Source organism: Vulpes lagopus, chromosome 10, assembly GCF_018345385.1.
Source record: "Vulpes lagopus strain Blue_001 chromosome 10, ASM1834538v1, whole genome shotgun sequence".
NCBI classification, from domain to species: Eukaryota; Metazoa; Chordata; class Mammalia; order Carnivora; family Canidae; genus Vulpes; species Vulpes lagopus.
In genome coordinates, this window is record NC_054833.1 from 25,436,456 (window position 1) to 25,579,616 (window position 143,161).

General features: G+C 48.1%; 3 protein-coding genes and 1 pseudogene across 5 annotated transcripts; all 4 read right to left on the bottom strand.

Annotated features, from left to right (window-relative positions):
* Positions 1-435: 435 nt before the first annotated feature.
* On the bottom strand, positions 436-16,826 carry IRF4 (interferon regulatory factor 4). 3 transcript variants are annotated; one of them, XM_041769825.1, is made up of 10 exons: positions 16,650-16,826; positions 16,148-16,192; positions 14,718-14,956; positions 13,524-13,710; positions 12,333-12,421; positions 11,484-11,625; positions 8,980-9,087; positions 6,295-6,648; positions 2,854-2,966; positions 436-895 (listed from the first exon to the last, which is right to left on the bottom strand). In XM_041769825.1, exons 3-10 carry the CDS (start codon positions 14,931-14,933, stop codon positions 752-754), a joined length of 1,353 nt encoding a protein of 450 aa, XP_041625759.1. In that variant the 5' UTR covers positions 14,934-14,956; positions 16,148-16,192; positions 16,650-16,826; the 3' UTR covers positions 436-751. The 3 variants fall into 3 exon arrangements, with proteins under 3 accessions (XP_041625759.1, XP_041625758.1, XP_041625760.1); XM_041769824.1 differs by having other exon boundaries at positions 11,484-11,628; XM_041769826.1 differs by lacking the exon at positions 8,980-9,087 and having other exon boundaries at positions 11,484-11,628.
* Positions 15,350-22,632, bottom strand: LOC121500852 (basic proline-rich protein-like). Its single transcript, XM_041772967.1, has 4 exons — positions 22,620-22,632; positions 21,720-22,561; positions 16,650-16,880; positions 15,350-16,192 (listed from the first exon to the last, which is right to left on the bottom strand). Exons 1-4 carry the CDS (start codon positions 22,630-22,632, stop codon positions 15,350-15,352), a joined length of 1,929 nt encoding a protein of 642 aa, XP_041628901.1.
* Positions 22,633-48,673: 26,041 nt separating this feature from the next.
* On the bottom strand, positions 48,674-104,064 carry DUSP22 (dual specificity phosphatase 22). The gene is made up of 7 exons (XM_041772239.1): positions 103,707-104,064; positions 92,104-92,137; positions 83,279-83,361; positions 62,661-62,710; positions 53,408-53,482; positions 50,149-50,320; positions 48,674-49,681 (listed from the first exon to the last, which is right to left on the bottom strand). Exons 1-7 carry the CDS (start codon positions 103,725-103,727, stop codon positions 49,502-49,504), a joined length of 615 nt encoding a protein of 204 aa, XP_041628173.1. The 5' UTR covers positions 103,728-104,064; the 3' UTR covers positions 48,674-49,501.
* Positions 104,065-112,748: 8,684 nt separating this feature from the next.
* Positions 112,749-113,391, bottom strand: LOC121500742 (annotated as a pseudogene).
* Positions 113,392-143,161: the final 29,770 nt, after the last annotated feature.

A 143,161-nucleotide genomic window follows, 5' to 3' on the forward strand; every position in this document is an offset into this window, starting at 1 on the left:
CCATTACCAGACTGTAGGCCTTACTAAAATACACTAATCACGGGTAGCCCTAATGCTTTTTTGGTTCCAGAAAATACCAATTGGTTCTCAGGGGCGCCCGAGGAGAGAGAGCAAATGGGGGGTGGGGGTGAGACAAGGCAGGGAAGCCGTGGGGCCAGGCCCGGCCCGGCCCGGGCACAGCGGGTTAATGAGCCAGCCCGAGGCTGGAGGCACCGTGGTCCAATCCCAGCCAAAGATTCTCTAAGAGCAAGCTTGGTCTACGAGAGCGGCATCTTCTATGGGCATTAGCATGTTCCTTCTGTGGGCAGAGTCCCCTCAAATTTAGACATTAGTTCCCTGAGTAATAGTACGACACTCGTGTGCTTCTATCCCTCCAGCTAGTGGCCAACACTGAAACACAAGTTTTCTCAGTTTTCAAGCAACAGATAATCCACATCAAATTAAAGATAGCATTTAAGTCAATGTAAACACATCCTTTGGTCAACGTTCACAGTGATCCTCAAAGGCGGCAGTCCCCGGGAGACCCCGGAAACCGCGTGTCCTTAGGAATGAGCTCGCATAGACGGAGCCGGGGTGGGGTTTTTCGTTTTTTGTTTTTGTTTTTGTTCTTTTTTAAGCTCGTTCTTGCCGAGATTCTCCTCAAGGGCTGAGGTCCCAGTCGCCAGGTTTCTCAAAAGGAAAGGAGGGAGTTGGGTCGGCTGTTCCGGGGAGTCAGACACCTGCAGCGGAACGCCGCCGCCCTGGGCCTTCCTCACTCTTGGATGGAGGAGTGGCGGAGAGGCCGGTGGTAATCCTCGGGGCTGCTGACGTGCTCGGGGAGGTCGTAGCCCCGCAGGAAGTGTCCACTGTTTTGCTGAGCAAAATAGTACAGCTGTCTGGCGAGAAGAGGTTCGACCTTTAACAAGAGATTTTAAGAGACGTTATTGAAACGTGCTCCCGAGCGCCCTGCGACTGGCTCATCGTGAACGAGCCCGTGTCTCAAGGACGGTGGAGGCCGGGGTAGGCGCCCACGGGCCAAAACACGGTGGGACGTTCCCGCGGGCGCTCACACATCCCAGGCGACCAGCCCTAGAGCTCCGAGCTTCGGCGGGTTACCATCAGGGACGGTGCTTTTCAGTGACAGCCGCTTAAAATGTACGTTTGGCTAAGCCTAAGCGAATCAGGGACGTGACCAACCTAAAAGGCCGTGGGACGTGACTAGTGAGGTTGGAGCTAACTCAGGATGACTAAGGCCAATACACTTCTCCGCGACCACAGCCTGACGGGACGCAGGTGCAAATCCTGAGCAATTTACAATTCCTGGACCACCTAGATAATCCACAGATTTCTAAGGGAAAGGAAGAAGAAAGGGGCAAAATCTATGCAAGCAACAACACTGCTATTATGGGGAAAGAGAGGCCAATTGAACCCAAATTCATCTAGTTTGGCTATTTGTGTGGTTCATAGTCACCAAAAAAAAAAAAAAAAAAAATCAGCTCTCAGCATGTCCTCAATTTATAACATCTAAGGAAACAGAATACTTTGTTAATCAATTCCGCTATTAAATTGAGCCTTTATGTTATTTGATATATAGAAACTTGAGCATAATTCATATGAGATGCCTGAAATAAATTAAATCCATAATAAAAAGGAGTAGAACTTGTGGTGCACACCAATCCATCTTTCTTTTCCACCCCAGACACCTAGATTCCAGGGACCATTGCTTGAGGAACCCATCACTGCCTGATTCAGAGGATGCCTGGTGCACCCAGAACACCCTTAAAATCTGGCTGGTGCAGGAGTTTTTCACCAACTTTTGACATGTTATTTGTCAATACCAAGTTTACTTAGTTATTTAACAGTCCTGGGTGTTAACAAGATATTAATTATTGTATCAATTACTGGAGAGAATTCATGAAAAAGCCCTAAAATCTACAAGACTATATATATTTTTTGTTGTTGTTGTTGTTGTTGGTTGGTTGGTGGATTGGTTTTTGATTTTTCAAATCAAGAGGAGGAGGATTACGGGTTTACAATTAGTGTTTTATTTCAGTTTTTCAACAACAACAACAAAAAACATTATCAGAACTACAATATGACCTGAATATTTATATTATTGAGTATGATTTCTTTTACCTTTTTGTCTGGGCCCATTAATGACTCTCAAAGGTAGGCAGCAATGTGAAGTTCTCAAATTCAAAACTCTTAGGTATTCAAAGCTCTGTTTTCTGTGGCAAATTTATTCCAAATGCTATCTCTATAAATCCTTTTTTCTTTTCTATTTTATGAAAAAGGTGTTTACTTGCTGCAGTCGAACCTACTTCAAACTCTGCTAGAGAACACTGGTGGTCTGAGCTACTTAAATTCCTTGACAGAGTTAGCTTCCTCCAAATAACACATGGCCCTCGGTTTCCACTAGTTAAATAATGTCTAAAAATCCAGAAATAAAAGGGGATTTGGGAAACATTTGGGGGAACAGCAAAATACTTAAGTCAATGGACAGCTTCCCATTTGGAAAGAGCTTCTCCGTTGAGTGGAAGTCAGCTAGACGGCATTTTACAGGCAATATTAAATATGGAGAATATTAAGGGGACACTTTTACGACCAGTCCTTTTAAATCCTTATAAAATGGGAATAGGACAGTGTCATGATGGGACAAAGAAGCCCACGGTGCAGGTTTGATGAGTAGACATCTAGGGCTGGGAAGAACTTGTGGGTCCCTGGACTCCCAGCACCATTCGCTGAGCCATGCTTCCTCCCTTAGGATGTTCCCATCACTTGACATATATTTGTATTTGAGAATTTTCTAAATGGGACCCTACCCCTGATGGAAAATAGGGAAACTACATCATTTGAATGGGACTAAATACTCACGTGAGCAGTGATGAGCTTCCTTTGCCTCTGAGGATCTGGAAACTCTTCCCCGAAGCACAGAGTTACCTGGAATCTTGGCAGGGGACGGCCATGGTGAGCAAAAGCTTGCAGCTCTAGAGAACCCCACAAGAAAAAGACAGAAACAAACGACCCTGATCAGAAACGATCCTTGAACGTGCCGGGTTAAAATGGGAGGCAGAAGCTCACTGCTGATTTGGAAAACTGAAGGAGTGAGTATTCTTTATTTCTCTCAGTGGGATTTCTAACCTCAGACCCCAACAGAGAATTGCATGTCCACGTCCGTATGTGTGCTTTTCCCGAGACAGCTCTAGGTTTCACCTGATTCTTTATGGGAAACGTGCCCTGCAGATGAAGACTCTTGACTTGTAGCCCTGGAGCCAGGGCAGTGCGAAGGGTAGGAGAAAGGAGTGAAAGCTGAAGGAAAAGGAAAAGCAATGTAGCTACATTGAGGCAAAAGAATAATTTATATAAAGGAGAAATTTCATTTAAAAAAAATCAAAATTGGGACGCCTGGGTGGGTCAAGGATTGAGTATCTGCCTTCAGCCCAGGGTGTGACCCCATCGGGCTCCCTGCAGGGATCCTGCTTCTCCCTCTGCCTGTGTCTCAGTGCCTCTCATGAATAAATAAATAAAATCCTTAAAAAAATATTTAAAAATAAATAAATAAATAAATAAAAATGTTCTGATTATTTAAAAATGTCATCTCAAAACAGCTGAGCGCTTATAATCCGGTATCTGGGCCAGTCGGGACTTCTCCATGACTCAGGCGCCCCTGCAAATGCTTTCCTGTTATCTTGGGGACTGAGCACCAGCTCTGGGCAGCTGCCTCCTGCTTGGCGCGGAGCCTAAACTGTGGGACTTTGGGCTGACTTGTTGCCTGTCTCCTGCGACAGACGTTGCTTTGGAAGGAGAAAGGGGGCAGCCCGGGTGGCTCAGCGGTTTAAGCGACACCTTCAGCCCAGGGCGTGATCCTGGAGACTTGGGATCGAGTCCCAAGTCGGGCTCCCTGCATGGAGCCTGCTTCTCCCTCTGCCTCTCTCTCTCTCTCTCTCTCTCTCTCTCTCTCTGTCTCTCTCATGAATAAATAAAAATCTTTAAAAAAAAAAAAAAAAAAGGAAGGAGAAAGGTAGTGATGAAGCACCCGGCCCCACCCTCGTGGGTGTGTGGACCCTCCAGGCACCCCTCCCCGGGAAGGGCGCGGAGCAGGGAAGCCGCACGTGCAGTCCCTGGCACTGACCCGGCCCCTCGCCCACGTCCAGGAGGACCCTAAGACTCCAGCTGCTCCTAAGCCTTCCCTCCCAGCAGTTAAATGTCGCGCCTGCAGAGGAAGGACCCGCAGTGCCGCTACACCTCCTGCAAGCCGAATGCACAGCATCTTGATCAGATACGCGCCTTGTGCACCTCCAGGCTCTGCCTTCAGGGGCCGTCCCTAGGAGTCTGCGAATCCTGAATGGGCAGATATCAAAGATCTTCACTGTGCTCGTCAACTGAAGTGAAGTTTCTAACTAACTCACTGCACTGCTTGACTTCCTGCTTTTTTTTTCTTCCAGAATTCAAATCAAGCCTAACTGACTCAGTCAGATGTGTCGCAGGCATTCACACTGCTGAGGCCCGAGCCTCCACCTACACGCGCCAGCCAGACTGGCGAGTCGGCACAGTTCTCCGAAAAAGACACGTCTCAAATGCTTGATAATACGAGAACATTCTGTGGGAATCCTTGATTATGCAGAAGCTGGTCTGCACAGCTGCAGTGTTTGAGTTCACAGGTTCCTCCCTGAGCCTCAGGGACCACTTCAAGATAAGGGGGTGTAGTGAGCAAAAAGCTCAGCCCCTGGTTACGAGGAACCAAAAACAGCCCTTGCTCACAGATAAACGTTGAACCCTGGGCAGGTGAACTGAGCCCGGGGTGCTCGGGGCCGGGCCTCAAGCCCTGTGCCTCTTGTCCGGGTCCAGCTCTCAGCGCCTGGGACTTGAGGGGCACGTACAGCCTCGTGACGTGGGAGGATCTGACCTTCCTAAAACACACGTGGCGAGAAACTCACAGACACCAGTGTCCTTCCTCGGGGACGCCCTGACTAAAGCCCTAGGCGGCTTCCTCCGAGTCCAAAGAGCCCAAGACCCACGGTCTCTGAGGAGACCCAGTGCCCGCGGACCCCTCGGCCTCCGCCGCAGGCAGGGGAGGTGCAGACAGGACGGCCCCCAGCAGCCCCCGAGCCACCCCGGGCGGCCCCCCGTGATCACCACGCCGGGCCCAGCATGTGCAGAAGTCACGGTGCGGACCTGGAGGCAGTTCTGCCGACGCCGGAGAAAGGGACGTGCAGGCCCGCAGGCCCTTCTCAGCCTGGTGCTGCCACGGGTCTGGCACTCACAGACCCACGTCTCCCTCTTCCTCTTGTCACACCTCCTAGCCAAGGGCCAGTCATATAGGGACATACCCATTTGCGGGGGGGGGGGGGCACCAAAGAGAATTTGGATGAGCCTACACCCATCTGGGGAACCTAAACCCAAAAGGCTGAGCGACTGTCAGTCGTACCAAAGCACGCAGGTGCTTCACGTTTCTGTTTTAAATGAATTGAATCAGAAGCGTATTCACGGAAAGGAGAGGGACCTGAAGACCCAAAGACATGGGCATTTCTGAAAGGTACTTATCAAAGAGTAGCTTAAGGACAGGGCACAGAAAGAGTGGACAGCCGAGAGAACAGCTTTCTCCCCCAAAAAGAGGCTTCATCAATATAGATGACGGCCAAATGGATCCTCTGGATGAAGCTTCAGCACGAATGTGGCCAGTGGTTTCACAAAAGCCAGCCCAGGACTAATTTACTTGTCATGAAATCAAAACTTACTAGTTTTAGAAAATCTCACTTGAGACGTGTATACCATAGAGATACCTCAAAGCCTTCTCATGATTTCCCCTTTGCAAAGCCGGTTCCGCACACTCCCTCCTCGTCCCCCCTGCTGGAGGGTGTCTGCACGGGGCACCGCATCCCACAGCCAAGAACCCTAACGGTACACCTCTGACCCTTATCATTTTCCAAGGGACCTTAACAAATAGTAGCTTGCTGGGATCCCGCTACCAGTAAAGCGTGAACCTTCTGCGTCGGTGACTATCGGTTGAATCCCAGAATTTCTAGCTGTCCGCCTGGGCCACAATCCCCTGGAGCAAGCTCCCTTCTCTTCATGCGCCTCTGCCGATGGAGAGGAGCGGGTGGTAGAGGCAAAGGTGAGAGGTGAACACACAGGAACCCTATCTCGGGTCACGCAGGGTGGGCTCAGGGGCTCCTAGACGGAGGACCTCCGCTTGGGGTGGGAGTGACCATCTGTTTGGACCACAGTGGTGGGCACCGCGTCACCCCCTCCGTTCTGTGTCTCAGGCTCACAGGCATGGGATGCTCCATTCTAACAGAGAATTTGGCGCGTTACCTGCTAAAAACTGCTGTGTGTCGAAGAGCTTGCAGGTCTGGTCCCTCTCCAGTTTGTTGGGCCTGTCACTGCACAGGGCCAGGGGCCCATCCCAGTAGATCCTGCTCTGGCACAGTCTTTTGGCATAAAGCCCGTCGGGGGCCATCCAGAGGACCACACCCCTCTCCAAGTGGCTCAGAAGTTTCTCGATGTTTTTCCTCTGGCCATTGTCCTCTGGGTAGGGGAACAGGACCTGGTCCAGGTTACTGGCATCGTAGGTGTGCCCGTGGGAGATCCGACAGCCTTCTGGGCTCGATGTGGTCAGCTCTTTCACCAGGATCTCCCGGTAGTACAAGCAGATGTGCAGTCGGCAGTCTGCAAACACAGAGATTTCAAGGTCAGTGCCAATGGACCCAGGAGCACTGGACACCCATCAGGATCCCAAACTAAGCGACCAGAACACGTGCGCTTGGGGGGACCCTGGTATCAGTCCCAGGATATTCCACAAAAGCTAGAAAGTTCCAGCTTAAGGAAGTTCAGGAAATGCTGTACGCCCTCATCTCCCTCCTGGAGCCACAGACAGTAACAGATATTAAAGAAATCTTACAAGAAACCTATTGAATTTACGTGGCCAAAGATTTCTTCTCGTGGAAGGGGATCACGCCTTACATCGTTTTTCTGCATGATGTATTTGACTTGTGTCAGACACTTTCTGTGTCATTGTTTTAGTGTTGATGCTGGCGGTGATGACAAGAATCGTGTCTAAAATACTAAGGCACGTAGCACTGAACAAAATTCATCTTCGAGCATGGCGATCAGCTTTGATTTTTTGGAGGAGGCAAAGCCTAAGTTTAATTCCTACTAGCAGAGAGATATAATGGTGTTTCAATAAATAAAAATATTTACATCTGAAACGGCCCTAAACTACCTTTATGACGTCGCTTACATTAAGATATATATATACACACGCAAGTGCCCATTGAGGTCTTAGGGAAGGTAAGCTGTAAGACTCTAACAGCAGTGACCTCTGGGTGGTAGGAACGCAAGGTTTTTGTTTTCCAGTTTTGCCTTTCCGATGGTCATGTTAGTTTTTGTGCTGTGTATGTATGTATGACTTGTATAAAAAAATTAATTCATGAGGAAAGAAAAGAATCCATGGAGAAAAAGATGTTCTAAGGCTAAAATAACTGCACCGTCTATTATATCCATCAGTAAACCCACCTTATGGTGGGAAATTTTCCTTCAGAATATGACCCACAGACTGAAAGGACCAAGGTCGGTCTGCAAAGGGCCCCTTCACCGAAGCGCGGAAGGGCTCACGGGCCGGAGCGAGCCATCCGTGACTGTGGGGGACCCAGGAATGGGAATCACGGCTCGGCCAATGTGCTCGAGGTTGATCATTCATCTGTATTGTGCATATTCCCAAGAAAGTGACCCACAAAAGCCTCTTATTCCCCAAAGGTCGGTTTTGAGACTGAACCCTCATCACCATCTCTGTCCTCCACTCCAATTCCTGTGGCTGTAAACGCACTAGCTGGGAGCCGGGCTCTCACGGAGAGCGTTAGGCACCCGAGGCGACCCGCAGGGCAGGCCTCATTGCATCTAACGTCCTCAGGAATCACGAGGTCACAGCGACATAATAGCTGTTTACCCCCCACCCTCCAGGCACCCACACAGGTCTTAGGTGCTTAAGAGAAGGCTTAGAACGTTTCTAAAAACAAGCACAAGTCTTGCTGCTCAGAAACACCCCCCTTCCGTCCCGTAGGACCATGTGAGAAAAGAGGCAGCAGCCTCGTTCAGAGCTGTAGAGCCGAGAAGAGGTAAGTGGTGAACCTGGAAGCAGGAAAGGTGCCCAGAATCCCTGCCACCTTGATAATTTATTTTATTCCATCGCTGTTTTTTTTTTTTAAAGCCCGAGGGGAAGGGGATAATTCATTCTGAAGCTTAGGCTACTCATGTTTAACATAATTACGCATCTCATTTTAAAACAACCCAAAATACTATCCAAAAATAAATAAATAAATATACAGGCAACACATATGTTTCATGAACCTTGAGGTGCCTTCCTTAAAACAGGTAGGATCTCTGAGCTTGTAGGAATCCTTTTAGAAGTGAAACTCTGAAAGCAGATCTAATCCAAATTTTTCGCAAGACATACCGAATTTCAGAGGAAGAGCGCCACGTCCATTGCTTTCAGGCGCACAAATGTGGCAGAGAGGGGAGCAGGACTCCCGTCCCCAGGAGGCCAGACAGGAAGACCTACCTGTGACTAAGCCTGGAAGGATGATCAGCTTTTCAAAATGAGAAACCCTTGTGTATTTTTCCTAAGAGATTCTACTACATTGAGAGAATATTGGCTGAAGCGGGGCCAATATTGGTGTATCGAGCTGGGGCGTTTGCGTGTTCCTGGAAATTCAGATAGTTGTCGGTGGAAACCTTAAAACAACTGGACTCAAGCCAGCATTCAGAATCAAAAGCTGGCTTCTCGGTGCTGAGTGTTCTGCCGATGCTTCTGGCTCACACCCGCGGGAGTCAGATGTGTCCACACCGGCTCTAGCCCGGGTGGAAGAAGCCAGCACCGCGGCCTGTGCCCAGGGACACCACCCCCACCCCACACCCACCCCAGCAAGTGTACCCAAAGGTGGAAGGTGAGGGCGGGGCGCGGGCAGCCTGCTGTGCGGCTCCAGGAGGGAACGCTGCACTCACCTGAGAGCGCCAAGGCTTCGGCAGACCTTATGCTTGGCTCTATGGGGATTCCTGGGGCCTGGGACTCAGGCGGGGCACAAGCATAAAAGGTTCCTGTCACCTGGCAACCTGCATTCGTAAATAAGAGTCAGATAATGTCTAAACAGAGTCTGTCCAACCAAGACGCAAGGGAGGTCTCCTCTCCCTGGGTTGTGGCCGCTGAGCCCCTGGGGACGCACCAGCCCTGGGAGGGAAGCGCCAGGGGCCCTGCGGGGAAGACTGGGGGCATCCTCCAGGGGCAAAGAGAGGCCGAAGCCCAAATCAGGGAAAACACAAGACTGAAGGAAGAAGGAGGGTTTTCAGAGCCGGAAGGAAACCTGGAACCATCCCTCTGTAAGTTTTTCTCTCTTGTCTTAAACTCAGCGAGCACCTCCGTCACCTCACATAACCACCCTGTGCGTGTGCTGCGTCGGGGGGATACTCAAGCTCTGCTCTCCTACGGCTTTTAATACGATGCAGTATTGCGGACTGTCGTCACCATGGGTGTTCGGGTCCCCAGGGCTCGCTGGTCCACTACCCGCCAGTCCGTACCTGTGAGCGGCGTCCCTCCGTAACTACCCTGACCAACGGGATGACCCAGGTCAAGGAGATCTACCCTGTCCTGTCCACACAGCGGGGTCATAGGAGAGCTGAGAGCTCAGGTCTGCCTGAGTTCCGCTGCCAAAGGGCCCAATCAAAAACTTACAAGTTGTTCACACCACATTTATCTAACTCTCTATTCCCGGGCTCAGGAGCAAAACCGAACCATGAGCCCTGGCTGCCCAGTAGCTGCAGGTCACGTTACGCAATAACGGAGAAAGAATATGTAATAGGACACGGTTTTGGTGGCACCTCATCTGCTGTCAACTATGCCTCCACGCCGAGTGTGCCAATCCCGTATTTCCGTAGAGTTCGAGGCATTGCCCTGTTACTGAGGTTCTTATTCAACAGAGCCCGATGCACTAGACACAGGAGTGAACCTCAGCAAGTGGTTCCAGGGGGGCCAACTCCTCCACAGCGGGATGGAAAGCAACCTTTGTTGCAAATCGCTCTTGAAACGCTAGTGCAATCAAATTCTGGGCTTTTCTGGAAACTTGCCACTGAACGTGAATCTCAAATCCCATAACGCCAAAACCGACTTGAACACGATCAGTAAAAAGGGAGCTGACCACATTGCGAAGAACCCAGTACTCCTAGAACACACAGAAGGATCCGATCCTGACCCGCTCGGGATTCCTACCCAACCACCTAACCCTGAGTCCTGGAAGCCTGTGCTCCGCTCGGTACACCATGAGGTTCTCTCTGTGGGGTTAACCGGTGCTTCCACGGAGACATCTCACCTCGACGTCTGGGGAGCTCCTACGGGCAGAGGACCCCAAGCGCCCGGGGTAGGCGAAGCTCTGGACCCAACACCTCTGCGGCTTTTCTCTTCTTAGTATTTACTCATTGCATTCGTACTATCACTTCTAGTCCCCAAATCACTCTGATGGGCACCGCATCGGGGTCGGGGTAGGTGAACTCCCGGCCCTGTGGGGCTCGAGCTCCTGAGCTCAGGATGGAGAGCCACATGCTCCACGAGCTGAGCGGCCGGTGGCCGGGGGGCACAGTCGGCTCCTGGGGTCCCGTAGGGGAGGGCCCGGCACAGCTGGAGCACGCCCACTTAGGGGCGGCCAGAAAGCGGCAGAGCAGCAAGGCCATCGGTCCCGTCAGCATTCGGGACAGTCCCGGGGGAAGGCTGACCAAATCTATCACTTTTCACCCAAGATTATTTAGGGAAGATGAAAGATGCTAACCTATCAGACAGAGAACTCAGGAGACAGAGCCAACCAGCCTGACGTCTGAGACCCCCTGGCTTCAACAAAAGGCTGGGTTCGGGGACCCGAGGTCGAACTCCAGCCCCTCGGTTTTCACTGGGTAACTTTGGGCATTCCTTATGTGGTGCGATTTTGCCCCAAAAACAGCGGGGCAGTTTGTAGCTGCCTGGGTTAGGTCTCTGCAATGTTTATTTTCTTGTTTTTATGTATTCATTCATTTATTTTGACATTAGTGCCCCCTTTCATTTTTTCTGCTTTTTTTTTTTAATTTTTTAAAAAAGATTTCTATTCATTTCCTTGAGAGAGAGAAGCAAGAGTGCGCAAGCGGGGGGTGAGGGCAGAGAGAGGGAGAAGCGGGCCCCCCACTGAGCAGGGAGCCTGTTGGGCCTGGTCCCAGCCCAGCGTGAAGGGAACCAGGGCAGACCCTAACCGAGTAAGCAGCAGCCGCCCGGAACCATGCCTGTGATGTTTAAATAAGGTCTCGCATCAGGCGGTGGGCAGCCAGGTGCTGGCACAGGTAGGTCGCTGTCAGCAAGCCTTGGAGCACCTCCAAGGTGGAGAGCACCCTCTCTCCCTCACTGCCCGGGAGAAGGGCAGGAGCCGGGGCAGCGCCGGGGATGGGTCGGGGGAGGCCGGGGCCCCGGGCCAGGTGTGCTCTGCTGCACCCCTTACCATTTTCACAAGCCGGGCCCTGCCAGTGGTGGCCGCGGGATCCAAACGTCACCGGACACTGATACGGGATCTCTGCGTGGGGCTGATCAGGGATGTATTCCCTCCAGCCTCGCTCGTGGGGAGGCATCATGTAGTTATGAACCTGCTAAAGGAATATGAGGGCGCGGCTGAGACGAAAAGCCACCAGCCGGGCAGGGACCAGCGGCTGCCCTGCGAGAGGGGGGCCGATTCCTTTTAATCAGCTCCCGGCAGAACCTCTGAAGTCGCTCACAGCCGCATCGTTTTATCACCTCGAGAGACTCTGGGGTGAAAAGCTCATCACACTAGGTGGAAAGTAGCCATAAAGACTCAAGAGGCACAATGAAGACAGTGTTGTAAGGAACGATTTGTCTAAAGCTTCGTCATATGGCTGAACCTGGCACCAAAAGTCCTGCAGGGAAATCTGCTTTCTCCTACCCACCAGAGTGAAGCAAACAGAGCCGTAATTCACATCAGAAAAGTCTGAGGAGATCAGCTGCCCTGTGGTTTCACATGATAAAGTGCTACTTCCAAAAATTTTCATCTCCCCGAAAAGATGTTTCCCAGATTTCAGAATCGGGCGAAATCTGCGCTAACGGGCAGACGCGTTCGCCTCTCCTCTCCTGAAAACCAGCACCGAGAGCAACACCAGGTGGGAAGTGAGACATTCGTCCCATGATTGGGGACAGGGTTCGGCTGGTTGACTAATAACAAAAACAAAGTGCTGCTGTTTTTGTTTGTTCACTTTTCCTGCTGCGTGGGGCCCGCTGGCTCACTTGGCCTCGCCCAGACCCAGCCTCCCCTTCCAGGAGCCCGTACTCTCCGCTGTACCTGCGCTGGCAGCGAGGTGTAGGGAGCCGTCATGGTGTAGGGGTGGCTCATGGTCATCTGCGGGTCCTCCAGGGTGAGCTGCTTTGCTCCTACGCGTTTGGGCCAAAGGCAAATGGCAGAGTGTGAAAAAAGGAACTGTCATAAGTAAAAGTGAAATCTTAGAAAAATGCATGAGAGTTTAATTCCTAGAAGGCATAACGGTGTTGACAAATAAGACAGTTTTTCAGCCATTCCCAGGGGCGATTAGCCCTTAAAGTGATTTCTGCGAGGTCTGACTTATGTAGGACAGGTAGGGAGGGAGCTGGAACGCCGCGTGTGAGTGCACCTCGTCACACGCAGGGGCCCACCAGCAGGATGTGCCACAGGTGGAGTCATCTCTCTGGTTTGTGTGAAATGCAGATTCTTGAGCTCTACTCTGACACGCTGGTCAGGAACTTGGAAAGAGAAGACCCGAATTTCAATAAGCATCCCAATTGGCCACAGTATACTCTAAAAATCGGCATTTTTATTACTATGATTAGTAATACTACCTGCATGCTTCCTTTCTACAGAATGGTCACGTGAAATACTGATAAGTAAAGATAAAACTTTGAATGGGTTTTCTTTTCTTTTTTTTTTTTGGAAAAAATGGGCCCATATCTGACACCAGTAGAAATAACTAAGAAACATGCGCACACATGGATGTGCGTACGCCTGCGGGCAGAGAGCTGGAACCTGAGAAGTTATCCCACACTAGCACAGGAGCTTCAGTTCATGGCCCTGAGGATTTGGGCAAAGAGCCTGTTGGGCTTGAACATGAGGCAGGAGGCAGGCAGGCTATAAAAAGAAAGAAAGAAAAAAAATGGAAAGAAAGAAAGAAAGAAAGAAAGAAAGAAAGAAAGAAAAGAAGAAAGAAAGAAAGAAAGAAAGAAAGAAAGAAAGAAAGAAAGAAAGAAAGAAAGAAAGAAAGAAAGAAAAGAAGAAAGAAAGAAAGAAAGAAAGAAAGAAAGAAAGAAAGAAAAGAAGAAAGAAAGAAAGAAAAGAAGAAAGAAGAAAGAAAAGAAAGAAAGAAAGAAAGAAAGAAAGAAAGAAAGAAAAAAGAAAGAAAGAAAAGGGAAAGGAAAGATAAGAAAAACCGACCTTCAGAATGAGATTGAGGCCTCAAGGGTGTCAGGCTGCCCATGTTCCGTACCCCAGTCTAGGAAGTCCCACCTTTTTTGGCGCCCTCAGGCACAATCCTGTACACTTTGTAGGGGTCCGAGATGTCCAGCTGGCTCCTCTCCACCAGCTCCTCAAAGTCATTGCTCTTGTTCAAAGCGCATCGTAAGCGAGTCTTCCAGGTCGGAGGGTCGGGCTTGTCTATGCCTTCTCGGAACTTTCCTTTAAATAGTGCCCAAGCCTTGTGGAAACGAAGGGAGGAGGCAAAGTTAAAATACAAGGTTTTTTTCTTTTTAATAATAAATTTATTTTTTGTTGATGTTCAATTTGCCAACATACAGAACAGAAAAAAAAGAACCTGAGAATTGTATTTCTAAAGGGAAGAATGAGGCTTCTGCGATTTACACGGGACAGAAGCCCAGCAGGTGTCCTCCTGGTGGAGCAGTTTCAGCTTTGGGCTCTATCAGGGCTTCCCGGAGGTCTGGGTGCTTAGGGGGAGGTCTGGGTGCTTGGGGGGAGGTCTGGGTGCTTCAGGAGGGTGGGGAGGGGCAAAGAGCACCTGGGCCCTGGTCACTGCATCTGCAATTCTCTGTCCCGGAGCTGGGGGAGCTGCGGGGGGCAGTGGGGGGGGCCTGCAGGGGAGGCTGCAGGGGGGCTGCGGGGTGGGCTGCAGGGGAGGCTGCAGGGGAGGCTGGAGGGAGGCTGCAGGTGGGCTGCAGGAGAGGCTGCAGGGGGGCTGCGGGGTGGCCTGCAGGGGAGGCTGCAGGGGAGGCTGCAAGGGGGGCTGGGGGTGGGCTGCAGGAGAGGCTGCGGGGGGCTGCGGGGGCTGGGGAGGCAGGGAGGGACAGCGGGGGGCCTGCAGGGGGGGCTGCGGAGGAGCAGGGGTGGCTGGGGCTGTGGAGGCTCAGACCCTCCAGGGACTCCCCGCGGAGTCCCCAGGCCGCCGCGCTCCGCCTGCAGGTGTCAGGGCGGTCCCGGTCCCGGAGCGCAGGTCGCTGGGCGCCCCGGGGTCATCCCACCCCCACACTCAGACCCAGACCAGGCCCGGAGGGAGACCTGGAAGGAGGGAGTCAGAGGGACGCGGAGATAGGGACGCGCGGGGAGGGGAGGCCAGACAGGGGGTGGGGCAGTCTCCGGGGACCACGCGGCCGGGGCGGGAGGGCGGGGCGGGAGGACGGGCCCAGCACCCCCCGCCCCAGGTGCCGGGTCGGCGGCCGGGATGCTCCCCGCGCCCCGCGCCCGCCCCACCTTGAAGAGCGCCGCGTCCTCCTCGCGGTTGTAGTCCTGCTTGCCCGCGTGCTTCCAGGGGATGCGGAAGATGCTCTTGTCCTCGTTCTCCCACACGAGCCCCGGGTACTTGCCGCTGTCGATCTGGTCGATGAGCCACTGGCGGAGCTTCCCGTTGCCGCAGCTCACGGCGCTCATGCCGAAGTCCCCGCCGCGGCCGCCGCCCTCCAGGTTCATGCCCCGCCGCGCTCCGCCGCCGCCTGCCCGCGCCGCGACACCGGCGTCAGCGCCGCACCCGCACCCGCACCCGCACCCGCACCCGGCACCCGGCACCCGGCACCCAGCACCCGGCACCCGGCACCCGGCCCCCGGCCCCGCGCAGACGCCCGGCACGTGGGGCGCCCGCCGTCCGTGCGCTCCCGGGGCCCGACCTCCCCATCCCGGTCCCCCCGGGGCCCCCCAGCCCCCCCCACGGCCCCGCACCTGCACCGCCCCCGGGGCCCAGCCGCGCACCGCACCCGACCGAGGCCGAGCGCCCCGGGGACACGGGCCAAGGAGCCGCGAGGTCCCAGGGCCCCCCCACCCCCGCAGCCGCGGAGGCCCCGGTGACCGAGGACCCCTCGGGACCCCCCCTGGGCCGCGGACTGGGACCCTTAGTCCTGCGCGGAGCCCCCCGCAGCCCCTCGGCCGCATCCCGCCCCCCGCGTGGCCTCGGGGGCCCGGGCTGAGCTGGGACGCCCTCCGCGGAGCCCGCAGCAGGGTCCCCGGGATGGAGGGCCGGGGAAGGGGGCCCGGGGATGGGGACCCGGGGGGCCGGGGATGAGGGCCCGGGGATGGGGGCTCGGGGATGGGGGCTGGAGGTTGGGGGCCCGGGGATGGGGGCCCGGGAATGGGGGCCCGAGCTGAGCTGGGGCGCCCTCCGCGGAGCCCGGAGCAGGGTCCCCGGGATGGGGGCCGGGGAAGGGGGCTCGGGGATGGGGGCTCGGGGATGGGGGCTCGGGGATGGGGGCTCGGGGATGGGGGCTCGGGGATGGGGGCCGGGGATGGGGGCCGGGGATGGGGGCCGGGGATGGGGGCTCGGGGATGGGGGCTGGAGGTTCGGGGCCCGGGGATGGGGGCCCGGGGATGGGGGCCCGGGGATGGGCGCCAGAGGTTGGGGGCCCGGGGATGGGGGCCCGGGGATGGGGGCCGGAGGTTGGGGCCGGGGATGGGGGCCCGGGCCGAGCCGGGGCGCCGTCCGCAGCAGGGTCCCCGGGATGATGGGTCGGGGGATGCGTCCCCGGGATGGGGGGCCGCGGGGTCGGGGCACGGGGTGAAGGGGGCCGGGACTCTGCGAGGCGCCGTCCGCAGCAGGGCCCCGGGATGGGGCCGGGGCCGGGGCCGGGTTCGGGCCTCCCCAGGACGCGCTCCCCCCAGCCCCCGCCCGCGCCCCCGCCCCGCCGCGACCTTACCTCGCCCCCGACTCGGCGCTGAGGCCGCGCTGGTCCCAAGTTCAACTGGTGAAGCCGAGTAAGTGTCGAGGTGGGAAAGAGGAACTTATAAAGCTTAAAAGCCCGCTGGGGCGGAGCCGGGGGCGGAGCTGGGCGGGCAGCGCGGCGGGACCTGGGTCGGGGGAGGGGGCGCTGCTGGCGGGGACGGGGCGCGGCGGGGGAGGCCGGGCCGGGCCGCGGGAGCGCGTGGCGGCGGGGGGGGGCACGGGGGGCGCTGGGAGACTGGGGGTGCTGGGGGACAGGGGTGCTGGGGGACGGGGGGTGCTGGGGGACGGGGATGCTGGGGCACGGGGGGTGCTGGGGGGACGGAGGTCTCTGGGCGCACGGGGGGCTCTGGAGACACGGGGGTCTCGGGACACGGGGGGGCTCTGGGCGCACGGGGGGCTCTGGAGGGGACCCCGTGTGCCGCGGGGCCCCGTCCGCTGTGCCCGGGCAGGCCCAGCACCGCGCGGGGCGAGCGCACCTGCAGCAGGCGGGCGGCGGGCCCCCGCGGGAGGCTTCCTGCCCAGGGCGGGGCGCGGAAGGGGACCTCGCTGAGCTCTCCTGGCGGCTCCTGGCGGCGGCGCGGCGAGGGCGGGAAGTGGGGCCCGGTGCAGGGGACCTCACCTGCACAGCTTGCACCCGAGCCCGAGCAGCCGCGGCGGACGCGGCCCCCCTCCCCCGGGATGCAGCTGGCGCCTCGAGCCCCCAGGAGCTGAGAAATCGGGAGGGAACTCGGGGCTCCCCTGGAGCTGGGCAGCGCCTCGGAGGCCGTCTGCGAGCTGGAAACGCTCCCAGACCTCTGTGTCCATTAAAGCAGGGTCCCCAGGTGATGCGCGGGGGCCCCCCCCGACCCAGTTAAGGCAGCAGGAGGGCGGGGGGGGGGTCTGCAAGCGCCCAGCCCTGCGCTTCAGTTCACCTTGCAATGACCGCGCCTAACCTCAGTCCGGCAGGAAGAGACTTGCTGGTGGGGCTTGGATGCCGGGAGAGGACCAGCATTTGAAAGGACCTGCGAGTTCACTTAATTTCCCCAGATGTCCTTAATATTCAAGCGAACTGCGTGTGCATCTGCCCGCTGCGCTTGCCGCAGAGCATCTGGGATGCTTCCAGCATGTTGGTGCACTTAGCAATTTCAGGTAAACCGTCAGATCACCGGTTTCTATATGATTTCAGACCACCACCAGCCTAGGTCAATTTGCGACTTTTGAAAAGCTTTTGATTTCACTTACCTCTCAGTTTTTCTCTTTTGAACTCACGTGTAGGCTCGATGTCTCCTATCCAAAGGAAAACCTGAGTTTGGGCGACAGCAAAACAGGCGGTGATGTGCGGCTTAGGTCCGCCTTCCCTGACCCTAAGGGACTTTCTCAGAAGTTAACAGGATGCTATATTTTTATTCACCCAAGCAAGTTTTCCATTATCAGAGTCTGTGTTATAAACAACAAAGCTTTGTTCAGAGAAAACTCCAGTCACAACCCATTTTTCTTCCTCTCTTCTCCTTTCACAGATTCATTCATTTAGCAGACTTTTCTGAGCACCAGCTCCACGTCACAAACTACTGTAGGCACTTGGGTCACCTAAGGGGACACAGCAGACACCACCGCCTTCACGTTGCGCCAGGTCCTGATCAGTAGCTTCCTTTCCCCAGAGGGTTCTCAACACATAGAAAGAGATTGCTAAGAACAAAAATGGCAAGGGAGCTTCTTGCACTTTCCTCCACGTGTCTTCTGCACTAGGTTCAGTTAGTTTCAGCATCTTTTTCACTCATCTAGAAGAAAACAACAGTCATTGTATGAAACTTTCGGAGACTTCACATCAGCCTTGCTTTATTTATTTTTTTGTATATATTTTTTTCATTGGAGTTCAATTTGCCAACATGTAGTATAACACCCAGTGCTCATCCCGTCAGGTGCCCCCCTCAGTGCCCGTCACCCAGGCACCCCGTCCCCCCGCCCACCTTCCCCTCCACAACCCTTAGTTTCCCAGGGTCGGCGTCTCTCCTGTTCTTCACCCTCTGATTTTCTCAGCCTTGTTTTACAATGTGATTGCTCAGTGTGGGACCCAATCTCCGGACAGGGCCATAGGCAGATGCTCAACCACTGAGCCAAAAAAAAAAAAAAAAAAAAAAGAACGTGATTGCTAATCTTCAACGCCATCTTCTGGCTTATTCGTTTGTCATATTAATTTGCTAGAAGTGATTTTTTTTTTTGTTTTAATGATGAGATGAATACAAAGAATGACATATCTTCAACATATAAAAAATAAATGATATATTTTAAACACTGAAGCTCTTGACATCCTCATTAACCCCGGGGGAAGGGGACGAGTAAATAGGTAGGAGTTGCCAATTACTCACCAAACACTTACATCTTAGTCATAGTTGAAGCAAAAATGACAACAATTTTTAAGTTCAGCCTTCCCCCCACACACAGACACACTCACGTAAACTAAAGGGTTCTTGGGTAACAGAAGAACTAGACATTTATCTCCAAATGTCACAACCTTTTAAACAGCGAAGACACATAGGAAATCAGCCAATTGAGTGTCCATCCGAAACAGAAGCTGATCATTGTATTCTGTGAGGAGGCCACGTGAGGAGGCGAGTGGTCCAGAAGCTGTGAATGGGGCACAGTCCGCAGGGAGCAGTGCAATTTCCCATTTACAGTATCATGAAAAGACTGTAAGACAGGCTAAATTTACTTACACTCAGTATGTTGAGAAATCAGTCTTTTAAAATTATACATTCGTATGCAAGAAAAATATTTTTAAATTTTGTTTATTTGAGAGAGAGAGAGAGAGAGAGAGAGAGCATACGTACGTGAGAGAGAGGGGCAGGGGGAGGGAGAAGCAGGCCCCCCAGTGAGCAGGGAGCCCGACGCAGAGCTCCATCCCAGGACCCCGGGATCTCGGCCTGAGCCGAAGGCAGATACTTAACCAACTGAGCCACCCAGGAGCCCCGATAAAAATATTTCTTAAAACTCATACTAGACACAAAAATATATCATAGGAATCTGGTTTTTGACGAAGCCATTTTCTCACTAATTTATTTTTTTAAAGGGTGCGGCACTATAATTAGTTAAAAAGCAATACAGCTATATCCTTGAAAAAGTTGAAAGGGCGATTATTTATAATTACTGGTAAACATCAGGAAAATACTGAAAATGTCTTATTGTGATGATGTAGAATCATATAGGATAAATATCTCCTCTTGGGCAGTTTGTGAATGTTAAATATTACTATTAACTACGCATTTTGTAATGCGGTATTATCATGCTCTTACTATTATAAATAGTGATACTATGTATTATATTAGTGCTACTAGATGACTCCGTACATCTACATGGTGTCACTATGCATTGCAGCACGTAGTCCTAATGATATTATGTGGCGGCATCGCAGGTCTCGGGTAGCAACGTACAATATACTTGGTAACATTGTAACAGGCGCTGCGCGCTGCACTCTTCCCCGCGCTACAGTAACAGACCCCGTACCGAAGTACAGTACTATAGCGTGATCACAGGACAGCACTACTGACAATTAAGTGCTCGAGTAGGAGGGTCAGCTAGGTCTGGTTCAAATCCGAGAGGTCTTGGGTGGACTTTTTTTTTTTTTTTAAGATTTTCTTTATATATTCACGAGAGACATGGAGAGAGAGAGAGCGAGAGGCAGAGACCCAGGCAGAGGGAGAAGCAGGCTCCATGCGGGGAGCCCGACTCGGGACTCGATCCCGGGACCCCGGGGTCACGCCCTGAGCCCAAGGCCGGTGCTCCACCGCTGAGCCCCCCGGGCGCCCCTGGGTGACCCATTTAGCCAAAGTCTAAACCTCACACATACAGAGAAGGTGCCGGCTCTCTTGCTGCGCTAACGTGTGCCAGGCCGAGGAGGAGCGGCTCAGCCCAGAGCTTGGCTTAACCAAGTGTTCAACAAACTGGGTCCCTTATCATCATGTTGCGCTTCCACGTGAAGGGTTTCCTAGACTTTATCTCCATCTCGCAGCCGAATCTGCACAGTGAGGGCGGCGATACGCACCCCATTGTGCAGATGAGGAGGGAGGCCCACCGAGATCCCAGGGGTTGGCCCAAGGCCACGTTCTGACCGAACCGACCGAGTCCTTTCCCTTGGGTACAGGTATTTAGCGGCCTGTCGCATTAATATTTCAGGATCAGCCTCTAAGCACCCGCCTGTCAGCCCGCTGGGGGCATTTTCCCTTCAGTTGGGTGCTCACTGGTTAGGGCAATGTGGGGGAGACGCAGCCTTCCCAACCCTGCGCCCCTCGTCTGTGAACTGGAGGTCGGCAGCAGGCAGCCGCTGAACCTTGTTCCAACCCCAAAGTAACTGCTGCCTTATTTCTGCTCAAACTTAAAACCATTAACGACAGCCCAGTGGCCTTTCTGGTTATGGCGAATTCCGAATAAGAAAAGTTGTGTCTCGTTTCGTTGCGTTCTTACGTCGTGGCCCTAACCACTGATCTCCATCCGTCCTCACAAAGCTGTATTCACTTGGAGGAAACTGGAGGAAACAGGTGCTGCTTCTCAACCTCTACCCGCGAGTGTTCAGTCCTTCGGGGGAAAAAGATTCTAAACTTACAAGCAACCCATACAGGAGAGGAGTCGGGATGGAATACTCTGGAAATGAAATGGTACGTTAAATGCTTTCACCGAACTTCCAGTGGAAAATGATTGTATCGGTCTTTCTTCGTAAAGAGAGAAATTCGAATGCCAGTGTGGTGCAGAAACGTGATTATTTTCTCATGCAGAGTCGCGGACCCTTTCCTAATTTAATGTGCAAAGTGCCCGGAGTCTGCTCGGGAAGGAACTTCGCAGAGTTCCCCCATCAGGTGCGCTTCCAGAACGCGGGCCGTTCAGCACTAGCGCGTGAGCCCCTGGGGCAGAGCCCACATGCGTGGCTCTTCCTCAGGCCCAGTGCGCCCCCCGCTTTCATGCTTACGGGAAATTGGTCCTTTTAATCCATTTTAATCCATTGATAGAAGGTCACAAGGTCACAGACGCTAAGGCAGCGTTGTCTCCTTTGGCGAAGTGATGTGGCTCTTGGCGAGGGATGCTGGACGCTGCCGACTGTGTTCACCACGCCAACGGGAGCACAACTGCAGTGTCACCTGAGAGCCGGAGCGACGGGTGGCAACCAGGCAGGCTGGGCCGACTCCACCCGTTTGCAGCAGGTCCTGAGGACCCTCGGCCGTCCGCTGTCCTTCCGGCTGAGTATCCTGAGACGACGCACCGTTATTTTCAAGTGTGGTTCTGCTGCGGAGGGTCGGGGCGTGTGGGGTGGTGGGGCCTGTGCATCGCCAGCAGGTCCCGGAGACCCCAGAGCCTAGGCCCGCGGGGCTCTTCGTGCTTACGCGGTCGTTCGCCGGCTGGTTGTCCTACCTGAGAAGCCAGGCTGACCAAGCAGCATCTGGCGGGGACCTGCCTGGTCACAGAGACAAGGGGAACCATCCAGGGGAACCAAGCTGTTCCTCAAGCTTGACGTCACCGAGCCTCGTGCTCCCCTGTTGTGGGGCAAGAAGCTCCCGGAAGGAGGGGAGCCCAGGAGTCACAGGGGTAAGTAGAGGCAAGTAGCCGGGAGTCTTGGGCCAGGGGGGCGACGAGGAGGCGGCGACGGCCCGATGGAGAGGCCGTGGGGCGCGCGGGAAGTGTCCTGTGGATGCTGCGGCGAGCGGTGGGCTGATCGGGGACGAGGCGGGGGCCCTTGAGGTGGCACCCCGACGTCCAGGCCAGTGGGTGGGTGCTGCACTTCCCTTGGGGTCGGCGCCCCTCCGACCGCCCGGCACCGGGACACAGAATCCTCTGCGGCTCGTGTTTGAGTCACAGCTTTGTGCCGCGGGCCTTGGACGGCGGCCTTGTGGGGGGACGCTTGGGGACCGCCCGGGGCACCAGCACAGACCCGGCCACGGAGGCGGGCTGCGGGCCTGCCGGTGCCGCGGACTGGCTGCCTGCAGTGTGGACACCACAGAGTCGGAGGAGGAAGCGGCTCGGGAGGGAGGAAAGCCAGATGCAGGGCCCATGGCAAGGCCGCAGCGCGCAGGGGGGTGCGGAGGTCGAGGCCTGGCCCGGTGAGGCCGGCGGTGCCAGGGGCGGGCGGCGGGCCCGTGGCAGGTGGTGGAGGCCGGCAGGGGGTCGGCACCCACACAGGCAGGGAGGAGGCGGGAGAGGGGGCGCCCCCCGCGGTTGAGGGACGACCCGCAGGAGGTCCTTAGGCCACGTGACGGTGGCTCCACGCGGCGTTCAAGGCCTCTGCCCAGGGCAGCTGACTGGAGCACCAGGGACGAAGTCCATTTAAGCCCGGATCTCGGGAAGCTCCCAGCTCCCTCTTTTCCAGACTCCCCCACCGCGATTCCTTTGGAGGCTCCCAGGCAGGAGCAGAGGCCACGGCTTGGTGCTGGGGGAGAGGCGTGAGAGGGGGGCAGTGAGACCCGCACGGCGGGCACCTGTCGCACCTGTCGCACCCATCGCACCTGTCGCACCTGTCGCAGGGCAGGCCCTGCAGTGGCTCCTGGGCGCCCGGCCACAGGCGGACGGGCTGGGGCCTCGTGGGAACGCGCTGCCCTTTGCCCGCCCCGTTGTGACCAGGGGCAGTGACGCGGGCACCATGGCTCCCCGCACAGAACGGCTGGGACCCGGGCTTCAAGGGTGCAGTGTCAGGGCGGCCCGGCCCCCTCCCACCCTCACCTGGCCCTGGGCCTCATGCCACGCACCTGCTGTCTACCTGGTGCCCACCTGCTGCCTCCGTGCCATGCACTTGCCGCTCACCTGGCGCCCACCTGCTGCCTCCATCCCCACGCTGGTCCTGCGGATGCAAAGCCATGCAGACTTGGGGTTGGGTGCCCTGGTACGCGGCGTCTGCACCCTGCGTTTGTCTGCCCCGCTTGCCCCCCATGTGCCCCACCTGCAGGGAGGGGAGGCAGAGACATGACTCCAGGCACCTCCCTCCCACCCTGGTCACCGCCCCAAGACCCTGCCTCCGCCCAGACACCTGCGGAGCAACCGAGGGAGGGACACGGGTTCGGTTCCCTCTGAGCAGCCCTTGCAGCCGCACGGGTCCCGGGGCACTCAGCGGGCCGGTCGGTGCACCCCGTGTGGGCCTCCGGGGAGGCAGGTGGGGCTGCGGGCCTGCAGGACGCTCCCTTGGGCCATGGAGGGTGCAGCACGAGGTCCGCAGGCAGCGGGGGTGTGCAGAGCAGGGTGGGCCTGGCCCAGCCTCCTGGGGGCCTCCTCCCAGCCTCCGGGGGGTGGGGGGGACTCCTCCCACTGCCCGGGGCCTCCCCTGACGGCCTCTCCTCCCTCCCGTTCCCGGCCCCATTGGGAAGACACCAGGTGGAGTGCCGGTGGGTCCCAGCCAGGCCCCGGAACCGGGGGTCACGGAGAAGGAGGCGTGGGAGTGGAGAGTCATGGTTCACCGAGGGGTGGGCAAGAGAGGGAGACACCAGACAGGCTGAGACCCGGACAGCAGCCGGTGATGGAGTGACACTCACGAGGGAGGGTGTCACGTGTGTCCTGGGGATTTGGGCTTGAGGCGCCAGAAAACTACCCGGGCAGGTGGTCCTGTAAAGAGCCCTTGGGTTTCGCCCTTGGAAGCGGGTTCGGGGGGCCAGGCGGGTTCGCCCCGGCAGGCGGGGGGCAGCGGGGGACTCGCTGACCACTAAACACGGTGGGCGTCTCCATTGGCAGCAGGCCTCTACTTGCCCTCCAGACTGGTGGGCTTGGGGCAGTGGGAGGTCAGGAGGAGCTCAGGTTCCCCGAGCACGGACTCGGGTCACTTCCCTCCCGGAGGTTTATCCAGTGGGCCATGGAGTGGCCCTGGCAGTACCAACCAGGCCACGTCCTTCAGGGCCGCTGCGGCGTCCTGGGCCCTGGCAGGTTCCCCAGGCCCACGCCGTTCCCGGGCAGCACCGCCCGTCGGGCCCGTCTGTAGGGTCCAGGCGGCCGCCCAGGAGGAGTCTCAGCAGGTGCCGCTCTGGCCCAGGGCCCTGGCCACGTGCGAGGGAGCCACCCCGACATCGGGTCTGCAGCTTACCACGTGGGGCCCCCTGATTGCCCCACCGGCTTCCGCTGTCACCTGCACAGGTGAAGCTCACACCTCGGCCCTGGCTGCAGAGGCGAGCACGCTGAGGTCCGTGGGCTCCTACAGGTGCCTGCTGTCAGCAGAAGGAGCCGACTGGTGAGGGCCCCAGCCATGTGCCTCAGTGTGAAACGAGTCCATATGATTAACTGAGAACAATCAGCCTCGTTCACAAGCCCTCTGTCTGGAAAACTCTTTGGGGCTACCTGTGCTTGCTCCCTGCCTTTCACGAGGCCTGTACCCAGAGGCCACCGAGCGGGGGACCCTCTGATCCAACACGTGGACGCTTGCCTGACGCCCACACGTCGCTCTCCGTGGCCTACTTCTATTACCTGTTGATGCTGTTGATGGCTTATCTCGACTTAGCCCAGCGTGAGCCCCGCGGAGGTCGGGACTTTGACGCCCTTGCGCCTGGCACCACCAGCTCATACAGCACTTTCCACCCATATTAGATACTCCGTAAATGTTTTCTGGCTGAATGAGTAAATGATCATTAAAAAGAGAAATTTCAAAAATAAATAAATAAATAAATAAATAAATAAATAAATAAATAGAGAAAATTCGTACCCATTTAAATGAGACCGTATGACACTACATCTATATGAGTGAAAAAAACGCATCCCTCTAGAAAGCAATTGAAAACCCTTCAAAAATGTTCATCTCAGCATTTGTTACTGTAAAACCTGGAATCAATTTAAATGTCTAATCGTTGGGGAACAATTAAATACGCGTTCGCACATTCACACAGTGGGGCGATTTATTTATGAAAATTTGTGTTAATTTGGGGGAAATGCTCATGAGTTCAAGTTAAGGGAAAAAGAGCAGAATGCAAAATTGTATGCGTGATACAATCTTAACTGAGAAAAAAAGCACAAGAGTTAGGGAAAATCCCAGCGTGTGTGGTGAGGTCACATATTATTTATATACGTTGTTTTTATCTCCACTTTTTTTCTGACATTTGTACTTTCAGGGGCATAGAAAGATCTTATAATCCAAACCGTAAAAAAAAATCTCTTAGGACAGAAAATTAACACATATTGATATTGCCTTACGTGTGGATTTATGCCCATGCTTGACCTTGACTTTCACTGAATCCCTCAATCTATGCCAGCCTTCCATTTTTCCCCTTCTTACTAGAACATTCATTCCTTAAACGCATCTTTGATGTAAATCACTCCTATTTTCACATATGTGTCTTTTTTTTTTCTGGATGGCTTGCAATCTGGTTTGGGTTGAAGCTCTTGGCAGGGAAATATAGAACTCCATTGTCAAAACCCGAAGATGATATTCTGGGTTAGGTATTTTGGGGAAATACAGAGATATATTAAAGCGTGGTTCCTCCCCTCAATAAATTTTCAGTTGAGTAGTTCTCATTCTCTGGTCTTTACCTTGGAGGAACTGTTTTTATTAAACCACCAGTGATATTCTTTGGCAAAAATCCAATGGCCTCATCCCTTTCCTGAGCCTCTGGGCCTCTGAGCTCCGCGGCCCGTGCCGATCAGCTCCTCCTCTGTGACATCCCACCCAGTCTGGTCTTCGGCAGCATTTTGTACCCTTGATCGTGGCTTTCACAATCCTTCGGGCTTTAACTTGAACTCCTTTCCTGCTTCTCAGAATCTCTAGGCCTCACAAGGCTCTTGAATCAACCCTGGTTATCTGACCAAACACTTCAAAGATGTTTATCTTCATGACACCAATTACTCTCATAACCTTGGGCCCAGTGGCCTCGGCTGCCCTCTTCCACCAAAAATAATAAAATAAACCTCAAAGTTTGCCTCCAACCTCTCTCATACCCCCGTCCCCTAATGATTCAAGCGCTCTGTCTTTAGCAGGAAAAGGCAGGTCCCCGCGCATCCGGGAATATTCTCTTCACAGCCGTAATTTAACCATTCAACCCCAGCTCTCAACTTCCTCTTCCTGGACTTATCCTTTCTGCCCTCCTCACCTTTAATGGTGATTAAAACATCTTCTTTGCACAAGATCGTATCTCAGAATATGAGTAATATCTATTTTTATTTTTTTATTTATTTTATTTTATTTTTATTCATTCATTCATTCATTCATTCATTTTTATTTATTTTAAAATCCACTTTATGGAGGCGTGATTGACATGTAAGAAGCTATACCTACCTAGTGTACATAACGTGAGTTCAGGGGTTCGCATACGTCTGTGAAATCACCCTCACGACCCAGGCTATCAATGCATGCCTCAGTTTCCAAAGTTCTCTCTCATCCCTCGTTAATATTATTAGCATTGCTATTTTGTAGGAAGAACACTCAGCATAAGGTCGCCCATCCTCTTAGCCAAGCTTCGGTACGCGGGACAGTATTATCAGCCATAGGCCCCGTGCTGGGCAGTGGATCTCCAGAATGTCCTCGCCCCGCACAGGTGAAACGTTGCCCCCTTTGGCCATCGCCTCCCTCTATCCCCCTCCTCCCAGCTCCTGGCAATCGCCACTCAACTTGCTGCTTTTATCAGTTTTACTATTTTAGATTTTACATATAATTGAGGTCATACAGCACGTGTCTTCCTGCATCTGGCTTATCTCAAGTAGCCTAATGTCCTCCAGAACCATCCATGTCACAAGAGGCAGAACTTTCTTATTCTAAAGGCAGAATAGTACTCCATTGTGTGGAGTATACACATCACGTTTTCTTCATCCATTCAATATAGACATGTTTTTAATCTTGGATTTGTGTATCTCCCTTGTAGTATCCTACTTCCCCCTAATAAGTTCTGAGGAGAAGAGTTGTGTTTTCTATGGCTTTATTATTTTCCACAAGACTTAAAATAGTGGTCTGTACAAAGTGAGTTACCTGACAGGAAAAAATGAGCATTTGGGCAATTTTTCAAATAAAGGTCATTTTTTTTCAACCTGCTATTGCGACAAATAAGATATTTGGGTTTGCATTATCTTTACTGTCCATCAACACTGGCCAAATTCAGGTGCTTTTTCTCTGATACTTCATTTTAACCCTATGGAAACATCAGGGATACATTTTCACCTGATTCTCAAGATTTCCAGGTGATACCCAACTCCTGCCAGAGTTTAAGAGCATCTCCTTATACAACTCTTCCTTTTTTTGTTTTTCAGAGAGCAGATCACCAAAAATATGTTTGTTTTTTTTTTACATTTCCCTAGTCTTTCCTTGTTTTTCATGCCCTTGACACTTTTGATGGTACGTGTCAGTTTGTAGGACGTCTCTGATGTTTTCTCATATAATGAGGTGGTGCGTTTTTGGCGGGGATCCCGCGGAATTGATGCTGCACTGTCCTTGGTGCATCATATCAGGGGCGTGTGAGCTGATAGACTTCCTTGGTGATGTTTTCTTAAAGACCATGTGAAGGTGGCTGCATAGAACCTCCACTGCAAAGTTACTATTTGTCTCTTTCTAACTGATCAATCTCCTTGGAGAAATAAGTTGAGACTGAAGAGATCCTATTTCTTCTCAGGCTGGGCCCAGTGATTTTTGTATCTATCAGAGAATCTTGCTTGCCATGATTATTACAATCAGATTTGTCTATTGGTGATTTTGTATTTCCCTCATTCCTTCCATATTTGTTAACTTGAATACTTATGTAAGGAAGAGTTGCTCCTTCTCTGCCATTTATCTGTCCATCGACCTATCTACATCACTATAGACTCAGGAATATTTATTTTTTTTCTGTGGGTTAGAATACATTACTTCTAATTTGTGGATTGGAATCCATTGTTTATTTATGAGATTATCCATTAATCTCAAATTATTCCAATCTGGCCAATGGCAGCTCATTCAAATTGTCTCTTGTGCCTTCCCTTTCTTTTTCAAATTTTTTCCTATTTTCTGGCCCCACAAGTCTCAAGTTTATTTTGTATTTTCCCTGCTCAAACCCTGGAATCAACCACTTAATCTTCTTTTAAATTTAATTCCAGTATATTTAACATAGAGTGTCATATTAGTTTCAGGCGTACAATATAGTGATTCAACAATTCCAAACATCACCTGGTGCTCACCACTACAAGAGCTCTCCTTAATCCCCATCACCTACTAACTTTCCCTCACCTCCCCTGGAATCATCAGTTTGTTGTCTATAGTTGAGTCTGTTTGTTGCTCTGTCTCTCTCACTCCCTTTATTCCCCCTTTGTTGGTTTGTTTTGTTTCTTAAATTTGCATATGAGTGAGGCCATATGATATTTGTCTTTCTCTGACTGACTTATTTCATTTAGCAGAATATTCTAGCTTCATTCATGCTGTTGTGAATGCAAGATTCCATTCCTTTTTATTGCTGAATAATATTCCATCATATATTGGAATCAACCACTTCCCCACAAAATACATCCCTACATTTTAAAATTTCTGCTTTCCAATCATAGTTGCATTCCATTGGTTAACTTTTCATGGAGACTTTGGCCCCAGGAGAGCAGGGAACTTGCTTGTCTGGTCATGGCTATTTTCTTACCACCCGAAACAGCCCCTGACACAGGTTAGGAGCCCACTCTCATCTCCTTTGGGGACTTCTCTTTACTCACCAGAGAGTTCTGATCACTGGCTGTCAAAGAAATTGGTGACTTTGAGCAATTCTAGTTTTTGCGAGTCTGGAGAAGCTGAAACTAGGAATCAAATCTCTGTGCTCATTTTTCTAAAAATCATTTTTAATGCAACAGAATCTAAGTCACTCCACATACTCTAATGCTACTTCAAGCAGTCAGGAAACAGAGATATGTTGTAGAACATCTCAGTAACTAATCATAAAGTTTGGTATATAATGTGCGGTACTGACACAAATCTCAAGGAATTCATTGGCAAACACATGCCAAATTTATAACCAGGCAATGAGCTGTTCATTCAGGTGGTCAAGGATGTACAAGAGCATTTGGAATAAGAGCGACTCCAGAAAACAAGGTATGAACCATTAGAGCTGCTGCTGAGTATTGTTGTTAAACTCATCTAAAATAGAGTACTTTAAAATCTATCAGTTATCTTTGCCATTGGCAAAACATTCTAACTAAATGAACTTTTCAAAAATAAAGTCTGAATGGCATAAAATAGGCCAGAACATTCTCTCCATGTGCCATTATTGCATTGTTAAACCAAGGAGATTCACTGCTTGGATTCACAACCATCGATGAATTGTGGCATATTATAATGTAAATAATAGTTCCTTAAACCTTACAAAGAGGAGCCAAAGGTTTCAGCATCTTACACAATTGGTGTCAGTCCTGGCTCCCAACTCACGCTTAAGATAACGACTAGGAATTTAATTGAGTTTTCAGTCTCACCTTCAGGAGGTAGAACTGAAAAAGAAAAAAGAAAAAAGAAAAAAAAAGCAGAGTTTGAAGACACACCCTTGAGTTCAAATCCCAGCTCTCCCCCTTACGAACTATACTTCCTCAGGCAATCATTTAACTTTTCAGTCATTTGTGAAATAGTGATAATAACACAATTCCTTCATTTAAATCTTATTCATTAAGCACCTACTATGTGTCATGTTGTATGTTAGGTGCAGTCATGAGTAGCAGGCAGGACAGGTGAATTCCTCCTCTTATGGGATTTGCATTTTTTATATTAATATAGACCTGTGGACATTTATTTTTTTATCATATTATCATTATTATTTTTTTTCTTTTCCCAAATCTTCCTGTTCTTGCCATTGGGAACTCCATCAGGTTGACTTCTGTGCCCTTGTGTTATGTCCCCAGCCTTTTTAAAAGCAATTCCTTCTTTTCTGACTCTAGAGGAGGAGACAAAGTGTTACATGAACAATTACAGTAATAGTACCACCATGCCTGAGGTGCTTTCACCTAACAGGACTGACTATAAGCTAAGCCTATGGGGTGGGGAATGGGCTAGGAGAATGTACCACGCACAGGGGAGTGGACAGAATGTGCAGAGGAACTGAAAGAAGGATGCAGGCTGAGTGTTGGTGGGGCATGTGGCTAGAGGACAGCTATGTGGGCTAGATGCTTCAACGGGTGTTGTAAGCTAAGGAGCTCAAACTGAAGCTGCTCAGAGTTTGAAACAGGGAGATTTTTTAAGATTAAATTAGATTACATCTACTATAATGTTTTGCACATAGAAAGTATTCAATATGGGGTGACGATGGCTATCATTCTGCCCCCATATCTACTGACACTGTGGCTACCACAGTTGCTGTTGCTGCTGCTATTACTACTACCACTGCTACCACCACTGCTACTTCTGCTACTGCTTGTACTGCTACTACTACTACCGCTGTCATGGTCACTGCCATTACTGCTACTGTGACTATTACTACTTTTATGCCTTAATCCCTATTTGGGATGCTATCACCAAAGCTGTATTTTTTTTTAAGATTTATTTTCTTTATTTTAGAGAGAGAGATAGAGCACACGAGTGTGGAGAGGGACAGAGGAAGAGGGAGAGAATAATCAAGCAGGCTGTCTTTTGAGTGTGGAGCCCCATGCAGGGCTCGATCCCACGACCCTGAGATCATGACCTCAGCCAAAACCAAGATTCAGATGCTTAACCAACTGAGTCCCTCAGGAGCCCCCCAGAGTTTTATTTTTAGTGAACTCTGTATATCTAAAGGCCTCTAAATTGAATACCAGCCACTCCATAACCTACTCTGTTAATGTATAAGGAACTTGTTGAGATGCAATGGATACAATATGTGGGTCAGAGAAGTTGGTCTGAAGTCCTTCCCGACTAGAGGGAGCTCCAGTCTGGAGAAAACTGGTCCAGACATGAAGTCAGGACTCTACCTGAATGTTTATTACCAGCTACCATGTCTGTCTTTGGTCCATGAAAAATTGATTTCAATCCAAATACTTTTGCTCATATAGTAAGCATGTGTTGAGCATCTATCACATGCCAAGTACTATTCTGGGGGCTGGCTCCCTCAGAGCTTACACTGTTAGTGAGCAGAGTATGAAAGTGGTCTCAAAAGAATAGATTAGAATATCTGTTTCTATTTGTTTTAATGGTGAACTCATCCCTAGCCTGGAGAGTGACAATGGCCCCACTTGGGCCATCCAGGTGGCCCTGATGCTCCGTGATCCACACAGGGGCTTCCTAACAGGAGACAGGCGTCCTGAGGCAGAGGCTGGCAGTGGCAACCTCCATGGGGACTATCACAGTGTACTATAGGGGACTCCTTAAGTGGACTCACAGGCAAAGTCTTCTGATGTTAAGTAGGCAACCCCAGAAAGAACTATTCACAAAGAACCTATGAATGAAAGAGAGTAGTAAAAAAGAGCAAACAAATAGAAAAATAAAAAAGGCAGAGCCTGTTTTTTTCCCCTGAGTACAAACTCCTTGTCAGCTGCCTTTTCAGATTAAAAAACGTTTGGTGCTAATATGACAAGCTCTGACAAGAACTCAAATTTGAGAGTCTCAGCGTGGCTTTTTAAAATATAGTTGCAAATAAAATAAAATAAAATAATAAAATAATAATAAAATAAAATAAAATAAATAAAATAAAATATAGTTGCTGTAGACTGAATGATTGAGTCCTCACAGGATGCATATGTTGAACCCCAGTGCCCGAGGTGATGGTATTAGGAGGTGGGCCCTTTAGGAGGCGATCAGGTCATAAAGGTGGAGGCTTCATGAATGGGATTAGCATCTCATAAAAGGAGACCTCAGAGACCGTGTCTTATAAAAGAGAGCCCGGCCCCTTGTATCATGTGAAGACATAATGACCCAGGAAGACGGTTCTCACCAAACATCAAATCTGTCTTAAAGAAACGTAAGACATAAATGTTCGTTGTTTAAGCCAGCTAGCCGGTGGTAGTTTGTTGCAGAAGCCAAATAAAGGAATGCGCTGTCTCTCCCCCACAAACCCATCACTAATACTGAACCTCATACTAGGTACATGGTTTACTCTAAGATCTCAGCCAGGGAGCTCAACCCTGGCGCAGGGAATGGGAAGTGTAAGCGGAAATTCTCCCCCCTCGACAGAGAGGCACCGTGCAGAAGTTTGAAGTGCACAGGCTAGAACCACCTCAAGCCTATACTCACTGAGTGTATGATTCATTCGATGACGCTTATGCCAGGCAACGTGCTGGACGTTGGGGGTGCGGAGATGCATGGACGCCTTCCCCAGCCTCAGGGGACGCTTACGTTTGCACACCCAGGCACTCACGCTGCATAATACAGTGGACAAGTGCTATGCGGGAAGGTCCCTGCAGGATGAAGCTCTGTGGTGCATCCTTTGTTGCACCAAAGGATGTGATGGAGAAGCAGAGAGGGTTCAGGGGATGAGACGCTAAATCCTAGAGGAGAGGGACTCAGCGGCTCCCTCTGAGCAGGCCACATGGGGGTGTCAGGGCGCTCGGGGGCAAGGATGCACTAGTGTGCCCAGCAGAGTGTCCCAGGAGGGACGCTGCAACCTGGGGGCTGCTGACAAGGGCACGTGTTTGTGGCCCCCAGACTCTGCCAAACTGTCCCACACGCACCCCATTGCCCATGGACCACACGGCTCCTCCCAGGGAGCTGAAGGACCGTAACAATTGCCAGATGAACGTCCCAGAAATTACCTACAGACCTTTTTTTCCAAGTGAATCTCACTGTCCCGGGAAGGAGAGGGCCACACACCTGCGTGAACATTCTGGCTTCACGGGGAGCCACATGCCGTTTATCACCCCAGTCCTACCCCGGGTCCTCCCCAGAGCCTGCCACAACCGTGACACGGGCCCCTAATTCTCTTACCTATTTCGAGCCTTTCTATGTCCGTCTGTGAAGAACAGATAATATAAATATTATAGGTTTGTAACATGTTCTTTAATGGAAAAAAGTAAATATGACAAAATATTAAATCACCAGTTCTTATAGTGGGAACCCGGCTATTTGCCATATTGTATTGTGTATATTTTACATTTCTTTTTTTAAAAAAAGCCAGTAAAGTGTGGGGACCCCAAGTGGCTGATAGCACTGCTCCTCGGCTCCATCCCATTCAAGCTTCAGAATCCAGACTTTCTTATCAACTCCTCTGGGGCATTGACACAGGGGCTCACTTACCAGGGTAGGGTGACTGCTGCCCACAGAACCCGTGTCCCTGGGGCCGTGGGGACCCGTGCCCTCAGGACCTGTGCTCTCTGGGTTCCCGTTGACCTCATGCCCGCTCCATGAACTGTGCCTCGTACCCCATAGCACCGGGGCTCCTATGCCGCATGTTGCAGGGTCAGAAGACAAGCCTAAGGGGCAGACCACACTCAGTAGGAGTCTTAGCTGCACAACTTCTAATTCTGTGACCCTGATCCAATGTCCCAACAGACTGAGAATGGACATATCAGTACTGACATCACCCTGAGTGGCCGGAGGCTTATCAAATCCTTGGCAGGTTGGTGGGACCGTCTTCCTCTAGTGATCATCCTCTGGGATGGAGCAAAAATGAAACAGGCCTAGTTTCCCTTCAGGACCAAGGAAAGTACCTCTTTTTCCTAATGCTAGTGTTACGGGGCTTAAGAAAACTTTTGTCAGAATGTGGTGTGTTTTTCCAGTGGAGTAGATATTATATAAACACAAAAGAGCGTGTTCTCTCACTTTGAGGTGCAGAAAGAGAGTCTGCCAAGCATTGGATGACTCGACCATATTTCACCATCTAGAATTGACGTCACTTTTCCCTCCTGGTCACACTTTAGGTCATGGTATGGCTCCAAAGTTGGGAAAAACATTTCCTGAGTACCATTGAAAAAATGATAGTAATTGCAATCCTCTTGTTTAAAAAATAAAATGTTTCCAAAGAGGACCTAGGAATGGAAAGGAGATCACAGAAGGTGGGCTCGGAGGGGACGAGGTCCGGGGAGTGGGAAGCGTGGTCACAACGGGGCCAAGCTTCATCCAGAGGGACGCCTTGGGAGCAAAGCTCTAGAAGTAACAGTTTCCAACTGACCTGAGAGTTTCTGGCTCCCAGAGACTTTTCAGTTTTCTGTTGGAGGCAAACATTTCCCAGGGGCACAGAGTAGCACCCTGATGGAAGAACAGGCACATTTTTAAGGGGAATAGGGGGAACAACAAACAACTGCTCCCCTCTGAGGTTCTGAGAGCTTCAACCATTAGTCAGTTCTGGAGAGAGATGAACACAAATAATTCTCAGAACACTTCCCTTCTCTCATTACTGAAAATCAAAATACTTATCTCTGGAATCTTTTTTTTTTAATTTTATCTGTTTATTCATGAGAGACACAGAGAGAGGCAGAGACACAGGCTCCTCCCCTGTGGGGAGCCCGATGCAAGACTCAATCCCACGACCCCGGGATCACGGCCTGAGCCGAAGGCAGACGCTCAACCACTGAGCCACCCGGGTGCCCCAGATTTTTTTTTTAAAGGGAGTTTAGGGGAAGAGGCCTTCACTTCCATTTCTTTCTTGTAATTACGTATCCTTGAGCTGGAGAAAGAGAGAGAGGAGATTAAGTGGAAAGCCACAATGCAGGGGTTCTGCACTATTGTATGAGGTACAATTTGACCTGGTATTTCTCAAGAGTATTTGAATATAAAAAAAAACTTTAAAAATTAAAAAATTAAAAAAATTTAAAAAAAGAGTATTTGAATATGCAGATCCATTGATCCCAGGTAGCATTTCTGGAAGATAATCTCAAGGAGAAAACCAGTTAGACTTGTAAAACTATTGCACGAGGGGAGTTTCATACATTCCAGCCCCCTATAGTCCCTAACTTCATTTTATGGAGATTGACGTTTTTGGTTTTTTTTTTAAGATTTATTTTATTTATTTGAGAGATTGAGCGGGGAGGGGGAGCAGAGGGAGAGAAAGAATCTCAAGCAGACTCTGCGCTCAGTGCAGAGTCCAACACGAGGCTTGATTTCATGTCCCTGAGATCAGACCTGAGCCCAAACCAAGAGCTGGACTCAATCTGCTGCACCGCCCAGGTGCCCTGGAAATTTCGTTCACCTCTCACTAGTAATCACATTTGTTTTGCTTGCTGCGTGGTATACAGTAGGTGTTGTTGAGTGAAATGAATAAGTGAAAAAATTGGCTGCGATCTCAATGTCCAAAAAAGCACCAACCTCTTCCCACAATTTAGCACGGAGTAGGAACACATGGGCGTAAGCAGAGGGGTCGCACGTAAGATCTTGGAATCCTTTTCAGAATGAAGGACAGCAGCTCAGAGGAGCGGCTGAGCATCCAGAAGGCAAGAGGCTGTCTAAGCTCCTCCGCGGGACAGAAAGCATGGTCACGGGACAGCAGGAACTCCTAAGGTTATAGGTGTCCCCTGTACTAGTTTTGGTGTCAGTCTTTTGTATTAGCCCAAATCCAGTCTTTAGCGGGCTTAGTTGGGCTTAAAGAACTGAGGCTGAAGAAGGCCCTAGAATTTCAAGTACTAAGAAATCAAGAGGTCTTGACTTGCTAAAGGTTAGCTTCATACAGATGGCGTTGGCTTGATTCCTTCCTCAAAGGCATCATTGCCCCATTGTGGGGCTGTGAGATCTACTTGTCTTGTTCTAACCTCACAATAGGGCTTAAAAAAAAATAAGCCGAATGATGATCGTAATGAATCAGTGTGGTGTTTGTGATGATGATGCAGAACTAGACATGTTAACGAGAATTGTCAACCTGTACCGCCGGGTAATAAGGTCTGCGGAAGACAGTTTATATATGATATCATTTATCTAAGACTCTACCAACTGTTCATCTACCTGCGCATGTACATATGTGTGTACCTGTCTGTCTACCTAGAGAAAGAACAAGAGAAATTCTTATCTCTAGGTGAAGAAATGGAGATAATTCTTACTTTTTAAATTTTTTCATGGGCATATATACTATTTCAGGAATTAGCATAGGTCATTTTTATCTTCAGAGAAAAACTCCAGTTTTATTTTCAGGAACATACACCCCTGTGCGCACACACAGCAACTAGGGTTTATCATATTCTTGGACCTCCAATTCGGGTGGGCCATCGGATCACCCAGTTGAATCATCTGTGAACGGTCTTGGAATGGCTCCGCTTCCATGCAGAGTTATATCTTTTTTCCTTTCATAGATTTTGTTTTAGGGCAATTTTAAATCCACAACAAAATTAAGAGGAAGGTGCAGACAGTTGCCATACGCCTCTGCTCTACCCACCAACACGCCCCGTCACAATGGTACGTACGTCATAGTTAGTTCACACGTGGTGGCCAAAGTCTGTGGCTCACAGCGGAGTTCACGCTTGGTGTCGCACATTCTATGCACTTGCACAAGTGTATAGTGACACGTATCCTCCTTTATACTATCACAGAGTGTCCCACTTCTCTGCCCGTTCATCTCTCCCCACCCCTGCAACCGCTGATCTTCTTATTGTTCGACTTACCTCTCTTTAACCTCAAAATTTTCTTTTGTATTGTTTCTCTCTTTGGAATTTGGATTTAGAAAAAGCCTGGTTTCAAGCTGGGCTCTGCTCCCAGCTGTGCGGCTCTGAGCAAATGACTAAGCCTGTCAGAGCATAAGTGTCCTTTACTATAACGCAGACACAGAAATGTCCCTGGCGGTGAGGAATAAATGTGTCCCAAGGGCTGACAGTAGTGTATGTGAGTATGTGAGTCTGTGCACACACAGGTGAGTATGTAGCTGTATATGTGCATATGTGTTTGCGTGTGTATGTGCGCGTTGTGTGTGCAGCTGTGCGTGTGTACACCTGTGTGTGTTGTGTACACGTGTGTGTGTACACATTTGTGTCTGCGTGGGTTTTGCCCTCGCTTTACTTCCACCGTGTACTTCTGATGTGATTCAGCATTAGTGTGAGCCGGAGGTGCTCATGGGACACGGGTGTTGGGTGTGAGCCCGGGAGCCCCCGCTCCGGCCTTCGCCCTGTCAGCATGCCCACCGTGGCCCGGCCTTCTCTGCCCCTCGCCGGGCAGGGCCGCACCACCACCCGCTGGCGCAGGAGAGGGTCGAGTGGCCCCACCGGGGCAGCCCAGACGCCGCCGTTCCCTTGTCCAGTCCCCGAATGTGCCCTCTGCTCAGTACGCTTACTGACTGGCAGCGCGTCGGTCTCCTCTTGTGTCACTAGGCTCCGAACAGAGACTCTGCTTCCAATTCATCATCACACAAAACTCAAAAGGCCTCAGAGATAGAATTCCACCTGTTGGCATCTCAACTACCCCAGAGGGAAAAAATCAAGCTGCCAGTGAGTCCCTGGTTTCAGATAAAACAAAATATTTTAATTCAGGCTAATTTCTCCTTATTCCCAAGAGGGGTTTTATGCACCAAATGCTGGGTGATAAGAATCCTTTAGTTTTGTTTTTTTAGATCTGTTTTCTTTTGATCTCTGCCCCCATGAAAATTTTATGTAGCAGTGTTAAGAATAACACAGTAGATTCAAAATTCTGGAGTCGAACTGGCAAAATATGAATACAGTGCGTGACATTGGAGGTCACGCCACAAAAGTGATGGTGCAATTTGTTAAGTAGGCGATGAACTTTATTAAATACTTTTGTTATGAACCTTCCAACCATTCCTGCAGCTTCCTGGGAACTTATGCTGTATAAGTCATCGCCATTTGCTTCTTTTCTGTTGCTAAATTTTCGCAACCAGATTGTATTGAGATCTCAACCAGGAAACAAGAATTGTGTACTCTTTTCTTGTCCTTCAGTGCAACCTACTGAATAATATTTTAGGAGATTCTAGAGTTTGCCCAAATGGTAAAAAAAAAAAAAAAATCCGTTTCACAAGTGAGTCCATATATTAAACATACATAAAAATCAGATGAACAGAACCCCAATGCAGAGACACACGGCACACATCAAAGGGAGGATTTCCACTATGCAACATTTGGTTTTAACCATATCCCCCGATGGTACGTGAAAATTCAGTGAACTTTAACTCCAGAATTCTCAGTTTTAGCGCCAGACATTGTGGTAATTCTGTATCGTGGGGCTGCCCTGTGCACTGCAGGCTGTCCCGCAGCATCCTGACCTCTCTCTACCAGAGGCCATATCAGCTCCCGTTTCAGCTGTGACAATCAAAAATGCCTCCAGATATCCCCGTCAGCCCTGTGTAGACCCTCTGGTCCCATCACCAGCGATCAGCCCGTAACTCCAATAAAAAAAACCAAACCAGGCTATTCAATAAAAAGGAAAGAGACACCATGACATGCGGTATATACCATGGAGGAATCTCAAAAACTGTAGGGGAGGTGAAGGAAGCCAGACAGAAAGGGCTACAGACTGTATGATCCCACTTACGTGAAATACGCTGCAAAGAAAAATCTACAGAACGAAGGTTAGTAGCTGTCAGCGTTGGGGTGAGAATGAGGTGACTGCACGGGGCCATGAGGGATCTTACCCGGATAATGAAAATGCTCTGAATCTGGATTATGCTGATGGCCTCACAACTTGGTAGGTGTACTAAAAATCACTGAATCACACGCTTTAGATGGGTGAGTGTACGTAACCTCGACCTCAATGAAGCCGTGGGGGTGGGGTAAGCATGAAAAAAAGAGGAGGATAAAATACATTGCAGAAGAAGAGAAAACGTGAGGAAAACCCAACCCCATAGATTTCCTTTGACTATGGGAAGGAGTCTCCTAAAAACAGAGAGATCAGATTCCCCACATTCAATCAACCCAAATGACCGTTAGAGCAAGCCACAATATTTTCGCTGCCCAGACAGCTGCAACGTCTGTTAGCACCTGATGCAACTCAACAGGCTGTTTAATTAGTTCTGGTGTGTTTCTTTCTATGGAAAATAATGTGCACGCATGGTCACCCATGTTCAACATGGCAAGGAAGAGGACAGGGTGATTATTAGGGGTTTGTCTTATAAGACGTTCTATGTTTTCTGTGAGCATATAAAATAGTTCTCATTCATGATGAAACATGCCTCGTGAGACATGATATGTGAAGGGGAAAAGGGTCTGAAACCACCCAGAATCTCCCTGTTGCCCACTCAAACCTTTGCCACAGTGAAAAAAAAAACACACAACAACAACAACAAAACCAAAAAGCAAAAACCACCTCTTCTTTGGTGGACATTAAATGACAGCTGTTGCTGTTATTCAAAGATATTCTGGGGACTCTCTTATTGTAAAAGGGACAGCACATATCTCCCTGGAGGATGCCCAGCAGCTGATTAAATTAAATTATTTACTGTACAAAATACGCACTCTCTGCTCAGAGGCCTAGTCTTTTTCAGGGGGTTCATGACCTGTCTGGAGTGTTAGCAAAGGGGGCGGGGGAGACGTCCCTGGTCAAGTTCTAAATACTAACTGGGCCAAATATACAACCCGAAGTGAGGCAGCACTTGAAATTTCTAGAATCTTCAGCTCTGATGGAGATAAGAAGAGAGAGAAGTGGGTTAGAAATGTGGCCTTTTAGGTAAGTTATCCCAGGACTTCAATCCGGCAAGGTTTTGGATAAAGGAAGGTATTGACAGTAAATTCGTTCTCTCCACCCACTCCCCCACCCCATTCAGCTAGAAACTGTGGGAACATGAAAGGGAAGAGATGATTTCAGTAACTTTAATTTCCCCCAAAGGCCACACACACACACACACACACACACACACAAAAGACACTTTCTTCTTTTAACAACTCGATATGTCACAGAACATTGCAACTCTGAGAAATTCGGCCCCTGTTTTCAGGACTAGTAAACTGAGGCCCAGAGAAATCACACTCAGCTTGAGCAAGAAGGCAGCCAGGAAGGCAATACGCCCCATAATGATACCTGCCAACATTTCAAGAACAATATTTAAAATGATGAATAATTCTGATTAGGCCCAATTTGCAAACCGGAAGCTGAGAGCAGAAAGGATGCGGATCTACTCGATTAAATCCCACCAATTTCCTGGAAAATGTCATGTAGAACATTCTCTTTGATTTTTGCTGGCAACAGGCACCGAAGGATCATCAAGACAACATGTTTGTCCCATGCACGGTCTGTGAAACGTACACACCACTTCGCTGAGTGGGATTCAGGCAACAAACACATTTTAAAAATAAGCACCTCATAAAATATGGAAATGAGGAAAGGGTGACGTTGCTAAAGAAGGTCTAAAGGTTTTTTTCACCTTAAATGTCACACAACTTTTTTTTTCCCTTTGTCACTTAGTAAATACAAGCATCAGAAATAATTTTGAAAAGTTTTCTTTCCACGTATTGACAGTTGTCATGTTCCATGATCAGGTCAAAAAGTGTATTGTTTGGACAAAATAAAATCCTGGTTACCTAAGTGGTGTAAGTTAGGCTTTTTTCTGAAAATGTAAGTTGCCTTTGACTTCCAAAGACCATCACAGTATTCTGTTGTTTTAACCTTAGGGTCTTGAGCTTACAGAAACCCAAGCGTGGGTACTGCCTCACGATCTTGACGGCATTTAAGAAAGTCGGAGACACAGTCACCGTTATACTTAATCATGTGCTTTTCAAATATTTGCTCGTCATCTCTCTAAAATGGCTGTCATAGGGCGGCCCCGGTGGCCCAGCGGCTTAGCGCCACCTTCGGCCCAGGGCGTGATCCTGGGGACCTGGGATCGAGTCCCCATCGGGCCCGCTGCATGGGGCCTGCTTCTCCCTCTGCCTGTGTCTCTGCCTCTCTCTCTCTCTCATGAATAAATAAAATCTTTAAAAAATAGTAATAAAATAAAATAAAATAAAATGGCTGTCATCACTCCTTTTCAGTTACTCCATTGCTTTTCCTCACTCACTTTTCTTTGGAAGAAGTTGCTTCATTTCAACGGACCTCTGAGGCTTTTTTAGAAAAGTTTTAAGGCAAAACAATTCTCACCTCTGGGCGAGAGATGAATTCCATGGTTTTGTCTTGTTTTTAAGGTTTATTTACTTGAGAGAGAGAATGCACGAGAGGGGGCGGGTCAGAGGGAGAAGGCGAGAGTGTGACCCCGCCCCCCCCCCCCCGAGTGTGGATCCCAAAGTGGGGCTGGGTCCCAGGACCCAGAGATCATGACCTGAGCTGCACCCAAGAGTCGGATGCTTAACCCCCTGAGCTACCCAGCCGCCCGTCTCTGAGATCTTGCAGGTGCAGGTGTACTGACTCACAGCTGATGATTTGGTGTTAGACGGAGCGGCTGTCACTGGTCCAGAACCTTCTTTCTTATGCAGCTACAATGTGACCTGTCCAATGGGAGGCGGCGAGCATCTTTCACTGCCCCTCACCGACCCCCAGGAGCACACGGTACTCCCTCCGTGCGAGCACCTGCTCCTGCACACGGACAAATTCCTCCCTCTCTGCAGGTCCCGGGCCACCCCTTCCGCCCGTACAGCTCCCGCCTCACCCCTTGCTCTGTCCCACATTCTCGCCTCTCTGAGTTCCTACAGCCGGGCCCCTCCTGGCTCTTCCAGCGGTGTTTCTCCCAGACTGACCCCAGGTCTGTCTCCTGCCCCCCCCAGTCTAGCGGCCACCGCAGGTTTATCCAGAGTGGATCCCGCAAAACCAAATCGGATCCACAAGCCTCAAACACAAGATCAGACTAAAAAGTCCTCGAGGAGAGGGATTTTTCCTGCACAAACGTTTCCTGTGGGGACAACACTCCCTCATAGTCTAGTTAACTGTGGCCTCTTTTATGATTCATTCCTGCTTCATTAATTCATAAATCAATCCATTGAGAACCAACTATGTCATATGATAAAGTTGCCTCAATCTCTGTTTCTAAATTATTTTGGCAGGTTATCTTTGTGTTTTGCTCGCTCGAGGAGCCTGTTGCCCATTGGTTCCAACACGGTGTAGTGCAAAGAGCACCGGACTAAGAGTCAGAACTGAGTTCCTTCTAGACCTGGATCTGCGAGTCAGCCCACGGATGCTGGTAATCCCACAGGTTTGTTGGGGGAAAAAAAAATGAATCAATATATGTGATGGAAAATATACAACCTTATAAAAATTGACCAAATCAATGTAGTTTTCAGGATTTTATTGCAGACTTCTTTTATTAGGCCGGGGGGGTGGCAAATTTTCATGATCTCAGAAAACCCGGACAAAAAAAAAAAAAAAACACACAAAAAAAAAAAAAAAAAGAAAGAGAGAAAGAAAACCTGGACAGTCTACACTTTCCGCATGAAACCTGGAGAAAAGATGTAAATTAAAATAGATGTGTAAAAAAATAATAATAAATAAAAATAAATAAAATAGATGTGTGTGTATAAATCTATGTATATTATATCTAATTAAATATGTGCACAGTGTATGAAAAATCCACTTATCTCTGGATATACTGTGCGTACGGCCGTCTACCAAAGGTGCTTCGGATCTGAATCGCGAGTCTGGGTGGGGACCTGGGCCCTCCGGGTGTTGGCTCAGGGCCCTCGCTCACGTCCTTCAGTGTTAGCTCACGTCTTTTCTAGAGAGACGGGATTCCAGTAACAGACTCTAAAAGTTGCTTTAAGCAGCCGTTTCCACGGGTGCCGTGAACTTTGTTCAGAGCTGGTTTCACAGCAAACAATCAGCATCGAACTCTTCTGAGAAATGAGTGCAAATTGTGAGAAAGGCAGTGAATGAGGAAATCCAGGAAACAGAACAAGGCTATCAGATAGCAACTGCATGGATTTGAGTGAAAGGTGACAAGGTCAATGATATTCTAAGAAATATATATAAAAAAAAAATCTAAAAATCAGAGCCACAGGAAGAAGCCAGACACGCGTGGATGGGCTCCGGCTGGGGCTGCGGATGCAAGCAGGGAAGGAGACCCTGTGGCAGGCCTTTCCTTTGCCCCCGAGGGCAGCCTTCGGCCCTCTCGGAGGGACGCGTGGGTTCAGCCGGGCAGGAGTCTGGCCCGCGGCTGCGACGCCGAAGCGCTAACTGGATGGAGCCAAGAGGGCCCGGGAACTTGCCGCACCCGGGCAGGCCAGCACGTGGAGCAGGCACGGCGGCGACGGGCAGGGGACAGGGGCAGGGGCAGGGGCAGGGGCAGAGGCCGGGAGGGCGGCCCCAGGCTACAGGGCGTCCTGCATGGGATGTGGCCCTGCAAGCGCCGGGCTGCTGAGCTGCTTCCAGCTCCCGGGGAGGACGGCAGGTGCACCTGCCCCAGGCGCTGAGGCCCGCGGGCCGGGCGCATCCTTCCCCACAAGACGGTGGGCCTGGCGACCGTAGGCGCGGCCAGGACGCGTGTGCAGACTGCGGGTCCCGCACCTCACAGATGCTTAGATTAGGTTCCACGGGCCCCATGCCTGTGGGGGGACCCTGGGGCTCGGTCGGCTGGGGGCTTCCTTCCCCTCGGGTCCCGATCCCGGGGCCCTGGGACGGAGCCCGCGGGGGCTGCTCTCCTCATTCCCCACGCTCCCGTCAGCTCGCGGGCACGCTCCCTCGAATAAATAAATAAGATCTTTCTAAAGCGAGATATCCTGTGATTTTTGCAACCGAAGGAGTAGCCTTAGTAAAGGGTACGTACACCCGGTTACTTCACACGTGACCCCGTGAAATAATAATATCGGGGGAGATGGTGATTGAAAGACACACTAATGACAAAGAAAAGGGACAAGCTCAGCGTGCACTGGTCTCTCGTGCAACAGAACTTCCTCCAATGACCTTCGTGGGAGCAGCAGGCAGCGTTCTCACCCGGCCCCCAAAAAACCTATGTGATCTTTAGTTATTTTTGAAGAAAGGACCAGAAAAAATAAAGGAGACGTGTGAAGGGACACCTGCTGGCTCCGCGGGTGAGCGTCTGTCTTTGGCCCAGGCCGTGACCTCCCAGAAAGCACGTGACCGTGGCCACTTCATTAGCTTAGCCTCCGGGAGGAGAGGCGACCTCGAGCACACCCGAGTCGGGCTGCTTGCACCCGAGCCTCGCTCGGCCGCTTGCTGGCCCTGAGCCCGGGCAATGCCCAAGGTACCCAGAACTGGGCTCCTTCACCCGAAAAGTGGTGGCCACGGTCAGATGCATCGCGCAGGGCTGCCGTCGGTAGTGATGTCGTGAAGAGGCCTCCAGGCCAGCGGCCCTCCCGCACTCAGGGTGCCGCTGCTCTCCAGGTGGAAGGTGTTCGGGACTCGAGAGGCCTTTCTAGACACAGAACGCCCCCCAGGAAGGCGGTGGGCCACTCTGGCCGCCTCGGGCCACGACGCAAGGTGCCCTCCGGCACCGCCCGGCCCTTCTCGGGGGCCTCTTTCACTCCAGTGTCACAAGAAGTTCCCCACATGAGTGGGTTGCCTCCCCCGGGACTTCCCCAAGGTATTCCGGAGAACCGGGGCGACACCGGGCCGGTCAGGCCCACCTGGCAGGTGACCATGTCGGCCGCCCAGTCACCAGTCCAGGACCTTGGCCTCTCATCTCCCCCAACCTGCTCCACCGGGCTGGGAAACGGGGCGGGGAGTCTCAAGGTGTGACCGTGGGGGGGACCGCGGCCCACCTCCGGGATGCACCCGGGTCGGGCAGGGAGCTTCGCGAAGGCCCCGGCAAACAGCCGAGAAATGGGTCCCCTATTCTCGCACCTTCTTGCCTTTCTCTCCATCGCCACATCAGCAAGACTCAGCATAAACCGAGGAGAATCCAAACATCTGACCCCTGGCACATGACCAGCCTCTCTAGGGACTCCCGTTCCGGGGAAGCTCGGTGCCACTTGCGTCTCTTGCCTTGAAGGGCACACCCTTTGCAAAGCAGAAGGTGACATTTCTCTAGTGCACCCGTGGAGGCCTTTTGATTTCTAGTTTCCAAAGTGGGTCCGTACCAGCGCCTTTGGGGAAACCCATAGCCAGCCAACAAAAGGCAAACCTGCTCACCAGAAAGGATGGTTCCTGTTTGTGCTGGTTTGGCCACTTCTGGGGAAGGGCACCAGAGGCGGAGGGCGAAGCACCTGGCGACAGGGTGAGAGGGGCCAGCACCACGTCGATGGCCACGTTCCACGCACATAACCGTTCACCACGTGTGTGCATACGGGGGGGACTGTGTGGTTATGTGGAAAGGCCGCCCTGGCCTGGCCTACTTGGCTCAAGCTGGGCAGACGGGCAAGGGGTGCCATTAGCACCATTTCCAACAACTGCATTATTCCTAGAGATTGTTAGCCGCCGCCCCCCCTCCACATTGCGCCCCTAAATCACAATTTTCTTTTTCATCCCCCTGGATCCTCATCTTCTTTTTTTTTTAATAAATTTATTTTTATTGGTGTTCAATTTGCCAACATATAGAACAACACCCAGTGCTCATCCTGTCCAGTGCCCCCCTCCGTGCCCGTCACCCAGGCACCACCAACCCCCGTTTGCTTCGAGGTGACGTGGATGGAACTGGAGGGGATTATGCTGGATCCTGACTTTCTTAAACAGCGTGTGCTCAGGCACATTCCCATCCAAAACCGACCTCACCTCTAACTCGTCCGTCTGCACCACGCGCACAGTGTCGAATTGCCTAGTAATTTCAGTCACCTGCTAAAATAGCTCTTCGGACACCAGACTCTAATAACTGAACCAGAAACTCCAGGAAAATGAACTGCAAATTACTGGCTCCTCGTCAACAGTTTGCATACACGTCCAGAGCCAAAGTAAACCTGAACTTGCAGATGTTCAGAGACGTACCGGCCATTCCCCCCCCCAACCCGCCCCCCCGCCGCCCCCGATTGGAGAGAGACCCAGGCGCAGCACTTGCGACCTTCAGTCAGATGCTTATTAGGTGGTTAAGCCTTTTGCTGCAAAATAGATGCTAATTTTGATTACTAATTTTAGGACCGGCTGCAACTAATTATGTCCCGTTGCTGCAGGGACAGGTCTCAGCATCTATATAGCAGGGGTAGGAGGACGAAAGCCACGTGCCAAGGCCTCCATGCATGATGAAATGTGGCCAGTGCGTTGCATGAATCCGAGCCCACGTCGGTGCCGACGAGCCCAAGGCCTAAGGAGACCCTATAAAATCCTAGGACGGGCAAGACCAACATGCTTGAGGCTCCACTCCAGAGGCAGCTGCTGCTGCTGCTTCTTCTTCTTAGTTTCTCCCTTTCTCTGGGCAATAAAAAGGAAAGGGAAGAAGAACTTCCCTCTGAAGTGTTGGTGATTTCTTGCTAAGTGCATATATAAATACAAGCATGTTGAAAGCACGTTCTTAATAAAATTATTAATAACTTAGGGTCAGGATGGGAGGAGTCACCCGGGGTGGCATCACAGGGTTTTGATTTTCAGCGTGTTCCCTATTTTCGCCAGACGCTGGCACGCCGAGCAGCCGCAGCTGCTGGTTGTGCAACGTGGGCTCCGACGTCCCCCCGGGCGCCCCGAGGTGCCTGCCATCGACGGTACAGAGCTCACCGTGCCCTTGGTGTCGCACACACGGCCCCGCTGAAAGCCAGCGGTTTCTCTAAAATAAAACCGAACAAACGGTAAGGCACAGGTGTACGTGCACACACGTGTACACGACTCGCCGGAATTTATAAGTCGCCTCTACGCGTGGGTAACGTGAAGCAGCCCCAGAGGTTGGACGTGGGGTTCCCTGCTCAGACACAAAGTGGAAAGGATAAGCACCCAACAAATAAGGGGGAAAAAAACACGAGTGGGAACCCATCCTCACAGAAAAACATGCTACTGAAGATACCTGAGGATGCCCAATGTTAATGAATGTGCCCTAAAAAAACGGGATTTAGGTGCAAGGTCCCCTTGGGGCGGAGAGAGTATATGATGAACAGGCTGGTCCATTGGACCCTGGAGAGGTGACTTCAGGGGGCAAAGCAGGTGCCCGGTTTGTACACGACGTAGGTGGGTTATGGGAACAGCCGTCTGACTATGGGGCGAGCCCGGTCGGGGTCACCCCGGCCCGGCCAAGGCTCTCCGCGCCACGTGCATGTTGCCGGGCAGGGCCCAACGGGGAATCTGGCCTCCCCCCAAATCCTGACGAGGAGAGAGAGTTGGCCTAGCCAATAAAATCAGTTCTCACGAAGCTACTTCAGTTCTTCACGAAGGCTGGACGCCCGAATTTCCCATTGTCTAGCCTGGTTCCTGGGCGCCCCGATGCACCTGAGGACGTGCTTTGCGAAGCTGGGATGATGGCCCTGGAAGGGCCCCCCGCCGGCCCACGGGAAGGGAGGGCGCAGATGCGAAGAGGAAGCAGGACTCCGGAGCGGCGAGGCCTCGAGACCTACAGTCCCCCACGTCCCGTGTAGTGCGAAGAGCCCTTGCTTGGCCCCCGACTGCCTTCCAGCCCAAATATATTCGCCCCCTGGGCCGCTCTGGGTCTCCACCACCACAACCTGTTCCGGCATCGTGGGCGGTCGCCTGAGCGCTCAGCTGCCCCCAACTGGCCTCCAGTGCGGATCCTCCGTCCTCCGCGTACCCACCCACCAACCACGCATGGTACCCGCTTGCCCTGCAAGCTCGCCCGCCTCCGGCCCTACCCATTCCTCCGCATAATGGGACCCACGCTCCTTACGGGGCTCCCGGCCCAAGAATCAGCCCCGGGGGGCGACCGACGGAGGTGCTGGCTCCGCAGCCCTAGGCCTGGCTGCAGCTGCTGGGGCTCCCTCCTCAGAGCTGCATGAACCCCCAAGTGCAAAGCCCGGGGGGCGGAGCGGCCATCCTATTGCTGCACCCCATGATTCGGAATCAGAAGATCCAAATTCGGGCAAAGCGGAGAGAACATTTTCCGTTTGGGTGGATTTCTTGGTGTCTCTGCAGGGTTACGCCCTCTGCCAGGCCCTCGTCACAGGACTGTCGCGGGTGCCGCACCTGCTCCTGCAGCAAGAGGACGAGGACGGGGCGGTGTCGGCCCAGCGCCAGCACCCCCGCCGCCCCTTGCTGCTCCTCGTGTCCTTTGCGGCACGGAGGGAGGCCGTCCCGGGGCACCGTGCCCAGGCCTCGCCACCGCTCCTGGGCTCTGCGTGCACCACGGCTCCGGCGTGGCCCCACACGGAGTGGAGACACACGGCCGCCGCGAGCCGGGGCTGCAATCGGCCCTCGAACCCGCCTGCATTTCTCCAAATTAAAAGCCTCAGCCGCACCCGAATGCCCTGCAGCCGACGAGGGCAGCAGGTGCCCACGGATGCCGTACCGGTGCCCGCCCGGGTGCAGGCACAGCGAAGCCCCCCCTCCGGGTTCCCACTGTTCACGTCGATGACCACCCTGTCCCCCTTGGTGACGCCGAGCCACTGTCCCTAGCGCCCCCGGCACCAAGGCGCAGCTGCTGCAGCTGCAGGCGGACACCGGGGCGGCCGGGGAGCCCGCAATTCCGGCAGTGGCTGCGCGGGAAGCATCACACTCCAGGCCCTTCATGGACGTGTCCGAGCGCTCAGCCGACGGCCCAGGGACTCCTCCTGTAAACGTGTCCACATCTTTTTGGTTCAAGAAAATACTGTACTTTGCAGACCAGGTATTCCGGCTGCGGGTACAGAGGCCGTGGCCGTGCCTCCTTTCCCGGCGTGCGTGGGGCCTGCAGGGTGTGCAGGGACCCGCCTGCGGTGGTCGCACGTCCCCACGAGCCCGGGAAGGCCGCCCCTCCCAGGGGCTCCTCTGGGGCTGGGACCCTGAGGATTGTGTGCGAGCTCGGCGACGCCGGGCCCTCAGCCTCTGCTTCGAAGGCATCAGGACGGGACACTTTCAGCGACGCGTGGATCACGGGAGCAAGACAGCTTTTCAGACATTTAATGAGGTAGCTGAGGTCAAACGCCCGGTCCACAGCGTACACAGAGGTGCTTACTAGATGCACAGGCATTTTAAAACGTGTTTCCAATGCAGACCTGACCCAGTGCCTAAGGAGTGCGCGTCCTCCCGCACCCTGGGGTGCGTGCAAGTGCCACCTGAGGCCCCCGACGCTGCAAGGCCCGAGAGCAACCCTGGGTACAGGCCGGACACTGGGGCACCCCGGGGGCCTGCTCGAGGCAGCGGAGCCCAGACACCCACCCGCGGTTGGGGCGATGCTCGGAGCTCCGCGCCGCGTCGGGCACCCGGACCAGCTGCGCCACCGACGCTCTGCGGCCCGTCCCCTCCCGGCCACAGGCTGCCCTGGCTGCACAGCCCTGGACTCACGGGGTCCCGGCTGGTGGGAAAGGAGGGGAGCCCGAGCCCAGCAGCGCAGACATGATGACTGCTCCAGCAACGGGCACACTCGGGGCTCCCACGGGCAGAGGTGCATGGGGGTGCACGAGGGTGGGGCCCAGGCAGGGCAGGAGCAGGCCGGGGCCTGGGGGTGTGGGGCTGGGCTCTGGGTCATGATCATGGGGCTGCGTGGGCCTGGGGGTGTGGGACTGGGCCCTGGGTGACAGTCGTGGGGCTGCTGTGGGCCTGGGGGCGTGGGGCTGGGCTCTGGGCTTCAGTTGCGGGGCTGCCATGGGCCTGGGGGTGCGGGGCTGGGCCCTAGGAGTCGGTCACAGGGCTGCCATGGGCCTGGGGGTGCAGGGCTGGGCTCTGGGTGATGGTCGTGGGGCTGCCATGGGCCTGGGGGTGCAGGGCTGGGCCCTAGGAGTCGGTCGCGGGGCTGCCGTGGGCCTGGGTACGCGGGCTCTGCAGGCCCCACCGCCGCGCGCCAGCCCGGGGCTCCAGCCGCCCCTGCTCCTTGTATTTCCGCAGAATGCTTCTGGCTTCCTCGACATCCCGCAAGGGGCTCTCTCCGTATTCTTCCTTCAGCCACTGCCGGAACTGGAGGGTGGGAAGAAAAACGGACTGTCACACGCATGCGGGCACACGCACCCGTACACCACTTTGTAGATTTTTACCAGGTAGGTAGTAAACAGTCAGACTTTGCCACACGCATCAACAAAAATCTCGCCTGAGGACACGAGAGCAAGCCAGAGCCAGGAGCGGTGCCCGACCCGAAGGGACACGGACAGAAGTGAACGTGGGGCCCGAAGAAGGTCAAGTAATGTCGTGCAGCTGCAGCTGGCGCACAAGAGCCGCTGATGACCGCGATGACCGGTGATGACTTGATGCAAGTGGGGCAGGGGCCGCTGATGACTAACTGGGATGCAAGTGGGGCACCCTGGGAGCAGGTGTGCTCTGGGGGCCTCCCCAACACGGCCCCCATGACGCTGAGCGCGTACAGAAAGACTGAGGCACCTTCCCGGGGGCTGTCGCTCACACCACCAATGTCCCCTGAGCACGGTTACCTGGTGGACTTCATGCTTCTCAAATTCCTGGAGTTGTCTCTGGAAGCCCAGGTTGGGGTTGGCACAGGACCTGCCTGCACGCACGGTGTGCAGGGCGTCCTCCCAGCCAAGGTCGGTGACGGTCATCACGTACGCGATCACCAGGGTCACGCTCCTGGAGACGCCGGCCAGGCTGCAAGGGCCAAAAGAACCCACAGGGCAAAAGGGGTTTCAGTCCACGGGTCTATCTCCCGATTCAGCGAGAGCGGGGCATTTTGTGACTCTCACTTTAGAAGGTCCTCCTGGCCTGGCTTCTGCGCGGCCAGCGAGCCAGGAGATCACTCAGACACGGGGCAGCCTCTCTCCGTTTGGTCACCCTAGAATCCCGGGCATGAGTGTCCGTGGCAGCCTAATCACTGACAGATTTCCTACTGCCCGTGGCTTTGCACACTTCAGTTCTAGGATCCTCTATGGGCCCCTCTTCTGATAGCCCCCATTGCCCTGGATAGAAAAAAATACCTAAAGCACAGGAATGTGAAGGGGCTGGGAACCCTGCAATGCATCTATTTATAACCTGCAGCACTTTAGAAGGCCTCGTGGTTTTGGTTGTTTTTTTCTTTTTTTTTTTTTTCTGGGTTTCTTAGATAAAAGAAGACTAGATCTATAACTGAAAACCCACCCAATAGAGAAGCTCTTATGAAATAGTTTGTGTTCTTCTTGAAACAACTGAGCAGGGCACAAGAGAGGGCACATTCCACGTGCTCTGGGACGTGGGGTCCGTAACGGTTAATTATATCCCACAGGCTGAGTAAGGGGCCAATTTTAAATGCATATGCAAATTAACGTGGTCACAGAAGGCTGTGCTGCGTCAGATTTAGAGTGTTCTAGCAACGGTTTAGGATGGGGAAGTTTAGCAGATTTCTCATTTTTAGAAAAGCCTATCTTCAGATTTATATAACCATATGAAATACAGATTCCTAGAATATCAGGGCTACACATCTTCAAACGATAATTTTAATAATAATAATAAAACAACCGCTCTCTGCATCAGGTGATGGCTCTTCATTAGGCATTTATGTCAGAGATACTGAGGGAGTTTTAAAAAGTACATCCTCTTTGACTGCAAACCTGAGGTTCTAATTCACCAGGAGCCACAGAAGCCCAGACACGGGATTCCAGAAATCCCCTTACATGGCTCCACCTGCACCCCCACAAAGTGCTTTAAAGCAAATGCTCATGAATATCATAAAATCCACAATTTGTCACGTTGTCCTACTCTTTTCAAAAGTAAATAACTAAAAAAAAAAAAAAAGGAAATAACTAAATAAATAAATCACACAATTTCAAGAACTGCGTGAAACTACCAAACACCATTTTTCTCTAAAGCAATCAAACTATCTATTGCCCCTGCTTTCCCTACAGGCCCTCGGAACAGTTTTCACGAGTGGCTCTTCTAGATTTCATGCGCTGGATCGCCTCTGTCATGACAGGATCGTTACCAGCTTCAGCAGCAACTCAGCCCGGGAGACATCACTTTACATTTTCAAAGAGCTTTCCCTGAAATGGTATCTTCTTTGAGGAAATTCAAAAGATTAAGCTTTAAATATATATATATATATATATATATATATATTTCACAACATAATATTGTCTTTTAAAAAAATCTGATTATAGCTGACACATAATTTACATTAACTTCAGGTGTTCAACGCCGTGGTTCCACAAGTTTTACATTACACTGTGCTTGCCCTCAGCGCAGCTGCCATCTGCCACCGTACAACGCTGTGACGGTACCACTGACTATACTCCCTACGCGGACTTACTCATTCCATAACTGGAAGCCTACATTTCCCACTACCCTAACCCCATTTTCCCCATCCTCTTATCCCCCACCCCATGTGGCGACTATCGGTTTGTTCTCTGCACGTACAGGTCTGGTTCTGCCTTTTATTTTTATTGTTGCTGTTTTTGCCTTTTGGCTTTTTGTTTATTCATGTGTTTTGTGTTTTAGATGTCATAGGTAAGTGAAATCAAATGGTATTTGCTTTCTGATGTATTTCACTTAGCAGAATACCTCTAGATCTATCCGTGTTGCTGTAAATGGCAAGATCTATTTTTTTTTTTTTGTAGCTGAGTAATATTCAAAATGGAGTTTTACTCCATACAGAGAGGGAACATGCTCGGCCTGCAGAGTTCTGGCTTCAGGATGTTGGCTGCTGCTTCCCTCGACATATTAGTTATGTGATGAGCATGAGCACCAGTGGTAATGGGCATTTCTTAACGCATATAATTTGTCAAATCACCATAAGATACACCTGAAACTAATGCCAACTGTATCTCACTTAAAAAAAAAGGAGAAAAAATAAGTGGGAAATATCAGAAAAGGAGGCAGAACATGAGAGACTCCTAACTCTGGGAAATGAACTAGGGGTGGTGGAAGGGGAGGTGGGCGGGGGGGTGGGGGTGACTGGGTGACGGGCACTGAGGGGGGCACTTGACGGGATGAGCACTGGGTGTTATTGTATATGTTGGCACATTGAACACCAATAAAAAATAAATTTATTTAAAAAAAATTTTTTAAATAAAAAAATAGAATATGAGTGCTAACGTTCAGTGAAAGCTTACCATGTGCCAAGGACAGTGCAAAGAACTGTATGTGCATTGCCCCTGGGTGAGGTGTGTAGGAACGGCTGTCTCTGCACTGCGTATGTGCTCACATCCTCATGACGTATAGCTCAATGCGGGTGGAGAGCTGCACGTAAACTCTTCGTTCTAAGGGTCTATTCAGATCTTTTCAAAGCAAAGTACTAAGCTAAACACACACAAAAGCCCCAATCTGTGAATGGAGAAGAAAGGGTCATTCAGGTGTTGTGCTAATGCCACCTAAACACCCATACAAGTGACCAGAACCCTCCGGGAAGAAACAGTGACTGAAAGGGCACTGACGTGGCAGGGATGAGCCCACAGAATCTGTGCCCTCCCAGGAGGCTGCTCCGAGGGCCTCAATCATAGACACGGGCTAGAAAAGAGGATCCTGTGATCCAGTAGCCTCGACAGTCCCACAGAAAATCCTAAGTGAAAATGAAAAAAGAAAAAAATCATAGGGTTCTCTTCCATCAGACATAAACAACGCGTAGGAGACGGCAGGGCTCGGCTGAGGGGTCGCCCTCGAGCCAAGGGCCGCGGGGCCCTTGGGAGGTGGCGTGAACAGTCCCGGCTCGGGCCGGTGCGGGCCAGGCGGAGCGCAGCCCGGAGCCCCGCGCAGGACACGTGTACGTACCAGTGTACGAGGCAGCCCTCGCCCCGGAGTCGGCACTCGTGAATGAACTTGATACTTTCTTTGAAATGTCTTGTCCTGTGGGAGGAGAAAAAAGAGAGAAGTGACCTCTCTCTGCTTTACTCAACGTATGATGAAAAGAAAAATCCGCCTGAGGTTTCTTGAAAAGGTCTCCGAGTCCTGCGGCTTCCAGCCCGTGGTCACGCTGCCCGAGGCTGGAGCTGCCTCAGCTGTAGTGTCACACGCCGCGCCGAGGCCTGGGCAGGGCTGCCCGCCTGCTGGAATTTTCTGAATTTCTCTGCGAGGAATCCCTCATCACGGAGTGGTCACTGACTGCTGCGGGGGGATTCTGCGCTGCCCGGCGGCCAGCTGGGCCCGACGGCTCGGGGGCATCCCTGAGGCCCTGGCATCTGCACGCGGCTGAGCGGGGAGCGGGCCACGGCCACGCCGGCGACGGAGGCGACCGCGCCTGGCGGGCTCGCCAGCGCTGGACCGGCGGGCTTCGGTGACCCGCAGGCCCCGTGCACCTGCCAGCAGCCGCCCCGGAGCCGCCCCGGAGCCGCCCCGGAGCCGCGAGCCACGGAAACACGGCCCCAGCCCTGCTCGGCCGCCCGCGCGTGTGACCCGGGGCTGGGCGCCAGGCCGCTCGGAGGCCGGGGATGCGCGGGCCCACTCCACGCGCAGCCCGGGGCGCACACTCACCTTCTGCTCTGGAACCGACGAAGTGACCCCGGGCGCCGCGAGTCCCCCCATGGTGGCGACCGAGGAGCCCCAACCGCCGATCCCGAACGGGAGCCCGGGTGGCCCGGGGAGCGGGGCCTGGCCGCGCGGCCACAGCTTCCCGACCCCAGCCAAGCGGTGCCCTCCTGCGACTCCGAGCCCTGAACTCGCGGCACGTCGGAGGCAGCGGGGGCGTCAGGACGGTCCGTCCCCCTCTGATTCCAGCCACGGGGGACGGCGGGGCCCGGGGAAAGGTTTCTCCTCCTGATAGAAAGAAAACTCTGTCTCCGCCTCAGGTTTCCTGCGAGGAACCTGGACGTAAGCGTCACGCCTGCGGCCGGGTCAGTTGCCCGTGAGCCAGACACGACGGCCCCGAGGGTGGAGGGCGGCAGGTGCAACGGGAGCCCCCAGTGTCCTGGCCCAGGCCCGAGGACCCTTGTCCACCACCGGGAACACCAGCAAGCAGGGCCCCGCTCCCCCCAGCCCAGTGCCATCTGCGGGGTGACAGCAAACACCGGGACAGCCGGGGAAACGGGGTGAGCGCGCCGAGGGCCTCGGCCGCCCGGGCCTCCACGCTCCATCTTAGCTCCGGTCCTCACGTCGAGCTGAGGCTCCGCGCCCCGGTGTGGGAGGACACACAGTGTGGGAGGACACGCACCGGGGAAGGACAAACAACCTGCAGATGAACGACTCGGCAGGCCCAGGCACCAGCGGCTCGGCGGGCTCTGGCAAGGCGACGGCACACGAGGCCTGACCAAGCCCCGGGCGTGGGGACGACCTCCCCTCTCTGGCTTTTCCACCAAACCACGCGCACGGTGACACCTGCGCCCTAAGTGCCGTCGGGGCCCCTGGGGCCCACGTGCAGCGCTGTCCCCCGGGCCGGAGCTCGTGGGCGCGGGGTCAGCAGGGCGGCCCGTGGGCCCGGGAGCCCGGGAGGTGCTCCCCCGGTGGCCCCGCGGCCCGTCCCCTCCGTCAGGGCAGCAGCCGCAGGGCCCGGGCTGGACTGAGGGACGGTGGGACCCCACGGCCCCTGACTCCCGGACGCAGGGCCCGAGGCCGCAGCAGGCAGATGAGCCTAGAGACGCCGCCTCCAGGTAGAGCCGCGTACGGCAGGGCTCCGGGCTGTTTCCAGGGAAGCCGATGACACAGGCCCGGTCCGGCTGCCTCCTCCTCAGCAGGAAATACCCGCGGGCCGCCCGGTTGCCCAACGTGGCGCGAGGCAGAAGCCACTCCCAGGCGCCAGCCCACCACAGCCTGTTTCAATGAGCACAGGTTCCCCATTCCTGCTCCTGCTCTGCCCCTGCCCTTCCGCACGGAGGGCGAGCGGGGGGCTCTGGGGCGACGCCCGCGGGGCTCCTCCGGCTGCACCTGTCCCGCCTCCCCGGCCGCGCGGGTAGGCAGAGGGGCCGCAGGGCACACCCGTCCCCGCCCCTCCTGCAGAGCCCCCGCCTCCCTGCACCCTAACCCGAGGTCCCCGGCCGTCAGCAAGGGCACGGAAGGGATGCGGGGTGGCATCTGGCAAAGGCCAGCCGCGGTGCCCACAGCCTGAGCTTGTTCCCAGACTGCAAATCTGGAGGCCATGACCTGCCCCGTGGGACCGGGGGCGGCCCTGTGCGAGGAGGACTCCGCACGTCTGAGCAGGGACCCAGGGGCCCGGGGGCCTGGCCACCTGCCTTCAGGGTGGCCGCGCTTGCCCCAAGGCACATCCGACCAGGCCGTGCTGACGGCGAGGGCCGGGAGACCCGGACACAGACGTGTATGTACGCGCGTGTGCGTGTGCAGGCGGGCCCGTGTATTGCACACGAAGGCAAGGAGGGAAGGACGGGAAAGGCAAGCGCTCTTAGATTTTTAACTCCTGAGAAAGGAATGCTTACAGATTAAAAAAATAAATAAAAACAGCCAGCGGGTGGGATGTGACACCTAAGCCAGGGAGCCTGGGCTCTGGAAGGCGGGTTCGGATCACACCGCTCCCTCCCCCCGGGCGGACTCGGCAGGCCCCAGGCCCCCCCAGCACCAGGAAGCTTCACCTCCCCCGGGAGGCAGGAGGGCCCACGCAGCACGAAGCGGGCGCCGGTGCACACGTCCACGTCAACGACTTCCCACCCTTTATATTTCCCGCACTTGAACATTTTTCTTTTTGTAATCGGGGGGAATTAAAGCACAGACGTATTGTGTATTGTGCTTTCCACTTTGCCACATAGGGTCACTGTAGAAGCAAACCCAACCAGATCTGCTTTCTACTCCACTGTCACATCCTTTCACAAGGAACAGCTGAACGCTGGCAGAACAAGGAGGACACGGTGCAAGGCCAAAAAGTAGGTGAGCTCTGATGAGACACTCAGTGGACCTTTCCTGCCTATTTCTACGGGCTGCAAGGTCCTCAGGAGGCACATGTGAGCATGTGCACGTGTGTGTGTGCACACGCTCAAGTGAGGACGCATCTGTCTGGAAATAGGATCACAGCTGCAAGGGCCTACCTCCAAGGGCCTACCCCCAAGGGTCTACCCCCAAGGGCCTACCTCCAAGAGTCTACCTCCAAGGGCCTACCTCCAAGGGCCTACCCCCAAGAGTCTACCTCCAAGGGCCTACCTCCAAGGGTCTACCTCCAAGGGCCTACCTCCAAGGGCCTACCCCCAAGGGTCTACACCCAAGGGTCTACCCCCAAGGGCCTACCTCCAAGGGTCTACCTCCAAGGGCCTACCTCCAAGGGCCTACCTCCAAGGGTCTACCCCCAAGGGCCTACCTCCAAGGGCCTACCCCCAAGGGTCTACACCCAAGGGCCTACCTCCAAGGGCCTACCTCCAAGGGTCTACCCCCAAGGGCCTACCTCCAAGGGCCTACCCCCAAGGGCCTACCTCCAAGGGCCTACCCCCAAGGGTCTACCTCCAAGGGCCTACCTCCAAGGGCCTACCCCCAAGGGCCTACCCCCAAGGGTCTGCCCCCAAGGGTCTACCTCCAAGGGCCTACCTCCAAGGGCCTACCTCCAAGGGTCTACCTCCAAGGGTCTACCTCATTTTGATCTTGCAAAATTGCTTTTTAATAATTAAAGCAAAGAACATTGATCTTGCAAAATCGCTTTTTAATGATTAAAGCAAAGAAAACCGTAAATGAGAGAAAGAGCAAGCTGGATGTACAGAAGGCATCAGCTAAACAGAAGAAATCATGCACAGAAAGACAGAGAGAGAGAATAAAACAAGGAGGTTTTACTGATACTTTAAATATAAGGTCACTGTATTGCTAATACCTCTCCTCCCCACAAAACCTCAAGAAATGTAGAGATCTGCTCGGCACTAAAACCACTGAACATTACAAAGGCTCATTTCTACCCACTCCACAGCACAGATCAGCCTCTCCTGGACTCGACCGAAGAAGAAGATTTTTTTTAAAAGTCCAGTTATTCCCTTAACAACGTCTAAAATACAAAATACCAATCTAATCAATATTAGAATAAGAATGAATACGTGAGCTACCATACATCTGGTAATTCACCCTCAAAACACATCGATACTCCTTTCCTCGGACAGACAACAAATATAACCTTATTTTTGAAAATGCCGAGAGCTCATTAGAGGCACTTTCACTTATCGAAGCTAATACTACAACAATTGTAGGTGGTACATATTTTACAGATGAGAGAAGTGAGGTTAACGTGACTTGCACAAGAATGTAGAGAGAGAGAGAAAGCAAAAGCAAGTGTTTCTAAAAGCCTGACTTCACCGGCTCACCTCATATCGGCCAGAGAACACGTAGCATGTGCACTTGATATAAACTCCAGGATGCCTCTAATTGTGACAAATCATGCAAAACACACCAGCCTGGGTCTGTGGCGTTCGTACGGCTCTGAGAACTTGAACTTTCACATTTCCTGACTTTGAAAGGCAAGGTGGTTGGGGGAAATGAGCTAAAATTTTCAGCGTGTTAATGTTATCTCAATGAGGTTTCTGCATTTTAAGTTCCTGGAAGATCAGAGGGGGGAGTTTGTGAGGATTAAAGCCAAGACAGAAAGATTGACCTTTCTGGGCAGTTTACAGCCATTGAACACCAAGTGAAAGCAGTTGGTTTCAAAAGATCACAAACCTCGTACTGAGCAGACTTGGCAAGAAGAATTCCTGTTGGTGTAAGGATCGACGGGGAACGATCTGAGATATGAGCCCTTAAAATGTAAGCTGGAAATAACTTTAAAAATCTGTAAGTTTAAAAGAGTGACGCACGTTCTCTAGAATTTATTTTGTCGTTAAATATAAGAATGCTCAGGCGTCAGGAATTGAAAGTGGCTAAAGGACCGCTGGTTCTACTAGTCCGAGTTACCCAGAGCATCAATTGCAAGTGACAGACGTGGTTTCTCTTGCTTTTGTTAGCCAGGGCGTTGAGTATTTGTCTCTTAAAGGACAAAAAAAAAAAAAAAAGAGTGTCTCTTGACCGTCTACACTGGTTGATGGTACAGAAAGTGGAGGTTCACGTCAGCCCATGTGTTCTGATGTTTGGTGCGTGCTATCACGCACGGGCTACCTGAAGTGCGATGCGTCATATAAACCGAGTCACGTATTAGCCACTTGCCAATGGCTGAGAGTCTCCTTCTATCATGAAGGATGCTCACTGTTAAGAGGCATGTTATGCCTGAGAGACCCCTAACTCTGGGAAACGAACTAGGGGTGGGGGAAGGGGAGACGGGCACTAAGGGGGGCACTTGGCGGGATGAGCACTGGGTGTTATGCTATATGTTGGCAAATTGAATACCAATAAAAAAATAAATTTATTTTAAAAAAAGATGCATGTTATGTTTCCAACAAAACATCTGTAGCAGGTAAAGAGAAACTCGAGCTACTTCGGGGTTTGATCCGTAACATACACAGTATACTCATATTCCAAACTCAATTCCACGATTTCCGTTTGCTTCAGTAGAGCAGGAAATATTTATGAAATCACGGACGTTCCTGCACCCCAATCCTTATGTATGCATGAGATGTGCTTTACGAATGGACTAAGACTAAAACTTTCCTTAAAGGATCACGTGCGTGCTTACAAGCATAACTCCCCACAGGAGACTGCCAGCATTTCCGCCTTTCGATGGAGTTATGGTCTTGACTTTACTTTCTAAATGAATTTTTTTTAAGATTTTATTTACTTTTTTAAATAAATTTATTTTTTTATTGGTGTTCAATTTGTCAACATAAAATAACACCCAGTGCTCATTCATTTGGGGAATATAAAAAAAATAGTGAAAGGGAATAAAGGGGAAAGGAGAAAAAAGTAAGTGGGAAATATCAGAGAGGGAGACAGAACATGAGAGACTCTTACCTCTGGGAAACGAACTGGGGGTGGTGGAAGGGGAGGTGGGCTGGGGGTGGGGGTGACTGGGTGATTTTATTTGTTTTAATCATAAGAGATGCACAGAGAGAGGCGGAGACAGAAGCAGGCTCCCTGAGGGGAGGCTGATGCAGGACTTGATCCCAGGACCCCAGGAGCCCTTGACCTTATTTTCCAGCTGAAACAGAGGTCATGCTGCTATGGGACTTCACTCAAAATAGCAGCAGTGGCTCATTCTCCTCAATTTCTCTCTGTTGTCAGCCTCACTATAACCACCTACTGGAATCCCCACACTACGCTTTCACCAAGATGTGAGGGAAGGCAAATCACACATCTTAACGAGGCCCCTGCACATATTTGGGTTGGGAGAAAACAAATTCAAATCTCATGGGCTAGTCGCCTGGAGCCAAGGTGACTGGGTTTGGGTTGGTTTTGCCAAAAGATCTGAACTGAACTATGAGATGCTGCAACTTGGGAGAAACAGCTGCTACATCGCCTATCACTCTGGCCTTTCCATGTAAGCAAATATCCCAAATCTTCCACAGAAATGGGCCTCCTGAACACCCAAACTTATTATTTCAACTGTCTCCTGTCATCACTCTCAACGCACATTAATGCACTTTGAAGAGAGTGAAAGTATACTCTTCTTTTCTTTTTTTTTTTATACTCTTATTTTCAAAAGTGCTTCGCGTTCATAGGGAACACTCTCCTATATGTGGTCTGATCTCCAAAAGTCCTGAAGGCAGGCATTTTTTATTTTTTTATTTATTTACTTTTTTTAATAATAAATTTATTTTTTATTGGTGCTCAATTTGCCAACATACATAACACCCAGTGCTCATCCCGTCAAGTGCCCCCCCCAGTGCCCGGCACCCATTCCCCCCCACCCCCCGCCCTCCTCCCCTTCCACCACCCCTAGTTCGTTTCCCAGAGTTAGGAGTCTTCATGTTCTGTCTCCCTTTCTGATATTTCCTACCCATTTTTTAATGAGGGAACCGAAGTTCAGGTGGGTTTAAATGACTTGCCGCAGGTAGACGAGCAAGTTCCCAAGTTAAGGTATTTAACATCATTTAAGGTCGACTGCTTCCTTGTTTATATAGTGCAGGACTGCTCAGCGCTCATTCTTCTTTTGCTAAGTCAGTCGTTGTGCTGGACACCAAGCCTGGCACTTGGCTCTTGGCAAAGCTGAAAAATTCCCAGAGGCAATCCAGTCTGCGTGGCCACCTTCCCTGACAGCAAACGCCCAGAATGTGGTACTATCTGATTCCTCCAAAGAGGCATTGACAAGTTCAACAGTATCTTAGAATTTCAGTTTGAGATAAGAGCAAAGCAACCGTTCTAAAAATAGCCACCAAAACACGGGCAGAAGATTGCTGTGAAAGGCAGTGGCTCACTTCCTTCCGTATACACCATGCCCTTCCAACCACTTCTGTTTCTTGACACGACTAGTAACCAAGGAAGTCCTCTGGTGCTTCTTCTCCTCCTAGATCCAGGCTACTACTGTTTTCCTCGTAATCCTACTGAAATCTTTCCCCCACCATCCTCAATCTTACAGACTGATGATGTTTTCTGTGAAATATGGAGAGTCAACGTGAAAAACGGGCCTTGCATAGAACGTACCTGCCCTGCTTCCAACCTACCCCCACCCTTTCCTGGTCTAACCCTATACCACCTACCCCTTTCCCCTACCACACCCCCCACATCCTTCCCCACTTCAATCCATCTGACTCTAGCCCCATGTTTTTTTCCAAACAGGTATATCTCACAAAATTGTTGCATGATCTGTGATTTCACTGCTCTCCAGCAATGGAAATTCAAAATTGCCTCATGTTCCAACAGTGGATAGTTTTCAGAGATGCTGGACAATGAGGAAACTAAATATAAGATTCTGTGGCCTGTAATTCCCATACGTAGGATTTGTGGGCAACCAAGGTTAAGAAGCATGAAGGGTGAATCCTGACAAGTCTGCAGACTCCCAAATTCACAAACGCCACCATAGCTTAAAACTTCCCTGACGAGATGCAGTAACAGATCATTCTAGCAACGTCGTTGTGTCTGACGTGCAATGGAAGCCCAAGGCCGGCCCAAGGAGCAGCAGCCGGCGTCCAGGGGATGCACCGAACGGCTCAGTACTTTATTCCTGCCCCAGCTTCTCAGCCTTGCAAGGCTCAAATCCACACCTCAGTAAGACTTTACCCCATATCATGGTCTTTCTAGGTCACTTCTGGACCCCAACAGAGTCCAGAGTGTTAAAGCTGTGACTGCCGTGGGTCTCCAAGGCCCAGTCCCCGTTCTGCTAAAACCTGACCCCACGGGCCTCCGTACCATTGCTGTGTTCCGGAAAGGATGGCAGTTATGAATTTCTCTTTATAAGGATATCAGAGGTGCACTCAGCTGTGCGGAGACAGAGGACTGAAGCTTCCTAAGCCAGAGAGACCTATTCATTCAACTCAAACAGGTTTTAGAAGTACGCTTTCCCAATTCGTGGCCACTAGTCCCAGGCAGCTGCTGAGCACTTAAAAGGAAGCCGGTCCAAACTGAGACGTGCTCTAAGTATAAAAAAACAGATTTTGAAGACATGATATGAAAAAAAGGATGTAAAAAAAAAAAAACCTCAGTTTTGTTTTATATGGGGCACATGTTGAAATGACAGTATTTTGGATGCATTGGATCAAATAAAACATATTATTAAAATTATCATCATCACCTCTACCTTTTTACTCTTTTTCAAGTTGGCTTCTACAACATTTAAAATGACCTGCATGGCTTACGTTGGTAGTTCATACTCTATTTCTACTGGACACTGCTGCCCTAGACAAAACCCATTCGCTTCTTTAAGGTTTTGCTTCTAGAGAGAGGATGAACATGCCAGAGGTTTGGCTTACATCATCCTTTTTATTTTTTTTATTATTTATTTATTTATTTATTTATTTATTTATTTTTACTTACAAATTTGTTTTTTATTGGTGTTCAATTTGCCAACATATAGGATAACACCCAGTGCTTTTTAAAAATTAGGCTCATCCTGTAGACATCCCCTCAGTCAGGGCAAACAAAAAGTGTGCCTCCACCTGCAGTTCTGCCTAAGTTGGCAGCACAGACTCATGCATGGCATCAAGGGGCCCCCTGGCTCTGATGACTCCATGGCCCTTTCCTTATTTGACCTTACTGTCCTTTATTCATTTTTAATATCTCCGAAAAATATAGGAAAAAAAAAAAAACAACTTACAGGTTCTGAGATGGTGAATCCGCTGCTGGAATGCACAGGTATTTAACTCCCTGTAGAATGATAAATAAAATAAAGTAAAATAAAATAAAATAATAAAAATAAAAAATAAAAGATGATACTTAGTGGAGAAAACAATTTAAAGGAACTATTTACTCAGGTCAAAAAATAAAAAGTAAAAAGGAGAAGTTTTTCACTCATCCTTTGTTGCCAAGGAACCGGGAAAAAACTCTTTAATTAAGGTTCCTGGTTATTTTCCGTGACCACACTTACAGATATTCATGCTCTGGCTTGCAAACGGCTTGTAGGTTTAGATAGGGTTTATCAAAAAAGTGAAATAACTGAGTGCTTTCCAGTAAGTGCCAACAAGTTTCAAAACTATCCTTTCAGATGCTTGTTTACATATTCAACACTTTAAAAATCTATTTCACTTAAGATCCTGAGTGGCCAAAAAGGAAGCACTGTTAGTAAAAACCTTAACACGATGACTATAAATTATCGTGTTATTAGAGTTTTCTATATCAAATTTAATAATTGGAGAGTTACAATTTCACTGATGCACTAACAGGAACTTTACACACTCACAGTACTTTGATTTATTTTGTTTGCTTTTCAAAACAGTAAAAGTCTGTGTACCAAACTAATACATTTTTTAAAGGATGGCCTGATTTGAAAACAAAAATGAACTTTATATAGGTCTCCATAAAAATCTGTAAAAAAAAAAAAAAAGTCTGTGTAAATGCATGCTACAAAAACCCATGATAAATTTAAGATTTTATTTATCGACAGAGAGAGAGAGAGAGAGCACAAGCAGGAGGAGCAGCGGAGGGGGAAGGGGAAGCAGCTTTCCCGCCCCCCCACACCCAGCGGGGACCCCGGGATCACCACCCCAGCCCGAAGGCAGACGCTTAACCAGTGGAGCCACCCAGGTGCCCCTCTAGACACCCGGCTGTTTGGGGGGCACCTGAATGGCTCAGTCCGTTAAGTGTCTAACGTCTCCGGTTGTGACCTCAGGGTCCTGGGATGCAGCCCGCGCTGGGCTCCCACTCACCAGGGACTCTACTTGTCCCTCTGTCCCTCCCCCCGCCCATGGCCTGTGCCCTCTCATGTAAAGAAATAATTTTTTTTTTTAAGTTTGGCTGCTTTTACTTCAGAGGGATTTAAACTGTAGTTCCAAAGGTCTTCAACGTCATATAAAATACAAAATCTAGAAATCTCCGCAACCTCTGTAAAAGAATGTGGTTCTGTGAGGACTCAGATGAACCATTTTTAAAGCCCCTCCTCCTTTGACAGCCTAAGCTCCTAGGGTCTTGCCGCCACGTCATGGATAATAAGTAGGAGAAGAAACACAAGAAACCCTGAAAAAATAACCAATCTAAGAGAGTAAACGACGGGGAAATATACAGACATGTAGAGACTATCATAAGTCCCTTGGCAAACAAAGTCATAAAATAACTTTGCTAGAATTATTTGCGTTTTTGGCAGTTGATCATTAAAATTTTAAGGTTAATTCCTATCGTGATCATTAAAATTTTAAGATTAATTCCTATCGCGAGGCATTTCTGTGTTGTATGTACTAATGTGGTCTTGTAAGGAACAGCTACACTTGTGGCTGCCCCGAACCCTTTGGACCTCCACATTTTGATAATTCCTGACATTGTGAATCCTACTTTTCCAACACAGAATCCGTATAAACAACATTTCTCAACCTCCTTTGCTTTTAGGGTGTAGACTCAGGACCTAGTTTCATCACCTGACACGCCTCACTGGGGTGGATTTGGAAACAGGACATGGGAAGAGTCAGATGGGTAACGAGCACCTGCTCGGAGGCGCAGGTGGCAGCAGAGGCAGGTGGTTCTGGGGGCAGACGTGGCAGCGGCTCTCACCACTTGTGCGATGCGGTCTCAGTGCTGCTCTTTAACTTCGGCCGAAAGCCTGTTTCTCTAGCTCTTCTGGGAGACCTTGAGGTCTCAGCTATCTCTGAACAAACCCCTCCCTGCCTGAACTGGTGCAGAGTGCAATCGGCTGTCCGTAACTAAGAGTCCCCTCCCTGTCCCCCAGGATTATGAGAAGTCAGGGAAAAAAAAAGACATTTTTCCTGCTTAATTCACATGCATGTATTTTTTCTCCAGCTTTGAGCCAATCATTACATCTTCCAACAAAGGCTCTTGAGGAAGATGGGTTTCACCACTGCTTGTCCACGTGAGAATACTTCGCCTGAGCCAAACAGCCTCGCACGTGCCCAGGGTAAAGTCCAGAGAGAAGCGTCCCTCATCCGGCCTTCACCTCACCGTCCCTAACTGCCTCCTTCCGTCTCGGCCTTGAGTTTGGGCTCGGGGCACTGTGCTCTGCTAGGGCTATCGAGGCAGGTGTCTGAGGTCCTAACGCACCTCCAGAGAGATACTAAGGCAGTGATTTAAAAGCAAAGGAAATGGAAAAGGAAACGATACTGTGAAAATAAGTAATTTCACTCCGTCCCTCCATCAAGGCCAAGCCAGCCTATCGGTCTAGATCCACGTACTGATAATTTCATATATCCGTCGTTGGAATGACTCATTTACTTTTCTCGTTTACTCTCAAGTGAGAGTTGGCCATGGATCAGACCCAGAAGCTTATGAAATCCGTTCCTCCCACACACTTCCTCCAACCTCTTTCAGACCAGTACTTCCAGGAGGATAGGAAGGATTCTCAGATTTCCACCTTCCCTTCACCGTGCCCGTCAGCCTGAGCAGCCTCAATCAGTCAAGGATGCCGAGGTGGGTCTCCTCTCACAGGGGATAAAAACACCTGCCGTGCATGCTGACAGCCACTTAATCCCAACAGAATCTAAAATCAGCTGATCATATGATGGGAGGAAAGAGAAAAAAAAAAAAACGAAGGAAAGGAAGACAATAGACAGAAGGGGAAGCTAAATAGCCCTAAGCTTATTAAAGGCATTGACCATAAATGTCAACAGCAGTGTGACTGGAAGGCACTTCACTTCCTTCAGGTGCTCCCTGAGTGGGAGTCACAGTCCCCTTTTTGGTGCCTTATGCAAAAAAAAAAAAAAAAAAAAGGATGATGGCAGGAGCAAAATGCAAGAACATGGCAGAGGGTCCCTCCCTCCACGCTCGGAGATGGTGAGGAGGCAACTCTTGGCCATGCCGGGCCCCTCACCCTCACTAACTGGGATGGGCATGCGGCAGCTACAGCTTCCCATCTGTGAAGCTTCTAAGGAGGAACAAAGTAGCTCTCAGCCACAAGTTTGGGGATCCCCTACTGTTAAGGAAGGACAGAGAAAATATAAAACACAACATCATGTTCTCTCAAAAGTAGACCGGCAATAACAACAAAAACCTGGGCACGTAGGAACACAAATATCTGTTGAACAAGCTGAAAACCAGTGAATGTGAAGATCACACTATAGGAACAAGTGCAGGGGCGGAAAAATACCATAAAGTGCCCATGCCTTAACCCGGGGACCGTTAACAACAAGAGGGTTGAGCTAACCACGCCGTAGGAGGGGCACCCTGCAGGCACATGCCCCACACATCGCTCTCCTGCCCGTCCACACCAAGGGGACATGGGTAAGAATCAGCTCACCGTGATCTACAATAAGAAGGGAACAAACTATGCAAATACGGTAAAGAAAAGACTCAAAACTGCCCCAAAGTTTCAGCTGCTCGCCGCCCAAGAACGTCTATTTATCTTGGCTTAGTCATTAACAAAGCATGAAAAGTCTATCTCTTGCAGGCCACAGGCTGCAGAACACAGAGTACCTGAAAAAAGTCTTGAGATGCCTGCACATGTGTACGATTCATGGCAGTTAATTACTAATTCAGAAAGCAACAAGAGTGCTGACAGCACTAGGGACCTCGGTGCTACAGGCTGGATAGACTTGAAAGTATCCTAGCATTCACGGATTTCCCCCCAAAAGACCATTCTCTAATGTTGAGCTTTGTAGAGACAGAGACATGGGGTAGGATGTGTTTAGCTAAATTACAGAAACCATAGCAGATGAAGTAAAAAAAAAAAAAAAGTAACACCTCATTCTAGAGCAAAATTCTAGAACGCTCTGAAAAATTCCCAAGTAATAATAATAACACAGAGGGCAGGTAGGTGCGGGAATGGGTGAAATAGGTGAAGGGGTGAAAAGAACACTTGTCATGACGAGCAGTGAGTAATGTATAGAGTTGGTGGATCACTATATTGTGCACCTGAAACTAATATAACACTGTGTGGTAACGATACTGGAATTAAAAAAAGAATAACAGCAATGTTTCTATTACTATAGCATTTGCTATGTGATATTTACTCCTAATATTACGTCTACAACTAAAAAAAAAAACCCATAAAACTAAAACTATCTTCTTCTTTGAAATATAATTATTAAATAAATAAAAATTCAGTATTTTCCATGTTGTTTCAAAAAAAAAAAAAATGATTGGTGAAAGGCCAATTAGCATTAAACTTCCGTAGAGCTGGTAAGTGTCAAGTTGCACATTTTCAATTTAGGCGCCTGGCCCCAGAATATCAAACCCAGTTTAGTTAAGGGAAAGGGGCTCAGTCTACGCTTTAAGATTGTCATGATTTCTAGGAGGGACAAAGCAAGTGCAGATGATTTCCTTTGACTACGTGGCATTTTTGAACGCCCTAGGGCATTCCGAGAATGCTATTAATACTGATAAGAAATGAATTGAAAGTGGATAATGCTAAAAACCAAAATTATGAAGATGGAAACTAAACTTCACTGAATTAAAACAATGAAAATTAAAACACATTTTACCTATCATGTTAGCAAAGATGTGGATTGTTAAGGTATCCAAGGAAATAGCATTTTTTTTTTTTGCCTTGTAAATTACTGTAACGTTTTTTAGAGTTTAAGTTAGCAATATCAATTAAAATTCTGGGTTTGGACCCAGAGCTTCCATTTCTAGAAATTAATCCTAAATAAAGAGATGGACCCAGGGTACCTGCGTGGCTCAGTGGTTGAACATCTGCTTTTGGCTCAAGGAGTGATCCTGGAGTCTTGGGATCGAGTCCCGCATCGGGCTCCCCTGCATGGAGCCTGCTTCTCCCTCTGCCTGTGTCTCACCTCTCTCTGTCTCTCATGAATAAATAAATAAAATCTTTTTAAAAAATAAAAAAAAAATACTGATAAGACGTGGACCAGAGGGAAGAAAAAGGCAAAGAATTAAGAAAAAGCCTCATATTTACCTCGACTGCATATACACTCACTATTCCTAATAACAAGCAACCCCTCCATCAGGACTACAGAGTGTGGAAAAAACATTAGGAAAATACAGGAAAGCAGTTGGACTTCAAGGAAATCATCCAAAGAAAGCTTTCTGCGAGAAATTTTGAAAGAAACAGCAGACATCAATTGACTGAGAAGAAAGTCTAGAAAGTATCTCGGAGATCCTTCTTGAACAAAGTTTAAAAGCTTTCTAAGTCCATATTCTCAAAAGTTCTAATATTTTTCTGTTTTCTGTTTCAACAAGCACAGTAACCACCAAAAGTAAGGTTTTTGCCTTTCTTTGGGGCTGAAACTAAAGATTACACTTAAAACGATACGTAGGCAAGTGCTTGAAAAGCAGGCCCAAGATTCTGATTTCGGGACTCGTGAAGAGACCCAACTCTCGCTTGTTTCAAGTACAATTTCTAAAAATCACTGTTCTTTTCTTTCTGAAACGTGAGTGTGAGGCTTCTGAGAAACCTCGTTGACCTTCTACTTTCCTAAAGAAAAGAAAGATGAAGCCCTCCAGGGTCTGTCCTCTCTCTCAGGAAGGCCACCCGAGGCGGTTCTAGGACATAACCGTTTTCTGCAAGGACTCACCCACGACCTCCGAGGACACAGGAGGAGGAGACGGAGTTCGCGGGGAGTCCAGAACCAGCAGATCCATGCGATGGAAAAGTTATTTTAGCGGCTAATAAAAATGACCGGATTAGAAACCTCGGAGACCAAGACCTCACCCTGTTCTGACCCAATACTAGCAGCGAAGGAGGTGACATTTTTTTTTATTTTTTTGATTTTTGATTTTCTTTGATTGTGGCATTTCTGAGGCATCGGGGGGCCGGGGGGCCCGATGGCATGGCCTCTGCAGGTCCTACCCATGGAACTCTAACACTGATCATCTGATGCCCGTGAATGAATCGAGCAAAGTCCGTTGGAGATCCCCTTAAGGCCTCATTCACCCGATCACAAAAAAAAAAAAAAAAAAAAATCTGACTTCAATAAAGAAACAAAATTTAAAAAGCCATTCGGTTCAGATCAGCCCACACCTGCTCAGAAGCGAGGCCACAGCTCACACCCGCTGCAAAAGGCCAAGGCTCTCCCACTTGAGACGGTCCCTCCACTCTTTATTTTATCGTAGTCAAGTCTACATAAAATCTACCATTTTTAAACCATTTTTTTAAGCATGCAGTTCAGTGGCGTTGCGTGTGTTCACACTCTTACCAGCACCACCCTCTCTAGAGCTTTTCCTGCTTCCCAACTGGAAACTCTGCACCCGGTAGATGCTGGGTCCCGTCAAGCCCGCCCGGGCCTTGGGAGCCCCCGGGTCACTCTCTTTCCCACGAATCTGGCTACTTGTGCACTTCCATATGATCCTGAAGGCCACTGAACTGAAACAATTAGGGCAGCCACACCTGAAGGTCATGGCCCGGGACACGGAACCGCTGGCCTGGACTCGCCCTCGGGGGCCCACAGCGGGTGTGACCACCTTGTTCCCGTTTATCAAGTTGCGTCTTCGCGGGGTGTCTCAGTCCGGAGGGAGTGCCCCAAGGTCCCCTGGCCTGTGCACCCAGATGCCAAGCAGCCCCCGCGCTGCCTTGGGGGTCACCCTTCTCCTCTGCTTGGGGATTCTCGCAGAGCCAACGACACTTTTTGTTCTTAGTTAGCTAGTTAGCTAGTTAGTTAGCTAGTTAGCTAGTTAGTTAGTTAGTATTCATGTGCTGCCAGTAACACTGCTTAAAGGGGAAAGTGTAGCCCAGGGACATCGCGGCAGGAAGGTCACCTCGGGAAACGTCCGGCCTCGGGCCTGGAAGCCAGCAGGGCACGGCGGCAGCGAGGATGGAGGCGCGGGCCTGGCCTCGGGTCACCAGGCCAGGTGGGCCTGCAGGGGACACGCGGGGTCCCCACCCCCTCTCTTCCCGCACCCGCTAAATTTAGGAGCCGCTGCGGCAAATCACGACTTGCAGGCACCGGGTTGTCGGGGGGTGCGGAGGGCGGGGTCGGAGTGTGGAGACAAGATTGAGGCCTTGGCTTGATTTGTGGGGGCAAATGCAAATGAGCAGCCTCGGCCACCTGTCAGCTTCTTTCAGGTGACTCAAAAGACGACAGCCATCTGACTCGGCAGCTCAACACATGAGGCCCACAGGCTTATTTTTGCTGCGGCCCCTGCACTGCGTGGCTAACTGGACATGGTCAGCGCCCGGTGTCCCAGGCCAGCGTGGCCATGGGGAAGGGACAGGCCGAGGGACAGGCTGGGGGACAGGCCGGGGAAAAGGCCAGGGGACAGGCTGGGGGACAGGCGAGGACAGGCCAGGGCACAGTTGAGGACAGGCTGGAGGACAGGCCGGGGGGACAGGCGAGAACAGGCTGGGGGACAGGCTGGGGGACAGGTGAGGGAACAGGCCGGGGGACAGGTAAGGGGACAGGCCGGCCTCGCCGGCTCCCGGCCACCAGGCCCGCTGCAGTTTCCATCGCGGCTCTGGCCCCGACCTCCTGGCCGCGACCCAGGGAAGCAGGGCCCCTTGGAGCTGCCGCTGCAGACCGAGTTGCTTTGCAATCGGGGTGACGGCTGCCCGGGTCACGACGGAAGGCTGAGGCCGGGCAGGAGGGACCCGCAGCAACAGCCTCTGAACGATGCCTGTGTGCAGACTCAGGGTCCCCGCCCCGGCGCTCGGCCCCACGGCCACCCAGGCAACCTGGCGGGCCCTGGGGTGCTCGGAACTCCCAGGCTCCCAGGCCGCCCCCCGTGTGCGTGTCAGTCCTTCCTCCAGCACACTGTCCCCTCCAGGGCCCCCTCCCTCCCCTCCAGGTCCCCCATCCTCCCCTGCAGGACCCTCCTCCCTCCAGGTCCCCCACCTTCCAGGGCCCCCCTCCCCTCCAGGTCCCCCACCCTCCCCTGCAGGGCCCTCCCCTCCAGGCCCCCCACCCTCCCGGGCCCCCATCCTCCCCTGCAGGACTCCCTTCCCTCCAGTCCCCCACCTTCCAGGGTCCCCACCCTCCAGGTCCCCCACCCTTCCCTGCAGGGCCCCCCTCCCCTCCAGGTCCCCCACCCTCCCAGGCCCCCCGACCAGCCCACCTGCTGCCATCTGCTGTCCAGCAGCTCAGGGCCCACAAAGCCCATGGGGTTGCGACCTGCCCCCCAACAGCATGAGTGAGCTGAGCCGGGTGTAGATGGGGACACCTCAACGAGTCACCTCAGGCTTCGGGGTCAGGAGCCCGGCCAGGGCCTGGGGGCAGGGGATGCAGCCCGTCCTGGACCCTGACAGCGCCTGAACACCCTGGGCCCCAGCGGGGAGGCCAGGGCGCAGACAGTAGGGCACGAGGCTCGAATTCGGATTTGAGGGCCACGTAGCCCCGCCTGGGGGCATTTGGGGGCAGGTGCTTCCAGGGGGGCCCAGCATTCCACTGCATTACCCCCGCACCACAGCCCCTTGTCTCCAGCCCCTCAGACCCTGGGGAGCCCCCAAGGGGAGCCCCAAGGACTGTACCCATCAAGGGGTGTCAACTTAGGAATAAAAATGGAGATGAATCCACCCCACATGACCTATGGGCCCAATGGGAGCCTGTGCTCACGGGGGAGCATGTGCGAGGCCACATCACGGCCGATGCTTCCAGCTCCCAGGACACTGCTCCTCCTCTAGCCTCCGACTTCAGCTGCGGACACCTTTTCTTGCAGCGTTTTTGTTCAACTGCAAAGACTTAGCCACAAGTGTGCAGTGATGCTGCTGGAATCTGCACCTGCGGCCTGGCCCTCACCCTGGAGCCCTGCACACACGCTCCGAAGGCCTGGGGACACCACATGGCAGCTCACCCGGACCTTGCCTGGCTGCCCTCAACTCCAGCTCGGTCTCCCCGAGTGCTCCCGTCCACCCATGGGTGCCACAGCTGCCCTTCCAGCCAGGCCACGCCCTCAGGCACCCCCAACTTCTCCCCTGCTCCACTCCTCCCACCTGAATTCATTCCACCTGAGAAACTGCTTTCTATACTTCAGGGCTGTTCTATGGGACACCTACCAGTTCACAGCTACTGTGACTTCTCTACAGATTGTTCCTTTTTTTTTTTTTTTTTTTTTTTCATTTATTTAGTTCCTCCTTACTCTGGTTCCATTCTTTTGCTTTCAATTGTTCTTTGTCTGATAAAAAATATTGCTATTCCGTCTTTCTTTTGGTTCATTTATATGGGAAAATCTTTCCCCATCCTTTGATTTTTAACCTTGCTGTGTCGCTCTATGGAAAGGACTCTTCTAGAAAAAAAAAAAAAATCCCACTTTCAGTGTCCAGGCTCAAACCATCATCACTTCTGAAGGGGATTGTTATAAGAGCTTCCTAACCAGGTGCTTCATACCCATCACCCTCATTGGTCCCATTCCCTGGTCAAAACCCTAGAAACACAATCCAAATCTGTCTCCCGACTTGGTCCATAAATCTTTGCTGAGTCCCTGCTTCACAGATAAAGCTGAGGCTCCTCAGCCTGACAAGGAAAAGCCTTCCAGCCTGCTCTGAACCTGCCCCCCAAGCCTGGCCACTGTCTCCGGTTGGACCTTCACGGGCCCCAGAACATGCCTTGCTTTGGCACACCTGATGCCTCTGCACACCCGGAGCCCTTGTATGTGCCGCCTTCCTACCTGGAATCCCACTCCCCTCTCCAACTGGCTGTGCTCACCATCAGTCCCTGGCCAACCTCTCGCCCCTTTGAGACCACACCGAAGTGTCACCTCCTTGGCAAAGGAGGTCGGGTTGCCTGACCTGGTCGGGTTGGCCATTTTCTCCCAGTGCCCTAGAGACTCTCATCTCTGCTATCTCAAGCCGCGGCCTTGCCCTGTTGTAAGGATTTCTGTGCCTGTCTCTTCTGAACACTGAGCCCCATCTTGCTTCTCTTTGTATTTTATCCCCAATCCTTGCTACAAGGTAAGTAAACATCTGCTGAAGCTGAAGGAATAACTCCTAATTTAGCCAAAAGGAGAACTGAATACGGCCCCACCCTTACCCCACCATGCTGACCACCTTCTCCGCTCTATAATCAGCCAACTCCACGCATCTTCTAGGCTCCAGGGCTTATTTCCCCCTTCCTAACCAGCCCGGAAGGGCTGCTCCGCGCTAAGACATGCCTCCCCCTTGAACCAAACCATACTAGTCCTACAAGCTGCCTAAACACGCCACTTTATAAAGTCTTCCCCAAATTCCCCAGTCCACGAGGCTGAAGATCTTGTATAGGTCAGAGCTTCGACCCTATGCTCCAGCATTTACGAGCAATTTATGTGGTTGTATCAGTGCACACACTCACTCCAGCGGAAGCACAGGGGGACACCAGGGGCTACGTGCTTTTCCTGAGATGTTGGTTTGGAGATGTTGGTGGATCTTGCCACTGGTGCATTTCCATTGAGGAAAAGGAGGGATGCAAATAAGGCAAGCCCACTTCAGAAACACAGCTCTCGGCACACAACGTGCTCAGTACTTGATCGCACAGGGGAGTCAGGGCAAGATGGATGAGAGGCGGCACTCAGGAAATTCTAAAAAAAGAAAAAAAAGAAAAAAGAAAAAAGAAAAGAAAGAAAAAGAAATTGGGACTTGACTTAGAGAAAAGTTTAGCAGGAATGTTTTGTAGAAGTGTTCAGTTCTGTGGAGATGCTGGTCAGTAAGCATGAGTGCTAAAGAGAAGGTCCGCGTGGGCCTGAGATGCAGGGTGCTCTAGAAGGCCAAGAGACAAGAAAGGTGAACAGGGTTATCTTATTTAGAGACAAAAGCAGCACTGTTTCTTCTCTAGAATCAATGAAGTACTAGTCCCTTTTGGTCCATTCATGCTGGAATTCTGAGTTCAGAACCCCATTTGCAAGTGAGCTTATCACAGAAGGGTCAGCAGCCAGACGGAGCTATATTATGCACTTGACTGCCCACACACGCAGACCTCAGATACAGCTTGATTCAAGAAAGAGCGATTACTAGACAGTTTTCGATACCTAACATGATCATTTCTATTTGAGTCATTTCTATTTAAGTCTGGGGTTGGCTTCAAACAAATTTACCTCAACATATGAAAGCCGCTGCAAGCCTTTGGTATGGGAGATACCACTGATACTCGGGTGGCATCAAAGAGACTTTCTTAGAGAGGTGAAAACAACTGGGGTTCACTGGAAAATATTGCCAATCTGAAAACCATGGTCAAACGATGATTGATTTTCAAAGGTCCCGGACTTCATTAGCAATAGGATAGTGTGATGGTTTTTGCGATGCCAATAAAACAACTAAGATCGTCCACGTTGGACACGGTGGCTAATCCGAGTAGGAAATCTTGCCCAGTGCCTCAAGCTGCATCTCTAGGGAACGTGTGAATCTTAGGAAAGGAAATAAACTCATTTAACTGAAATAATCAAGTGGAAGATAACTGATGCTAAAAATAAAATCTAGACAATTGAAAGGTCCGTCTTGGGCTATCTTCTCCCTTTGGAGATTAAGATAACTAAAGTGAATGGTTTACACCCCCTGATCGTGGACAACATAGATGTAGCACGTCTAACATCAAACATGTGTGTATGAATCCACAGGGAACACTGCTGGCACAGAACCCAGTGTGGCCAAACCTGAAAATCCAAATGCAATGTCCCCATCACCACTACAGACGCGCCCCTCCACCCCCGCCTGGCCCCGCCGGCCTGCCTTCCATACCTCTCTTCACTCAAAGAGAAATTATGAAAATACTCTATTGTGAAAAATAAATAAAAATAAAGATAAAAGTGAAACTCATCCTTCCTACCCTCTTTTCCCATCCTACTCCACTTTGCCATTGTGGGGAATCTGTATGGTCCCTCCAGCCCCTTCTCTGTGCATTTACATCCATACGTATGTACCCACAGAAATATATCACTGATATTTAGTTTTACATAAATGGGGTCATATTGTGGATATTATTCTGCTACTTGCCTCTTTTGCTTAACAATTAACTTTTCCCTGTGCTTACATATAAACCTTCCTCTTATTTTTGAGTTGCTGCAGAGTATTTCTTAATATGGATGCATCATAATTGACCACTACCCTTCTGCTGAATGTGTGGGCTGGCTCCAATTTTTTTGCTGTTACACAGAGTTGCAGTGAACATTTTGCCTGTACCTCTGTGGGTACGAGATGAAACATGTGGTTTTCGTCAATTATGTATCTTCCTAGGGGGAGTGTGCTGGGGGAGATGCGGCCTATAGCTCCTGTGACTTGAAGATCATGGGCAGGGCGGGCCCCTGGGTCTTGAGAGCTGAGGACCAACGTGGGCACAGAGCTGGGGGTGACACTCTGCAAGTCTGCCTGCGTGGCTGTCAAAGGAGGATCCCGGGCAGTGAGGACCTGACCTGCCTCCTGAGTCAGAGTACAAGCCCCGTAACTTGAACGTTCTCTCAGCTTTTCATGATCTGGGTATAAGTTCCTTGAAACTTGATGGGATGAGCATTGGGTGTTATTCTATACGTTGGCAAATTGAACACCAATGAAAAATAAATTTATAAGAAAAAAAAGAAATCTGAGACAATGCCTCAAAGGCTCTGCCTGCACTTCAAGCACGTGGCAGATCTTTTAACTGATCATTCATTGTCTATGTCTTAGATGTACTTTCCTCCTTGTAGGACCAAGCTTCTAATGCAAACTAAAGGCAGCTGAAGGATCCTTAAGAGATCAGAAAGTCACAGGATAATGATTTAGCAAGAGGTAATTCCGAACTAGAGTCCCCGGGAGCTCCATAAACCAGTACATCTGCATTTGCTAACCCTTCCGACAAGTGAGGAACAGAACAAACAGCGTGTATAAGGGAGGCTGCATTATGGAACCAGATCTTCTGGCTTCACTTGTTACTCATGGCTAATAAATTATCTTTGGCGCAGCTCTTCTTTACCACCCTTCAATGAGCCACAAATGACTAAAGACATGATTCCCACTTTGGAATGGAGCTAAAAATGCACATGGCTTTCAGTTCGTCAGTAAGCACCTGCAGAGGGGCCCCTGGGTGCCAGACCCAGGTTGAGTGCTGGGGGACACCAAAGAAATCCCAAGGTGGCACCTGCCTGCGTGGGCCCAAGGCCAGCTGTGGAGCCTGGATCTGGCAGTCAAGAGCTAGATGTCACCATCAGTGAGTAGTTAAATAGCCACTTAATAGACTGTAGAAGCTGTCGGGATGCATATAATTCACAACCCAGCTAAGAGTGCAAACTACACATATTATAGAGAAAAGGGAAGAAGCCCTGAGGTTGGAGGGCACTGGGAGTGTCCTTCTCAGAAGGAGAGCTAGGGCCGAGCAGTGAGGAAGGGTAGGGCTTGGGCAGGCCAGAGGGTGGAAGAAGCAGTTTCTTAAACTTTAAATGCCATTTAACACCTTGGTTCTAGTTTGCTTCACACTTGGGAAACCAGCTGAACTTCTGAGGTAGTGACACGGAGCGGGTCACCAGACAGACACCGACCAGGTGACCAAGGCCCATAGAGGATCCCCTCAGCCTCCTAGCTCCGCGGTCCAAGCAGACCGAACACCTCACCCTGGGGAGAGTTTCCTCAAAAATAAGCAGGCAGGGCAGCCGGGTGGTGCAGCGGTTTAGCGCCGCCTGCAGCCCAGGGCATGACCCCGGGGTCCCGGGATCAAGTCCTGTGTCGGGCTCCCCGCGTGGAGCCTACTTCTCCCTCTGCCTGGGTCTCTGCCTCTCTCTCTCTCTCTCTCTCTCTCTCTCTCTCTCTCTCTCATAATAAATAAATAAATAAAATATTAAAAAAAAAGAAAATGGGTTAATCCAAATAACTTCTGGATTGGCTATATCTAAAAAAATAAAAAATAAAAAATAAGCGGACAATGAAGACAGCAGCACAGATAAGTAGATAACCATAAGTACCAGAACCAGAAGATGTGGCCGCCTCTAACTAAAACTAACAAAATTAACTTGTGAGCCTGGACACCTCAAAAAAAGTCTTTAGTGTTAAAGGAAATATAAAACAGAACCACCAGGAATAAGTACCTTCTATGAAAACATCTTATTCTTTGGGAAAAAAAAAAAAAACAACTTAAGTGGTTGAAAGTATAAAAGCCACAGCTTAAAATGGAAAGATTACATATCTAAGCTGAACTCAAGCTCGAAAAACCTATCTGGTATTCATACAATACCCTGGTTTGAATATTCGCATGTAAACTACTGCTTTTTTTTTTCTATTTAGTCCTAAAATACACATCATTTAAAAATTTAAATTATTTGGAGAATCAGTCCAGCGAAGGAATGAGAATACTTTTTGAAGCGTTTTTGTTGATCGCAAAAAAAAAAAAAAAAAATAGTTTTGTTTCCTGCAGGTGCTCTAGTTAAAGACACAGAATGAAAAATGAAACAGACTCTGAAATTTTTACATTAGAAAGACAGAGTTCTGTTTCTTTTTTCAGGGGAAGAGAGAAATCTTTCATTGCTCAATATTACTTCCTCGGCACCTATAAACAATATGGGGTTCCTGATATGAAAAAGCACCGTCTTTGTGACAGGAGTTTTCACCACTCGACAAATCTGGAGCAATCAGGAGGCTCTGGAGACTCGGCTCAGAAATGAGGAAACACTGCAGCAAAAGCAAGCAACCCCCTCAACCGAGTCCTCAACATAGGAACAGACCACAGGGTTGTTCCCCTCTCCCTTAAATATTTTAGTTACAGGTCTGGTCTTAATTCCTATTTGAAACTAATAAATGTGCCAATCATTTTCCCCCTTGGCCCTGCCTCTTGCTGGCAGGTGATGTGAGCAAGTCCCCAGGTCTGACTATGTTATGAAGGACCCGGGACAACGCTTTCTGCCTTGCTGAGCTCTCGGCTTCTGGAGGCTCGAAGGAGACGGGGTGACTGTCATGGAGACCGGGCTCTACCAGAAGGCGTGCCTTGGCACTACCAGCTTCCTCCCGGCCAGAATGCACCAGATTTTCCAAATTCCCAGTTATTTCCCAAAACCCAGGCAACTGCCTGGCCACTGCAAATGCCTCTAGATTCATGTGACAGAGGAGGGAACCTCGTTCTCTGAGATTCCTTGGCCTCCTAGTCTTGACTCCTAGTACTGAGGGCTTACCCTGAGCCCGAGCTCTTCTTTCGCTGGACTTAAATATTAGTAGTATTTATAAAATATCCACAATATCCATCTTGTCCATACTCTAAGGGCTTCATCGGGGCAAATATTCACTTCTGTTACCTCCAGCGTCTGTCCCAGGGCCTGGCATGTAGCAGGAGTCCAACCAATCAGTCAACCCATCAATCACTCCCTGCCCTCAGAGGAAAAAACTATCTGGACGAGAAACTCAACACTGTGAGGATGACATTCACAGCAAATAAAACAAAACGAAAATTTTGCTAATTAATGACAATGAAGAATAAAACTCTGCGCTGGTGACAGCGTAAAACAGGAACTTTCAGATGCTGCCAATAAGGGCACAGACGGCACAACCCTTTGCAAAGCTCACGTGGCAACGTTACAACAGTACCTGCAGACTCGGACACGTCAGTCACGCGAGGAGAGAACCGAGACGGTAAGGCCCTTAGGAGGAGCCTCTGGCCTGGGAAAGAAGATCCAGGCTCCTACCAAGCTACCCAGACCAACTGTGGAATCATGGGGGGGCCCCTTCCTGTCTCTGAAATTCAGCTTTTTGTCTACACAGTGATAGAATCAAGTGATCCCCGGGACTATGGTCAGGTGGGATTTCTACATCAAACACAGAGCGGCCGGCATGGAAGGGAACTCCGAGCTCCTCTGAATCCTAGATGCTAGTTTAGGGCTGACCCAAGTGACTATAAAGGCCCCAAAGTTTCTATTGTTTCTAAGATCTTCATTCCGGAAGACCGACTCCTCCAGATACTCTTCTTGAGAAACAGGAATTAGGGCTTTGGGCCTCCTTCTCTTGGTTGACTACCTTGTCCTATGGTTCAAATGATAGACAAATCTTGTCTCATCCACCAAGGAAGGGCAAAGACCCACCTGGCTTCACTAGATGACCAGTAGCGAGGTGAGGCCCCGCCACTCCTAAGGCCTCGGAACACCACCTTTTATTTCTTTCATCTTATTTCTCTCTATCGGGCTGCTCGAAAGGGTATAAAAACCCTGCCAGCAAACACTGTGCTGGGAAAACCTTCTAAAAACTACCCAAATAATAGAACATCGGAGCTAATCTAATTATAATCAACTAAGTCACAAGTTCCTTAAAAGTCCTTCCTAAAGGAAAAATCAATGAGTTCATGATAACTAAAGACGAATTCAGATGGTCATGAGGCATCTCACGGCAACTGTACCTTATGATACTGACCTTGCTCAGGTGTTACAACAGGTCACGAATCATCACAACCACAGAGGATGTAACAGGCATAAAAACTATGAAATCGGGGATCCCTGGGGGGCTCAGAGGTTTAGCGCCTGCCTTAGGCCCAGGGCGTGATCCTGGAGACCCGGGATGGAGTAACGTCGGGCTCCCTGCATGGAGCCTGCTTCTCCCTCTGCCTGTGTCCCTGCCCCTCTCTCTCTCTCTCTGTGTCTCATGAATAAATAAATAAATAAATCTTAAAAAAAAAAAAACTATGCAATCCCCGAGCTACCAAGGGTGGGTTCTCACAATAACCTATCCTAAGGTAGCCTCATCTGGAAAGCAGATCAGGTTTGGCATCCTTTCCTTGACCACCGCTTCCTTGGCTTTACGAGTTGCATAAGCATCCCTCTGACGGGGTGCTCACCCTGGAAGGTCATCCTGGACGGTAAGGGACAGCAGGCCCCCGTCCCGAGTCCTCCTTGCTCTGAGTGTCCATTACTGTATTCAGCAGAATACAGTCCCACGGGACGTTAATAGGTCCTGTGTTGCGTCAGCAGGCACACACGTAAAGCGGTTCCCTATTTAGAAAGAGTCATAAATGTGTGTCTTCAATGCAGAACTTGGGAGCTTTTATTCTATCCATAAATCTGTGAATTTTCCAGAGGAGCCTATGATGTGCTAAATTCCCTAACTTATTTTTTTGCAAAGTATGACATCGTGGGCCTGCTATTCAACAATCCATCCCTTGACCTAGGGCCTCTGCTCTGGGAACCATATGGTATAATATAATTGCCCTCTCCCATAGCCTCCATCACAATAAGAGCACACCTAATTATTATAAAAGACTTTGATACTTGATGCTAAGCACCCAGGACTTTGAACCCCGGTCAGATATTTGCTGGAAATGAACCAGAGAAGTACCTACCGTGCAGGGCCCCGTGTACAGCTACATGGCAGCGGGGCTTGGAGAACGTCTGCTTGGAATTAGCAGCACTGAAACCCTTCAGTTTTAGACAATCACAACCTCACTGCTCGTGGCCTGATCCCAGACTAGTGCTGCCCGGAGTAGGTTAAGGACCTTTCGATAGATGCAATGAAACGCCGGGACACCTGCACCCCGATGTTTATAGCAGCAACGTCCACAATAGCCAGACTGTGGAAGGAGCCTCGGTGTCCATCGACAGATGATGGATAGAGAAGCTGTGGTCTATGTGTACAATGGGATATTCCTCAGCCATTAGAAACGACAAATACCCACCATTTCCTTCAACGTGCATGGACCTGGAGGGTATTATGCTGAGTGAAGTGAGTCAATCGGAGAAGGACAAACATTATATGGTCTCATTCATTTGGGGAATATAAATAATAGTGACAGGAAATAGAGGGGAGAGAAAATGGGTGGGAAATATCAGAAAGGGAGACAGACCATGAGAGACCCCTAACTCTGGGAAACGAACTAGGGGTGGTGGAAGGGGAGGTGGGTGGGGGGTGGGGGTGACTGGGTGACGGGCACTGAGGGGGACACTTGACAGGATGAGCACTGGGTGTTATTCTGTATGTTGGCAAATTCAACACCAATAAAAAATAAATTTACATTAAAAAATCAACCTCTAAGGAAATTAAAAAAAAAAAAAAGGACCATTCAATAAACAGGAAATCTTTGAAGATCGCAGAACATGAAGCAGGTCCCGGCGTTCTCCTCTCCCATCCTTACCCTTCCACCGTTTATTAGGGCCTCTTCTCGGGCTGGGGTTCAGCTTGCCACAGTGGCTTGGATCTGCACACAACCTTCCCTCTCACCCTCATCCCCGCTCCACTTCCCTCCGGTGATCAGGGCCAGCATCACAGGGGGCTGCAGAAGAAGAGAATCTATCCCTCAATTCCCTACCAACCCCAAATATTCTCCCGACTCATCTCAGGCTGGGTGAGGCCATGACTTCTGGAACCGAATTTAAACCCGAAGACGGAAGAGGGCCTTTATGCCCGGGGCCGAGGGCTAAACGCCGTTCCCGAGCCTCTGGGACCCCGGCGAACCTCCTCCATCCCAGTAACTTCATGTGAGCACATGAGGTCGAATGATTTTTGGTGTCTGGGATTTTCCCTCTTGTGCAATCGGAGAGCACTGTTTTACATTTTTTTTTATGAATTGTTTGCAAATTTAAAAATGAATGAAATAAAAAGGGGCGACATTGACCTCTGGTACGCTATAAAATGAGGGTCTGGCTCTTAAAGAACGGGAAATCACAGGAAAGCACTTATTTTCGAGCTGAGGTAATAGCAGCATCCAAAGACTACGACAGGATGTGGCCAAATGTCGCCAAAGCGGTCTCTGATGAAGAGGCACAGAACGTCTCTCCTCTTTTCTTTCCAAGGCAGAGTTTGTCTTTGTAGATGGAGACATAAGGGACTAAGGAGGAAGAGCGAGGAGGAGATGCAGTTTCCCCACAGCCGGGAGGCTCTTACGCAAACCTGTCCCTTTCTCCTGGGTTATGGTCCCCGCTGCTCCCCTCTCTGGCCCTTTGATTTCTGCACATGACCTGGACAGGTTGGACCGACGCAGACTAGGGCTTCTCTGGGTTCCTAACGGGTGAAGGTCCTGCAGGGCGCTCCCGCCGCGCTGTGTCCCATCACATGGAGCCTAAGTGATGAGGCAGGCCCGGGGGGTGCCGGGGCAAGGGGGGGGCTGTGCAATGTATTAAAATAAAGGAAACCTCAGGCCTCATCTTGTGATTTAAAGAGGAAGTCGGTCAGGACCGGCCTGCATTCGACCTCTAGCAGGGCCCGAGCCCGGCCGTGTTTTGGGTGCGAGCTGTCGCCGACGGGCGAGCAACAGGTGGCCGTTTCCCAGGGACAGTGAGCGGCCCTGAACACGCTGCGCTGCGGCCCGGGGCCCTGAGCCCAGCACGTGGGCGCCTCCGCCCCCAGAGCCGCAGCCACCGCGGGAGCTGTCCCTGGGACGGCCTTCGCGGACCCGCAGACGCACTGGGCTTGCTCTCGGCCTGTGGCTCTCCGGTGCCGGTACATGCAGTGGGATCACTTGTTATCCCGCGGCCTCATTTTTTTTTTTACACTAACCGAAATCCAGCGGCTCTAATGGCCAAGGAAATTGGATAAATTTAAAATAAAAAGATATTACTTACTCTTGCATAACATGAATTTCAGTGAAAATAGCTTGAACTAGGATTGTTTCCCCAGAATGAGACCCCCCCTGGCTCCGCCCCCTGAGCTGGAGGACACACGTGCATCACAGCACACATGCACCGTGGCCGGTGAAGGCCTGGGGCTCTGCCGGGGCCAATGCCCCGGAGCAGAGTTCGCCCCCAGCCAACCGCTCCGGCCGCTCTGCCGAAACCGAAGACGAAGCTGCCCTCGTGCCCGTGCGGGGCGCACAGCCCGGCCTGAGAGCCCAGGCCCCGACGGGCGCTCCCGAGACAGGCTCCTCATCACAAGCCCCGGGAAGTCTCCGGGGACAACTTATCTTCCGTGGTCTTTTGTCTTTAAATGCAAATGGTAGATAATTGAGCTTAAATGGGAAAAAAAAATCAGAGAGTGAGCCCCTCGGACTCTCCTGGATTCTGAAACCAGGGACAATACAGAAGGGGATGCGAATGAGCCTTAAAAATCCTTAAAATCTAGAAGTATATATATATTCCCCAAATGAATGAGACCATATAATGTTTGTCCTTCTCTGATTGACTTATAAAAAAGTAGTGAAAGGGAATAAAGGGGAAAGGAGAAAAAATGGGTGGGAAATATCAGAAAGGAGACAGACCATGACAGACTCCTAACTCTGGGAAACGATCTAGGGGTGGTGGAAGGGGAGGAGGGCGGGGGGTGGGGGGGAATGGGTGACAGGCACTGAGGGGGACACTTGATGGGATGAGCACTGGGTGTTATTCTGTATGTTAGTAAATTGAACACCAATAAAGAATAAATTTACATTAAAAAAAAATTAGAAGTAAGCGCAGCGTCAGCTTATTCACTGGCTTTTAGCCAAGCAGCGGCGCTAGGAGAGCGGTGGGCAAGGGGCGCAGTTGCCGGGGCAGGTGGGGCTGCGATGGGGTGCAAGGGCCCCGGGGACACGGGACATGGGGGTGCGCTCCCGGGACACCAGGCCCCGCTCCGCTGCCCCTTACCTCCAGCAGCGGCCGGGCGCTGTCGTGGACAGACAGGATATGTGTCACCTTATTCTTGCTCAATTGCTCTGCATCTCTGGCATCTGTCACAGAAGAAAGGAGATGACCATTTTATTCTTCTCTGCAAGTTAATGACTTGGAAAGTTCAGCCAGGAAAAAAGTACAAAACGTCTTGCCTATTTCTTTCTAGAAACTCCATAATTGACCATACCCAGAATAATCCAGGCCTAGGGAATTTAGGACTATTGCTTTAACGAATTTTGCTGATAATTTATTTCGGATTCTCAGATTTTTTTTTTTTTTTTGATAGAAAGTGGTCACCGGAAACTTGAAATGTTATTTAGATCGATAAACATCATGATCACTGTTGTTGCCGTTTATTCTTTTTTTTTTAAAGATTTTATTTATTTGAGAGAGAGAGAGAAAGAGAGAGCACGACTGGGGTGGAGAGGAACAGGGAGAAGGACACAGACATTTAGTCTTTTATTGGAAACATTAACTATAAAGTTGTTTGACATATATTAATATTTAAAAATTACCTCTTAGTGATCAATAATCTAAGTTAAAATCAAACACAAAAGATCCACTTACTATATAAGACATAGGAACCTGCCAGGGATGACTTTACCCTAATGTCAAAGGCAGGGATGGGTTTAAATGCAGATTAGAGGGGCGTCTCGGGGGCTCAGCAGTTGAGCATCTGCCCCCGGCTCAGGGCATGACCCCGGGGTCCTGGGATCGAGTCCCGCATCGGGCTCCCTGCATGGAGCCTGCTTCTCCCTCTGCCTGTGTCTCTGCTTCTCTCTGTGTCTCTCAGGAATAAATAAAATCTTTAAAAAAAAAATACAGATTAGATGGTGGCTTATAACACCTACAATTCACTTCAGGGCTAAACTAAAAAATGGAACATTTTCTGGAAATCCCAAACAGAATGAATTACCAGTTGGCTATTAGATTATCTGCATATGAAACTAAGGAGACACCAAGTTTACATCCCCTTCTAATGCTCCTACTGATGCTGCAGAAGAAAGACTCAATGAATCTCCTCAAGTTGAAACCTTTCTGCTAATTTACCAAACAGGGTCCAGCCAGAAACAGCTCCCCCACGCCCATGTCCTGACCCAGGAGGAACTTTTTTAAATGATAGAGGGTAAAATGGACTGAGTCAAATATTTATTTGTAGAAACATAATAAAGACAAACACACATACAGGGGGAAAACCGCTATAAGGAATTAGCTCCAACAGTGACAATCTTCAAAAGATGGAATTGCAAGTGTTTTAAAAAAATTTTAATAGCTTTTCTGGTATATTTAACACAAGAGGTTCTTTCAGTTTAACACATCTATGAACTAAGTGGGAGCTCCATCTAAGGTCAAGGTCTATGGCAAGGTTGAAGAATCCGCAGGCTTTTTTTTTTAAGATGGATAGATGATAGATAATAGATAGATAGATGATAGATAGATAGATAATTGATAGATGGATGGATAGATTGATTCATTGGGGTGGGGGAGGGGCAGAGGAAGAAAAGCGGGCTCTCCTCTGAGCACAGAGCCTGAGGATGCTGGGCTGGATCTCGTGACCCTAAGAGGAATCTGCAGCTTTAAGAAGCCTTGATGATCATGTAGAAACTGAAAAACTTTCCCAAACATTCTGCAATAAACATGTACCACATAAAGTCAGAAAAAAAATATTTTTTACTTTATTCATTCATGAGAGACACACAGAGAGGGGCAGAGACACAGGCAGAGGGAGAAGCAGGCTCCCTGCAGGGAGCCCGACGTGGGACTCGATCCCGGGACCCTGGGGTCATGCCCTGGGCCGAAGGCAGATGCTCAACCGCTAAGCCCCCCAGGTGCCCCAGAAAAAAATCTTTAAGAGTGACACTAAAGTGTTGTTTTAAGGCTTTCTTCATGGCTCCAACCATCTCAAGCTTCCAAGTCGGAGGCACACAGCAGCCATTTCGTCCTATATACGGGGACTCAGCCTGAACGCCGCCCCCACCTCGTCCCACAACTATCCTAAGTTTTGGCATCAGTAAGTTTGACTTGAACAGGAACTGGAATCACTTAGGATCCCACTGGCAGCAGCTTCCACTTCTCACCGAAAGACAACGTGCCCCGGTGCCACCAGCATCTGTGTTCTAGCCAAGCGGAGAAGCAGGACCAAGCCAGAGCCTTCGCCGCCGCAGGAGAACCCGGAGGCAGGTGGGGCAGCGGCGAAGCGGCCTCCTCACTGTCTGTCTTCTGGAATCTGAGCCTGCCACCGACTTGAATTTCAAAGATTTGTTCAAATGTACTTTTTCGGGCAGCCCAGGTGGCTCGGAGGTTTAGCGCCTGCCTTCAGCCCAGGGCCTGATCCTGGAGTCGCGGGATCGAGTCCCACATCGGGCTCCCTGCATGGAGCCTGCTTCTCCCTCTGCCTGTGTCTCTGCCTCTCTCTCTGTGTCTGTGTCTCTCATGAATAAATAAATAAAATCTTTTAAATAAATAACTAAATATACTTTTTCCTTTTTTATCAACGGTTTTCTTGAGATAAATTATGTGCCATAAATTCACTCTTTTAAAGGGTATGATCCAATGGTCTTTAGTATCTTCAAAGCTGTTTAGCCATCACTGCGATCTAACACATTTCGTCACCTCATAAATCCACTTTCATAACACAGATTAAAATAAACAGAAAAAGGAGCTTGGTAAGAAAAGTATACATTCTTGAATACAGAAGAGCACCCGACGTCACAAATGAGACCACAGACTGTAGGGCTCCAAAGGACGCAGAAGAACTCTTGGACTCTGTCCCCGTCTCTAGCTTATCATAGTGCTGTCTCCACTGATGCCCGACTCTGGGAGTACCCTGCCCCGTAAGCCCCGTAAGCGCAGGCTCTATTTATTAGGGAGGACGTAACGCGCTTAATCAACATTTCTGGATGATGGTATTGGACCTCTTCTTCTTTCGGACAAGTTCTTGGTGGTTCTGGATGACCCCCTACAACCACGGGCACCGCGTAACCAGCCATGAACGTGGCTGCAGGACACGACCGGGGGTGAGCAGTGTCCTCACATGCACGCGGGCGAGCCTGCAGGGCTCACACCAGCTCTCCTTGGGCACAAAATCAAAGGGCGGAACTTAGTCCTTTGCTGCTCCAACCCGGGGCTGCCGCCGGCAGCCTGGCCTCCCCTGGGAGCCCCCTGGAAACGCAGACATCCTGGCCCACGACGTGATCAGAGCCCACATCTGCAGAAGAAGCCCAGGAGGCAGTGTGCGCAGGTCTCGGGAGCCCTGCAGGGCCCCCAGGGAAGGAGCTACTAGCGGGTGCCAGTGGTGTCCCTTCCCCACCACGCCACTTTAATGCCATTTCTAAGCCAGAAAACAACCCATCGCCACTTGCAGCATCATTAGTGCAACAGGATTAATAAAACCAACAGGAAGATTACAAGTTAGAATTCACGCGGGAAACAACCTAGAAGAATATAGGCTGGCCGTGGCTATCTTGGGTGTAGAGTTTGGGCAAGTTTTCACTCTATTTAATATATTTCTATCACATTCGAAGTTTTAAAATTTTAATTTTCACCGATGAGCCTGCATTACTTTTATCACCAGGAAAAGAAAAATTTTAAGAACAACTCTTCACAAAATTCAACATAAATTACCTTAGTAAGTAAAACAGTCAGCCCTTCGTGGGTGAAGCAGCTAACCACAGTCTTTTCTGCTTTCTGCCACTATCTCCCCCGGCCCCTGGACTCCTGCCCACTCCTGCTGCCTCACGTGGCCTCCAGGAGAAGCAAATGTCATTTTTACACAGCGGGAGCATTGAAAGAGAAACACCTACTTGACCCCTGCCCCTTGCTGTTGCACGTTCCCTCGGCGGAGACCCCATCCACCACTGCTAAGACTTCGCTAAGGGAGCAAGTGGATTCCTGGAAGATACCGTCTTCCCACGGCAAAGTGGCAGCCACGTGCTTCCTCAGGCAGGGGAATTGGTGCTGTTGATCTTGTGTTGATGCAGAAGATGTGCAGGGGTAACCAGTCCTTGTATGGGGAAAATGCTAGAGTGGCCACGGGAAATACGCAGCCCAGCAAAGTCAAGTAGGATTCTAAATACAATCATCAAAAATGGAATATTCCTCGGCCATTAGAAACGACAAATACCCACCATTTGCTTCAACGTGGATGGAACTGGAGGGTATTATGCTGAGTGAAGTAAGTCAATCGGAGAAGGACAAACATTATATGGTCTCATTCATTTGGGGAATATAAATAATAGTGAAAGGGAATAAAAGGGAAAGGAGAAATAATAAGTGGGAAATATCAGAAAGGGAGACAGAACATGAGAGACCCCTAACTCTGGGAAATGAAGTAGGGGTGGTGGAAAGGGAGGAGGGCAGGGGGTGTGGGTGACTGGGTGGTGGGCACTGAGGGGGGCACTTGACAGGATGAGCACTGGGTGTTATTCTGTATGTTGGCAAATTGAACACCAATAAAAAATAAATTTATTATTTAAAAATTTATTTATATATTTTATTTTAAAAATCATCCAAAAAAATATCGGAAGAAGTACCGGAGAATAATACCATCAACGCAAGCACTCTAGAAAAACAGATATTTGGCAGGAAAGAACTTCTTTGGGAATGCCTTTCCAATCCTCAGAGCATCTGCTACACTGACCTGTGGACCCAACGGCGTGGCCATACAGGGTGAGAGAAGGAGGAAAGGGGGCAAAGAAGGTCTCTCTTAAGGTGATAAATCCCAGAGTCATACGTTATCATACGCTGCAATAGCTGCCAGGGTCGTAAATCAGCTGTTAGTGTGTTCGACCTTTAAGTGGGCACGTTTTCAGCCTGGGCAGTTCCTACTTACTTCCTTCTTCACCAAACGTGGGCTCTGACATTTACTGGTGTCGACCTTGGGCAAGCTCTTTGGTGCCTTACTTTTCTCACCCTTGATGTGGGGAAATGGTAAGAGAGCCACCTCAGAGGCCTGCTGGGAATGCTACATGATATAAAATGCTTACGGTAGTGCTAGGCCCACATGGAGCAAATATTATTGTCGCCAACATTATTGGTATTATCATCGGGACCAGATGAAGTCTCAAGGCGCGGTGTGGGCGTCAGTCTCCATCACCTCTGAATGTTCCAAATACTCGCTTACTTCAAAGACACCTGACTTCAGCTCTTGTTTCCACCACCTGATGTTCCTCACTATTCATCACGAAGCTCCCTTAGGCTAAGCCAACAGCAGAGCACCAAAGATTAGTGTTGAGGCTAACACCAGGTCAGCCTTATCTGAACAACTGGGGGACCACCACTGGGAAGCATGGCCATTGTCACTGGCAGACAGAGCAAGAGCTCTGAGATCTCAGACATGTCTCTGTGGACATCACCAGTACACATGCGGGCTGTGAGCTCATTTCCCACATTTCTAGAATTTGTGGGCACCGTCAAACAATGAGGGCTTCTCCTGTTTTGGAACCTGCCAACTTGTGAGGCAGCAGATAACCACCCCCCCCTTGGTCGTAGGGCAGGCCCTGCTCTTCAAGACTCCACTCCCATCGCCCCTCCTGGCTGCAAGCTAAGGCACCTGGGTGGGGGGGGGCAGCGATGGGGTCTCATCAAAGACCAGGCTGCAGAACCCGAGTTGCTTCATGGGTTTTTCTCTAGGTGGAAAGGACCAGATGTTGGAAAATGGTTTGTGATTCACTGCAAGTTTAAATTAGAAGAAGAAGAAGAAGAAGAAGAAGAAGAAGAAGAAGAAGAAGAAGAAGAAGAAGAAGAAGAAGAAGAAGAAGGAGTAGAAGCTGCAGAGTGACATGTGGGATCCCCACTGGAAGGAAAGAAGGAAGGAAAGGAGGGAGGGAGGGAGGGAGGGAGGGAGGGAGGGAAGGAGGGAAGGAGGGAGGGAGGCAAAGAACAGGGGAGCGGGGAGGGGAGGAAGGAGACACTCGATGACTGGACTGAGCCCCGAGCCCCTGGAACCAAGGCCGGGGTGGCAGGGCCAATCCACAGTGCACAAAAATGAGGATCTCTCAGACAGTTAAAACATGTTTTTCCCCATTAATTTTTCTTTTCACATTTTTGCACTGGTGGTCGTGTCGTGGTAGGCATGGATTATCTTTAATTTAAGAAGAACAGAAAGCGGCTAAATGCGACATCAAGCTGAAGCACACGTGACAGCTGGGTTCGGTGTCCAGAGCAGCCGTGGTCCCTTCACCCCGGCCCCGGCACCCGCTAGCCGAGGCGACCAGCGCCCACTGCCTGTCTGGCCGGCGTGGGGCCGTATGAGCACCTGCTTCCTCCCGCAACCGCCTGAAGCAGGCTGTGGCCCCCCCTGCGCAGACAGAGAGGGGCACGAGGGCCTGACACCCGCCACCGGCCACGTCCAGACACCGAATGGCGCTCTGGCCGCGCTGCCTGGCCCACCCTCCCCAGGGCCCCTCGCGTGTCCAGGCCGTGAAGCGTGTCCAGGGCCACACCGGCTCCGCGGCAGCGGGGAGCAACCGGATTCCAGGGCAGACCGCCTCCCAGCTTCCCTTCAGGGCAGGACCGGCTCCCCGTCCCATTCCTGCTCCTCCTCACTCGGAGCCCCTGAGCACCCCAGCATGCACCCACGACACTCCCGGCACATGGAACAAGCTTCTGGAATGAGCGAGTGAATTCGCAGGCAGTGCGTGGACAGCACAGCCTCCTTCCAGCTTCTCGTCCGTCTGCTGCACCTCCATGCCTGTGCTTCGGGTAAGCCTTCCACCTCGTGCTTAATAAATGTCTCGTGAATTAATGAGTGATAAAATATGCCACATACGAGGTCAGAATAACTGGAGACAGTGAAGAAGCATCAACCGCCCAAGCAAGGAGCGGTACAGGGTGGAGAACTCGAGTGGGCCAAACCCACAGCAAGAATCCAGAAGCCGCGAGGGGTTCCCAAGCCACAGAATACTTAGGAAACAGGCACGGATTGTAGTACAAAGAGTCTTAAAATGTGCCTTAAAATGTGCCTTAAAATTGCGCACCCATGGGATCCCTGGGTGGCTCAGCAGTTTAGCGCTGCCTTCAGCCCAGGGCGAGATCTTGGGTCCGGGATCGAGTCCCGCATCGGGCTCCCTGCATGGAGCCTGCTTCTCCCTCTGCCTGTGTCTCTCCCTCTCTCTCTCTCTCTGTTTCTACCGCGAATAAATAAATAAAATCTTTTTTTTAAAAAATTGTGCACCCATGACCTTCTAGAAGAAAGTAACCCGCTATGAATAAGGATAAAACTTTCATAAACTGTTGGCAGAAGTACTGAGGTGGGTGGACATTCATTACAAGCTTTAATTTTTAAACACTTCCACGTAGCAATTCCACTTCTAGAAATGTACCCCGAAGTCTCAAGCCCAAAGACACCACCCGTCTTCATGAAAGCAGTTAACTCCCTAAGTAACCCCAAAAGGTGGTTGCTCCCCACTGCATCCCAGTACTACAGCTAACCCACCGCAAAGCACTCGCAGCTTTTTCAGAACTACAAGGCTTACTAATTTAGGAACTCCTGTACTATTTTTAACATGTTCTAGTAGCAATTAGCAGCTGTCAGCTCCCTGGGCTCAGCTCTCTCTGAGGCCAGTAAACAGCACTAGGAGCCCAACGGGCGGTGGGAAGACCAGAGGAGGAAACAAACATTATGTAGAGAAACAGAAAACATCAGCAGGGTCCGTCTTCTCATTCAATGCGGTTTCTCCCGAAGCATTTTTTGTTGATCAGTGTGGACAGAACCTAAAATCTTCTGGGCTGTTCCTATGTATGTTTTATTAGTTCCTCATGTGCTATTTTAGTACAGTTTAGTCTACAAAGGTGTCCCTTTTCTGAGGGTTTTAATGAGTAAACATAGCATGCTACATAGTATTTATTTATTTTTTTACCAGTTCACAATTATTTTGGGCGGAGAAAACCTGATACAGATTCACAGGGAAACAGACACGCAGTGGTGGGACCTCACGGTTAAGTGATCAGTAGATGCGGTCACCGTCTGGCTACAAGACATAGGTGGTCTTTCGTGTGTATTTTAGAAGCTATCTCAATGGTTAGTTTCGTATGACATTGAAGTAATCGAAAATACATTAGAAAAAAAAAAAAGGAGAGAGATTGTTTGTATAGACGATTGGAGCCTGAACTCAAATTCAGGGGCAATCTGAACACAGACGGGAATGTGTTCTCACTTGTTCTAGCCAGAGGACCTCCAGATGCCTACGAGGAGTCTGGCTCTCTGCAGCAGACAGCCTTGTTTCGGCAAGTTCCCCAGGTCTTCTCCGTCCTCTCAAGGATACACATCTCCAAGGGTTGAGGGGTTGGGCACAAGTCCGAGGGCCCCACAGGGCGCCTGGACCAAAGCGGTGGCCTTGTCCAGATCAGACTCTAGGCTCTGAGCCGATCCCTTGGCCCAATCATGCTTGATTCCGCCTCTGGTGGGAGCAGCCCAAAACGTACATCGACAGACACAAGGAGAAACCTCACACGCCCGGACAGCCAGCCCTGAAGAGGCAGAGCCTGGCCCGCCCTGCCATCCCAACCCACAGGACGGTCGGTGAAACAGCGCGCCCTAAAGGACCCCGCCGCGTGCAGGACTCCGCTCGTCGAGGCCGCTGAGAGCCAAACTCAGACCAGAAAGTGGAGGGGGTTCCAGGGCCCCGGGGGCGGGGAGGTAGTTAGTGCTTAACAGGGACAGAGCTTCAGTTTGGGATGATGAGGAGCTCTGGAGGCGGGGGCTGCGCCGCGGCGTGCACACACCGTAGGGCTACGGGCGGTATGAGCGGCACATTGCACATCACGCGTGTTTTACCCCCAAACAAGGAAAGGGAACTCACCTTTGAAGTTGCCGATGTAGAGGCCCGGCAGGATCTGCGGGGAGACAGAGCACACGTGAGTGTCGCAGCCCCGACTGCGGGGGCCCCCACTGCCCCCCACCCCAGCCAGCCCAGGACCCAGCATCCGCTCCCCCGTGGGAGCCCCGACCCTGAGGACCAGGACTGGCCGGCGTCCCTCACGGACCCCTCGTGCTCCCTGGCATTCAGAGTCCAGTGCCACCCCAGGGTCAGGCCTCCGTCCCTCCCCGCCACCCATCCCCTCCACCCCTGCTCTGCTCCCCCATCTCCCAGCTCCAGCAAAGCTCGCCGTGCTGGGGTCCCCGTGTCCCGCAGCTGAGGTCCCGCTGCCCCGGCCCCTGGGCCCTAGCTCTGGCCCACACTCTGGAGACGCCCCGTCCCGCGCCCAGAGCCTGGGGCAGGCCCTGGTCTCAGCACCCAACATCCTGGGTACCCCAGCAGCGCCATGTCACGGGGGTGGCTAGGTACGGGGGTGTCTCCCCTGCCAGGCCAGAAAGCCCTGGACAGCACAGCAGTCGCAACCTGTCCCTGGATGCTGTGCACGCGGCTCCAGCCCAGGGCTCCGACTACGGCGCGGAGGGGTTGCTGAGTGCAGGGTGAGCTGGCCAAAGGCGCAAGTCAGTAGGAACAGACACTCGCCCCAGAGCGTCCAGTTCTCCCCAGGCACAGGTTCTCAGACGAGACAACTCAGTAGAGTCACCCGGGGCTGTTAAAACTCCGATTTCTGGACAACGCACAGCCCTAGCCCCCACACAGAACGACTCCATAGGGCTGAGGTAAGGACCAGGGGTGCGTCTCTCACAAGCAACCCCCCACCTTGCAAAATACAAAGCTAACAGCCTGCCACGACTTTGTATGGAGACTCTTAAATTCAAACGCGGACACTGCTTTGCAGGCTGCCTCACCCGGCAGGTTTCAGGTGCAGGCAGCACGCGGGCCCCTCAGACCCCCGGCGCCCTGTGACAGCCTCCCATCGGTGCTACCGCCCACACCCCGCCCGGCCCCATCTGTCCCCTACTCCCTATTGTTTAGCCACTCCCATCCAGGAAGCAGCAGGCCGTAAGGTCTTTCACGTGCATGGATTTCTTTGAGCGTCTTCCTGACAAGCAGCCGTCTTGCTAAAACTTGGTGGCATCTGTGCAAGTCACTGCAAGGGGACTGCAGCCTGCTGGAGCTCGGTAACACCAGGTGTGGGCCGAGGCTTCGGGCTGCGGTGGGGAGGGTGCCAGGCCGAGGGACGGCAGAGCATAGCACCAAATGGAGACACTGGGAAGAAGGGAAAGAGACCCCATCAGTACTACAGCCGACCCTTGAGCAGTGCGAGAGTCGGGCTCCGACCCCGACACAGCTGAGAATCCAGGGACAACCTTCGACTCCCGAAAACCTCAACTACTAGTAGCCTCCTGTTGATGGGGCGCCTGCCCCGTAGCCTGTTCGCACACGCCCTGCATGTTACACGTGTTACACACCGTACTCTTACAATAAAGGGAGCTGTGGGAAGGGACGTGTCATTAAGAAAATATTAAGGAAGAGGAAATACATGTAGGAAAGCCCTCGTGTGAGTGGACCCGGTAGCTCAGATCCGTGTCGTTCAAGGATCGGCTGTAGTCCAGGACACCAGGCAAGACCCGGGAGTGAGCAGGGCTGGGGGTGCGTGATCATCCTGACTCCCTGAGTACTCAGGGGGGAGAAGTGAGTTTGGAGGGTGCCCTGTGGGGCGGAGTCACATCCATGACCGAAGTCAGAGCACCGAGGCAGGCCAGGTCAGCTCTGGACCTCGGAACATGTGAGACCATATCTCAGAGGAAAACACTAGCGTCCGCTGCCAAGGACTAGAACATTTGACGGGTCTTTCTCAAAACACAATCAGTCTTTGGGATTCTCCCGGGAGGAAGGGTGGAGTGAACACTACATCGTTCCTGTTTTAAAACATGAGAACAATGCAAGTTCATCTTGGATGCGGATCAAACTGACGTTCTCTGGCAGCTCTTGGCTGCGGAGAGCTCCTTCGTGTGCAAGCTCCCATTCTCCAGGGTCTCTCTACCCTTATTAGGAGGCGCCGTTAGATACTAAGGGGCATCGTCACCACAAGGCCCTCTCGGCTGACAGTAAGAGCCTTCCTCTTGACCAGGCTTCATCCTTGGCCTGCATGTTAGCAAAGAATCCTGCTAAGTCAGTTTATCAAGAATCCTCCCACTCTTGATACCCAATCAAGCTCATCTTCCTCCACCCTTGATACCTTATCAAGTTCTTTTCAGTCATTTCCCATCCTCCCCTTCCCTTGCTTGTTGGCTATGAATCCCCGCTTGCTCCTGTTTACTGAGAGCTGAGTTCTCTCACTTGCAGTAGTATCTCCCTTGATGCAATAGCTTCAAATAAAATATTCCTTGTCATGTTTAGCAAATGTCAGAATAATTTTTCTTTTATGACATTGACCACAGATGGCTACAGATTCAGACAACCGACAGCTATGGTGCACCACAATATAAGCGTGTGTATTTGCCTCAAATCACAGAAAGTATAACAGCAGGTGAATGGTTTACTGATTCCTATCACACATGGGCATCACGCTGGGCACTCAGGATACAGATGAGATGTGACGGACAGAGACCAGGGAGGAGGGCAGAGGGGGCTGCCAAAGGCCTACTTCCCTTGTGGAGCTTCTTGCCTAGGGAAGGAGGAGGTTACTTGACCACTCTGGGGTCCCCAAGGATTTGCAGGAGGCAGTGACACTTAGGGGACCTGAAGTTCAGGAGCAGTGGGCCAGGAGAGAGGGAAGGACAGGCAGGGGAGCTGTGGAAACCACCAGTGCAGAGAAAGAAGGTCAATCCCTACCAGAAGGGAGGGAGGCAGAGACACTGCAAGGAAGAACAGGGAGCGGTGGTCCGGGCTGTGGACCAGGCTGCATGCAGCAAACACAGGCAGCCAGGAAAGGCTGTCAGTGTCTAAACTGAGTGCCACTGAGATGATTAAGATGTGTGGGGCCATGAGAAAGATATTTTCATATATTTTTATTTAGTATATCTTGGAAAGGTCATGAGAGAAATATAGGAAGGGTAAAGTTGTGTATGCAGCCAAGGCCTTCTCATCTCTCCCACGGCACCTCCTCTCCCTTCCCTCGTGCCTCTCTCTGCCCAGTGGGTTGCAAAGTGCTAGCACAGTCCTGGTGCCTTGGCCCACAGTCACCACCCCAGGTCAGAAAGCCTCGGTTGATGTATGGGCCAGAGCAAAATCCATTGAACTTCTCTGTCCCATCAAATTAGTTTTGTAATGTCATATTCTCACTGGGTCATTTTCCAGATAATGTTGAGGAGCAAACCCTTTCCCAAGAAGATGAAAGCCAAAACTGAAGTTCAACTGGAAATTTCAAGCTGGCTTCCACAGGATGGCTCCAACTTACCTGAAAGATTTCCCCATTTCTCTCCAATCTGCAGGCCAAGCCAAGTGACCCCATTGCCCAATACCCCCTACTGGTCCTCCATGGCAATATCACATTTCTTTGCTCTCAATATTCTCTTTAAATAGACAAGTGATCCCCACTGTTTGAAGTCCCCCATCCTCCCTGGCTATACTAAAAAATTATAAACCCCGTAATAGACAATTATTTTATTGGTTTCCTAGCCTCTGAAGCCCTTTCCTATATTTGAGGAATTTCCCCCTACTTTAGAGTCTTAGTGGGAAGCAGACCCAGATCTCACTACAGAAGCTGCAAATACCAGAAGACTGCTTGCACTGGCCTTCGCTGCTGTGAAATGGAAATGTGGCCTAAGTGCAGCAGGTCTCCACAGCTGCCCTGGACCAGAATCCAGAGATAACCCCCGGTATTTTCTCCCTCAACAGGGGCAGGGCTGGGCACACATCCAGAATTCAACAATAGCAGCAGCAGTATCTTGGGGAAGCCCCAGAAATGCTCTTACCAGATCATTTCTAGGATCTGTTTCTGGCAGGGTAGCCTTAACCTGGTTCTCCGGCCTTCCTGCCATCCTACCTACTGTACCCAAAGCAGCTGCCTTTGGGTTTTGTTGCTTACAACCATTGACCCTGATGTAGGCCTTTCAACCCAGAAAAAAATGCATAAATGCAAATAAGCTGGACTGACAGACCTTCGGGCAAGTCAGAGACCAGCGGGAAGAGTCCTTCCCACCTTGTAAGCAGCAGCCCTGCTGGCACTCCCAGAACCAGTTAGAGATCCCTCCAGCAGGAGACCCCTCCTTCCCCTGGACCCTACCCCCACCTCATGACGCACTTACTTCTACTCCTCAATAGCTCCCCAATTTGTTTGCTCCCCTTGAAACTTTTGTGCGGTATCTTTGTTCAGCTTCTTAGCGCCTCCCCTCTGACTTGCTGTAACAGCCTCCTAAAGATCTCCCTATCTTCAGGCCCGTCCCTCCAAAGGAATCCTCAACATGCCTCCAAGTGAAGAGTTGACTATATAACTCTTCAGATTAAAATCTTCTTAGGGTGGTGGCTGGGTGGTTGGTTAAGCAACTGCCTTTGGCTCAGCTCATGATCCTGGGGGCCTGGGATCAAGCCCTGCATCAGGCTTTCTGCTCGGGAAGGAGTCTGCTTCTCTCTCTCCCTCTGCCCCTCCTGCCACTCATGCTCGCTCTCAAATAAATACATAAAATCTTAAAAACAAAAACCCTTTTTAGGGTTCCAAGTAGCCATCACCACGTAACCTAAATCTGGCACTTGAGCAAGTGAGACCTTCAAGTACTGATGTTGCTATGTCTGCAGCCTCAGCCCCATGCCTACCTCTTTCTCCAAACTTCCCCATTGCTGACATGACCACACAAAGATGCAGGGTGAGACCCCCAATTCCAGCACCCAGGTTTTAAGGGGAAAAGCCCAACTTTCAAGTGCTATGAACTACATTAAAAAAACCCAAAACCTTAAGTATTGTGGTAGACTAATAAATACATCTGCAAACCAACTATAACCCACAGGCATCTGGTTTATGACCTTTATCTGCTGCCTGCATCACATCTGTATGTTTTCTCTGAACTTGGATGGTTCTCTCTTGATTGGTAGGTACTGAAGTAAATGTTTCTTCAATGAATAAATGCTCAAGGAGAGAATGTGATAGGGTGGGAGGAGGTGGAGCAAGGAAGGGAGAAATATGAAAAACAATATGAGTAAAGCCTAAGAAATCAAACTTTGCCCCTTTCGGTCCTGGGCAGGTTCCCACTGGGGTCAGTGGTGGCCACACCAGTAGCACCAGTTCCCACTGGGGTCAGTGGTGGCCACACCAGCACCAGTAGCACAGGGGCCAATGGTGGAGGAGAGCAGAATCCTGAAGGTATGCCAGGGCAGAGTCCTGGCAAAGACAGAGGCTTAAACTTACCAAAATCAAAGAGCCAACTTAACTAAAAATCATTTAGGATGCACATTTTTGTATGCATTTAAATTTTTTCCTTTTTTATTTTTCAAGACTTTATTTAAATTTCAGTTAGCTAACATACAGTGTAATAGTTGTTTCAGATGTAGAATTTGGTGATTTATCCCTCCCATCCAACACCTGATGCCCATCACAAGTGCCTCCGTAGGGTCCACCGCGTACCTCGCCCATCCCCCACCCACCTCCCCTCCAGCATCCTTCGCTTTGTTCTCTAGAGTTAAGGGTCTGTTTTCTGGTTTGCCTCTCTTCCCCCACCCCCCATGTTCATCTGTCTTGTTTCTTAAATTCCACATATGCAAAAAGAAGGCAGAGCTATGTCAGTAAACTTTAAACTCCATTTTCAAGCCCAGTAGAGTAAGCTAGTGTTTTGAGGGCTGGAAATAGAAAACGAATGGCTCAATCCTAGTTTCTATAGTTTTTTTCCATACAGAATTACAAAATAAGATAAAGAAAGCTGGCTATTGGCAGAGAGACAAATTACATTTTTTGTTTTTAAGAAGAAAAGCCCCATGAATATTTAAACCTCTAGTCTAGTCAGCTTCCTAATTCAAGTTTGAAACTCAAAAAATTTAAAAAAAAAAAAATCTCAAAAACTTTGACCCATCCACTTCCCTGATGTGATTGTTGCTGGTAATCCTCAAGTACAGAGAAAGAGAAAATGAAATGAAATGAAATGAAATGAAATGAAGTCCTTTTCCAGCAGAAAGACAGCGTAGAGAGGGACCACGGACCAGCAGAGCGTTGGCCTAGGACAGAGCTGCTAACGGGTCAGCCAGTTCGTGAGGCCAGAACTCAAGCCAGGAGAACACCAGGGGGTGAAACCACTACACCTGGGAGGGAAGGACAGCATAGATCAAGGGGGGAAGCCTGTCCACACAGTTTGGACGTGCTCGGGAATATTGTTTGACTCTAAGATCGGGACAAGCAAATCGGCCTAATCACCTGGGCCTCGGGAATATGCGCGTCCCTCCCGTGGGCGGAGGCTGGCCCTCCTCCTGCCCACCACGCGGCTCCCAAGAGGCGGCAGCTCCTGCGAGTCCTTCCTCACCACCTTCCCTGAAGCCCTCCAACAATACCCCCTTGTTATTCTCTTCGCCATATTCATGAGCACTTAAAATCATTTTATTATTTGCTTGCTTTTTTGATTGACCTTGAGGCGGGGCTGTGTCTACTGTGTTTCCTGCTCTGTCTCAAAAGCCTGTCACTGCGTCTGGCACATGAGGACATAAGAGAGGTGAAGGAACACAGCACGAACTGCGATGGAAGAGGCTCTCTAGCACGCTGCTGGTCAAAAAAGTCTCTTGTTTTCTGATAAAAGACTGTCTGGAAGTAGGAAACGGAGGCAGACTCCTGCAGAGAAATACTGAGACCACGTCAAAGATTCTCCTTGGTTAACGGCTCCTCTTGATCGACACCCTCCACGTCCACACTATACTAACTATCCGGGCAGAAATGCTTGAAATCAAATCCCCCACAACAACAACAACAACAACAACAACAACAACAACAACACAACAACAACAAAAACCACTTATGAACAAAAGAATACTGCTTCTAAGGGAAGCAAATATTTTGAGTTTTTTCAACATTTCTCTTCGTGCTTCAGGATGCCATGGACCTAATACCACCCAACAGATTTAAGAGATAAATTCCTGATCATGCAGCTGTACAAGGTTGGGGGAGGGGTAATCTCAATTCTCCCTAGGTCAGAAAGAACTTTCTGGGTCTCAAAGCTAGGAATGAGGGGGAGAACTTCAGTGGGTTCTATGAAGAGTTAAATGTTACAGACTGTCTTAATGCTATTTGACCATGGACTTAGCCAATTTGCATTTACAAAAGGAAGAATCTGTTAATACTCTTGAGGCACCTGGTGGCTCAGTGAGTTGAGCATCTGACTCTTTATTTCACTCGAGGTCATCATCTCAGGGTTGTTGGGATCGTGCCCCATTTCAGGCTCTGTGCTCAGCACGAGTCTGCCTTAGGCTCTCTCTCTCTCTCTCTCTGGCCCTGCCCCCACTTGCACTCTCAAAAAAACAAAAAAAAAAAGAGGCATCTGAGAACACCCTTGTACGTACTTAAAACACTGAGAATACTCTTGTATGCACTTAGAATACTGCTTTAAGCATCTGTTCCTTCAATATGAAATAAAACTATAACAGTGAAAAGAGAAAACATCCAGAACGCAGTATAGAGGACAGAGGACAGAGACTCCGAGCACGGAGCAGTCTGTGTGTACAGCTGCATACCCGGTGTGCTCACCTCCCACAGAGGAACTCCTCTGTAGGCCGCCTTGGGCCAGCATGACAGGTTGTTCCTGTCTTTCACATTCATTTCCCAGCACAGGCTCTAGCACGGTGCCTTGACGATAGCAGGTGTTCGATAATATAATTTGATGAACGGGTGGATGGACAGATGAATAAATTATGAAGGTGGCCAAGTCAGGTGCTGTCACATGGGAACAGCTGCATTAATAGCACAAGGGTGTCTAACCTTTCAACCCCTCGCCATATAAAAACAGCACTTCTCAACCTTTAAGGGCCTATTCACCTTTTGATATTCCAGTTCTAGATCACCCAGACCTTCTCCTCTGAGGGGAGAAGCCTAGGCCAGTGGCTGTCAATGGGGGACACGCCTACCCTCCAGGGTACATCCGGGAATTCCCGGAGATATTTTTGGTTGTCTCAATAACACCGGGTCGGTGCTACTGGTGACTAATGAGTAGAGGCTTGGAATGTTGCCCAACCTCCTACAATGCACAAAAGTTGGTCATCCTTAGCAAAGGGAAACTTAGGAACTAAACAATGTAGATTTTTCTTCGGACTGCTTCAAGTGTAGCAGTTTTTGTCCCCATGGAGGACATCCTCATCAAGACAGTCCAGCCTCTTGTGTGCAGAACCTCATGTCCATCTCAGTTAGGTGGACACAGCATATTGCACAAGCGCTGTAAGGGAATGAGGCTCCTGTGTTCGGGCCGATTAAAGATGAGGAGGAAGTAGAGAGAGCCCAGCAGTTGTGATCTCTTATTTTTTGGCCTCATATCACGTGCACACAGCTTATAAAATCTAAGCTTCACCGTAACCGTGGGACGTCACTGTCCCCCCCTCTCTGTGCAGACTGGGAAATGGACCCTCAGAGAGATTAAGTAACATGACGAAGGTCCTAATGGTACGTTTGAAACCTAGTTCCTGTTGATTGCGAAGGTAGCAGAAATCTTTCTTTTGTGCTAGGATGGCAGTTTATCCCAAGTGAATTCTAAGAGTCTGAAAAGCTACCTGAAACAGCCCCCCACAGCTTCAAATTAATCGAAAAATAGGAAGAGCCACCTTCTCTCTTCCTTCATGCAGAGGACCGAAAGGCAGGCGACTAAAAGAATCCTTGATTGCTTTCTGTGCGATTCCCAAACAGATCCTCCGAACTGGCCAAAATTGTAATCACTAATGAGTTTATGGTACATCAGGCCCTATTTTGAGACTTCGCCACACAGAGTAACTCATTTGATCTTCATCATAACTCCATGAAGTCGGGCTGTTATTTTCATCCGTGTTTTACAGATGAGGCACACAGAGTTTGCGTGACCGGCCCAAAGTCACTCAGCTGGTAAGTGGCAGAGCCTGGACTCGAAGCCAGGTGGTCTGGCTCCTAGCCGCAATGCAGGGCGCCTCACTATGCTGCTAAAGATCAACCTAGCAAGTGTCTCTAGTGGGATTAGGGTTAAACTAAACAGCCTGTTGCATGCAAATACCATGTTTCTGTGGAGTCTTTGAAAACTCCCAGCTGAGTCAACATTCTCTCAAGGGTTTGAACCCCCTACTCTTTTGGGTGAGGACCTACAGTGGAAATTTCTATCCTCACTGTCATCTAATTCACCTTAAATACTATAAAACCCCATTAAAAACAATTTTTTTTCTAGTCTGAAAACCTAGTCTGTCTAGCCAAGCATTATATCAGAGAAACATGCCCCAAATCCTTCTCCATGTGCATGTTTTTATCTTGATCATCATGAATTCATGATCTAATTGTGGTCTGAAGGAAGTGTTGCCACTCTAGGCCGGATGTGAGGGCCCTCTGGATCCAACACCTTAACCCCTCACTGACTGCTGGGGTTGGTTCACCTCATCCAGAACCCAGCTCCCCAGGCTGAAGGCCTCTTCTTTCCTCACTGCCCTGTGTCCTCCAAAAGGCATCCTGCCTGCTGGAAATCGAGCTGTCCCTGGATTTCATAGGAAACCTGCTTGTGCCAGTGGAAGGCAAACACTGCGACTGGCTCAGCCTCTGGTCTCCATCAAAGGTTCTGTGAAGGGCCGTGCCGTTTACCGCTGTGCCCCCCTCTGCCCTCTCGACTAGCACAGCCGCTGGCTAATAGGAGGTACACGATCAATATTTCTTAATGACATCTCTAAATCTGTTATGTTTCTGCATCTCTACATTAGACTTAGTGACTCTATTTACAATACAAGATGATTACAACAATAACAGCAAGGAATTTATTACTTTCTTTGAAAAGTAAACATCATGACATGAATATGACTGGTTTTGCTGAAAAGCCTTGATGTTGAACCCTTAGGCAATCATTCATATTCTTATGTTCTTTGAATCATAATATAAAAATACTACAAATTAAATGCCGAAAGAGGTGGAGAGTGAACAGCTCAAGTGAAGAAAACTGTAGAAAGAGCCAGACGAAAACTGAGATGTGACTGCAAGTCCACAGATTTGTGGAAGCACCTTTATTTTTTCTGTTCTCATTTAATAAGCAAAAGGTTCATGGTGTTGATGGTTTTCAGTGTTAATGGAGACATAATGCAGCTATTTATCTGAGAGAAATAGCCCGTTTCCAATCTTAGTCTCGGCTCCCATCCCACCCTACCTGCAAAAAAACCCACACAAGGACTATAATTCTGGTTACCAGCAAGCCTCAGATGTGGAGGCCCAAATCACACAGCAGTTCTCCCATAAACTGAGTCTCCAGAACACAATGTGAGAAAAGCCAACTGGGTTCGCAGGGTTACCCAACTGCACTGTCCCCCCAACCCTAACTTCTCACACTTGCACTCCAGCTGAAAGAACCAAGATCCCAGCGCAGAGGTGAAGGAAAGGAAGGAAAGGAAGGAGGAAGGCGAGCCAGGCAGGGGTGTATCTGCCAAGCAAGGGCCGGCTCCCCGTGGGCATGTGTGTGAGGGGAATAGAACCGGAGCAGACAAGAAGGTAGAAACTGATTTTTGGTCTAGGAGCATGTAAAGGCCTGTGAAGAGGCACCTGCATTGGATGAGTGCTTTTTGGCAGTGTTGTCTCGCCCCTGGTACCAGCAGGGCCAGGCCTGAAAATCTGTAACCCTGGGGTCCGCGTGGACACGCAGCCCGAGCAGCCCTCCTTGCAAGGGCTGAAACCCGGCGTCCTCGCTGTTGGGAAGCACAGCCTAGCTCACAGCCTGGGAGAGGGGCTCTGGGGAACCGAGGCCGGGCATGACCCAACAGCGCCGCCAGGCCCAGAGCAGTGTGGGTTCTGGGTCAGGCCGCGGCCCAAGCAGGTCGCCAGCAGGTCACCAGCAGCCCGCCAGCAGGTCGCCAGCAGCCCGCCAGCAGGTCTCCAAAGCAGCCCACCAGCAGCCCACCAGCAGGTCGCCAGCAGCCCACCAGCAGGTCGCCAGCAGCCCGCCAGCAGGTCCCTGGAGGAGGAGCGAGCCCTGGGTCGGTTTTCTCCGCACCGCCGCCCCTGCGACCTGACATCTCAGGACTTAGCTGTTACCTGGCAACTGCTTTGTCCACGCTATGTTTTTTTTTTTTTTTAAATGTGGGAGAAAGAGGAAATTACAGAGAAGACACCTATGTGCTCCAGTTTACTGATAACGTGGGCGGTGATGCTTCGAGAGCCGAGCTTGGGAGTGGGGGGGGCGGTGGGGGGGAGAAACCGCAGCCCCTCGGGGCTCAGCTGGGGTGTAGACGGAGCGCGCCTGGACGCCCGCAAAGGGCTCGTCGAGGGTGCACAGCTCGGCGCCAGGGCGGGGCGGGGCACGGGAGGGGGCGCCCTGGAAAGGGCCGCGGGCTCCGCGCCGCCCCTCCCGCCGCCGCAGGGGGCGCACCTGCCGGGGCCGCCGTCCGAGGGCCGCGGGCAGCGCGTTGGGCCGCAGCGGGGCTCCCGGGGCCGCCGAGCGGGCCCCCCCAGCACGAACGAAAGAAAGGCACGTTACCTTGTTCATCCCATTGCCCATGGCGGCCGGCCGCGAGCTCTAGCACCCCCGGGCACGAGGTCGCGGGCTCGCCGGGGCCACTACGCCGGGAGGGGGGCGGGGCGAGCTCGTGCTCCCCTGGGACGACCACCGCCGCCGTCCCCGTCCCCGTCCGGGCGCCCCGGGCAGCCGGCCCGGCCCGTAGGGCTTCCCGCTCGCCCGCCCCGGACTTCCCGGCCGCGCGGCGCGGAGGAACTGGCGGGTCCCCTGCCGGGAAGCCGGCCCGCTCCGCCAGGGCACGCCCCGCGCGCCCCAGCTCCCCTCCCCGGCCCGCGGCGGGGACGTGCCGGTCCCCGCGGCCCACGGAGGCTCGGCGGCCGGGCCGGAGCCCAAGGCGCACGCGCAGCGCGAGCCGCGGGAGCAGCGGGAGGGGGCGTGGCCGGGGCGTGGCCTGCGGGCAGGAGCCTGGCAGGAAGCTGAAAGGGGGCGTGGCAGGGGCGGGGCAGGGGCGGGGCCTCCGCGCCGCAGCGCGTCCCCGGCCGCTCCCCCGGGATCGAGGTCACCGAAACTCCCTTAGACCTTTTCCCCCGGGGCGCCTCGGGGCCCGTTCCCAGTAGTCCCCCCCCCGCCGCGCCGGCCCGGGTGAATCAGGTGCTGGTGAGACCCTGGTCCTCGCGGCCCCCCCCGCCCCCCCGGCTTGGGTTTCCTGAGCGCGACGGATTTAGGCCGGGCTTGGGGGATTCCTGGGGCCCTGCCCCACCCACGGAGACTGAAAGGGCTCCCGCGGTGGGGAGAGGTGGGCTCAGTGACTCATCTCCGGGGTGACCTGACCGCCCTGCCCTGGGGGCGCACACGGCCAGCTCCCAGACCCCACAGCGGGTGCCTGGACGTGCGGCAGGTGCCCACCTGCCCACCTGGACAGGGAGCGGCCCCGGGATGCGGCTCCTTCCTGGGGATGGGGTCCGGGAGGCAGGGCCTGCTGGGCTGTCCCTGCTTGCCTTGCTCCGCGCATAGTAGGAACTTAGGAAACGCTAAGTGGGACGCCCGGGGGGCTCAGCGGGTGAGCACCTGCCTTTGGCCCAGGGCGTGACCCGGGGGTTTTGGGATCGAGTCCCGCGTCGGGCTCCCTGCATGGAGCCTACTTCTCCCTCTGCTTGTGTCTCTGCCTCTCTCTCTCTCTCTCTCTGTGTCTCTCATGAATAAATACATAAAAGCTTTAAAAAAAAAAAAAAAAAAGAAAAGAAAATGCTAAGTGAACACGTGCACCCACGGCGACGGCTGCGCTCACCCCTAATGGCCTCGTGCCCGCGGCTCCTTCTGGCGCCCTGGGTGCAGCCACACCTGCTTCCCGACCTGCTGGGCTGCACCGAGCCTCTGCGTGGGCTGCGCCCTCCACCCGGACCAGCCCTTTGCAAAGCTGGTTCTTGTCTTTGAGGTCTCAGCCCAGATGCCACCTCCTCAAAGATAGTCCTGACACCCAACCTACTAAAGTCAATTCTCGGGTCCCTGTCATATCACCCTGTGTTATTTTCTTCATAGCGTTTAACGTAACTGGACATTATCATATTGGTTTGCTTACATTTTATAAGTATCCCTAGAAAACGGCCTTCTAGTGAAAAGGCCCTGGTCTGCCTCATTCCTTACTAGAGTCACGTAGTCCGGGACAGTACCTGGCATGACATGGGGGTTCCGGATAAATTCGTTGAATAAATGAATGAATTTTAGAGGACTGAGAAAAGAGCATTCTGAAGGATACTGACATTTTTTTTTTTAAGATTTTATTTATTTATTCATGAGAGACAGAGAGAGAGGCAGAGACACAGGCAGAGGGAGAAGCAGGCTCCATGCAGGGAGCCCCACGTGGGACTCGATCCCGGGTCTCCAGGATCACGCCCTGGGCGGAAGGCAGGCACCAAACTGCTGAGCCACCCAGGGATCCCGGATGCTACATTTTGTGAAGAGCTTCCAGATTCCATCTGAGTCATTTCTTTCCTTGTACTCCATATATCTTCTTCCGGTCAGTAGCAGGGGCCAGAACCCCACATGCAGGAAGCCTCCACTCAGTGTGCACCCAGACTGTCTCCCGTCATTTGGATAGAATCCGTCTCCTTGCCGCTGGAGTGTCTGTTCTCTATCCACCTTCACTTCCTCTTCTCTGTGTCACCTTCCAGGCACTTAGACAGCACATCTCCTCTCCTCTGCTCCTCACCATCGCTATTCCTCCTGCCTTCCTGCTTACAGCTAACACAGCCTAGTTAGTAGACTGCCTGGGGAATCCCAGGACCAACCTTTGTTCCTAAACCTCATAGTGATCTTGGCCAAGATGATCAACTGTTCTGAACCAGTTTTTACCTCCTTAAAATGAGAGCATCGAACTGTGGATTTTTGAAGATCTTATCCAGCAATCAATGAACTACTTTATCCCTCCACTTTACTCGGGTGTGCTGTGGTTGTTTCCAGTAGTCAGATGAACTTTCAAGAACATAACCAGTTCATAAGTTGGTACTTTCCCATAAATGACAGATCCCTACCCATTTTTTCTTCTGTAATCCATTTGGAACATTTCCTTTCTCTTATTCATTCTTATGACCTCTCCTAAGCCCATAACCTGTGATGGTTCTCTCCTAACAGCCAAAATGGGTACTCTGACTTTCATTCAGTCTGGCCCTACAAGATCCACATGCCCAGAACTCATTTCAAATCCTCAAGTTTTTATCTTTGATTAAATGAGAAAAGAGAAGAGCATTAAAATCCGAAGTCAGATGAGTTAGATTTTAGAAATTTATTTTGTGAATGGTTTCTCCAGAAGAAACTGTCTCCCTACGCATCCCCCGTCCTGTTCTAGAGCCTAATCCTATCTCTCTTTATCATCACAGTTAACGATTTGTCATATCTTGCAAGTCTATGACTAAAGAAAAGGAAAAGGGAAAGTCTGATCCAATTTGGGCAACATGTCCTGTTTTTTTCTTTCTTTTCATTTTCATAGCAACACCTCAGAGATTTTCAGGTTCAGTTCTCAAGCTGAGCAGGTGAACTGCCCATTTCCAAATGCCTTCCTGTCTTCCTTCTTTTATTCTCAATACCTCCTGATTATAGAGAGAGGGGAAGGAAGGAGACTCCTGGAAGAAGCTGGCAAGCTCCACACCTAAAGTAGAAACTATTCATTTGCATTCTCTCTCACTCATAAAATTTTTAAGTCCTCATAAGCCAAGTGGAATTTCATTCCATGTAAGATTTTTACTTCCCCTTTCTCTCCTTCCATTTTCATGTCTCTCAGCACGACCAACACTGTAAGTTTTGGTAAGGATTCCAGAGAAGTAGAGCCTTCACGTGGGCCTAGTGAGGAGTAGTCTGTTAACAAGCCCAGTCCACGCACACGTGGTGAAGGGTAACCAGCTAATGGTGTATTCAGTGAGCAATAACTGAACTTTAAGGCAGTGGGATTCGAATGCACACAAGCAGAAGCCCAACCACTAACGTCAGCCAGATTATTAGGGGTGTTACTAATAATTTCAGAGAATTGAGATCAACCTCTGACCAAGTGAAAAGGAGTTATCTAATCTTCCTTGGCCTTTAGAACATACTATAATTAGAGTTTCTCAGCCTCAGCACTGCTGATATTTGGGGTTGGATATTTATTTCGCTTGTGGGGGTGTCCTGTGCATTATAGTATATTTAGGAGTATCTCTGGTCAATAGCACCCCCTCAGTGTCAGGACAACCAGAGGTATCCCAGTGCTTGGAAAGCAAAACACATTCCCTGCCATTATCATCTGAATGATGGGGCCACAGGGATGAGATCTTTTAGGGATGAAATCTCTTTCTCTTCCTTTGTAACACGGTAAATTTATAGTAATAGATAATGTTAGTCCTCTGCAGGATTCTTGGGCCATGCTGTCAGATAAGAAACAAAGAGCAAGAAGTTAAAATGAAGAGCTAATATGAGTAAAGTGTGACTGAAAGTAAAAGAAAGCTAATGAATTGTGGAAAGAAGAAAGACGGAGTCTAGAACCACCGAAGCAAAAGCACCAAACATTTTTTTTTTCGTTCTCCAGAACGGTCCAGAAAGAGGGTCCCCAGTTAGCTGGGGCTGTGCAGAGAAGCCTGACTATGAGAATAGGCTCCTCGGTGACCTCAACCTTTAACAGACCACCGGTTCCCTCCAAGCAGTCTTCTGATACTGAACTCGGTGTCCTCCTTCCCCTTAAGAGGTTTGGAAAGCTCAAATCTCAGAACACAGGCATCTGGTGAGGCCAAGGAAGAAGGGTAAGGGGAACGGGTATGCGGGTGGGTAAGCAGAGCAGGAAGGTGAGCTCAGGGAATCTGGGAGGAGGTGAGCAGAGAGATGCCCACTGGCGAGTTGGGAGTCGCTGTGTGTGGAGCTCCTGGGACGGTTGGCGGTTGGCGGAAGCAAGGCTAGTGGTGGAGGAACGGGGTGATGGAGCAGTTTACGGGGTGGGCCATCAGGCAAAGGGGGAAGAAAGAGCCCTGGGTCCTAAAAATCAGGTAGAAGGTGACACTCTTGCCAGCATACGGGTTGTAACACGGGCGCATGTGTACTGTGAGCCTCCTTGGCTTCCACAAGCGTAAGCTTTCCGAGGGCAGGGCCCGTGGTCATCACTGTTTATACCCAGTATCTGTAATAGTCTCTGATATGTGAGAAAACTTTCTGATGTTTATTGATTAAAGAGAGAAAACAGCCAGGAGGTTGTTGCATTTGTCCAGATGTGAGGTTCACCAATACTTCATTCTTTTATAGGCTCGATGCCCTGTCATCACCTCATCGACCTGCTTTTCCTTCTGTAGAGCAGTTTCCTCGGGGCGTGGCTCTTCGCTCTAGGGATGGCCCAGCCCTATTGTCCTTTGTTTTTGAAAGTGATGCAGTGCACACTGGTATCACACACACACACACACACACACACACACACACACGGGGGGGGGGGGAGTCCTCGCACGCAGTGCTTTCTTGCATTGCTGGACTCTCAACTCCGCCATTTGAGTTGGCCACAGCTGTAGTTGGCAGAGCCCAATACTGTCTGTAGTTCTGCCCTTGATATCCTGTTCTTCTTTGACCTTTGGTTAAGAAGCCATTCCCGGGGACCCTTGGGTGGCTCAGTGGTGGAGCGTCTGACTTCGGCTCAGGTCGTGACTCCAGGGTCCTGGAATTGAGTCCTGTATCGGGGCTCTGCTTCTCCCTCTGCCTGGGTCTCTACCTCTGTGTGTGTATGTGTGTCTCCCATGACTAAATAAAATCTTTAAAACACTCTGGGAAACGAACTGGGGTGGTGGAAGGGGAGGAGGGCGGGGGGTGGGGGTGAATGGGTGACAGGCACTGAGGGGGGCACTTGACGGGATGAGCACTGGGTGTTATTCTGTATGTTGGCAAATTGAACACCAATAAAAAATAAATTTATTTTAAAAATCTTTAAAACAAAAAACAAACAAAACAAAACAAGAAACCATTCCCAGTTTATGAACATCCACTTTGCAGGTTGGCTATGGTTATTTTCCTCACCTAGAATGGTTTGCTTTGACCTATGTACTTCCCTATCTCTGCTGTTTGAGACAGCAAACAGATTCTTTAAAACTTTACATGATTTAAAACAAGAAAACAACTTTACAAGGTTGATGATCCCAGCCCAAAGCTACTAAAATGTCAACCACTAATATCCTTTTAGATTCAAAGAATAATCAACTTTTTAATTTGCCTGGCAGTACTGGTATAGGATATACCTTGGATCTTGCTTTCTTACCCCATCTCGCCTGGGCACGAAGACAGACACCCAGGAGCCCTCACCAGTTACCTCCTTTGTAGTACTACGTCGATGGCCTCTAAATTTTCATAATATCCTATTCAAAGTAACCACATGGCCTTAAGTCTAGTGGGGAGTAGGGTGGTCCCTAAGTGTCTCTGGTCAGGGAATTGCATCTGTTTGCATCTATGACACCTGCATGGCCAGCCACCCTCTTGAATGCACACTTCTGCTTCTTCATATGCCCGCAGGGGCCTGGGGCTGCCTAGGAGTGAAGACATAAAGGAAGATGGCAAGGGAAGCCCCGGCTCCGAGGACTGACGGGGCAAGAGCAGCAGAACACCCATCAGCTAAATGTTACTTCCAGGCTTTTCTCTAGTGAAGAGCTTTGTGTTGGTTAGTTTTACTTATTTTCACCATCGTGTGTGAAACAGAAATTGAACTAGGTCTGGAGATACTTAAAAAAGTCTGGGTAGGGGGCTGCAGAGAGGAGGGGGTTTCCTCAGAGAATGGAATGTCCCAAGAGAAATTTCACTTATCGTGAGAGGGGAAGTCCATTTCATATGACATAACGGTGTCATTATTTAACACTCTGTTGGGTTTTACGTTTGTTAATACTTATCATTTTGATTCGTCATTCATCATTAAAACCCTGTGGATTCTACGAAAAGCATCGTACATAAAGAGCTGCCGGGCTAGACTACAGACCAGGATCATCTTCTTTCTTATCCACACCAAGGTGCTTGTCTTTTCTCGCTCAGAACTTATTCTGCAGGAGACTACCTTGCCCTTTGCCCCCTAAACTCGAAGCCCTCCATCCCCCACCAAGATCTCATCTACAGCTGCATCTTATTATTCAAATTCCAGCACCCTTCAAGCACCGGTTGACTTGCGCTTTGTACCATCTCTTTCACGCCTGTGGCCTTGTCTATCAGGGCTTCGACTTCAGGTCTGTGCAAATGACTGCTGCAAGAACAACAGCTGCAGAGAAGTTCAAGTTGTTGCAGTCTGGGGCACACTCATTTCAAAGGAAGTTCGTGTACATTGCTCTCTGACCTCTCATAAATCCAGTAACCCCTAAAAAAGGGGCATAAGAGTCTAAGGCGAAGCTTTCCCTGCTTCACTGATACACGACTCGCATACTGTACAGACTAGAACAGTGTCCCAATCTAAAAACATTTATATTTGGCTTTATAATGACACCAGTTTCCCCTCTATTCTGCCCCAGAATGTAAAGGAGTGCTTATTTGACCCCTCTTGTAATTAAAGAGTCCGTGATGGTGCTTTTTCCCCATCAAAAGCATAGTTTGTCTTGAAAGTGATATGGAATCTCTCTCCTCTACAGATAGAAAACTCTTTAACTTTTAAATGGCAGATTGAACACCAATAAAAAAATTAATTTACAAAAAAAAAACTTTTAAATGGCAATTCCTCTTCCTGCTTGTCAAGGTTTGTGGACAGCAGTAGGTGGGCAAGTACAGTAGATGGGTAGAAAGATAGATAAGTGGTATATAAGATAGTGTGATATCTGAATATTTTCAATGCATCCTCACTGCAATGCTTTCTAAGATATGTACAATTTAAAACGAACTTTTGCTTTTAAAAATGTCACTATTTTGGGACCCATGGGTGGCTCAGCGGTTGAGCATCTGCCTTCAGCTCAGGGCGTGATCCTGGGATCCCGGGATCGAGTCCCACGTCGGGCTCCCTGCATGGAGCCTGCTTCTCTCTCTGCCTGGGTCTCTGCCTCTCTCTCTGTGTCTCTCATGAATAAATAAATATTTAAAAATAAAATAAAATATTCAAAAAATTTAAATAAATAAATATTTAAAAATAAAATAAATTAAAATGTCACTGTTTTTATTGCAGTTGTAACTACCACGTAAATGGTGCAAGAAGCCCTCTGCATTGTGAAAATTTTATTCAAACCATTGGTATGAAGCTTCTTCTTGGTATAAAAGTATGTTTGTGGGTTTTTCTTTTCTTGAGTAATAGCAAATCTAGGACTTTAGAATCAGTATAAGTGTTGATTCTGTGTTAGGACTGCAGGAGTGAAATGTCTAGTCAAGTGTTTGCAGAACTACTTTGAAACAGACCATGCTCACTTCTGGTTATTAAGTCTAATAGTTTCATGGAGTTAAGATAATAATCCCTTAGCGCTCTTCACCTGTTTCCTAAAGAAATATATGGTTTTTATTTGCATCAGTCACTTTCTGTTCTTTTTAACTTTGTAGAATTTATTTCTGAGATATTTAGAAATATGTAAAAAGAGGGAACAGTCTGGTTCTCTAAGTAGGTATAAAGCATCTATATCATTTAGGGTGACCAACTTGTCCCGGTTTTCCCAGGATTTTCCTGGTTTTAAGACTGAAACCAGGATCAACCCAGGACAGCCAGTTACCACACAGCTATGGTGTATTTGGGGGAAATATTTTAAAATGTTCTCATTTTAAATGAGAACAAGTAATTATCATTCAAGCACCTTCTTCTTTATTTAAAATAGTTCTATGTGTTTTACATTGAAAAGGAGCTGCTGCCTTCCTCGCTGGGCAGGGCCAGGCAGTGGTCAGCTGTGCCGCCGACCGCCGCACACGAAGCCAGCACTGGCCGCCCCTGAAGGGTCATAATGGGCAACGAATACATTCCAGAGGGAAATATTGGCTAAAGAGAAGCCAATGTCAGTATTTCTCCCTGGAGAAAAATGCATTTTGATCTTTCCCAAAACAAACCAAAAGCTGTATTAGGGCCCATTTGAATATTTTCCTAGAAGCTTTATCGGAAAGGAATCATCTGCTTCCACTTCTTAAACCCCCTCGCTGCCTAGTGCCCCTTAGTCCACTACTGTTTTCCAGGCTACGTGGTCTTCAATGTCCTTGTGCACATCTCCCACCTCCAAGCATCAAGACAGCTTATTTCTTTATTCAACCAACATTCACTGAAAGCCTGTGTTCTAGGCATATTGTGCCAGGAGCTGGGGACACAGAAATAGGAACAAAACTGCCCCGTTCTTCACTTATATTTATTTATTGTCTTTGGGAAAGATCTCGTATGTAAACAATTTCCATGTAACATGTCATACTTTGTAAAATTTTCTTTGAGAGCTTCGAGAAAGGCACTCATGGAACTGCCTGAATTGGCTCTTCTTTCCTCATTTCTGGCACGCAAGGTCTTGATAAACGTATATACTCATGCATGTTTTTTTTTCATCCAACAAGAAGCCATCTCTTTATCAATGATAGAAACAGTATAAATTTCAAACCAAGCAGCATTATTCTTTTGAAACACCGAAAAAAGTCCTCGTTTTCATACAGCTACATCGCTAACTCCATAATAGCATTCACACTATCATCACTGTCGTCCGTCAGGGCTCCGACTGCCTTTGCTCTTGACACATTTGCTTGTGACGTGACCAGTTCTATGCCCTTAACCTCTACACCCGTTTCATCAACCTCTTCCTCCTCACTCCCCTCCTGTCCAGTTGGAGTCTGTGTGTTTTCTTGGATGTTTGAGACAGCTCCACCTTGAACTTTGAATTTCTCAGCAGCTGCCAGTTGTGCTTGCTGAGAAGTCCTTAATCTTGGCTTCCCCAAAAGCTACGTAGGTATCTGAAGCTGGGCTCTTGTACACATCTGGTTTTGTGATGACAAACAGGATATTCTTAGACTTCCGGACAGTGACTCTCGTAACCCCTGTAACCTGTCGAAGACCCAGTTTGGACATAGCCTTTCATGCCTTCTTTTCACTCCGGCTTTAGCAACTGGTTCTTCACTGATTCCAGCTGCTGCTGCCAGCTGGGCTTGTTGTGTGGTTGCGGGTGTGGAATCCTGTTCCTCAAGCTCTCGTACTGATTCATCACTGTCAGATTCTGTTCCAGACCCTGTCTCAGCCTGGAGCTGGGGCAACTCCTGCTCTGTAGCAGGGATGGTTTCTGTGGCTTCACCAGGCATTTTGTGCGGGGAACCATTCATGTGTGTTTTAAGCACAATTATTTTGGTAATTTAGAGCCAGGAATATAGCATTGGCCTGTCTTAATGCCACATTCTGAAACTCTTGGTTCATAAAATATCATTTCCAAATGTGTGGCAATATAGGGAGTGATGCATGTGCCTTATGTCTAGATATAATAAAGGCAGTGCAAGAAGGTGCTCTTGCTTAGGAGTCAAAACTGAATTTGGTGCTTCTCACCTCTCACCTTTCCCACATTCTCCCCCTGCCCTTTATCAGACTCTCACAGGTACAACTTCAAGGGAAGAGTTTGAACTTCAGAGAATTTGCGAATAAAGAAAAGTAGCCTAATTCTATATGAGCTTGGGAAATATTTAGCCTTCTGATCAGATATCTTTTACAGTTTTTGAGGAAAACCTGGCATCGAAAGATAGATGGTTGGTAGTGAGCTAAATCAGAAAATCATATTTGGCATATATTAAAGAAAATCAAATTGTAGAACTCAAAGGGCCTTTGAATGCCATCAGATTCTAGTCTAAGGCATTTGGCAACTAAGGCATCAAAACATTAACTGATTTTCCTAGGGCCATACTGATACGTAACAGCAGAAATTATTTGCTATTCCAGGTTCCCCTCTCTTTTTTTTTTTTCTTTTTTTTTTTCAGGTTCCCCTCTCATTACCCAGGCCTGCCCTCTGATTCTCTCACCTTCCCACTACCTAAAAACTAGGTTAACCCATGGCACAACTAAAAGCCTTCAGGACTTTAAGCCCTGCTTCAACTCCAAGCTGCTTTTATAATTTTTATAATAATCATAATATAGTGATATTGTGAACATCCACCCCTCAAAGGCTTGATGAGATTCCAGCTGAAAATAAAGAGGTACCAGCTGCTTCCTGTGGAGGGAAGCATGTGAGCAGTAGCACAAAGACTGGCAGCTAGGAAGTGGGTGATGGTTACGGGCATAGTAGGAGAATGAGAAATTAAAAGTAGGTGAAGTTTGAGTGTGAATGCCTTGAATGTTACATCTCTCTGAGAATCATTTATTAGGAAGATTAACCTGTCATTAGTACTGAAGGTAGAACAGTGACACCCACTAGAAAGCTGTTTCTATAGCCTAGAGATGATGTATTAGGGTTCTATAAATATAATACTGGAAAGAGAGTGGTGGGGGGTGAAAGGAAGTGAGTCATTAGCCAATAACTAATTGTACAACAAGTATTTAGCACCTTCTATACACCAGATACTAGGCTAGCCCTAAATATACAAAAGTGAAAAGGCTTGGAGTTTACCCCCAAGGAATTTGCAGTTCCCTAGGGCACGTGGACAAGGAGTCAGACAGTTGCCATACAATGTACAGGCACATTGGAAGCAGGAGAAGGAAATTGATAAGGGGATCCACAGAAAAGGTGCTAGAACACCATCTCAGCAGGAAGTAGAATCCAATCAGATTGAACAATCGGATTGTTCAGGTAACTGCAATGAAGCATTTCTTAATGAAATGTGTGTCAAGGTTAACAGAACCCGATAATGGCTGAGGTAGCAGGAGACTAGTTCAGTGGGAAGCTGTTGTCATCCCTAGGTCTGAATCAGGGAGAGGAAGACTATTATTGATTAGAGCCTACTAGAAGTTGGAGCCATGGCATTGGGCCACCTGACTGGAGCTGTAGTTGAGGAGTGCTATGAGCTGAATTGTAACCTCCGAAATTTATATTTTGATACCCTAAACTTCAGTCCCTCGGAATGTGACTATATTTGGAAATTGGGTCTTTACAGAGGTAAATAAGGTAAAAGAAGGTCATTGGGAGGCCCTAATCTAAGTGCTGTCCTTAAAAGAAGAGAGGAGGACAGCCCAGGTGGCTCAGGGGTTTCGCGCCACCTTCAACCCAGGGTGTGATCCTGGAGTCCTGGGATCAAGTCCCACGCCAGGCTCCCTGCATGTAGCCTGCTTCTCCCTCTGCCTGTGTCTCTGCCTCTCTCTCTCTCTGTGTCTCTCATGAATAAATAAATAAAATCCTTAAAAAATAAAATAAATAAAAGAAGAGAAGATCAGGACCCAGACACACAGAAGATCTTGAAAGGACACAGGGAGAAGGTGGCCACTGACAAGCCAAGGGTAGAGACTTCACAGAGAACCAAACCTGCTGACACCTTGGTCTTGGACTTTCAGCCTCCAGTAGTATAAAAGAGAGACAACCTCATTGAAAGATGGCTCTCAAGCCTTCTAAAATTCCCTTGTGAAAACTGTGTGACTACACTAGTGGTCAAATGATGTCCCTAATATATATTGTATAATAATAAAAACAAGGTACTCTGCATTTTCTTTATTACAATAGAAAAACCTATCCATTTTGTAAGGTCAATTAGAAAAGTTTTCAATGCACACATTTAAAGTTCTATTTAATTATATATTAACTGAGATTTCAATTAAGATTTAAGATAGCACAAAGGTGAGGAGTTCTAAGTATGTAGAAAACAAGGAGTATTGTTCCCACTCACACAGGTAAAAGCTAGATAAACTATATAACTTTTCTTGAACCCATTAGAGACCTGAGGTCTTAGGTTAACTAAACCACCCCAAACTCAAAGAAAGGCAGGCCTTCTCGAGGATGAACAGGATACAAGCACTTGCCCAGTCAATGGTAGAACACGACAGGAAAAGATGCACGTACCACAGAAGTAAGTAAGAGGTAAATATTTTTTGACAAATGGTAGGAAACTGGTATAAGCTAGTGTGAGAGGCACCCAGATCATATGAGAACTTTTACCCACTCAGAGGCTCTTCCCCACAGACTTTCACCAGATTCTCACTGGTGAGATTAGAAGCTAGGAAAGGCAGGAGATCAGAGAAAGCCTCCTATGGTGGCGCAGACATGGAGGAGGGGATAATGTCGCTCGGGAAAATCATGAGTCCCACTCAGACCCTTCTCCCCAGTGGAACTAGAGCTTTGACTTGAAAATCCAGAAAATACAACGGTTATCCTAGAATAATTTAAATTCTAGTCAAGGGAGGTAACACACAGAAACCAAAACTAGTCTCAAAATATTTATATGATTTTTATGCACATCCACATTCTGTGAAGCCAGTATTGCCCTGGCATCATAACCAGACAAAGATGATACAAGAAAAGAAAACCACAAGCCAATTTTACCAGGAATATAGGTGTGAAAATCCTGGATAAAATGTTAGCAAATCAAATCTACTGATATATAAAAATAGAATATGACCAAGTGAGATTTACTCCGTGAATGCAATGTTGGTTCAATATTGTAAAATCAAACAATGTAATTGAACATATCAATATACTAACAAGAAAAATGACAATTAGGATGGATCCAGGAAAAAGAAAGAAACAAACGTTTGACACCATCCAGCATCCATTCCTGATAAAACTCTCAGCAAACTGGGAATACAAGGGAACTTCCTCAACCTGAGAAAGGGCATTTCTATTAAAACAAACAAACCCCAACCTGCTGCTAACATCATACCTAGTGGTGAAAAACTAAATGCTGTCCCTTTACGGTCAGGAGCAAGAACAGTATGTTCACGCCACCACTCCTGCTCGCATGATACTAGAGACCCTAGACAAGGCACCCGGGAAGGGCAGGGGAGAAAGAATGGATATGGAAAAGGAAGAAATACAACTGTTTCCGTTTGTAGATGACATGATCACCTACATAAAGAATACACAAAAAAAACTGCTAGAACTAGTAACTGAACTTAACAAGTCCGCAGTTTACTAGATAAATAAGAAAATATCATTGTTTTATAAAATAGCAATGAAATAATGGAGATTTACATTTTTAAAAATATTGCCATTTTTTCTTTTTTTCTTTTTATATTTTAATTTTCTTAACTGCTGCTGCAGTTCCAGGCTCTATGTCTATTTGAAGCAGAAGGAGGAGGGAGAGCCATTCCAGGATCCCTCCTCCAAACTTCTCTTATGCATCCTTGGTTAGAGCTGGATTGTATGGCCACATTTTTTTCTTTTTGCAAGGAAGGACGAAAAATAGAGTATCTGACAAAGATAAACTGTATTGTCTGAAAAGTCTGGAAAGTCATCTTATGAAACCATCATGGGAAATATCTGGTGCTTTTAAGCAAAGAAGAACAAAGGAAGGCTCTTGGGTAGACAGTGGAAAATGCATTAGCTACAGAATTAAAGGAAAAAGAAAGCAACTAAGAGTCAGAAGAGAAATACCCAGTATGTCTCCAAGGATTTTATCAGCAGGAACTTGAGAAGCCTCTTTCCTGGATACTGCAGTAATGTGATTTTCTTCCAACAACTCCTCACCTCTGGATTCTTACTTCCAGATTTTAAATCCCTGGAGGGAACAGTTTGGCCCAGGTTAGGTCACATGCCCACCCTGGGTTGATTAACTATGGCTCTGAGGTCAGGGACATTTATGCAGACAAGTCCTAACCGTGGGAGCCTATCTGTGTTGGGGGGCTGTTCTTAGAGAAATGGTAGTTATGAGATGGCTCTTTAACCAAGAGATACCTGTTACATTTACAAAGTAAATATAGATGAAGGACATGTAAAAATTAAAATCTGACTAGATGGCTGTGTAATGATTTTATTGTGTGATAATAATGGCCAACACAGTGTAGTAGCAAAAGTTTTTCAAAATGACATTGAAATATAGTCACTAAATTAAATTAATATTACTACTTCACACATCTCATTTAATGAGGAATAAAGGTAATATGCTAATTCAAAGAACACTCTTGATGATGAGTTCCTCTAAAATTCAGTGTACGGAGACATTAGGAAAGATGATAGAGTAGGAAGCTCCAGGAATTCACCTCTCCACCTAGACAGCAATTTTTTTGGCAGATCTGTATGATAAAAATATTTGGAACTCTGGAGTCTATTTGAAGTTTTGCAGCTTTCAGAGAAAGTCTTGTCTGACATTTAAGGCTTAGGACATTCAAAAGCAACTGCTTATATGGGAGAATTTAGAAAGTTACCCACATGCCCAGAGAAAGATGCAGCTTCAGAAAAGACCTGAGAAGACCTTAAGTTTACACTATAGGCTGATCCCCAGCACAGAGCACCCTTCAACAATGACAAAGCGTAGCACCTCTACATAATAAAGGCTATATATGAGAAAACCGTGGTTAACATCACATTTATTTTTTAAATTTTATTTATTTATTCATGACAGACACAGAGAGAGAGAGAGAGAGAGACAGAGAGAGAGAGAGGCAGAGACACAGGCAGAGGGAGAAGCAGGCTCCATGCAGGGAGCCCGATGTGGGACTTGATCCGGGGACTCCAGGACCACGCCTGGGGAAGAAGGTAGGCGCTAAACCACTGGGCCACCCATGGAAAAAAGCCAAAAGCTTTTCCTCGAAGAGAAAGAACAAGACAAGGATACCTGTTTCCACACTTTTATTCAACATAGTACTAGATGCTCTAGCCAGAGCAATCAGGGAAAAAGAAAGGAAGGAAAGAAGGAAGGAAGAAAGGGAGGAAGGAAGGACAAAAAAAATACATCCATATTAAAAAGAAAGAAGTAAAATGGTATCTATTTGCAGATGACATGATATTATACACAGAAAATCCTAAAGATTTAACCAAAAAACTCTTAGAATAAATTAAGTAAAGTTGCATTTCTGTATACTAACAGTGAGCTATCAGAAATAGAAATTACAAAATAAGTCCACCTATAGTTGCATCAAAAAGAATAAAATACCTATAAATAAATTTCACTAAGAAGGAGAAAGTTCTATATACTGAAAACTATAAGACATTAATAAAAGAAATTGAAGAAGACACAAATAACTGGAAAGATTTACTATGCTCATGGATTGGAAGAATTAATATTGTTAAAATGTCTATATTACTCAAATAAATCTATAGATTTAATGCAATTTCTATCAAAATTTCAATGGAATTTTTTGCATAAGTAGAACAAACAAGCTTAAATTTGTTTGGAACCCTAAGAGATCTTGAATAGCCAAGGTAATCTTGAAAAAGAACAAAGCTGGAGGTTCACCCTTCTTGATTTCAAACTATAATTAAAAGCTATAGTAATCAATACAGTATGGCATTGGCATAAAAACAGACATATAAATCAAGGGAACAGAATAGAGACCCCAGAAATAATCTTATACATGTAAGGCCAGTTAATTTATGACAAAGGAGCCAAGAATATTTAGGGACAAAAACCAGTCTGTTCAATAGTGGTGTTGGGAAAATTGGATAGCTGTATGCAAAGGAATGAAACTGGATCCCTATTTTACACCATCCACGAAAATAAACTCAAAATATGTTAAAGAATGAAAAAAAAAAAATTTAAGAAGAATGAATGCAAGACTAAAATCATAAAATCTCTAGAAGAAAACATTTGGGATAAGATCCTTAACATCGGTTTTGGCAATAATACTTTTTAATTTGACACAAAAAGCAAAGGCAACAAAAGGAAAAACAAAAAACTGAAAAAGCGTCCACAGCAAAGGAAACTACCAACAAAATGAAAAGGCAATGAGAGAAAACTTTTGTGACTCGTATATCTGATAGGAAGTTAATATCTAAAATATATAATATATAAAAATACATAATATATAAAATGTAACTAGCATAAAATATGAATAAAAATGGAAATGAGAACTAGACATTTTTCCAAAGAAGACATACAGATGGCCAACAGATATATAAGAAGATGCTCAATATCACTGATCATCAGGGAAATGAAAATCAAAATGACAATGGGGCATCACCTCACATGATAGCATGAGTATCCTCAAGAAGACAAGACAGGGCAGCCCGGGTGGCTCAGCTGTTTAGCGCCACCTTCAGCTCAGGGTGTGACCCCGGGGTCCTGGGATCCAGTCCCACATTGGGCTCCCTGCATGGAGCCTGCTTGTCCCTCTGCCTGTGTCTCTGCCTCTCTCTCTCTCTCTCTCTCTCTCTCTCTCTCTCTGTCTCTCATGAATAAATAAAAATCTTAAAGAAAAGACAAGGCATAACAAATGCTGGCAAAGGTTTGTTCAGTATTGGTGGGAATATAAATTGCTACAGACATACTGGAAAACAGTATGGAGGCTCACAAAAAAATCAAAAATAGAACTGCTATATGATTCAGCGATTCCACTTCTGGGCATATATCTGAAGGAAATGAAATCACTATCTCAGAAAGATAGCTGCACCTGCATGTTCATCATAGTATTAAAATAGCCAGGACATGGAAACAACCTAAGTGTTCACTGATGGATGTATGATTATATATATATTATATATATGATGAAATACTATTTAGCCATAAAAATTCCTGCCATTTGTGATCACATGGATAGACCTTGAGGTCATAGTGCTAAGTGAAATAAGTCGGACAGAAAAATATAAATATTGCAGAACTTCATTTATATGTGGAATCTAAAAAAAAAATTAAAAAAAACCTTATAGAATCAGAAGATAGATTGATGGAAATGAATAAAATTGTTCAAGGGTACAAACTTCCAGCTATAAATAAATTCTGAGATAGAATATCTGAGATAGAATAGCATTTTGACTATATTTGACAATACCGTATTTTATATTTGAAAGTTGCTAAGAGACTAATCTTAAAAATTCTCATCACAAGAAAAATATATGTGACTATATGAGGTGATAGATGTTAACTAAACTTTTATGGTGATCATTTTGTATATATGCATATATCAGATCACTATCTGCTACACTTAAAACTAATACAATCTTTGGGACTCCTGGGTGGCTCAGGGGTTAAGCATCCTGCCTTTGGCTCAGGGCATGGTCCCAGGGTCCTAGGATCAAGTCCCACATCGGGTTCCCCGCATGAAGACTGCTTCTCCCTCTGCCTGTGTCTCTACCTCTCTCTCTGTGTCTCTTGTGAATAAATAAATAAAATATTTTTTTTTAAATTTTTTTAAATTTTTTATTTATTTATGATAGTCACAGAGAGAGAGAGAGAGAGGCAGAGACATAGGCAGAGGGAGAAGCAGGCTCCATGCTCCGGGAGCCTGATGTGGGATTCGATCCCGGGTCTCCAGGATCGCGCCCTGGGCCAAAGGCAAGCGCCAAACCACTGCGCCACCCAGGGATCCCAATAAAATATTTTTTTTAAAAACTAATGCAATCTTATATGTTAATTATATCTCAATAAAATAGAAAAAAAAGTATCAGAAAAATGGAAGTGGATCTGGTAAATATAGGAAACAAAAAATGTGTCTACAAAAGTGAAATTCTTTTTTTAAATTTAATTTTAGGGGATCCCTGGGTGGCTCAGGGGTTGAGCATCTGCCTTTGGCCCAGGGCATGATGCTGGAGTTCTGGGATTGAGTCCCACATCGGGTTCCCTGCATGGAGCTTGCTTCTCTCTGCCTCTCTATGTCTCTCATGAATAAATAAATAAAATATTTAAAAATTTTAATTTTAATTCTAGTATAGTTAGCATATAGAGTTATATGAGTTTTAGATGTACAATATAGTCATCCAACAATTCCCAGCATCACCCAGTGTTCGTCACAAGTGCACTCCTTAATCCCCATCACCTATTTCATCAATCCCTCTGTCCACCTCCCCTCTGGTAACCATCCATTTGTTCTCTATAATTAATAGTCTACTTCATGGTTTTCTGTCTCTTTCTTTTTTTTTTTCTTTGCCTATTTATTTTGCCTCTTCCATATATGAGTGAGATCATGTAGTATTTGTCTTTTTCTGATTGACTTATTTCACTTAGCATCATACTCTCTAGCTCCATCCATGTCATTGCAAATGACAGGATTTCACTCTATTTATGGCGGAATGAGACTACAATAAGACATCACTCCTCTCAGAGTGGCTAAAATAAAAAATACATGAAGCATCAAGTGTTGGCGAGGATGTGGAGGAAGAGGAACTCTCCTACACTGTGGGCGGGAACGCAAACTGGTGCAACAGCTCTGGAAAACAGTGTGGGAGTTCCTCAAGAAGTTAAAAATAGAGCTTCCCCATTATCCAGCAATTGCACTACTAGGTATTTACCTAAAACTATAAAAACACTAATTGAACACAATACATGCACCCCTGTGTTTATAGCAGCACAATTTACAGCGGCCAAATGATGGAACCAGCCCAAATGTTCACCAACAGACGAATGGGTAAAGAGGCGCTATGGCGCACCTCCCTTATGCCATCTTCTGTATACACATACGTGCACAACAGAGTATTATTCAGCCACAAAAATGAAACTCTTGATATATTTTTCCATGTAAGCAAAACATCACAGTACAGCCAAAGCTATGAGGAAGAAATCTTGGAAAAGAGAGAAAAAACCCTACAAAGATTACATTTTTGTGGCATTTGGAATAGAAATACTGTTAGCTCACTGCAGAGTGGGAATAAAATGGGCTATGGCATCAAATTGACTTGAGTTTCAATAATGGTAACTCCACTCAGCAGGCCTGTGGCCCTTGAAAGGCCATTATGATAAGTCCGTCTCCTCAAGTGTAGCGCAGAGCAACCCACAGCTTAGGGCTGTGATGAGGCCAAGGTGGCAGCAGAAAAGTGGCTTATGAGGTAGCGATGGGCACGGGCCATCCTGATTCAGCAGGTCTGAGCCCGCGTCTGCAGCTCCCTGGGTGAGTAAGCTGCATGGTCGGGGTGAAGAGACGTGCAGATATCTCCGGTCTAGGACATGGTTGGTCCTGATGGTTTCTGTGTGCGGCATATAGGGCTTCTGTCACTTTTCCCCTAAGGCTGTCATGTCGTTTTTCATTAAACACGATGACAAAATCTGTCCTAAGTGAGGTGATAGCTCTTCATAGTTTTGATTTGTGTCCCCACGGTGAGGAGTGATGTTGAGCATCTCTACATGCGTCTGTCGGCCATCTGGGTATCTGCTTTGGAAAGATGTCTATTTGCATCCTCTGCCCATTTTTAAACTGGATTATTTGTTGTCTGGGTATTGAGTCTTATAAGTTCTTTATGTATTTGGGGTGCTAACCCTTTGTCAGACATGTCATCTGTAGATACCCTGTCCCGTTCTGAAGGCTGCCTTTTTGTTTCATTGATTGTTCCCCTTGCTGTGCCGAAGCTTTCCTCTTCATGATTCCCAATAGTTCATTTTGTATTTTGTTTCCTTTGCCTCAGTAGACGTAACTAGGAGAAGCTGCTACAGCCAGTGTCGAAGGGGTCACTGCCCGGGTTCTCCTCTAGGATTTAATGGTTTCCTGTCTTACCTGTAGGCCTTTCATTCATTTTGAATTTATATCCATGTATGATGTAAGAAACTGGGCCAGTTTCATTCTCCTGCACGTTGTTGTCCGGTTTTCCCAACACCGTTTGTTGATCAGACTTTCTTTTTTCCATTGGATATTTTTTCCTGCTTTTTTGAAGATTGACTGACCATATAGCTGTGGGTTGGTTGCTATTCTGTTCCATTGATCTGTGTGTCTATTTTTTGTGCAGTACCACACCGTCTTGATCACTACAACTTTGAAATATAACTTGAAATCTAGAATTGTGATACTTTGACCTTTGGTTTTCTTTATTTTTCTTTTCTTTTCGTTTTTTTTTTTTTTTTTTTTTTTTTTTTTGTAAGCATAACCCATACAAATGGGTGGTTTGTTTGTTTGTTTATTTATTTATTTATTTATTTATTTATATAAATTTATTTTTTATTGGTGTTCAATTTGCCAACATACAGAATAACACCCAGTGCTCATCCCATCAAATGCCCCCCTCAGTGCCCGTCACCCCGTCACCCTCACCCCCCGCCCACCTCCCTTTCCACCACCCGTAGTTCGTTTCCCAGAGTTAGGAGTCGGTTTTCTTTTTCAAGATTGCTTTGGCTATTCAGGGTTTTTGTGGCTTCATAACAAATTTTAGGATGCTTGTTCTAGCTCTGAGAAAACTGTTGGTGGTAATTTGATAGGGATTGCATTCAACGTGTAATTTTTTTTTTGGATAATATATACATTTTAACAATATTTGTTCTTCCAATCCATGAGCATGAAATGTTTTCTCTGCTTCTTTGTATCATCTTCAATCTCTTTCATCACTGCCTTATAGTTTTCAGAAAATAGATCTTTCACCTCTCTGGTTAGGTTTATTCCTAGGTAACTTATGGTTTTTGGTGCAATCGTAATTGGGATCGATTGCTTGATTTCTTCTGCTGCTGCTTCATTATTGATGTATAGTAACGCAACAGATTTCCATATGCTGATTTTATATCCTGTGACTTTGCTGAATTCTTGTATGAGTTACAGCAAATTTTTTGGTGTAGTTTTTTGGGTTTTCTCTAGAGTATCTATCTTCTGCAAATAGCAAGTTTGGCTTCTTCCTTGCTGATTTGGATGCCTCCTATTTCTTTGTGTTGTCTGACTGCTGAGGCCAAGATGTCCGGTACTATGTGAAATAAGGGTAGTGAGAGTGGACATCTCTGCGTGTTCCTGGCCATGCAGGAAAGGCTCTCAGTTTTTTCACATTGAAAGTGATACTAGCTGTGGGTTTTTCATATATGGGCTTTATTATGTTGAGGTGTATTTCCTCTAAACTTGGTTGAGGGGTTTTTTTAAAATCATGAATGGATGTTGTATCCTGCAAAATGCTTTTCCTGCATCTATTGAAAGGATCTTATTCTTTCTTTTATTAATGTCATGGTTTGCGTTGATTGATTTGTGACTATGGAACCACACTTGCAACCCAGGAATAAATCCCACTTGATCTCAGTGAATGATTCTTTTAATGCACTGTTGGATTTGGTTTGTTAGTATTTTGTTGGGAAATTTTATACCCATATTCACCAAGGATATTGGCCTGTATTTCCTTTTTTAGTGGAGTCTTTTTCTGGTTTTGGTGTCAGGGTAACATTGGCCTCCTAGAATGATATTGGAAGTTTTCCTTCTGTTTCTATTTTTTGGGGTAGTCTGAGAAGAGCAGGTATTAACTCTTCTTTAAGTGTTTGTTAGAATTCACCAGTGAAGCCATCTGGCCACGGGCTTTTGTTTGCGGGGAGATTTTTGGTTACTGATTCAATGCCCTTCCTGGTTGTTCATCAGTTCAAGTTTTCTAGTTCTTCCTGCTTTAGTTTTGGTAGTTTATATGTTTCTAGGTATTTATCCATTTCTTCCAGGTTATTCAATCTGTTGGCATATAGTTTTTCATAATATTCTCTTATAATTATTTGTATTTCTGGAATATTGGTTGTTATTTCACCTCCCTCACCTGTCATTTTACTTATATGTGTCCTTTCTCTTCTCTTTTTGGTAAGTCTGGCTAGAGGCTTGTCAATTTTATTCATTTCTTTCAAAGACCCACCTCCTGGTTTTACTGATCAATTTTCCTGTTTGTTTCTACCTCACTTATTTCTGCCCTAATCTGTATTAATTCCCATCCTCTGCTGGCTTTGGGCTCTATTTGTTGTTCTTTTTCTAGCTCCTTAAGATGTAAATGAGGCTGTTTATTTGAGATATTTCTTGCTTCTTGAGGTAGGTCTGTATTGCTATATACTTCTCTCTTAGGACCACTTTTGCTGCATCCTAAAGGTATTAGGCTGTCCTGTGTTCATTTTCATTCATTTCCATGTATTTTTTCATTTCTTTTTTTTTTTCAAGATTTTGTTTATTTACTCATGAGAGACAGAGAGAGAGAGAGAGAGAGAGGCAGAGACAGAGGCAGAGGGAGAAGCAGGCTCCTCACAAGGAGCCCGATGTGGGACTTGATCCCGGGACCCTGGGATCATGACCTGAGCCAAAGGCAGATGCTCAACAGCTGAGCCAACCAGGAGTCCCTATTTTTTCATTTCTTCTTGAATTTCTTGTTGACTCGTTTATTCTTTAGTAGGATGTTGTTTAACCTCCATGTATATGTGGTCTTTCCAAATTTTTTCTTGTGGTTGACTTCAAGTTTCACAGCATTGTGGTCTGAAAAATGTTCATGATACGATCTCAATCTTTTTGTACTTTTTCAGGCCTGATTTATGGCCTAGTGTGTCATCTATTCTGGAGAATGTCCCATAAGCACTTGAGAATGTCTATTCTCAAGCTTTAGCTTGAAATGTTGTGAATATATCTGTTAAGACCATCCGGTCCAGTGTGTCATCCAAAGCCATTGCTTCCTTGTTGATTTCCTGCTTAGTTGACGTGTCCATTGAGGTAAATGGGTGTTAAAGTCCCCTGCTGTTATTGTACTATTAGCAATGAGTTCTTTTATGTTTGTTATTAATTGTGTTATATATTTGGCTGCTCCCATGGCAGGGGCATAAATATTTACAATTATTAGATCTTCTTGTTGGATAGATCCCTTTTTTATGATATAGTGTCCTTCTTCATCTCTTGTTACGGTCTTTGGTTTAAAAATCTAGTTTGTCTGATATAAGTATTGCTACTCAGGCTTTCTTCTGATGTCAGTTTGCATGATGACTATCTCTCCATCCCCTCACTTTCAATCTGCAGGTGTCTTTGTGTCTAAAACGAGTCTCTTCTGGGCAGCATATATATGGGTCTTGGGTGTTGTGGGGTTTTTTATTCTCCCTGACAGCCTATATCTTTTGATTGGAGCATTTAGTCCACTTACATTCAGAGTAATTATTGATAGATATGTATTTAGTGCCATTTTATGACTGGTTTTGTCATTGTTTATGGAGATTTTCTCTGTTCTTTTCTAGTCTTTGTCAGTTTTGGTCTTTCCTTTTGACTCAAGGTGCCCCCTTTCATATTTCTTGCAGGGCTGGTTTAGGGGTCACAAACTCCTTTAGTTTTTGTTTGTTTGGGAAATTCTTTATCTCTCCTTCCATTCTAAATGGTAGCCTTGCTGGATAGAGTACTCTTGGGTGCTGATTTTCCCCATTCAGGATGTTGAATGTGTCATGTATATCTGGCTTGCCAAGTTTCTGTGGAGAGACCTGCAGCCAGCCTTATGGGTCTTCCCTTGTAATTTAGGAACCTCTTTTGTCTTGCTGCTTTTCTGATTTTTTCTATTTATCCCTGTTAGTTTGCAATTTTAACTACAATCTTGGGGTTTGCCTGTTTTTGTTGATTTTGATGGGATGTCTTCATGCATTGTGGATTTGGGTATCTGTTTCCTTCCACAGACTAGGAAAGTTTTCAGCTGTAATTTCCTGAAATAAACTTTTTGTCCTTCTTCTCTCTCTTTTTCTTGGACTCCTATAATACAAATGTTATTATATTTGATGGAGTCACTGAGTTTCCTAAGTCTATTTTCGTCATCCAAGATTTTTCTTTCTTTCTTTTGCTTAGCTTCATTATTTTCCATAATTCTATCTTCTATATAACGTATTCATTCCTCTGCTTTTTCCATTTTTGTGGTTATTACATCTAGGTGGTTTTTAATCTCAATTATTGCATTTTTCATTTTGGCCAGGTTGGGTGTTTTTTTTTCTCTTTTGCTTTTTATCTCTGTGGTATCAGTCTCTCTGATATCTTTTATGCTTTTCTCAAGCCCAGTGAGTATCCTTATGATTATTGCTTTAACTTTTGTAGCAGGCATATTATTTATATCTGTTTCAAGCAGGTCCCCGGCCATGACTTTTCTTGTTCTTTCTTTTGGGAATGAATTCCATTCATTTTGTCTAAGTCTCTGTCTTCTTATGTGTGTTAGGAAATCCGGTTATGTTTCCCACTCTTGAGAGTAATGGCTTTACGAAGAAGAGGTCGTATAACATCCAGAGCCTCGTGCTTCAAGGGTCGTCACTCATGTGTGCTGCCTGCACTCTGCTGCTGTGTTTTAGCTGCTTTATTCCCCAGATCAGTTGTCTGCAGATTTTCTTCTTGCCAGCCGTGGGTAGTGTTTGGAAATTAGCGAGAGTGTGGCAGGGTTTAACTGGTGTGCTCTGGTCTGCTTCTTAAAGGGGCCTGATGCTGTTTCCAGTATAACTGATGCTTTTCGCAGTCCTCTGTGGTCAGTAGACTTGGGGAAAGGGGTCGTGCTGATTTTCTGGGGGAGGGGCCCACCGTGGTCCTAAGGCCCACTGACCTGAGAAAAGCACAGCACAGGGGGATGAGGCTTGGTGTAGGCAGATTAGACAGTGTCACTTCAATGCTGAAGTTGGTTTACGCTGGGAGAGGGGTGGGAAATGACCCTAACCCACTCCTTTGTCCATGGAGAGGGTAGACCATGCTTGTAGCAGCCAGAGAAGAACTGGCAGAGGAGTGAATAATTTCCCCTCATGCATCACAGGCATTTTTCAGATCACTGATGTCACACTGTCACTGCCAAGCCCACGGCTGTTACAGTTCCAGACTTCACAGACCTGCTGTAGTGGGGACCTTGCTCGTCTCTGAGAAGGGTCTCTTCAGGCTGAGACTGATGCAGGTGTGACCTAGAAGGGCAGTAGCACCAGAGAGGCATGTGGGATTTGGTGTCAGGCTAAAAAGTCATTGTCCTGGTCCGGTCCCCTCAGGTGTCTCTGCACTTATGCTGAGGGGCAGGGGAGGGAAATGGTACTTGCCTGTTCTTTCGTCCCCAGAGAGGTAGAGGTAATGTCACCTTTCACAGAGGCACTCCAAAAAGAATGAGCAGTCTCTCTGGGTGCCATACGAGTGACCCTCCGATCATACCTGTGCCTCCAGGCTGTTTGCCTGCCTCTGGTCCAGGAATGGAGCAGCACCCTCCAATCTCTATGTCAGCCAAGCCTGGCCACCTCTCAGACTTCACTGTTCGAGACTCATTGGTTGCAAAGCCTCACAAAATTCAGCCCCTCTTGTCTTCCCAGGCAGTGGCTTTGGGGGAGTGTTCTTGTGCGTGTCCCTGTGCACTCCAGCCTCTCTCCTCCTGCCCTGTGCCTAGCGCTCCCTCCCCTCCACAGCACCCACCATCCACTTCTCCCACTTCCCACCTTCTCTGAGGTGGGTTCTTCTCTATCTGTACTTCTGTCAGTTCTCGTGTCAATGTTTTGAGTATTCAGAACAATTTGAGAATTATCTATCTGCACTTGAGGGACAAGGCAAGCCCAGGGTCCTCCTACTATGCTACCCTGTTAGCTCCCTTCCCCCTTTTAGTTTCTTTTTAAATGTGTGATCCACTCGACGAGCCTTTTCCTAATTTCACTCTCAGTTAATCATACTCATTGGCTCATTCATTCCAAAAGCATGTATGTACTGAGCACTTGTTTGGGGTAGAGCGCGGTACTGAGAGATGAGTAAGCAGCATTGATCATGGGCATGTGTCAGAGGTGGAGACCAGGACGCCATTTCCAGGCACGTGACTCCCCTGCCCCATCCTCATGGTGGAAGAACCAGAGGCCATATTTGTATAACATAACCAAACTCTACTCCAACTTGGACACAGTGGATCGGATTTGAGGAGGAAAATTGCTGACACAAAATTGGCCAGTCATAATCCTTTCCAAGGAATTTGGAATTGAGACTAAGAGAGGAAGAGTTTGTCCCCTTCCATATAAAACAGTGTGGTTGTCAAAGCTATTTTCTGCCAAGTAGCAATGATTGCAAAAATAAGGAATGGAGTGGGCTGACAAGGAGAAGTGGAAATAAAAATAGATAAAGATAACCTCCTAGGGTTATTGTTATTGTGTTCATCTTTCACTGAGTCTCAAAATTATCCTTGTTTATGACTTTCACCAAATACTCCATATCTCTGTGTTCTTACGATGAATCTCCCCTTTAGCTTAAGCTCACTCCAGTATGCTTCCATTGCTTACAATTGTTAACGTAGTGTCCTTGCCCATAAGATCTCAACTTAGTAAGATAAACTGAAAAATATGTGTTTTTTTTTTGTTTTTTGGGTTTTTTTTGAAAAATATGTTTTACCATACTTGATGGTGTTGCACAACTCTGAATTCTTGGACCAGGAACTGTATTTGTGTTTTGTTTGGTTATTGTTATTTATTTATTTATTTATTTATTTATTTGACAGAGAGAGAGAGAGAGAGAGCACAAGCAAGGGGAGAGGCAGAGGGAGAGGGAGAAACAGACTTCCCACAGAGCAGGGAGCCTGATGCGGGACTTGATCTCTGGAACCAAAACTGAGCCAAAGGCAGATGCTTAACCAACTGAGCCAGCCAGGTGCCCCCAGAACCGTATTTGTTTTATTCATTCCTGTATCCGCAGCATATTGTAGCAGCTCAGTAAAATGTATGTGACTCTAACCTTATATGAGTGAAGGAAGAATAGTGGGACTTGAACAGGTTGGGTAGCCACTCTTTCTCCAGGTTACTCATCTGAAGGGGCCCTTAGAAATTATTTGGTTTAAGTGTTTATTGTACAGAAGAGGAAGCTAAGGCCCGGAAAAGTACAAGCCATTTGCCCAAATTCACACACCTAGTTAGCAGCAAAACTGAAAATACAACTCATGTCTCCAAGCTCTGAAGCCAATATTTTTTCCATTGTCCTATGATACTCTCTTCCTGATGAGCCAGCTTCCATTGACCCCAATGAATAATATACCCAAAAGCCCCCAAAGTCAGCCTCCCCTCTATAAAACTTCCTCAGTGTGGGTTCATAGTTCACCGTATGAAAAACTCTCAAAAAGGAAATTCCTGGTGTTGGTCATCGCTAGGTCTGGCTAGCCACAGACACCATTCAACAAATGCGGGAGGAGCCTCCCAAAGCTGGCGTGTCATGAAAAGACCCAAAATGAGGTAACCAAGGCAACCCACAGAAGTACTTCTTGGTTTTACTGTCCACTGAAATGGGATTTTTTTCTCTGCCCTTGCCAGTCATAAGAATAAATGAAGACTTGGTTACCTCAACACTAATGGGCAAAATATTCTCTTGAATACAATGATTGTCAAAGGCATTTCTGAGTGGGAACTGGGAAAGAGATAAAACAGATAACCAAGATACACACACAAAAAAAGTCCATGTTAAAAAGGAAGGCAAAGGAATGGTGAACACAGGATTTAAGATGGTAGTTGCCATCCTAAATGTTGGGTCAAGAGAAACAGATATAAAATGGGAGAGAACAAGAACACTAGAATTAAATTACTGTTGAAGTGTGTTGAAGTGCTGACTTTTTTATCAGTAGTGATAGGTGGTGGATTTTTTTTACATTACTTAAAATAAGTAAATTACTAAATTAATAAAAGATGGACCAAGATGAGAGTGTGTCATGAGCTAAAAATTATGAGTAAGCTAATTCTGTGCAATTAAGGTCCATAGACAGGGAAAAAAGGATAAAAGAGAGAATAATAATGGTGTCAAAGAAATGTCTTTATTATTTCTCTCAAACCAGAAAATAAATATATCAGGATATTATAAACATTTTTTAGTTTCTTATTATTTTACCTATTGTAACACCTTATTACTGTCAGAAAATTAAAAAAAATCTCTTTAGTAATTGTTTAATATCTGAGCTAAGCTATACATGCTGATAAGTTAGTGTCAGCCTCACTTTAGAGAATACTTTATTAAAAGCAATAATGAAAAAAAAAGCAATAATGCCTGGCATACTACTAGAAAACACTGTGATAAACTTGGGCTTCCTGTGGATGGCTTAAAATATCAGACTGACGAGCTAAAACTTGCTTCAGTTTCAGTTATGAAATAATTGAGGACATACTTTTTCAGGTCCTTCAATGTTTTTTAAGTGAACAAAAACATGTATTTCTAAGACTTTGTGAAACAAGTCTCAAGAAGCAAACAAAACTAAGAAGGAAAACAAGAACCAACTAAGAAAGTTGGAGATGAGTTTTGAATAGCAACAAGTTTTGAATAGCAACAAGCTGCCTACTTTACATTTTAGTGTTGATTGATTGCCTATAATCCACCCTAGAGATCACTGCTTTGTTAAAAAACAGTATAAAAGATAAATCTAATAAAATATTAACATTTGTGGACTTTTGGTTAAGGAAATAGGGGGATCCTTTGGCTATTTCTATTAAGTCTGAAATTATTCCAAACTAACAAATTTATAAGTAAATAAACAAAGCAAAAATTTAATATAGGATTTGGAATGCCCAAGAAGCAAGACTGGCAATTAATTTGAACGGCTTACTCAAAGACTTAGACATCACTAATCAAGCATTATTTTCAAAAAGATTTAAAAAAAACCCACTGTCTCTTAAGAGAATGTAAGAAACTTACAGAATTGAGATTAAATGATTAATCCAAGGTTGCATACAGTTAACTGTAAAACCACAAGCCAGAGTCCAGGTCATGGAGAGACTTCCTTCAGTGGCCTAATAATCATGCAGTAGTGAGGAGCATTTACAATGAATTCACATGTAATGAAAATCTTCAGTGAGCAACAATTAGGTAATTTCCATGCAATCAAATCCCCTAGACTGAATAAAGATAAAAAATGTTTTATCTTTAAGTGGTCCAGTTTCTGGTAAATAGAATTTCACAGGACAGGAGTGGATAAGGTATAGTTGAAAGGAATGGCCTGCAGCAAAGACTATAAATCCCTCCAAAGAAATGTACTGCCGATGGCCATCGGAAAACTGAAATCCTGAGACATGGCCATACTAGGAAGTGCTGACTTTGTTAAAACAATTTTTCTCACTGCAATTTGAACACAAGTTTAATGGCTATTTTTTCTTTTAAGATTTTATCTAAATTCACATTAGTTAACATATAGTATTAATTTTATGGGTAGAATTTAGTGATTCATCACCTACATGTAACACACAGTGCTCATTACAAGTGCCCTCCTTAGTGCCCATCACCCACTTAGCTCTTCCCCCAACCCCCCTGCCATCCAGCAACCCACGGTTTTTTTCCCTACAGTTAAGATCTCTTATGATTTGCCTCCCTCTCTTTTTTTTGTCTTATTTTATTTTCCCTCCACTTCCCTTATGTTTATCTGTTTCTTAAAGTCCACATATGAGTGAAATCATATGGTATTTGTCTTTCTCTGGCTGATTTATTTCGTTTAGCATAATATACTCCAGTTCCATCCATGTCAAACAAATGACAAGATTTCATTCTTTTTGAGGTCTGAATAATATTCCATCGTATGTATAATAACTAATTTTGTATCCCTGGATAAATACTTAGTAGTGCAACTGCTGGATCATAAAGTAGCTCTATTTTTAATTTTTTGAGGGAACTCCACACAGTTTTCCAGAGTGGCTGCACCAGGTCACATTCCCACCAACAGTGTAGGAGGCTTCCCCTTTCTCCACATCCCCGCCAACATTTGTTGTTTCCTGTCTTGTTAATTTTTCCCCATTCTCACTGGTGTGAGGTGGGATCTCATGGTGGTTTTGATTTGTATTTCCCTGATGGCAGGTGATGCGGAGCATTTCCTCATGTGCTTGTTGGCCATGGCTATGTCTTCTTTGGAGAAATGTCTGTTCACATCTTCTGCCCATTTCATGACTGGATTGTTTGTTTCTTGGGTGTGGAGTTTGGTAAGTTCTTTATAGATCTTGGATACTAATAGGTCATCTGCAAATATCTTCTCCATCTGTAGGTTGTCTTTTAGTTTTGTTAATTGTTTCCTTTTCTGTGCGAAAATTTTTTTTTATCTTGATGAAGTCCCAATAGTTCATTTCTTCTTATGTTTCCGTTGCCATTGGAGACTTGTCTGTTACATTGCTGTGGCCAAGGTCAGAGAGGTTGTTGCCTGTGTTCTCCTCCAGGATTTTGATGGCTTCCTGTCTCACATTTAGGTCTGTCATTCATTTTCAAATTTAGTTTTGTGTATAGTATAAGAAACAGATACATCCCCATTCTTCTGTATGTGGCTGTCCAGTTTTCCCAACACAATTTGTTGAAAAGACTGTTTTTCCATTGGACTTTTAAAAAATTAAGTATGGCATATGATGTGATGAGCCCTGGGTGTTATATGTAACTGATGAACTATTAAACAATATGTCTGAAACTAATGATATGCAATGTATGTTGGCTAACTGAATTTTTCAATTAAAAAAATAAATAGATTTTTAAATTTAAATTCAACCAACCTGTAATTCATCATTAGTTCCAGATGTAGAGTTCAGTAATGCTTCAGTTGCATACAATACCCAGTGCTCATCACATCATGTGCCCTCCCTAACGCCAGTCACACAGTTACCCCATCACCCCTCCCACCAATTAGGAGCTAGTTCTTTGAAAGAATTAATAAGATCCTTGCCATACTTATCAAGAGGAAAAGAGAAAGGACCCAAATTAATAAAATCATAAATGAAAGAGGAGAGAGAGCGACTAACACCAAGGAAATACAAACAATTTTAAGAATATATTATGAGCAAAAATATGTCAAAAATTTTTAGACATAATAGACAATCTGGATGAAATGGATAAATTTCTAGAAATTTAAACAGGAAGAATGGAATATTTGAATAGACCCAAAACCAACAAGGAAATTGAAGCAGTCATCAAATATCTGCCAACAAACAAGAGTCCAGAGTTGGATGGCTTCCCAGGGGAAGTTTACCAAACATTTATAGAAGAAATAATACCTATTCTTCTGAAGCTGTTTCAAAAACACAGAAATTGGGAAAGAAAATTTCCAAACTTGTTCTATGAGGCCAGCATTACTTTGATTCCAAAATCAGACAAAGTCCCCACCAAAAAAGGAGAATTACACCACCATTATCGCTAATGAACATGGATGTCAAAATTCTCACCAAGATACTAGACAATAGGATCCAACAGTACATGAAAAGAATTAGGCACCACAACCAAGTAGGATTTATTCCTCTGATGCAAGCGTGGTTCAACATCCTCAAATCTATAAACATCATACATCACATCAACAAAAGAGAGGACAAGAACCATATGGTCCTCTCAATAGATGCAGAAAAAGCATTTGACAAAATACAGCATCCTTTCTTAAATAAAACTCTCTACAGTGTAGGGATAGAGGGAGCAAACCTCAACATGATAAAAGAAATCTGCAAAAAGCCCACAGTGAAGTTTATTCTCAATGGAGAAAATAATGAGAGCTTTTCCCCTAAAGTCAGGAACACGACTCACCACTCTCACCACTGCTATTCACCATAGTACTAGAGGTCCCAGCCTCAGCAATCAGACAACAAAAGAAATAAAATCCATTCAAATTGGCAAAGAAGAACTCAAATGCTCCCTCTTCACAAATGACATGATACTGTACATGAAAACCCAAAAGACTCCACCCCAAGATTTCTAGAACTCATACAGCAATTTGGCACCATGGCAGGAGACAAAATCAATGCCCAGAAATCAGTGGCATTTTTGTACACTGAGACTGAAGAAAGAGAAATTAAGGAGTCAATCCCATTTACAATTGCACCCAAAAGCATAAGATAACCAGGAATAAACCTAACCAAAGAGGTCTATACCCTAAAAACTACAGAACACTTCTAAAAGAAATAGAGGAAGACATAAAGAGATGGAAAAGCATTCCATGTTTATGGATTGGAAGAATAAATATTGTGAAAATGTCATGCAATCCCTATCAAAATGGTTCTCCACCCTCGCACTTTCAATCTGGAGGTGTCTTTGTGTCTAAAACGAGTCTCTTGTAATCAGCATTTTGATGTGTCTTTTTTTATCCATTATTTTTTTAAAGATTTTATTTATTTATTCATGACAGACACACACACAGAGAGAGAGAGAGAGAGAGAGAGAGAGAGAGGCAGAGACACAGGCAGAGGGAGAAGCAGGCTCCATGCAGGGAGCCTGACTGGGACTCGATCCCGGGACTCCAGGATCACACCCCGGGCTGAAGGCAGCGCCAAACCGCTGGGCCACCAGGGCTGCCCTTTTTATCCATTCTAATACCTTGTGTCTTTTGATTGTAGCATTTAATCCATTACATTCAGAACAATTGGTAGATATGAATTTTGTGACATTATAGCACCTGCTCCTGGGGACTGTCTCTGTTCTTTTCTATTCTTTGTTGCTTTTTATCTCTCTTTCCATTTCAATGGGTTCCGTTTAATATTTCTTACAGAACTATTTTAATGTTCATGAACTCTTTTAGTTTTTGCTGTCTTGGAAAATCCTTATCTCTCCTTGTATTCTGAATGACAGCCTTACTGGATAAAGTATTCTTGACTACATATTTTTCCCACTTAACACATTAAATATTTCCTTCCTCTCATTTCTGGCCCACCAAATGTCAGTGGGCACTGCCGACCTTATGTGTCTACCCTTGTAGGTTAAGGACATATTAGCTGCTTTCAGAATTCTCTCTGTATTTTACAAATTTCACTAGATATGTAATGGTGTTGACCTGTTTTTTCTTAATTTTGTGGAGAGTTTTCTGTGCCTCTTGGACTTGAATACCTGTTTCCGTACCCAGATAGGGAAGTTCTCAGCTATAATTTGTTTGAATAATCCTTCTGCCCCCTTTTCCTGCTTTTCTTCCTCTGGGACTCCTATGAGACAGATATTATTGTACTTTATGAAATCACAGAGTTCCCTAAGTCTACCTTCATGATCTAATAGTTTTCTCTCCATTGTCTTATCAGCTTAATAATTTTCCATAATTGTATCTCTTATATCACCTATTCCCTTCTCTACTTCTTCAGTCCTTGTTGTGATTATATCCAGTTGGTTTTGCATCTTAGAGTATTTATATCAGTATGACTAGTTTATGGGTCTATTTATCTGTGCATAAGGTTTTCTCTGCTGCCCCTATGCTGTTTTCAAGCCCAGCTAGTAGTCTTGTGACTTTTGATCTAAATTCTTGCTCAGTTAGATTGCTTATATCTCTTGAGCAAGTCCCTGTGTACAATATCTTCCTGACCTTCTTTTGGAGAGAATTTCTCCATCTTGTCATTTTGACTTAGTTTCTGTCTTTTTCATGTTTTGAAAGCTTGCTATGTTTCCTGCACCTGAGAGTAATGTTATCTCAAAAGGGGTTTTACAGTCTCCAGGGCCTTGTGCTTCAGGAAGTGTTTCTGGTGTATGCTGTGTGCACTCTGATGTTGCATTTTGGCTGCTTTTTCCCACTGGTTAACCCTCTGCAAGTTCCTCCTTCCTTGCTATGGGGATTGTTTAGAACTTTAACTAGATGTGCTTTGATTTGTCTGTTAAAATAAGCCTGGAAAGGGACACCTGGGTGGCCTAGCTGATCAAGCATCTGACTCTTGATCTCAGCCCAGGTTGTAATCCCATGGTTGTGAGCTCAAGCTCTGTGCCCAGCATGGAGCCCACCTTGCACTTCCATGCTGTCCCCCTTCAACCATGGAGATCTTTCTCCCAGTCCTCAGGTTGACTTCCTAGGTGTTCTAAGGGACCTTACCTCTATACAGCTATGTTCCAGGGATGAAAGCAACTTTAAGGGCTATTTTTATTGTTGTTATTATTGGATGTTGAATTTGTTTTTTAAGAATTTATTTATATATTTATTTATTTGAAAGAGAGAGCAAGTGAGAGGAAGGACAGAGAGAGAACTTCAAGCAGACTCTCGCTGAATGCAGAGCCTGACTTGGGGCTTGATCTCATGATCCTGAGATCATGATCTGAGCCAAAATCAAGAGTCAGCACTTAACAGACTGGACCACCCAGGTACCTAAGCTTTTGTTTTTGTTTTTGTTTTTTTTTTTTAAGTACTTTAGGAGGAAAAGGATCCGTCTCCTTCTAATAACAAAAGAACGAAACCCAATAGAATTAAAGCCTTTGCCACAAGGATGAGATGGTGGATTATCTCCTTCTTTGCTCAATCACTTTGGAATTAGTATGAGAATCATAACCTTTATTTTTTTTAACAAGTTCTTTGTGAATGGATGTTGTATTTTGCCAAATGCTTTCTCTGCATCTATTGAAATGACCATAGAGTTTTTATACCTTTTATACCTTATCTTTATACCTTATCTTACTGATGTGATGTATCATGTTGATTGATCGGTTCATGAATATTGAAACACTCTTGCATTCCAGGAATAAATGAATCCAATTGATTGTGGTGATGATGTTTTTACTGCACTGTTGAATTCAGTTTCCTAGTGTTTTGTTGAGGATTTTTGCATCTATGTTAGATTACTGGCTTGTAGTTCTCTCTCTCTCTCTCTCTCATGTGTGGTGTTTTTAAAATCTGGTTTTGATATCATAGTAATGTTGGCTTCATACAATAAATTTGGAAGTTTTTCTTTCTCATATTTTTTGGAAATTTTCAGGAATAGGTATCAATTTTTCTTTAAATGTTTGGTAGTAAAAAAATAATAATAAATAAATGTTTGGTAGTATCCACCTGTGGAGCTGTCTGATCCTGGACTTTTGTTTGTTGAGAATTTTTTGATTACTGATTCCATTTCACTGCAGATAATTGGCCTGTTGAAATTTTCTATTTACTTCTGCTTCAGTTTTAGCAGGTTACATATGTTAGCATCTAGTTTGTAATATATGTGCTTAACAATCCCTTGTAATTGTATTTCTGTGGTGTTGCCATTTCTCTTCTTTGTTTATGATTTTGTTTATCTGAGTTCCCCCCCCCCCTTTTTGGTGAGTTTGGTTAGAGGTTTAATAAGTTCATTAAAATCTTTGAAAATTGCCATTTTCAAAGAACCACTCCTGATTTCACTGAGATGCTCTATTGGGGTTTTGTTGTTGTTTATTTGTTTGTTTGCTTCTATATCATTTATTTATGCCCTTATCTTTATTATTTCCTTCTATTGGGTTTAGGTTTTGTTTGTTCTTTTTTCTAGCTCTTTTAGGTGTAAGATTTAGTTGTTTATTTTAGCTTTTCCTTGCTTCTTGAGGTAGGCATGAATTGCTATAAAGTCCTTCTTAGAACTGCTTTTGCCACGTCTCTTAAGATGTTGGACTGTTGTTACCATTTTCATTTGTTTCCATGTAATTTTTAATTTCTTCCTTGATGTTTTAATTGACCCTTTCATTCTTTAGTAGTGTATTATTTAACCTCCCTGTATTTGTACCCTTTCCAGACTTTCTCTTGTGACTGATTTTTAGATAATGTTGTGGTCAGAAAAGATGCATGGTATGACTTCAACCTTCTTGAATTTGTTGAGACTTGATTTGTGGCCTGATAAGTGATCTATTCGGGAGCATGTTCCACATGCACTTGAAAAGAATGTGTATTCTGTTGTTTTAAGATGGACTGTTCAGAATATATCTGTTAAATCCACTGATCCTGTGTCGCTCAAAGCAACTTTTTTTAATTGATTTTGTTTTGATGATCTGTCTATTGATGTAAATAGAATGTTAAACTCCCCTAGTATTATTCTATTACTATCTATTACTATTCTATTCTATTCCTTTATGTTTGTTATTAACAGTTTTATGCATTTGAGTGTTCCCATGATGAGTGCATAATGTTAACAATTGTTATATCTTCTTGTTAGATTGTCCCCTTTATTTTGACATAGTATCCTAATTTGTCTCTTGTTACAGTCTTTGCTTTAAAGTTTATTTTGGGGACGCCTGGGTGGCTCAGCGCTTTGGGCACCTGCCTCGGCCCAGGGCGTGATCCTGGAGTCCTGAGATAAAGTCCTGTGTCAGGCTTCCTGCGTGGAGCCTGCTTCTCTCTCTGCCTGTGTCTCTGCCTCTCTCTCTGAGCCCTTCATGAATAAATAATAAGATATTTTTTAAATAAAGTTTATGTTTACTTTTTTTATTTTTTTATAAATTTATTTTATGTATTTTCTTGCTGTCTTCTCTCATAGTTTGTTGGCTTTTTTAGTGATGTGCTTGGATTCCTTTCTCTTTATTTTGTGTATTTTATTAGTGTTTCTGATTTGTGTTTACCATTACATTTTCATATAACATCCTCTGCAAATATCAGTCTCTATTAATTTGTTGCTTAAGTTTGTACTCACTCTTTACTCCTCTTCCAACCATATTTTAGATTTATTGTGTCACAATTTACATTTTTTAATTTTGTGAGTCCCTTGACCAATTTTTATAGATATACTTCATTTTACTACTTTTGTCCTTCCTACTTTCCTACTCGTACTTATGATCTTTCTTTTACATTCAAAGAGTCCCACTTGACATTGCTAGAACAAACAATCCTGAAATTTGTAGGGGACCATAAAAGACTTGAATATCCAATATAATCTTGAAAAACAAAACAAAACTTGAGTTACCACAATTCCAGACTTAAAGTTACATTACAAAACTATAGTAATCGAAACAGTATTGTGTTGGCATTAAAATAGACACATAGGTTGATGAAAAAGAATAGAAAACCCAGAAATAAACCCACAAGTATATGGTCAAATCAATTCTTGATGAAAGAGGAAAGATTATATAATGGAGAAAAATCTCTTCAAAAAATGGTACTGGGACGCTTGGGTGGCTCAGCAGTTGAACGTCTGCCTTTGGCCCAGGGCCTGACCCTGGAGTTCCAGGATCGAGGCCCACATCGGGCTGCCTACGTGGAGCCTGCTTCTCTCACTGCATCTCTCTCTGCTTCTCTCTCTGCCTACATCTCTGCCTGTCTCTCTGTGCGTCTGTCATGAATAAATAAATAAAATATTTTTTTAAATGATACTGGGAAAGCTGGACAGTTACATGCAAAAGAAAGATACTGGACCACTTTATTACACCATACACAAAAATAAATTCAAAATGTATTAACAACATAAATGTAAGACCTGAAGCCATAAAAATTCTAGAAAAATAACATAGGTAGTAATTTCTCTGACATTGTCTATAGTAACATTTTTTTATAGATATGTCTCCATCAAAATGAAAAGCTTTACAGTGAAGGAAATAATTGACAAAACTCAAAGGCAACCTATAGAATGGAAATTTGCAAATGACATATCTGATAAAGGATCAGTATCCAAATAATATAAAGAACTTCTAAAACTCAGTACTCGAAAAAATGAATAATCCAATTAAAGAATGGACAGAAGACAAGAGTAGACATTTTTCCAAAGAAGACAGTTAGGTGGCCAAGGTACACATGAAAAGATCAGGAAAATGCAAATCGAAACTTCAATGAGATATGACTTCACACCTCTCAGAGTGGCTAAAATAAAAAACACAAGAAACAACAAGCGTTGGCGAGGATGTGGAGAAAGGAAAACGCTCTTGCACTGTTGGTGGGAATGCAAACTACTGCAGCCACTCTGGAAAACAGTGTGGAGGCTCCTCAAGAAGTTAAAAATAGACCTGCCCTACGACCCAGCAACTATGCTACTGGGCATTTACCCAAAGGATACAAAAATACTACCTTGAGGGGATACTTGCACTCTAATGTTTATAGCAGCATATCAACAGTAGCCAAGTTATGGAAAAAGCCCAGGCCCATTTACTGATGAATGGATAAGGAAGATGTGGTGTATATATATGCGATGGAATAGTACTTAGCCATAAAAAAATGAAATCTTAAAAAAAAAAAAAAAATGAAATCTTGCCAGTTGAAAGAACATGGATGGAGCCAGCATGTATTATGCTAAATGAAATAAGTCAGTCAGAGAAAGAAAAATACCATATGATTTCACTCATATGTGGAATTGAGGACATAAAACAAATGACCAAATGGGACAAAAGGAGAGAAACAAACCAAGAAACCAATTCTTAGCTATAGAGAACCAACTGATGGTTATCAGAGGGCAGATGTGTGAGGGATGGGTTAAATAGGTGATGGGGATTAAGGAGTGCGGCTGTGACGACCACCAGCTGTCATATGGAAGCATTGGATCGCTATATGGTATACCTGAAACTAATATTATACTGTATGTTAATTAACTGGAGTTTAAATAAAAGCTAAAAAATGTTTTAAAATAAATTTAAAATAATCCAATAGTCTGGCAACAATTTCTTTTTTAAGATTTTATTTATTTATTTATTTATTTATTTATTTATTTATTTATTTATTCATGAGAGACACAGAGAGAGTCAGAGACACAGGCAGAGGGAGAAGCAGGCCCCCTGCAGGGAGCTCAACCACTGGACCACGCAGGTACCCTGGCTGGCAGCAGCTTAAGAGCTTTTTTCTTCTCCTTATAGGTTCAAAGAGCAACACAGGCATCGAGTTCTCATTGCCTTTTATGTTCTGAGTAACTTTCTTCTGAAGCCCTAGATGACTCCTAGTATGGCCGCAGTGTGGAGTGAGAGATGGCCCCAGGGTGAAAATGTAATTACCAAGAAAGCGAAAGTAAAAATGGCATGTCCGGGAAGGTGGCCCGATGCAGTTCATGGTGTTCCAACCACGGTACCAGCAGCCGGGATACCTGGCTAGTAGAGGGATTTCCTGGACACCTGACAGTGGCACCGAGGTTGTACAGGGCCATAAAAAGAGCTTGGCTTTCATGCTTGAGCACAAGCCTGTGGGTGGGGAGAGGCTTGGGTTGGCTGGAAGTAAGTTTTTGCCAACTAGTGTGAAATGGGCACAAAGAAAAATTGATTCTAGTTGTAGAAAGAAAGTGTCATTTATTGTCCACACAGGTCTGAGGTCCAAAATGCAAAACTGCTACTTGATTGCAAGAGTTTTTTCCACATGCTTTGCCCCCATCATCCCTTAAAAAGTTCCCCCAAAATCTGGGTTTCCAGAAACATGGAGAAGGGCAATGGGGTCATGAAAGACCCAGATTGGCAGGATATTCCATGTAGCTGTTCTTCCATTATTTTGCTTTCTCCCTTGGCCTCGTGGATACAAATTCTCCAATTTCATTTTGTAAATATCCAGCGAGCAAAGACTCGAACCTCTTCTCTCTCTGGTTTCCTCAGAGAAAAGTTTCTCTCTGTGAAATGATTAACTACACCCCCTCTCACAGTCCTCAGTGTGTGTGTGGGTGTCTTGTCCTAGACGAGACAAGTTTCTTTTCTGTTCTGTGATGTCTGAAAAAGCAGAAAAATGAAAATGTCCAGAGAGAGAGAGAGAAAGCATAACAGATGGAGGGAAATCCACTCACCGGAGGAAGTTTCCCAAATCTCTTCATTTCCTTATTTTCTTTCTTTTCTTTCTTTTTTTTTTTTTCTTATTGTAAGTGGGAAAATACTTATGCTC

Bases quoted from the DNA above. Each gene is read 5' to 3' on its own strand.
- IRF4 (XM_041769824.1), bottom strand. From the start codon at position 14,933: ATGAACCTGGAGGGCGGCGGCCGCGGCGGGGACTTCGGCATGAGCGCC. The intron at 12,422-13,523 runs GTGGGACTTCCT...CCAAACGCGTAG, and splicing joins GCCTGAGGGCGCCAAAAAAG to GAGCAAAGCAGCTCACCCTG. The intron at 9,088-11,483 runs GTAAGGGGTGCA...TTACGAATGCAG, and splicing joins GGGCCCGGCTTGTGAAAATG to GTTGCCAGGTGACAGGAACC.
- LOC121500852 (XM_041772967.1), bottom strand. The intron at 16,881-21,719 runs GTGACTCCTGGG...CCGATTTCTCAG, and splicing joins ACTTGCCTCTACTTACCCCT to CTCCTGGGGGCTCGAGGCGC. The intron at 16,193-16,649 runs GTGCGCTCGCCC...CGGCTTCACCAG, and splicing joins CCGCCGCCCGCCTGCTGCAG to TTGAACTTGGGACCAGCGCG.
- DUSP22 (XM_041772239.1), bottom strand. From the start codon at position 103,727: ATGGGCAATGGGATGAACAAG. The intron at 83,362-92,103 runs GTGAGTTCCCTT...CTTCTGTGACAG, and splicing joins CTACATCGGCAACTTCAAAG to ATGCCAGAGATGCAGAGCAA. The intron at 53,483-62,660 runs GTAAGTTGTTTT...CTCCTCCCACAG, and splicing joins GATTCACCATCTCAGAACCT to GACAAGACATTTCAAAGAAA.